This window comes from Chlamydotis macqueenii, chromosome 17 (assembly GCF_036417535.1).
Source record: "Chlamydotis macqueenii isolate bChlMac1 chromosome 17, bChlMac1.mat, whole genome shotgun sequence".
NCBI classification, from domain to species: domain Eukaryota; kingdom Metazoa; phylum Chordata; class Aves; order Otidiformes; family Otididae; genus Chlamydotis; species Chlamydotis macqueenii.
This window is the reverse complement of record NC_141572.1, coordinates 11,148,972-11,266,018: the sequence shown is the minus strand read 5'-3', so window position 1 is coordinate 11,266,018 and position 117,047 is coordinate 11,148,972. Positions and strand designations below refer to the sequence as shown.

Here is a 117,047-nt window from a genome sequence, read left to right as displayed (position 1 = left end):
CAGCCTTTAGCTGACCTCCTGGTTAATTAGGCACCGTCACTGCATTTTCCTCCCCAGGATTAAAGAATTTTGAAAAACTAACTCTGTTTCCCAGAGACGTTCACTGTACATCATCAGTTCTTGTCCTGGTCTGAAGACTGGATGTTGCAGAGGGCAGAGATCAAATGCTCACATAAAGTCTGACTGCTGCTTAGAGTACATCTCTAATTTTGTAGAATTTCATAGAAAAATTGCCTGATATTGTGGACAGCTGATAAACCTTCTTTCTTTATATAAATAGCTAAATGCTACCTCAGGTTGGTAGCTATTGCATTCCAAGGCAGTTTCATGATTTTAAGGAAGAAAGTGACTTCTCTTCAGTTCTCAGGAGAACTCTGTCCACGTTACAGCTGTTGTTGTGGGACACTCTCAGACAAAACTCAAAAAGTTGCTTACAGTGTCCTGGGCATTCTCGTGCTTTAGAAATGGGACCAGTGAGCACACGCTTGTTCCCCATGTTTGACTGTAAATGTGAAATACTTCTGGTTAGTGAAGAGACTCCAGATACATCTCTGTAACAGCACTGTATACATACGTGGCATGTACAGCATAACACAGCTCTATTTCAGGTGATCCCGAGACATCCAGCTTATCCTGTTAGGTAAGATACAGGGTTACCGCTTATTTTAGTGGACTTTAGATAGTCCAGAATTACTTTAACCGCACAAAATAAAACTCAAAATTCACCCAGTAGCACTGTAAGCCAGTTACAAGACTGATATATAAAGAGCAGACACTAAACAAACCAGATCTTCCACTCTTCCATTTGAGAATTACTACAGAATTTTCAGGCCAAGTTCTGAAAAAGGGCAACTGTTCTTCATTTGTTTTCATTTTTGTATCACCCGTAACGAATGTATCTCACAAATGTTAATTATTAATGAAAATGAGAAGATTCTGTTCTTAGAACTCAGAATTTGCTTTTATTCCTATTTTATTATTGAAAAAGCTGAAATGTAACAATCACTGGGGGAGTGAAGGTCTGTGGCTTAATTTGGAATACATCTGCAGTAACCGTGGCTTGGTTTTAACCAAAATGTCTGTCTGTGGTAGAACTAGGACATAGCACAGAGCTGAGTTCTTCAGGTGCAAGTGAGCGTTGTGATCAGAGCACCAGCAGCAGCTGCGATTGCCATTGCCTCAGTGCCTGCTCAGATCACTTTCTTACCTGGCAAAATGAGGAACATTTCTATGAGGTAAAAGCTGACACAAAAATGAGGAGCAAAGAGCAGTGATAAATACATGCATGACCAGTGGTGACTGCCGGTTGGGAGAAATGCCATAGGGACTGGTTATTGTTGTTGAAGAACATTTGAATTCATTGGTTTGACGCATTGAGCTGGAGGAGAGTTTAAGGAAGGCTGCTGTTCCTGGGGACAGTCACACAGAGAAGGGGTGTTTACAGGCTATGGAGTCACAGCAAAGCTGTTCTGAGGAAGGCTGATTTAAAAAAAACCCACAGCTATTTAATGATGGTACGTCCCAGCTGCAGGTCCCTGCCCTGCACCTGCACTGTTGTTATGGGGTGGTCGGAAAGCGAGGGAAGAGATCAGGGATTAGAGAGCGCTTCCCTTCCGTTTCCTTGAAAATACAGCATCACAGATTTAACAACAGAGGGCGGCACATCGCTAAGAAAGATGAGAAATGCAAACACACGCCTCACCCTTGTTCCCCAGTTTTTACTTGGTGACTCACGGCATTTTTTCATGGAGTGCATATTGCAGCCCTGTGCTAGGGAACTTGAAGGATGGAGTAAAACTGCACTCACTCCAATAGCCACCAGTTGTTCTGATGAAAGACAGTATAACCAGTGCCCGAGGTTACGACCCTTATTATTAATAAAACAGGTTGCCTTTTTTGTCCCTCCCAAAGAACACTCCATCTTGTCATCTGCCACAGGAAGCTGAGAAAAAGAATTTCCCTGGAGCTCTTGTGCCCACCCCCTCCTCACCTGGCGGTGCTTATGGCCAGAGCAGCTGGGCAGGCACCAGTAGCTCCCCTACTTTTCTTAAGGTACCAGGAAGAACTCCAGGCTGAGGTAAGTGTGAGTTCATCATTACTCTGTGCAGCGTTTTTGTTTACAGTTTCAGAACCTAGAACTTAAAAAAAAATTAGCTTATATGCAAAACATTTTAAAACAAATTATTACAATGTTTTTCATTCATTCAAATTGCAAATTTTGTCCTGCTAAAAGTATGTCCTGGGCTTGAACTTTTCAGCGTATGAGTTTTGTGTGTAGCCACAGAAAAGATACTCTGCTATTCTGGTTTAATGTAATTACCCAAATCTCACTTTCCCAGACTCATTATTTTGTTCTTAGACAAATCTCTCACTTCTATGAATTTTTAATTTTTTTTTTAATAGAAAATGTAGTAGTGGAAAGCAAAAAAATCTCCTGCTTTGGAACATGAAGAGATAGAATTGAAAGCTACCATTCTCTAGAGTAGGACAGAATGGTTTCTAACTCCTGGACTTTTGAAAGCAAACGGCAACAGGGAAATTAGTCTGTAGGTGCAAGAACAAAGCCATAATATTCCTAACCTTCTGGAAACTGTTAGAAAAAACTAATATAAACCTTTGTGCATTCAAAATGAGCTCTGCCTGGGTGGGACATGACTTATACAAGAAGGTCGTTTCCCATGAATGCAGCTGTCTTGTCTTCTCCTGGTATCGCTGAGAATTGTTAGGCAGCTGATTGAAAACTTGGTCTGTGTAGAGTGTAACTGAATTAATTCCAGTATTGACCCAGGACCACATTAATTATACCTGGGTGTTAATTATTGTTGGCTTCAAGCTAAAAAGACAAATAATTTTTCATTGATGTTAAAAATCTGCCTAGGTGCTAATGTCATCGTAGTGTAGAACATTGTGCAGCATATAGCACTGAAAATAGACTTGCTGTAGACGCAGCATTTATTTTGAGACAATGAGTTTAATTACAGAGTATGAGAGCGCCAGATCCTGACATGTTAATTTAAGTATTTATAATGTGTATGAAACAATTCAGAAAGATCTTTAGCATTTTTGTGACCAAGTCTGTGGCAGCTTTATTATGGAGTATACTCAACTGAAAGCTAAGTCAGTCCAAGGGGAAGCATTCATCAGCTGTGTTCCTTTGATCCAGCTGATTGTTTTCCTGACACCTAGAGTGTTAATTAATTGCCCCCCTCACACATTAGGGACTGTTGTCTCTCATTCCAAAGCCATGGCACTCCCCACACACATTCTATTTCAGTACTTTCCCTGGTCCTTAGTCCTTAGCTGCATGTTGAACGAATGCTCAGCACCAAGACAACGGCAAAGCCAGCAAGCACGTCTGTAGGCCTAAACCTGTGGCCTGGGTCAGACATGTCCTAATCTGGGAAAGGAGAGAATGCCCCCACAAAATATCGGTACTGCAGGCTGCCTACGGAACATCAGAGTCATCCTCTTGTTGGTGAAGTACACGGGGAACAGGACCCAAACTGTTCCTGCCCTCGGACTTGCTATGACAGGTGATCTTTTTGTTTTATGAGAAAATCAGTATGAGAAGAATTTTAGGATGCATTTTTCATTTTGTGCACTGTCTTAAGCACAACACTGTACTCAGCAGTTAAGTAATAAGAGACAGAAGTCAAAATACTGCTAGGGCCAAAGGGTATCTTGGGTTAACTCCAACCTGATTTACAAATCAGTGTTACTGTAACTTCAGTACATCTTGCTCTCCTTTGTTTCAAGACTTAGTGCACCTCAGAAAAAAAAGAAAATCCTTAATCATAAGGGTTTTTTAGACATTAAAATTCTTTAAATGATTATTTGCTAAATTATAGAATCAAAGTTAGTTTAACAATGAATAAGAATACTGAGAATTCCAAAACTAAAAATCCAGGCTTATGCTGTATCTTTTCTACTCAGTTTCTTTTACTCTGTAATTTCGGTTTATGCAACTGCGTGGTTTCTTGTGTTTCTTCCAACTGTATTTTGAGTCAACTTGGATACTTCATTCTTTCACCATTGAGTTCCCTATTTGTAAAGACTTTTTCAAGGACTTATTCTTGATTGATCTGATTTCCCAAGTAGTATTTCAGAGCTGTAATCTCTTCTCCCATCTTATAGTCACTGCTTTAACAGGGAGATTCAGAAATACATTGAAACATATTCCCCAAAATTATTGGCCATCTTAGTAACTGTTGATGTTGGTGGATGGTCTTGATATCTACATACTGGTTTTATGCCTTGTTACTAAATATATGGGTAGCCTATATTATAAGCCCTATAAAATTATATTTCTTCCTTTTTATTGTATCTTGTAACAAAACAGGGTATGTTATTTCCTGCCAAATAATGTACAAGGAAAGTATGCTATATTTTCCTAGGGAAAAAAAAAGCCACATGGGAACATTTATTTTGGAATTTCACCTATTTGACTAATTTCAGTTACATCTGAGATCTCGAAGAGCTTCATGAAGAAAGTGAAGGGATATTTCAGATGTCAAATTGTGGCTGAGAAACGCATTTTAGGAAGGAGATTTAGGAATCAGCATATTACTATGGAAGCAATTGCAGGTTACATTTTAATATAACCTGAAAAATTATTTTGTAGAATAAAAACTTGCCTCTTATCCAGGTTCTGTATAGTCAGGGTTACAAAGCAGATAGTGTGATATTTCTCTGCTGTATCAGGTAGATCTGAGCATTGTTCCCTTGTCTCCCACGCTGTGATGGGGTTTGCTGCACTGTGCTACATGCTCTCCTGCACGGGCCTCCTGCAGTGTCACCCACTGAGACACCAAGTGTTTGGACACCAAGATAATACAACTCCATAAACACCACAGATTACAAAACAGTGTTCCGCAATAAATGCGATTATTTCTGCATTAGCTCATGTTCTCTGTAGCATCCTTTGCTTCGCATAGGCTGTTTAACTCTGCGCCACTGTTATATATTGTGCTGTGCTTCTGCAAACATTTATTATCCACAGTCCTTTCAATAAAGTGCAGCAAGCTGCACCACACTGCAGCATGTGAATTTGAATTATAGTATCTGCAAACTTTTTGTCAGTAAATATAGCTCTATAAGTTTTAAAAAATAATTTAACAATGGTTCATGGCTGTTTTGTATGCAGACTTTGAATTCTGGTGTTTATATGGGCAGCACATGGTCAATATTGACAAATGGAATTACTGTTGTGATTGAAATATGAACATATTTGATGTTGTCAGGTGTAATAGTGCCAAAGAATTGCTGAGAGACAAGCTGACATGTGGAAGGGGTACCACTAGCCTCCATATTTCAGAGTTCAGTTAAGGCTTTGTTCCACTTTTGTATTATGTGTGTACATAAGACAAGAACACTGATACCACACAGAGCCTTACTTGGAAACAGTTTCTGTTGTCTTTAAAGCAATAACCAGGCAGATGCTCAGAATGCAGTACTTAAGGTCCAAGTCAACTAAATTTTTTCTAGTCAGAGCAGTTCAGTCTGGGTGGTCTTATTTATACATCTGAAGAAGCTAGTTATTTGGTGAACTCGTTGAAGTGCGATACCTGAATCATCAGGGAAGGCTGTAACAGAAGTTTGGAACTGAGCTAAAATAATCATTGTTACTGCATTTTGCTGCAGCAGTTTTATGAGTGTGGATGAGCCTACCACCCTCTGTTGTTCCCTAGTCCTTTTACTGAACACTTAGCATGTTACTAAGCTGCCTGGCTCTCTCATTGAGCTGGATGCACTCTGGCATCAATATGTATTACGTATGAGTGCCATATGTATGTAAAGTGTGTTTAAAAGGCAGAGTTCCTCCAAGATCCTGCCCTGAGGGAATGAATCCAACTGACTCTATACTTCTAAATCACATCTTTATAGGAGAGAAAATGCACCCTTTGGTTAGGTTATGGGAGAGAAACATTTTAACTTTAGTCACTCCTGCAGAATAAGTTTATGCTTTGTATAAGGGTAATGCAGTTTGCAGTGTGACAGTGTGTTTCTGCAATGGAAAACCAGCCCTGACAAGTAACTCCTTATAGAGATGATGCATCTTCTTTGTAGCTACGACTTGGTAACCCGTAGATACAAAAATATCATGTGAGAGCAAAACCTGAGTGAAAACAAATGGGACTTCCTGTGAAGCTGAGACAGCTGCGCTATCGCACCTTTCTGGGTTGCTGAGAATGGCCAGGATCTGTCCTGCTAACTTGCTTTATTGCTTTGCCCAGGCCTCCTTGTTGATGCCTCTTAAATTACACACTTGCACTGCAGGTAGAGAAATGTGCAGCATACCTGTAGTGACCTGCTGTGACTACAGGGTGAGTAAACGCTACTGAACTTCCCAGCATTTCAAGTGCCCATCAGCTCTGAACACAGGAACTACCTTATTTCCTTCAGGCAATTTATGTTGTGCTGGATAGGCTTGTTTCTACAAACAGCTTGAACTGTCTGTGTTATTCTCAATTCTATGAAGTAGATGGTTTTTAAAAAAAAAAACAAAATTTGAGTATTTTAAAGAGAAAAACCCCCACATTTTTCCAAACTAACATTTTTAGTTCTCTGTTCTCTTTATCTCCTCATCTCTCTGTTCAGACAGCTGTTAATTACAGAATATGTGAGGTTGGAAGGGATCTCTGGGGATTGTCTTGTCCGACTCCTGTTGGACTAGACTGTAACATTAGGATCAGCTTTCCTCTTGCTCCCTCCTTCTCCCCCAGAAGTGAGCCACAATGGCAAAACTCTTCACTTCTAGCACAACACTTCCATTTCCATTATATTTGTTAATTTTTGTACTCAAAGGACAGATTACAGCTGTACAAAACTAGAAAATACCAAGTACTAACACAAACACAGAGGCACTTCCGTTCCATACTATAAGCAATCTCAGACATGGGTCAGACCCTCTTGTCATAGAGGCAGTGGGGTCTGTCCCCAACAGAGCTTTACCGAGAGCCACCCTAGCCAAGTCTTTCTGACTTATCTTCCTGTTACCTTAAGTGTGGATAACTGCCCGTGGGACCCCTGAGCCTGGCTCCAAGCATATGGAAGGAGAAAACCTGCCCATTGAGATCCTCACCAGCTTACAACCACGGGAGCAATCCCTGCAGCTAAGGCTGAAGGAGAGGCTGCTCACACTTAGAGCAAGAGCAGGGCTTGGAAGGGCTGCAAAGTAAAGTGAGGGCTGCTACTATAACTCTCCTCTAGAAGCCATTAGCTGGGGATATTGGAGAGTCACGTGGATAAATCTCACCACAGGGACAGGGTTAGGCTGAGGTGCTCTTAACCCAGCTCCACCAGATTCACCGCTGGCAAGTCTTGTCAGCAACTCTTTTTTTAGAACTGTGCTAATAACTACTTAGTTATATTTTAGGCTGCAAAAGACTTTGAATTTTTTAGGGAAAACCCTTCTATGACATCGGCAATGCTTTTTCTGTGATGATGCTCTAAATGGTTCTAATCATAGAATCATAATCCCATGTTCAGCAAATGTTTGCATTAAAACTCATGTAAATTCCTGTTGTTAGGTCAGTTTCTCAGCATAGACATGACTGCTGGAGAGTTTAATTATAAGCGTTTCTTTCTAGTACAATTAGTTATTCATTAATGTTTGATAGGCTGAGGTTTCAAAAAAAAACAAAAAGAAAAGTGAGAACATGATGAAGAAAACAAAAGGGATAGGTTTCTTGTATCACAGGAAAATCTTGATAACTCAGGAAATAACTCCTAGTGGAGAATTCTAGACTTCCCGACTTTTCTTTTCCCCATTATTCTATTAATGACCCGCAATATATATGTGAAACTGTTGACAAATGATTTCAGGAGGACTGATCCAGAGTAACTGAGGAAAAGAGTTTTGCTTTTGAAGATCTCATATGATCATGCAACTTTTACAGGCAGACAACAACAGAGGGCAATAGATCTCTATGAAACATCACGTCTTCAGAAAGGTTTCATTTTGATGACACTGATGGCAATTTTGGCAGCTCTTTTCACTGCCTCACAGGGATCATTCAGACACTGCTGAAATGTATCTGTATGATCTAGGAGTGCCTTGCGGCCCTCTGGCAGCTCAGCCAGCATGGTGAGGGTTTTGATTGCGTTCAGACGGGCTTTGCTGGTTTCCTCAGCAACCAACTTCAGTAAAGGTGGAATAGCTTCAGCACCTAGGGCTGAGAATCTCCCTGTAGAGAAATAAATGGGCTTTAAAATGTGTTATTACATATAATCAACATGCTTTTGAATTGCTGCTTTCTACTCCCTGCCCAGCTACAGCTCTGAGCATCCCAGAGGGTGCAGTGAAGAGGTAGGACATGCTTTTCTTTTCAAGACTAAAGCTAGCTGCCAGCTGTTTCTTTTTAAGAAAAAAAAAAAGGATCTTCCTTAGTTAACTTTATCTGCTTTATTTAATTTACACCAACTTACCTAGGAATATATGAGGCACTGAATGACAGGATAAATGATTTGGGGGGGCGGGAGGGCAGGGGGAGGTTAGATGCCCTTGAGAACATCCTCCATTCTCTTATTTTTAAAGACATTGCAAACACTGAGATCCACTCCTCTGTTGTCTTCAGAAGTCAGGGGGATGGTTGCAGAGCAGGACTGGAACACAACTGCTGTTATTAAGAGTCTTTAATGTCTAGTTACTTATTCATCACACTGAAAATTTAGCAGTTAGTATTTTCAGTGTCATGTAAGTTACTTGGGAGAACTACAGACCTTATTAACATTCATTCCTGTCCCAGCTGTGCGAAAGAAACTTGCCTCTAACCGCAAAAAAAAGAGTATCCAGAAAGTAGTGCTCCTCTGTTGAGGAGTGGCGATTCAGAGTAGCTACAAGTATGCAGATATCTACCAGTATGTAGTCTGGACTTGAATGGAAAATATCCCCCCTCTGGAGCAGCACTCTGGAGGGAAATGGTGCAGGTCAGGTAGGTAAATAAATTCTTGACCTACTTCAGGTGAATGAAAAGTGAAATGTGCAGTTCCCTCTCGACACTACGGGCAGCAAGAGTAGTTGCTAGAGACAGAGTTAGAGAAATGTCCTAAGCTTGTGTTTTCTTGAAGAGTTTTAACACTATCAGAAACCAAGGACTTGGGCAGCAGGAGGGAAAAGTTTTGTTAGTTGGTTGCCTTAGAATTGGATTTCCAGAAAGTATTCCAAGAGAACTGCCTCTGCCTCTCACCCTCAAGTCTGACAGTAGCAAACATCAGTGCTCCTGCTGCGCTAGCTTGGACTTCAGAATCTGTGTCTTCCAACAGTCTCACCAGCACAGGAATAATTTCTTCACACACGACGCTTTTTCCCTCTGGATGAGCACTGTGCAGAAAAGACGGTTATGTTGCTTTCTTGAACTGCATCTGCTAACCATGCAGCTACCCACAGCTTCTCCCCATGCCTGGACCCCTGCAGCCCTCCCTCGTTTCATGACAACAGTGCCGACACAGTCCTCCTCTCTGTTCTCTTTGGAGTCACAATGTTCCGACTGTTAGATAGATGGCAAGCACCGCTACCCAGCCACAAAGAAAAGAAAGGCGATGTCTGTTTGTGCCTGCTGTCTATTAAATCTACTTGCAGATACAATACTGATGATATCTTATTAAACTCTGTGTGTGGGCTTAACAATTTTTTAGGGTATTTTAGGTGATATTTGTTTGGTTTTTTTTTTTTTAACTTTCCATAATACACTGGAGACTGATGGGCAACAGGATGCACCAGGATGTAGGATTAAGTGTGCTGCTGGTCCTAATGGCAATTTAGTTAGAAATTTGGCTGTTGAACTCTGAACAGATTTTAAAAGCTGCTAAATTAGGAGTCTGCAATTAATTCTTCTCCCAAGTCAATTTTCTGTCTTTCTTTCTAGCCTCTTTAATGCAGAGAATATTTAACATGACCTGGCTTCTGCAGGGACCTAGAATTTAGCTGATGTCCATACTCTAGATGCATTGCTGCTATGGCTCATTTTAGCCATACTCTATCTCTCTTTTCCTATAAGACCTTGCTTTGTTGTAGGACATTAGGAAGTGTTTTGTGCCAGTTGGTATGTAAACTACATGATCTGCAGACCTTTTTAAACCAGACATCTGTTGAGCAATTTTATTATATATTGTGATTGCAGGACAGTGGACTTAAGTTGCTCCTTTCATCCAGTGTTTGACACACAAATTTAATATAAAGATTGCTTTTTCTGATCCGTCACTGATGTACGTAGCAGCTTGTGTCAGAAAACTATTTCTGTCCCCAATCACACTGAAAGTTTCCCAGGACTTTTAATTTTTTGAGAGACAGCCATTGTCCAAAAAATAAGGGAGCTTCTCCCTACCTCCATAGTGGTCAGAATCTTTGTTTACATGTGATTTCTCATACAAGCATGTTTTTCTCAGCAGTGCTGTACCAGGAAAAAGTCCTGGTTTCAGTGCCCATACTGAAAACAAACCGAAGGAGAAGGAATGACATTTCCTCTTCAGCATCTGCCTTCTTGAGTGATTTATAGCAGTTATGACAATAAGTCTTGTACTTATGTGTCCATTCAGGCTGATACTGCTTTACACGTGAAATGTGGCAGCTTCAATGTATAGTGGAACACAACTGTGAACTAATTACATTGATTCACTTACTAAATTAGTATTTTCTTGGGCTTAAGTATTATAGACAGATTACTTTTTCTTTACCCAATTTCTACCAGGACCCAAGCTGCTTTGCTTCTGATGGCTACTGATGAGTGTGTGAGCTTTTCCTCCAGGATAGCAATGACATCAGTTGCTAGAGCTTCAGAAGCCTCCACGCGTAGACAGCTGGAGAGTGTATCTAGGATTAGCTCCTGGATTCCATCCAACTCGGTCTTCAATTTGAGTACAAGTAAGGGAACCAAACCAGCATGCAGTACGCCAACAGCCCCTACAGAAGGAGATGGAGAAGGAACACGGGTGAGGTGTGAGTGCATTTACTATTTCCACCTGCACTTTGAATTCCTTAATAGGATCAAAATACACACGGTAACTCATTTCCTCACACAGTCTGTTCATAAATGCTGTCTTAGCATTGCTTCCTCAGGAAGCTTCCCCAACAGTCCTGTAAAGACATCAGCCCAGGTACCAACATGGCAATTGCTCTGATGTTCCCTCTTTCCCTCACTATAATATTTCTCCCAAAATTATTCTTGCTAAGAAAATACAGGAAATAAATATAAAAGCCACCTTATATTCAGCCTTTCTGTTCTCAACACGAACAGATGCTAAGAGAGGCTGAGATGTGAGCGTTTAGAGCTAATACTTTGATCCTCTGCTATGGTTTCTGTGGGGGAAGTCAAGGTTTTGGAAACTGTCAGCTTCCTCACACATTTCTTTGCAGTAATTCTGTCATGGAGAAAATTTAAATTTTGAGCTTTCCAGCAGTCAGTACTCTTGCACGATTTCCTAAAGGAAACAGCATCAAAGGTAGAAAGATTATAATTTGCCCTGCAAGTGATGTCTTTGCTATGAGCAAGTGTCTGATTTGTAACATTTCTTATACGATACTAAGTCAACACCGAAACAGCAATGCCATGGGAAAGCAGAAAGCAGAACGTACTGTCCACAAGTAACTGTGAAAACATAATTCTCCAGCTGTCTTGTTGCTACGACTGATTCTTTGGTTGCTAAGAGAAATGTGGCTCCTTTCAAAGTGATTCATATATGGTTAGATAAGGAAGTTTTGGGGATAAGAGTCATCGAAGTCTTTTCAAATTAATCTCTACAATCAGGGATAAAAGGACAAGTGGGAAAGATTGTAATGGTCCATGATAGTGCAGGGGAGAAACCCCTAAACTTGACAATAAGGTGAAAGGCATTATTCTAATCTAGAGGTTATTCTGTTGCACATATTTCTGAGGTTTTGCTAACATTGAATAACTTCTTATCTTACTAACTTATTAGGATCCACTTTACTAACGCAAATGCAAAGAAACACCTAGGAATGATATTATTATGACTTTTACAGCCTGTGCTACATTTGGAGGTCAGTTGCTGTGAGAATTCAAACAAATAATACAGAAAACCAGATTCAGACAATTTACTCCTGAAGGCTAGCAACACTTTAAAAACAAAGATTTCTCCTTGTGACAGAAAGGCAAAGCAAGAAAGGAAACTGAAAAAAATGTTATTTTTGATGCTGTGACTCTGTATATCCCTTGATAGAGGGGGCTGGCATTTTCTTAGTAAAAACCCCCTCAACCCTATATTTATGACCCTAGAAGAATGAAAAGACGAAAATTCTCAAGGATCAGCTCTAGCCCATTCATAGCCCATTCCTACTGTCCCCACAAAAGACTGTGATAAAGGAAATCTGCACTATTGCTCTGGAGAAGGAGTCTCTCAGAGAGGTCCTGCAGAAGGAGGCAAAGCTCGCACAGCTGAGTCCATCACGCAGCATTAACCCCGTTGACAGGGATTACAGGAGTTTGGATGGCAGGTTGTAGGCATCGAAGGGCTATGGGTGGGTTAGACAACAGCAAGGATATGGCTGGGAACACTCCACACCTTACAGAGTCCCAGGCAGTAGGAAACCCACTAGCGAACTGCTTCCATGGAAGTAGCTTAGAGCAGTCTCAGGTGACTATAAATCATACCCAGAATCGGTTTAGCCACACTTCCCCATGGTCTTTTGAAATAAGATTTTCCAAAGTCAGCTTTTAAAACTCCTCTCAAAGTTTTTCACGTAAAGAAACTATATGGCCTGTGTGCATGAAATTGAAATACCCAGACAGCTCACACAGTCACCATGTACACTCCTAAATTCTGGAATGCTGTGGAAATCAGCATAAAACATAAATTTGGGAGGTAGATCAATGAATTGGAGGTGATAGACTTATAAGCTGACATTCCCTGCAGCAAGCACCTATTTATTGTAAGGTTGCTTTACCAGATGATCTGTGACACTTTTGAACCAAAGCCACATCTGGACTACTTGACCTTAAAGTAATTGCATTCTTCCTAGATAACACACTGAATGTAAATGTAAATGAGTAGCAAAGAACTGAAGTTTAAACTGCAAGCTCCTCCAGAGCCTTTGTGTAGCTGTAGTTCACACTGATACCAATCTTCCTTGGCATAGTGTCACACCATAAGCATTTCAACATATCATTTCAAAAGAAAACACTTGTTCTTGCACAGAGAAGTCAGCTTTCTGGCTTCAGCCCAGAGATGTCATTCCTTCCTTTAACTGAACTTTCCATCTTTCTGTAACAGCTATTGCTGTAGCATTCTCTCTACCTTTCTCATGCTGGTAGATGTACTTTTTTCTTTCCCAGGGGGATTTCCATTACTATTTTTTGCACTTGCTTTCAAATCCTTAATAGCCATTTTTTAACCTATCATCTTCATTTCCATTTTCAGTTTCCTGCAATTCTCTCTTTTTCAGGACTTCCTTGCTAACTTATTTCAGCTCTCTTAATCATTTTATCATCATATTGCCAGTAAGTACTAGCAGCGTCCAGGTTTCCCTTCTTTGTGTCTGCCTTTCACTTCTCTTCTAATACATTCAACCAATACATTCAACTAGACAGGACTGCTTTCACTGGCCCTTGAGTTTATTCCTCCCAGTTAATGTTTATTGACTTTTTTCAACTTGCTCATCACTCATTCATTGCATTTGCACTTCATGGCTTCTTTCGGTGCTAGCCTTTACTATTGCACTGCAGTCCTGAGCGCAAAATACACAACAAAGCCCCTTTATGTCTTTCTGTTTCAATAAGCTGGCAAGATAACGTACAGAGTGTCTAGGATAGATTTTATTTTGAGGAGCCATTAAGTAGTATTTGTTCTGTGGTCAGGAATCCCCATGTAGCTACTGGGTGCTCAGGCTGTTTTCATTTTTTAAAAATATGTTTTATTTTACCAGACCGGGTCTCCGTACCAAGGGCTTTCTTATTTGCTGTTTTTGTTGAGCTGTCCTATCCGAGATTCTATCATGCTACTAAAGGGAGCTTCCCTGATATAAATATAGAAACAAAGATTAATTGTTTGACCTTGTCAAAAGTCTCAATGTAGTGAAGAGAAAGAGGGTGGAGAGGAAAGGCCACCACCACCAACAAAAAGAGACTACCTAACAATGAGACTGAAATTTCCAGGTGGAAATTCGTCATGGTTTTCCCAAGGGCACCGAAGGGTGAAAGGTCTAGGGAGGTAAAAGGGAAAGGGGAGGAGACAAAACCAGTGGAAAGTTGTTTGAGAGTTACTTGTAAATTAGGGCAGTCTCAGATCCTTGCATCTTACTGAGCAAGAAACAGGAGGGGAAGGTAAGCTGGAGTTAGGAGTCCTATGCTGAAAAACGGGGCGGCATCCTCAGCATCCTGACATCTCATTAAAATAGTGCCCTTTCAAAGGTGATTTATCTATTGCAGAGTGTTCTAGATACCCTAGGCACAGTGAAGCAGTAGAGGAAAACGTTATCAAAATGCAAATAGTTGCATTTGCAGCTGCACAGGTAACATCGTTATTGACCCGTTTTTCTGAGAACTTGTAATCTTCCCTTGGGCTGCTTTTTATCTGAGCACTCATCTCTTACTTGTCATAACCCTCTGGCCGCTCTCATCCTCCCTTTCCTGACTCTTTTTTCAAACAGGCCCAAGGAGGAGCTGCCATTTATTCTGTTCTCTCAGTATGGCTGCAGGGCATGTAAACAAATTAAATTTGAAGACAAAGGAGTCATTTATAGTACATAACAGTGGTATTTTGTTTTGGTTTTCAATTACATAAATCAATTAAATCACATTACAAATCCTTTTCCTTACAAATGTCAGTTTTCAACTTAAAGCCATTTAAATGTTTGTTTTAGTAGGAAGCATGTGCCTCATGCATGGCCACAAAGTGATGTACAGTGTAGTATAACAAAGTAAAATAATACGTAAACACAGATTCTGTATAATAGGAACGTTTTGTTAACACCTCAGATGTCTCTGCAATGTTCACACAGCTATTGAAATGCTTAGTAACAGCATTTCTGCTTAGGAAGGGGCACAGAAGGAAAAGCAAAGCAGAGCCAGACACAATCGGAAAGAAAACCGCTGCCTGGCATCACGGTGTGCTATCAACATGTCGAGTGCACAGCGGCTGGGAACTCCCAGGGCGCGAGCTCACTAACTGCGAGCAGCCAAACGATCCTGACAAAATGTCTAGACCTAGCAGCTCCCTTGCTAGCACTGCAATAGTTTAGCACAATTTCACGGGTAACAAAGTGTTTATTAAACAGGTGAGTGCTAGCATATATTATATACATTTTAAAAAGCAGTGCTTGTACAATGTTTCATTTCCTGGTGACGAGATGATCACACCTTCCTTAACAACGCCTTGCTCACTACTGTTTAAACTGAAAAAAAAAAAAGTTCTTTAGACTCCCTGAGAAGATTTCTGAGTCACCAGTCACAAGAGCACAGTTTGAGAACCCTGTAGTAGCTAATTTAACATTAAGATTCAGCATTTTGAGTCTCAGTGCTTCCAGTATTAGGGCTGTTTTGGGCAGTAGATGAAATATACTACTGCTATAAAACTGGGCTGAAATATCTCTGGTAAGTTTGGAGCAGAACTCACCTGCCTATACCCTGTCAGCTATCAAGTCTTCTAAGTGAAGAAGAAAATGCTGTTGACTTCTTTGCAAGTCAGAATGTTTTCCTTTTCTTTGCAACCATAATTCTCTGTCTTTCAATGATAATTTAACAGGAATAAACAGTAGCGTCCCAAAGGATGCCTACGCCTGGAGACAAAGACTGTCTCCTATCTTAAAGGACTGAGAGGTGGAAGTCCCTGTTTGAATGAACTGAAGAGCTACTAGGATACTAGAGAGCTGAGGAAAACACTGGTAGCGGACTAGAAATAGTAAACAAATCTGTTTAAAACCATTTCAAATCTGTGCATTGACTAAATGCATTTATCTTATGACAGCCCTAGCGATTACCAGGTACAAAATCACAGCCTCAATAGTAGTGTCTGTCATGTCCTCACTAGAAATACAATAGCTGTAAACTTGATAAAAGCATTATGGGATCTGCTTTTGAAGTCACTGGGGATTTTTCCAATACTAAAGATTTCAGGACATAATCTGAATGAAAAGACATAATAGAAATCAAGGTTATAAACATACTAAAAAGTCAGCAGTACACTGCAGAAGCACATAATGTGGCGCTCTCTGGGGATCTTTTAAAACTCCAAAACGTTTCCAGCATTAACGGGGAACAGGAAAGATTGGTCTGATAAACAAAAGGTTCCTAATTCTCAGTAGAGAATGAGAGAAACTCCTGCATGTCTTGTTTTTGTTTTTAGACTCTTTGCTTTAGCATGTGTTAAACTGTAATATCAAAGTACAACTGAAAATAATTAACATGGAAACTACTACTAATACATCTGATTAGCTTCTCTATTTTAATTTAGACATGCAGGAAACAGATTAACTTTTTTTTTTTTTTAAAAAAAGTCATTTTGGTAGCAAATAAGACTGCCTGTGACCTTCTCCTTGAAAGCAAAGGATTTAACCATCTAAAACATTTACGCTGTATGAAAAGAGGAGTAATAGCTAAAGAACTTAAAAATGCTGGTCTACAGAATGTCTTTTATCACAGCATCTCTAGAAACTGCAGGGAGGAATGAGACAGAGTAGACTTGTGTTTCTCAGACAGACAATTTCCAACCTGAAAAACAAATCTTGGATTCTGATTTTGTACAAGAATTATCTATAGGGTAAGATCAATAATTGACTGGCACAAGTACCCTGCTTCTGAATGGTATGAGTCTCAGATCCTTTAGTGTAAAATCACCAAAACCGCTATGGCAGAAATAACGAGAGATGCTCTCTGTTGCAGTAGCGTATAACCCATGAAGTGTGGATTGCTGGTCATTCATACGGCATCAGAAGGTTGTCTCCAAAATGAAAGCACCTTTTCCTTCTTTTAACAAAGCTGTATTCATACATTATCATGTACAAGAAAGCAACCAATCAAAATGAAGGTGAGATAGAAGTAAGAAAGTAATGCTGACTGATAATATTTTTCCTAGCTCTAATCGGTAGTCTGCTTGCACATTGAAGTATAAGCATTGATATGTTTTGCAGTGGTTTTATTTTGCCCTTCAGAACTCCAGTTGCTTGTACCTCCCATATAATTAATCTTATTTAAGTTTTATGAATTTGTAAGTTAACATACAGATACACTCATGATCATCCCATATACCTAAGTGTGCGAATGCATGTGCATATGTGTAACATGCATTCAACTGACCTTGCTTGCATGTTGATCACACAGATTGGGAAATTTCTTGGCTTTTATTTCTCTGACAAAGTACCTTTCCTTTACTCAGAGAAAGGTTTCTAAAAATCATAAAAATCGAAGACTGAAAATAACCCAGAGGGCTTTTTTTCTCTTGTTCTTTTGGATGAAGAAGGAAATGTCATCCTGAAATTTATTAATTTCCTCCACAGGGAAGACTTTGCCAAAATACAAGAAGGAAGGAAAACAATCTGACATGTGTACTGCTTGTGCCAAAGTCCTCAGATCAATTACTGTAGAGAAAATTAAAGCCTTGAGATAACTGCTCCCAAAAAGATGAGCCTCAGACACTGAGCTGCTACCCCAGTTCAGATTTTCCAGGTCAAAATTGGTCCTTTTTTTTTTCTGCTGGTCGGTAATGGAGACATGTAGCTGTAAGATGAGACTAAAAGGGACCAGTACAGCCCACAACCAGAAGAGACTCTGCTGACACTCTGCTTCCACAAGTACCTGTTGTGAAATCCAGCATTCACAGAAAACATTTAGTGTTTTCAGTGAATTTAGTTTAGTGAATTTAGTGTGCATTGCATAGAGAATATGTTCAAAGGAGAACCTAGACTGGCACATTCACAAACACTAACTTAAATATTGGATTTTATTTGTAGAGTTAACAATTACTATAGCAAGTGTCAGTCAGAGGAGGTGATACTGTAAGGTGAACACGACATTATCAGCTTGACAAATGTTCATGTGATTATTACTTACATTGTAGTAAATTTTAGAGATTCCTATGGAGAAAGAGAGTCTGCTCTGTCACAGAGGTGTGTTGTAAAGATGCGTGAGAGACAGCTCATTTCCTGCACAGATTACTGTCCAGCTGGACATGGAGAAGGAGTGTATGGGAAGGAAAGAGGCAAAAAGTTGTTTAAAGTAAAGCTTCAGGTCAGTTGAGCAGTTGAGAAATAATTAAGAGCCAGTTTACCACCAGGTTCCCTAGGGGCTGTGGCTCAGCTGGTGGCCATAGCTCCCAGCAAAGGTACTGTGCTGGGGGGGAGGCTGCAGGCTGCTCACCCTCCTGCCCGCCGCACACCCACAGCCTCTCCCGGGATTTCATGGGAGAGACGGACAGGGAGGTGGGCAAGGCTGGAGCCTGGGTGGGACAAGGGAAGATTCCTCTGTGGGAAGCTGCACGAGAGCAGGCAGCCTCCTCAGAGCCGCAGATAAGTCTTGGTATTTATCACGTTATGGTGGTGTCTAAAAGTGCCCGAGCGTTTGGAGAGACACCCTTCAGGGAACTGTGGCAGTATTTTACACTAATAAAAATGGTTTTAAACTTTTAAGTCCAACTGCCTTACAAGCCTTTAATGTGAGAGAAAGGCACAATTGCAAGTTTTCAGTTTCCAGAAATTTTGCTGAGAGAATAAACTTAAAAAAAAAAATATTTTCTTCTTTTGGGGCAGAAGGCTGAAAAATTAAAGCAACATCAATGAAGTTCAAGAAATGGTTTTGTTAAGTATCTTAAATTTCTATATCTGTGCAAGTGGATTTCTGCGTTACAAAACAGCATTACATAGGAAAATGACCACTGTAACATTTTGGTTATCTTTAACATTAACCTTTTGCAACTAGTGAATGAACCTCATATGTGCTCAGACGTAAAGGAGCAGTCATTTTGTCAGTTTTGTTCCTTAGGAGAAATATATAATTAGGATGGTGAAAATATTCTCTGAACTTCTATGGTATAACTGAATCACAGTCAATCAGAAACAGAGCTATATGAAAGCTTCCTATACAGATTTGATTATGCTACTGTCAAAAAATAAATAAAAATGAGAAGCTTAAAGAAACAAAATATCTAGAATTAATTATGCGTCAGACACTGAGAAACTTAATCTTGGAAAATTAACATAAACTTGCTTTGCATATACGAATCATTGTGCAGATTGAAAATCGAATAGACTGAAAGATTGCAAATAGTGGTGTAAGACAATAAGAGGAGGCTTAGGGAGAACATTAATTCAGTCTCATTGTGTAAGCACTTCTTTTTTTACATTATTTTTAGCTACTTTAAAAAATGACCTGATGGAAAATTTAAAGAATTTTGGAGAAGTTGTAGTGTTGACAAATACACTGCTTATATTTGCTGATCTAGCATTCTGGCAAAGCTGCAGTAAGTCAGTTTTATCCCATAGTTCACACTGCTCGCACTGGTGCCAAGACGAGCACAACTGAATGGTCAGAACTGCTAAAACCTCCAGGACAAGAAGAATACAGTACTACAGGCGGGTGAAATCCTTTTCTGCTTCAGATGGCCTGGCTTAGCAATTTCACTTGAAATGAGAGTGGAAGAAACACATCTTGATTAGAACCACAGGCCCAGATGGCTGCCCGACATGAGTGGGGCTGTATGGAAAGGCAGACTAATTCTCCACTTTCCACTCAGGCGTGGTGCTTTGCAGATTCCACATTTTCCATGGGAAGCCATGTTCTTATGGAAAACTACTTATACTGCTCAATGAAAATTGCATTCTGTTCTGAATGAGATTCTACAACAGTGCTTCCCAGTATGTTTTAGTCAATATTTTATTTCCAGCGGTGAAAAATTCCTAAATCTTAATTGAATACAAGACTGCCAAGGTGTGGGCTGCTTTGAGGATTATGTTTTTTGAAGAGCCTCCCCAGTAAATGTTGCTCTTGAATTGAGGGCCTTATTCCTGCAGCGAGCTGTAAATCACAGACGTTGGCTGAAAGGAGTCTGTCACAAACAGGCACATGTCTTCACAGCATATGTATTTTCTGATTAGAGATGCATTCCTGAATGAGGCTCTCTACGTGAATGAATGAAGGTGTTCTTGCAAAAATAACTTTTTTAATCATTTATCTGGAAAACAACTAGTGCAGTAGGACCCAAACCACAACAGTGAAATGAACCTGTTACTTAACCTGGACTAAAATATTGGGTCTAGCTTCTGTAAACATGCCAGATTAAGCATAGGCACTTCAACAGTGCTACTAATGTGCTTATCTTTAAGAACATTATATATAGAGCATTTAAAACACTGTTAAACCGAAACAGAGAATCATATTTGCAACAATTATAACAGAAACTATCTAATCAGCTGATAGAAATTATTCACATTTTAATATGCCTTAAAATGACATTAAATGAAAGATCTGATAAAGTGTTTATCAATTTAATCAGGTAAAGACAGCAGAATGTGCTTTGCCCGTTTCATTGACTCCATCACCCAGTTAGTAAGGAACTGACTCAGATGGTTAAATGTAGGTTTCTAATGTCATTTGAGTGTCTGACGTGTCACTTGGGACTCTCAGCTATGACTTAAGACCTACAGAACACTTGGACGTTCTAGGGTGCAGCTGGAAGTGAGATGGGATACCCTTGAAAGCTGAAAATGGTCATAGAGACTTATGTCTGGAGGCTGAGTTGCTTCCTAAGTCACTTCCATTTGTTATTCAAATTGATCTTGTGCATGCCATTGAGAGAGCAAAAACTTTAAAACGAGGAGTATATCACAAAAACCAGCAGTCACGTTTATGCAATTTTCTGTTAGTTTATCACTAATGCAGTCAAACACCGAACGTTTTTTTTGTACAACTTTTCACCCCCCTGTCTAAAAATGCTTTGCAAAAGAGGCAGTGATCAGTTATAACTGGCTAAAGCTGCCACTTGGTCTATCTACTTTGTACTTCAAAAATGACCACCAGTTGGTAGATGTAGGTATGTAATATCTTTATTGTTTATGTAGACACAAAATTAGTTGCAGGCTTGTCATGGAATAGGTGTTTAATTATCTAAACCAATTACTTAGACCTGACTGCAGTATTCCAATTTTTTATAGAACTGCTCTGGCATCTAAAGTCCCCATAGTAAAGCTACCTGAATGTCCCCAACTCTTCTTCCATAGCTTACCATATCTTTGTATCCTCAAACAAAATTTTCAGTCTTTTTTTTTTTTTTTTTTTTAAACTACCAACCTCTTATTTAGAATCATAGAATCATAGAATGGTTTGGGTTGGAAGGCACCTTCAAAGGTCATCTAATCCAACCCCCCTGCAAGGAGCAGGGACATCCCCAACCAGATCAGGTTGCCCAGAGCCTCATCCAGCCTGGCCTTGAACGTTTCCAGGGATGGGGCATCCACTGCCTTTCTGGGCAACCTGTTCCAGTGTTCTACAACCCTCATTGTAAAAAATTTTTTCCTAATATCTAATCTAAATCTACCCCCCTCTATTTTAAAACCATTACCTCTTGTCCTATCGCAACAGGCCCTACTGAACAGCCTCTCCCCATCTTTCTTGTAGGTCCCCTTGAGGTACTGGAAGACCGCTATCAGGTCTCCCCGGAGCCTCCTCTTCTCCAGGCTGAACAGCCCCAACTCTCTCAGCCTGTCCTCATAAGAGAGGTGCTCCAGCCCTTTTATCATCTTTGTGATTTCTGTTAATCAGACATGACAAGGTAGTAAAAGGGGCAAATAATAGTGCCTGCTGAAAATGTAGCTATATGTCATGGTCCCTATATGAAGTAGAATTATTATGTGTAAAGATACAAGGAAATGTGAAGTCCAATTATAACTTTTATTCTAAGTACCTATTAAGAATAGATATAATTCTTTTGAGGCCCCAATTTGATACTTCTTCAGCTGGCAGGAGCACCAGTGACAAAACCAAAACCATTTGAAATCAGTACATTTCTTTTTTGTTTGTTATTGCAAAAATTAAACAAAACCTAAATGCCTACCTGTATCCTCAAGTGGGAGAGACCTACTTTCAACTCACTGCTTCAATGAATATTTAATCATTCTTACAAAGTGGAAAACCTTCAAACAGGAAGACTGCAGAAGGGAAGAGGGTATCCCAAGAGCAACCAATAGCCTGTTGCTCAGACCACTTTACTAGGAGATCTGAAGCTGGTACTTATTCCTGGCCCTGTTTAATTGCATCTCCTTGGGTGTAATTCCGCCAAAAATCTATATATTTTGATCTCAAGTTATTTTGTCAGTTGTTCAGACTTCACAGATCTTTTGCTGTATACTTTACTAAATTAAAGTGTTCTTTCCTCATTCTTCACTATTAAGGGCAAAGGAATGGGGAAAACAAAACCAAACTCCCTCAAACTTTAACCCAAAAAGAAAGTGGGGACCATTTAGTAAAGTATACAACAGAAGATCTGTGAAGTGTGAACAACTGACATAGAATCTATGATTCTATGGTTCTACAATTCTATGATCTCAAGATATTTTGTCAGTTGTTCACACCGACAAAAGAATACTTTACTTTTCTTTTTTTTTTTTTTTTTAAACATAACAATGCAGCCTTGAAGGATGGGCCCTTTAAAAAGGACTACATTCTTTTATCTTATTTCATGGTATTTCTGTCTGTAGCTTTCTTCCCGTGGAGGCTGTGAAGGAGCTGGGGTCCATGTACCCATCACAAAGCTTAGGATAAGTGAGGACTGCTGTGTAAAGTTCACTGCGCAGGAAAGCCAGCGGATCTTCAGGGCTCCAGGCAAAGCTCCAAGCAGCTGTCTGCCAGCTGTTGGATTTAATGCTTGTTTTTCTAAACTTGGCTTCAATGGCAACTGCTGATTCAGCAGCTGAGCCAATGACTGGGCTGCAAATACAGTAGGTACATCATAAAATCATGAAGGAAGGTATGCCTGCAACGACAGGCACTGAACATTTTTAGGGTTTGTTTATTGTTTTTTTAAAATGTTTGTCTCTTGAAAAACTAAAGGAGTGCTTCTCTTCAGGTGATTGTGGTATTAGCTGCAACTCATTATCTGGGTTCACATTCTCAAATATCTCCCGTGATTTGACCTCATAGGAACAGTAAACAGTTGATATTAAGTGAAACCCTCAGTGACTTGAAGGATGTGAGAAGGGTGAGATCCTGGTAGAAAGTGAATTTTCATCCTAAATGATAAAGCCAAATGAGGTCAAGCTGATACCACCTGCTGGAAGGTGCATTCATGGGTTTGTTTTTTTTTTTTCCCCACCATCTCAGTCACTTGTACAAAGCAACAATATGCTAGATAGTTATAAATATCAGATCCCAGTCATCTGTACTTGATGCTATTTTAAACTCTTCCACGTGAGAAAAATGGTTAAAAATAAAAATAGAGCCTTTTTATCCTTCTCTAAATGTTCTGCTCAGTTCTTCATGCTCAAAGAGAATCACAGACCCATCTATAAATATCTAACCCAGATCTACAATTGCTTGTTAAAAAGAGGGTGTTTGGTAGAAAACTCAATGAAATACAAAATGTCTTTTATTACATTTTTATTACAGACCAGATGTGGCCTCTCAGCTTACCCTCTATCATTTGGAGATGCACATTCACCAAGAACATTACATGTGTGCATATAAATATTTTGATGTTGTCATGGTATAATAAAGGGTAATTGATTAGAAAAATCCCTATGGGATTTTCCACTTAAGAGCACATTTCTGTTTTAGAACTATTGTCTTCAAACTAAACATGTCTGAATGCATCCATTTCGATTGATCCCAAACAGAAAGCAACAGTAAACAGGCAAGGACTTGGCTTTTGGTCAATGAACAGCCCTGGCAAGTGCAGTGAAACTTGTGCAGTTAAGGGTTCCAGTAAGCTGTGTATTAGCTGTTACACCTCAACAGTCAAATGCTGATCCCTTCAAATTAAAACCTGCTTTGATATGGGAAAATATGGTGACCTGCCTGACATGGAAAAGGGAGCAGGAATCCAGTTAGACCATCACTGTTTTCTCAAATTACTGTGTACTATTTCCAGGCAAAAAAGTAACACAAACTATTCACTTTCAATATATATTTGTGTGTTTTCAATCTATCCATATACAAAGAACAACATTTACAGTACTGAGCTAAAGAACTGTTTTTATATGCCCTTTGATTTTGGTATTTAATCACCTATATATGCTATTTTGAGACATATATTTTTCTTTAAATTCCTGTGGGAGCTAAGCTACATGTAGTGCAATCAATGCATGCTGAAAGGCCCTAACTGAGAAATTCTGGATGCAGGACAAGGTGAGCCTGAAGAAAACGTAGACATATCTGCTGATTTATTTTTCAGATGAGTTGGGTTTTAACTCTGCCATTAATCAACAGCAAGCTCCCATACTGTGGTGTTGAAATAATAACACCTAAACTTCTCAGAGAAAGACCCTTTCCATTTCTCATGAACTGCGTGCTCGTAATTCCTTCACTGACAAAATTTGATCTACAGTTAGGTGCCTCCCTCAAAACTGCAAGAAAGCAAGCTTTTTGTTACATCAAATGAAAATACCTGAAAGTGATGAAATCCGTAGAGAGCATGTAAACGATGATCTTCCTACACCAGTTGACGGTAGTTAATGCTATTATTTCTGCCAAAGTTGGTTAATGTGTGGAAGATGCTTTTTCTCACATATAAAGTACTACACTGAAGACACATGTAATGTGACAGTTTCTATAGTAACTACTTGTTCTTTATGGAATAGCAGATTAAACCTGTAGACCTTGTTATTGTTCTTTTATTCTATTATCTAGATTACTCAGTTACCACAGATACAATTTTTTATTCTATTCCCTTGCCAACATAACTATATCAGGGATTTATGCAATTACAAGTAAAGAGTACATTTGAAAAACAAAACACTATCTGATCATATAAATGCACCAAAAGACATATGTGCATATATACTGAAAGCTGAAATGTCAAAATAAAATTGTAGAGATTATCTTTTTCATTAAAGCTGGGCAAATTTATGATTTGAATATTATAATTTTGCTGGGAGAACAATGCAAGTTATGCATATGTCATTTTGTTTTTAAATGCTAGGAGTTTACCAGAACAACTTTGCTAGTCTAGGTGTCTAACTCTTCTAGTGTTAACAAGACCTAAGATTCATTACTTTTAGGAAAATTTCCCTCGCATGCTATGCTGATGCATGGCTCTTATTTCTGTGCAAGAAAAATAATGTTGCTACATTGTGTTTTACACTAAAATATTTCATTATTATCATTCATCGATGCTACAGGTCTGCTGAGAATATCAGTACTGGAAGTGATATTATTTACAGGAATCAGATGCTTTCTGCACTGTATTATGTTAGCCTTGTTGTGGGAAAAACAGCCTGCGTTCTGTCTGTGTCTGAAAATCTCTATTGCTGTCTCCAGCAGAAGTGTACCAATAACAAATTATGCTTATATAATTAGCAGTGTAGGGAGGAATCATAGCTATTTGATCAGGGCTGCAGATTCAGCAATGCAATTAGTATTGTAGAATGGGCAAAAGGAAAAAGACACTAGAAAAAATGTAAAATATAAATAGAGTAAATCCATTAACGAGATAAGAAGAAAATGACACTCATCATTACTTTAGAAAACCTGTAGTAAATTACACTACACAGATGCAACAGACAGGAAAAGCAGAAGAAAATACATGCAACTGAGCAACTGCAGAGCAACTGAGCGACGGAAAAAGTGGAACACAAACAGTAGATGCATTCCATGTAACTAAATAAACTGGTTTGTCTCCCTTTATCCTTGATTGCATCACTCTAACATGTATGTGACTTGTCTTGCTACTTTATCAGTCCCCTGAAATATGCATTGCGAAATTAATCATAAAAATCGTAATCCTGGCAGAGCCGCGAACAGCACTGCTGCAGAGAACATGGAACCGCTACGAAAACCCGGGAAGGTAAACGCAGTTGTGCAGAGGCACAGCCTCCGGTACCAGGAAACGAGGCACGTATGTGCATGCACATTATGTAATGCGGGAGTGCAACACAGCGTACAGGACGAAAAAACACCGCAAGCCCACTCGCCACCGCTCAGCTCCTTATGCGCCACGGAGCCGCCGTGAGAGCGGGGCGGGGGCTGCGGGGCTCGGCCGCCCCCCAGGCGGGAGCCGCCGCCGGCCCCGGGAGCCGCCCGCCCGCCCGCCCGCCGCACCCCCCCCTCCCCGCCCGCCCGCCGTACCCCCCGCCGTTGGCGTGGAAACGGGCTGGCAGCCGCCGACTCCTCCTCCAGAGCCAGCCCCGCGCTCCCCCTGCCCCGGCTTCCCGGCCGGATCGCGGAGCACCTCCCTGCCTCCCGCGGGGGCCACCGGACAAGCGTTCGGTTTAGCGCCTCTAACAAATCCCGGTATTTTTTACCATTTTGTTTTCTAGGGCGAAAATGAGAAAGGGCGGGCTTTTTCTCCTGCTTGGGCTGTGGGGCTAGCGCCCGCAGCCGCGGCGTGTCTGCTCGCTGCAAATCATAGATGCTGATGTGAAAAAGGGCCAACGCAGGGAGGAGAAGCGTCAGTGGATGCGAGCGTTTGTACCGATGGATTGAGGAGGTGGAGGCTGCCTGCCTGCCTGCCTGCCTGCCTGGTGCTGAAGAGGTGAGTGAAATATTCTGCATTTCTTTCTCTCTTAAATCAGTTTAACGATGAACATGTCCGTCTCTGTGTATTTCCAAAATAAGAAGGGACTTCCAAAGGAAGAAGAAAAAGATATCATTTTGTAACAATAAGCTGTGCTTTTGCTGGATGAAAGAAAAGATGAATATCACTCTGAGGTAGAAATATTTTGCAGTTTGTAGAGAAAAAATAGTAAGGGGAGGCAGGCTGCTGACACAGTGAAAATGACCTTCTCAAGGGATACTGGCCTTCCATCAGCTGCTGCTTCAGCATGATCCCCTTTTCACAAAATTAAGTCATCTCCCTTTCCTCGTCTGGATTGTAACCCATTAACATCCAATACCTGAGCCTTGCTAGGATCCGTTGCGTTCTCCTAATGATTCGGGAAGATAATCCATTAGATTCTGCCTGTTGGGAGAAGAACCTCCACGCTATGTAGCACCTCCTCCCAGGAAAATGCCGACTGGCTAACGTTCCGTCAGAAAAGGCTCCTAGCTGCTGAATTTCTGTAATACATCCTCCCTGTAGCTGTCACATCTGCTCATTCTAAGGATGTGTGGCTCTGCGGAGCCTGGATGCTCTACCTCTTCGTGTGTGCTCATGCATGTGAAGGAACGGGGAGGTTTTGCTATATTAATCTGCACCTGTGGACGGCTCCCATCTGCAGCTGTGAACCACAAGTTTTTTCGTGTCTTTGCATTTGCATTTTGGTGAGTGATTCATACGCAAAAAAACCAAGCCTTCCATGTTAGCTGAGAGAGCTACAGACACATATATGCCTGTTTAATTTCTGCTAATAGTACTGATCTGATCCGGTTTCGGCTGTTTCACTGGAGAAGCAGTTTAACGTGTGTTCTTGCGGTATTTATTCTGGAGGCTACTGACCTATCTCGACAACATTTTCCTGTGCAGGATTTGAGAAAAATTCACTAGTTTTCCCTTCAGTATTTCTTTATATCCATTTACTGATACTTTTACACTCACAATTTGATTTTTATTTTGGCTCTGTATTTGGTGCCGCTGTGGGTCACACCCTTCAGGTGGCCGTCAAAATTTTGTCTACAGAGGTTACAACAGCAGGTCAGATAAAAAACACTGTACTGTGAACATCTACTTGTGGATCACAAAGGAGGAAAAACAAGTGTGTATTTTGTACTTCCTTAGGGGAAAGTGTTTCTGACTTCAAGGATATAGACATTTGAAGCCTGAGCCGATGACTTAGGTGCTGTTATAAGCAGAAATAGTGGCTTTTCTTCAACAGGGTACATATTGGGTAGCTGAAGAGATAAAGCTCTGCAGAACAGAGAGCTTTTTGCCATTAACTTGGCTGTCTCCATCAAATCATTTGGTTGGAAGCTATCATGCAAGAAGCACAGATCTCTGCCCTTGGATAGAGGACATTATTACAGGATAGGCCTGTGTGTAGAAGAATGAAGTTACAGTCTTCCAGAAGGCAGTCACAGGTGCAGTCAAAAGAAAATATCTTAGTTATATGGCATATCTAGGAGAAAATCTCATTATATCACCCATTACCCTAGCACTGACTTGCATTTTCAAAGAAGAATCCCACTTCTGTGTGCATATGCATGCTTATAAGGAAAGAAAAGCAGATTAATCCTGTGTAAAGCCATGGAGATTTCATTCTGACAATGGACCTTAGAGAGATGAATAAACTCTGCGTGCCACATAAAGAATGCTACACCTCTGTCTGAGGATTATGTGCTTGTCACTTCATTAACCACTGGTGAACAGAGCTGAATGACTGCTCTGGAGGTATTACCTTGAATTTAGTGAGCCTTCAGTACAGTTCACTGTTTCAGCTCCAGTCCTTGGCTTTGAATTTAACTACAATAATGTAAAAATAACCAGCCAGGTAGTTCTGAAGGACTGAAGTGAACGCATTCTTGTTGTCTCAGTTCAGATTACACATTGAGGGAATAAGACACGTTAAATTTTAAGAAACCTAGACAGAACCAGGAAACAGAAATTTGTCCCTTCTTAAGAAATCTACCTGCTGAGTGGTGGGTAAGGGGATAAGTAGAGGGATAAGGATAACAGAAAATTCAGTAGACAATAAAAGCTTAAATCCTTAAACGGTGAAGTCAGCTCTTTCTCTTCAGCTTAAGCAGATAAGGATTTTGACAGCAGATAGTGTCTTGGTTGATATGCAGTGGTGAGGCAATATAAGGGAATGATCTCTTTTTCTGTCTCCATCCCGTTAATTAAAGAAAGATATTCTCAATTCCTTTGGGTTACATCACAGTAATTCCAGTTACTTCAAAAGAGATTCTCCAGGTTTATGTAACTGAAAAAGAGAGTTGAATCTGACTGTTTCTGGTTAAAGTTTTGGTCCTGCGTTCACAGGAGTCATCGGAAGTTTTGTCACTAACTTCAGTGGGCGAGAGCCCAGGCTCAATACAAGCATGCATAGTTTCACTGATCAGGTTCTCCCATGCCCTCTAGGAACAACAATGTTGAACAGTTTTACAGCTGATTTCAGTGAGGTCACAGTCTCAATGACAAATTCAGTAACTCTCTACTTCCATCACAAACTCTAATTTGTAAATTATCAGTGAATTTAATTATATTCTTTTTACTGAGAAAATTGTAGTGTTATTCCCACAAATGCTGTTAAGGTTGAGGTTACCCATCTTCAGCAGTAATAGCTTACTACACAAGCAATTAACTGTTGTATTCTATCTAAGAGAACTTTTAAACCAAAGCCTTTCAAAATTAAAATATCGGACTACTTAGATACAATTGTATTATTTATACTTGGTGAGAATTATTGTCCTATTTTTATTAAAAAACAAGGCTAAGTTTTGTTCCTTGTGATTCCCAAAGTATCTAGAATGCATCCACATCCACTAATAGTTAAAACAGATTCCCGTCAGTCTACTTGAGAGGAGAATTTGACTTACACTTTGTATGTTATAGTCAAAGTTCATATTTTTATTAAACTTTCCAGAATCCAAGAGTGGTGATTAAGAAGTCCAAATTTCAGCTACCATATCGATGAAAGAATAATCACAAAAGAGAAAAACTAGACTGAACCAAAACAACTAAAACTGATTCTCTTCTCAAAATCCCAGGCAATTTAAGGTATGTGGAATATACAACATGGCAGAGAAGGCCTAAATTCAGCTTTTATTTATTCTGTTATTAAATCTGGAATTGATATATATTAGTGACTTAAGTTATTTTAGCTTTACGCTAGTGTAATCAAGGACACAATTTAACCCTTGAAATGAAATCTACAGAGAAAATACTCTTCTTTCTCAACTGTTGCTTTTCACTGACAGTGAAGTAAAGTAGGATGGAAGGAACAGATTATTGATGTGGGCCATCATTTCTGTGTTACCTAGACTTCCAACTATTAAATACATTTAAAATCACAGCTAACCAAATACATGACAAAATTTCAGAAGGCAACAGCTTTCCATGTGTTTTTTTACTTCTGTAGGTCAGAGATCTGTGGTTCAGCAGAAACTCAGCTCTCCCCAGAATCCCATTTTATTATTTAGCATTGGACACCCACTGTATCATTAGGGAACACAGTTTTACCCAACAAATCCTATTTTCCTCTGCCCTTGTTTCTCTCTAAGCCCTTATACCAGAGGGCTGTTTCTCATCTGGATTGCTAAGTCATCACATCAAAAAGACAAGTGTGATAACATTTCCAGACAATTCTACATGAGAGAAATAGCCCATGAAATTACCAGTGATCATGCTGGCCAGTAGAAAAACATCAAGAGGCAAATTTGAAAAACTGAATTCAAATTCTAAGTATTCATTTTGCCCACATACATGAATGAAGACCAGAAAGCAAACAATAATTTCTTAGGAACTACAGCTTGTTAATGTGATATTTTTACAGTAGATTTATTAAATAGTGATTCCCTGGACTTCGCACTTGGAATTATTCTTATTACTTTTAGATACCTATAACATGGACATGTACACATGGAGTAGTTGTTAAGGCTTCCCTTACAGTTGACGGAGAGAAAAAAGAGATTCCTACAATGCAATTAATCAGACCAGTTTTTGACCACTATCTAAGTCCGAGGTGAACTGACCTCTGGAGATGACTGTCTCCACCGCCTACAAAGGAAGCACTGGGTAACTGGTTCAGAGGTAGCCACCTACATGCATATGCTAAATCTGGACAGATGAATCTCCCTCTTACTGTCTATATTGTAATGTTTAACCAATCTTAACTTGTTAATTATGAAGATATTAACATGGTTGACCATAAATATTTGTAAGTAATAATACAGTTGCTAGTCTCTACCTACCAACCCTGTTTTCTTTGATAGTAACTAGGCTAGCACACTGGTTTCTTCCTCTAACTGTATCTTAACAAAGCTATTGTATTCTGGAGGAAAGACTTCACTAAAACAGTACGAGTAATCCAAATCTTTTCTCCAGTTTCTCCTAGTACTCCAGGCAGTATTCTAGCATACGTTCCCAGTGTGTTTCCACCCTTATTTTGTGTGCCTGCTTTCTATATTTTCAAACCTTATCAAGACAATGTGGAATAACTACCTTTATCTTCCCAAAATGCATCAACGCAAATACAATTAGACAGCATATCAACTGTTGATGCACAAATACGATTGACACAGTTGTGTTGTGGAAGGAAGAAACACAATTCAACTGAATTGTAATCAATTCAGATGAAAGTGTTATGGCATTGTAACAAAAACACAGCTGGATGTTTAGCTCTGAAGGGGTTGCTGTTTAGATGGGGTATGCACCTGGTTATTATACATCTTCCTGTAAAAGAAAAATATAAGTGTGATTCAAAAGAACACTTACATGTCATCTAAGGGAACATCTTTCTGAAAATAACACAATTTCAGTTATTAGCTTGTTTGGTTTTTTTTTAATAAAAAGTTTATTCTCTCGATATTTACCAGGCCAAATCATATAATCCAAATATTTGGAATGTATTAACAAAATATTATTTCTTTTGGCTATATGATATCCATTTACACATCTATGTGATTTAGAGTGGGTTTTTTTTCAGTTTGGATGTCTTATGAGGAATGAGAGTCCAAGATGTTAGCTGTTCACCCTCTCTAGTGTTTATGCTACTGAGCGGATTCAAACCAATACTACATAAGTGTTTTTTCTGTATCATTTAAAAGCACTAAAATCCACCAATAGATTAATGCATATGATGCTAACCAAATCCATTCTAAAGTAAAATATACCAGAATAAACACTGTTGCACTGGAGCATCTCTCTGTACTGCCACTGAGTTGATAGTGTCCCACAAAATACCTTTGTTGCAACTGGGTTTTGGCAAGAAAATTTTCCCTCAAGATGCCTTTCTGTGCCTGGCTTTTTAAATTTGGCAGAGTTAGGGTGCTATAATAGAAGCCATTTTGTAACAGGCAGATATTGATATATTCTCACAACTGCTAAGAATCTATTGAGCTTTCATTTTGTATTGCTCAGTAATGGTAGAACCTCACCTTAATCAGTCATTTCAGAGACATGTTTTTAACCTCTTTTTCAATCCATTTATGTCCATGAACAGATAAACCCACCTTAATTTGTAATTCAGTGACATTTATGTTGGTATTTAAAATTCTAAGGCTAGCCTACTTCAAATTTAAACAATTGTTCTATTATCATATTGTTTCTGTTCCCTGACTAGATGTGCATAAGTCCTCTGATTATGTTTCCTGCTGTGAATGTTCCCAAAAGCAAATCTGAACTTTGCCTCATGACTGTGATTACATAGGTGTGTCAAGTTCGCTTTTTGCAAGCATGGTCACAAAAAGAAATAGAATACTGAAGACGTCACGTTATTTTTTTAAGTTACAGAAACAAATTATCGGCTACTAATTTCAACAATGTATTAATTCAAGGGATTAGCAATTTTTGTTTTAAATGTGGTAAGATTTTAGGCTGATGTGCACATTAGTGGATCTTATTTTATCAGTACAATATTCTTCGATTTCACAGGTCAAGTAAATACATAGTGGTTTAAACACATGAAAGTATTAATATCAACATCAAGAAGAGGTAGGAATCTGTGACTTTTAACACTGAAAATTACAATTCTCCATTTTCCCCAAGATTGTACACTGCAGTCCTGAACGGTGCAATTCTATGTAATAGGACTTAAACCAGTGATAAAGTAATAACCTATCACATAGACAAAGAACTGAGTTATTGGTTCTGTTATAGTCCTGCTCTCTGCCAGTGCAAGTGGGTTATAAACCGATATTAAATGTTTACAGAGGATATTACCCTGGTCTGTGCTGAGAAGACTCTCTCCTTGTTGTATTGTTGGCCTAGCAACTCCACCCTTTTTCTCACTTCTGCAGTCAAGGAAACCATGAACAGCCGCTGATATTGTGGCCTCTCGGGATGATACCTGGAAACTGTTCTAATTCATGCTGAGATTTAGGCGCTCCAACCTGGCCCTACTATGAAGATGATCACAAAAACCCATTTCTCCCTTCTCAGGTCTTCAGATCTTATTCAGATCCCCTATTCAGATCAAGACTAGGAGTGTCTTGAGTTTCTCTGCATTTTTCCCTAATTCATTTTGCTTTTCTAGTTGTGTCTTCTGATACTAGAAAGTAATGAACCCCAAGAAGAAAATACTGCAATATCCTAATTTGGAAATCATTTAGGCATGAGAATTTTTGTAAGAATTGATCTGAAAGAATCAGATGCGTGATGGCTATTATAGCAAAAGTATGCTTTAAAGGGAAAGTGGGGCACACAGTCACATGGAGCTCTAGGAGTACCTTTAAGTGCTGTTGACTTAAGTAACAAATGATGGGAGAATTTCTCAGTGAGCAGGACAATCACCTTCCTTCTTACCTCTCTGAGTAGGTCTACTAATAATATTATCTTACTTTGAGAGAATTTCAGCCAAGTGAAGTTCAAGTGGCTACAAAGACAGTAAGGTACTTTCTGATGATCCTATAAGCTACATTGCTTCTATACTTTTTCCCCAGTCTTTCAGAAGAATCAAATGGAAAACGCTGGCCAAATAGAAGTTTATAGTACTCCAGAAAAAAGGACCTATAATGATAGACAAGCAATTAACAATTACCCAGTGTCACCTATAGGACTACCTTTGAAGCAGAGGAAAAAAGCCCTGCTCAAGAAAATATCGGTATCTACATGTTTAAAAAGTAATTTTAGTTGCTATTATCAGGGCAGCGGCCAATTGAAAAAGGCAAGAGTTCTTGTTCTTTCCCATTAATGGGAAAGCACAGGTTGTTGTCCATGAAAACCAACAGAGTTCTCATTCCATGCCCAGCCTGTAAGTCTGAACCAGAGTTTTATTAGGCTGGAGATGCCTCCCTATGTTACTATGAATAGCATTACCCAAATGAGCTGACTGGAGACAAGTGATAAGTTTGGTTGTCAGAATCAAGAAAGGGTAAATTTGATTAAAATCCTGAAAGAATGTAGGAACTCCTGCTGATGGTATGACTTGTTATTCCTCACTGAAAATAACTTGGGAATGAAATAATTGAGACACTTTCCTTCTTCTTGCTGAAAAATTACTATTGAAAAATGTTGTCTTTTGATCACAACTAATAAAAATGGCTCTAAAAGTGTACCACCTTATATGGGTAGTAAAATATAGAATAACACTAGGCAAATAGGTTAATAATTTTCCAAAGGTTTTTTTTTTTTTCAATAAAATTTGGATTTGCTTTATCTATGCTTGCATTTGGTTTCTACATGTCAGAGCAAATGATATATGGAATATGCGCAGTCCCCAGAAATTAACCTGGTTTCATCTACTTTATGGTGAAACATGACAATACTAGCAGAGAGAATTCTGACGGTATTATTGTCTTGACAAAATACAGTATTTTGGTATCTTCATACAGTATCTTACTCTTGGTGTTGCTTTTCTTCAACTATAGGTACTCTGTGATTAATCAAAGCTTATCTATATGACCATAACCTTGGATTTTGGATGCTTTATGTTTTCATGATTTATCTGTCAAGAATGTTTCATAGAACTCATCAAAAGCTTACATAAACAAGTCAATTCCAGAAAATAATAAAGTGCTTGTAAACATTTTTTTTAAAGGGGGCCAGAAGGAATGCTGTCAATCTATGCAGCACTGTTTTTATTCAGCTATGAGATCTGATGTGCAAATAGAATTTTTCTTAGACATGTTGCTTACTCTCTGTTTTTACTTACATTTTGAAGAAGATTTATATTTGATCGAGTTACATAAAGAGCATATCAATCTCATTGTTTACTTGGTGTCTGCATCTGCTTTGTCAGAGTCATCAATTATAGATTCCGTATTTTCTAAGATGTAATTCTAAAGAATTACAAAGAATTCTAAAGAATTACAAAGAATTTCTCCAGCCTGTATTAGGATTGGTCAGAGGCAAGTGGAGATGAACAGAATATAAACAGTAGAAGGTCAAGATTAAAACATTTCAGGAAATAATGCGGGTGTGAAAAATCTCTAAAATTTGGCTCTTTCTTTTAACTTTTACAAAAGCCTTTACAAATTTCACCCTTATGGATGAACTCCCTCCTGCAACCAACACAAAAGATGGGAAGGGACAGTTAAAATTATTTTTGTGCAGGGCACCCATTTACACTACTTAATGGCAGACATGAGATTCTTAAATACAAACCAAAATTCTACTTCATTCTTAAGAACAGGAAAAAAAGTCTCAGAGAAGTCAAGGAGACACAATCAGTATTATGATGACTATCTACTGTCTTGTTCTGCTATTTCTAGGCCACTCCTATGTCTCTAAAAGAACAAAACTACTTAAAAATTTCACTGGATGTTTCCCTAATGCATGGAGATGACACAAAATTGGTTGCATTATTCCTGCTGAAGTATTTTGTGAAAAATACATCTTGAGAGGAGGAAACTTGTAGTAAGTGTGTATGTCAGTGGCATTGCATCTTAATGGGATTGCTGCCAGCTGGAAGAAATTGAAACAAAACTCAAATTGCTTTAAGGTGTATTGGGCTGAAAGGTAAGTCAGCTGTGAGTTCTTTAACTGTTTTCTTAATTTGTGCTTTTGGTGGAGGTAGGAATATCTTATCAGGCATTTTTCTAGAGTTGAGAGGTAAGAAATTTTATCTGTCTTGTTTCCTGGAATGTCTGTAGCTTTTTGGGTTGATATTAGATAATGCATCTTAAGTCTTAATGTATGCTGTAAATGAACCAAAATGTACTAAAACCTATGCTTTTAAGCACAGTTATCTTGGAAAGCTACAAGCAGTTATCAGGCAAGAAATGGTATGATACTTAACCAGCAGTACCTGAGAACACTTCACTGAAAATGCAGAACCCCGCACCTTGCCCGTGCGAGCTGAGAAGTCTGAGTGGCCTCAGAGGTGTCATCGTGCTCTTTTAACAAAATTTTCAAGTTAAATTATTGGTTTGCTCTGCATTGTGGATATTGGCCTTCACTCGCTAAATCTACTTTGTGAGTTGAGGGTGAATTTGGAAGCTGGAATCCATCCAGCTGCAATAGCTTTTGCACTGCTTTGACCTAATGTGCCTTGCTGAGAAGTTTATGTGTGACCTTTCCACTGACGTATGGGTGCATTCAGAGTAATCTCCAGCATATATATTAATTCTTATCCTAGATCTGCGCTTGCTTCTCATAATTGTTTTTACAACAGTATCAAAGCAGTTTTTTAGTGATGGTAAGCCACCAGCTTTTTTCCTGCGTATCTTGTGTGTGTGAAATGCAGAATGCTAACTAGAATAGTTAGGAATCCACAGCTTCCCATCAGTGGTAAAATTTCAGCTTCGTGTGCCGTCTTAATATTAGGATACAGTGCTACCATAAGTAATTTCTTCTGCTAATACTACGAATGAGAAATGAATAACTAAGGCTCCATTGCTGAATAATGAATAAACTAAAGGCTCGATTAGCACCTGTCAGCTTTAAGATAATTTTAGTGCCACAGCTATTTGAGTCAAGAGGAGATGTCACTGTGAGTAAAAAGAACAAAACAGCAACCATTTGAAATGCTGCTGTTAAACCTGTACCACGTGGTCCTTGTCATACATTTGTCTGGTTTGTGAAACTCTCACTTAAGCTGTGAGGATTGCCTCATGCAGAAAAACCTGCAAAATTTGGTTTTATTACTATTAACAGTAGCAGTAGATCATGTATGTAGTATTGTAAATCAACGTATCCGTTCTCAATATTTGATTCAAGAGCCTACTTCAAACAAAATGAATGAAACTATAAGAGTCACAAAATACTGAGATAATTAACTAGGTACCTTAAAGAAGAGGAGACAATTCTAGTTGAGGTGTGATACAAAAGGGAAACTTTTCTGACCTCAGCATAGGAGAACTTGTACAATAGGAGAGACAGATTATTTGCAGACAGAATTTAAGGTCTAAAGGAAGAGTAAAAATGCTGTCACAGGTTTTAGTAAAAATGTAGAAATTGTGGTTGCATGGCTAGAGAGTTGGCAGGACTATAGCGATTAAAAAATTTGTAATAAGGGAAAAACATCTGAATGCTGAAAATGTCCTTCTATACAACACAAACTTGAATAGGATTAGTAATTACCCCCCGCCCCCTCTTTCCCCACACACAGACATATACACACAAAAGTACCAGCAGTGTTAACAGAACACCCAAAGAATCATCAGTATGTGTTATAAAATTTGGAGCTACAACTGTAGATACTAGTAGGAGTAGTACAGTCACAAATGCACAGCTGAAAAATAACAAAAGATCAAGAAAAAATGTGATTGGATTTTGGTTTATCTCTAATAACAAAAATAAATCCATCTGTCATTTATGGTTCAGGTTTGGAGAAAAATAACTATTTACAAACTTGCTTGAGGCTGAAAAACAACAACTTTACCCGGCCAAATCTAAATCATAGCACTCCTATGTTATTGTAAATACCCAGATTAAAAATCCATTATAGCTTCCTCAAAAGATTGACTTATATTTAGCAGCTCAGTTACCTATGCATTTTCAAAATAATGAATATTAACCAATATACATTACCTACTGTTTTATTTTTGTTGTAGACAAAAAATTATTCTTAGAATGATATGAAAGCCATCCACGGAGCTGACAAAATCTGTATAGCCCTATGAATATGTGAAGCTATCCAGACTGGGTTTTGTCACAGCATGACTCAAAATCTATGTGGTCAAATTTGGCATTTCTTCTTATAAGGTCGACTAGACCTATAAACAAACATACATAGTCAATACCAACAGAAGCCAGGCTTGGAACATGTGCATGTAGGGAGGAAATTAATCCTAAAACACAATGATGCTGATCATGTCAGTATCTCCTAGTAATACAGTAATGAGGAGATCATATAAAAATGGGGAGCTGAAAGTTAGACTATTCACTTTCCTATCTATTCTTACAAAAGTTTTCAGCTGGTGATATTAATGTACAAGAAAAGTATGAATCATGCACTAAACATTAAATTTTCATCAGTAAAACTGTCTATGTTGCTGGCAGTTGGGTATCCTGTTTGCGATGTTCTCACCCCAAAGTGTCACTTATCATAGGCTGCCATTTCACGACAACTACTAAAGCGGAGCTACTCTACCTTGTATCACAATCTCATTTAGTGCCATGTAGAAATATTCTTGATCTCAGTAGAAAAAAACAAGGTTGAATAAGAGGAAAAACCTAACATTATTTAAGAAACTTAACCTCTCCAGAGGGTTTCTAGAGATGCTTGCGTTGCTACTCTAACTGTGCTCTCAGGATGAATTAGGCCTTCAGTCTCTTCAGATAATTAAAACTGCACCTTCTCTCACTTCATCTTTAACCAGTGTGCTTATTAAAAGACTTTCTTATAGTCTGATGCAAGGAATTTAACCACTCCAGTGCTCTCTAATGCTGAATGTATGTTTAACACCACAAGCTAGCAGGGCTTCTCATAATCCCTAGTCGCGCGCAAAGTGACTCAGGAGTCCTCTGGCTCATGGTCGTGGGTGTGTAACTGCAGTAACTGCAGCTGGGGTGTACAGAAGGTGTGATCATCCCTCCAGAGAGAGGGAAGTGGAAAGGAGAGACTGAAGAGAAATGCTAGTAGCTGCCAAACCTTGAAAAGGATCTTGGGTTTTGGGTGTTTTAGCGAGTGATGGGTTTTTTCTGGGGAAGATGTTGGTGGGGCAAAAATCCTAGCTAAAGAAGTTGATGCATCAGGATACCAAGGCCTCTTTCCTTTATTGTGCAGGGAAAAAACCCTTACTTTATATAGGTCTGTACAGAACTTCAACAGAGAGGCTATTCTTGGTAAAGGTGGCAATTTGTAGCAGTAGCGTTTCCGTTCCTGTGGGTTGAAGGCTTCTCAAGCATGTATTGAACTTATAGAAGTTAACAGGTTTTATCTTTTGAATGACTGGACAACTTTTGAATGTAGTGTGTGGCATGAAGTGATATAGCAAATAATTACAAATTTATTGAAAGCAACTGTAAACATTCAGCTTAAGCTGGCTTACTGAAAAAATAATAAAGCTATTCTAGAGGACAACTACAGAATAATATTACAGCTTTCAGCCTTGTCATGAAAAGTGGAGAACCTCTTAAGCTTGTGTGTTTATTTTTTTTTAATTACAATTACTTATTAAAAATGTGATTTGTTAGAAAGACCAATGGACAACTTCTATACTGAGAGCCCATTGAATAAAAATAAAGGTATTAGTGAATCGTCAGTGTCTCTGATCTTAAGGACAACCCCAAAAACTTGAAAAGTGCAGTGAAGCGAAGAAGGATTGTTTCTAAGTCACTGAGGATACTCTTACTCTTTGCTTCATATAGCCCAAATGAAGTTCTAGTTCCAGTGAAGACTTACATGGAGCTCAGCAAGGCATACCTAATCTATACAATGAAGAGGATCTTTTGGTAGTTGAAAATTTGGAACTGCATTTAAGCCAGAGTGTCCTTTGTCCTTTATAATCTAAGACTAAACTCATCTATAGTACTGCTTCATATGTAAAATGTGAGAAAGTGGGGGTTTTCTTTCTTTCTTTCATTATTTTTTTTTTTTGGTCATGCCTGTCTAGCTATTGATTAATCTGTTAAGCTGCAGACTCACGTGCTTTCATAATTATTTTTTCTGGCCACATATTTATTTTGTTCCTTGTTGCGCTGTGACCAGCTTTCAGCAGAAAGGATGAAGGCTGCTCTTCCCTAGCCTAAACTCACCACTGTGTCCTGTCTCACTGGTGTGAAATAGGTGTGCTTTGTGTCAGCACAGAGAAACAAGGAGGGGACGGGGACAAAAGGTGCCACTCTGGTTGCCTGTGCAGTTTAGGAAGGAGTTAGGTTGCTAGCAGCTTAAACAAGGGTAATTTTGGGGGAAAGCAGATAATGGAGTACTCTTTTGCTTAAGAATTCTCAAACCAACAATGTAAAAATTGAGTTTTTTCTAGATTAGGAATTTACTGAGTACACAGGGAAGATGAGAAGGTAGAACAGCAGTTCTTCACATGGACAACTGACATTAGTTTAAATTCTGTTAAAAGTGCCAAATAGTGCATCTGCTCTGTGCAATGCAGTGCTGAATGCAGTTACCGAAGCTACCTGCAACTGGGCTAGTAAAGCTAAATGGCAAAATGTTGTAAAAAATAGATATTGAAATAGATTTTGAAACCAGGAGCTAATTAGCCATTGTACAACGCTGTACTTAAATGCTCCTGGTTGCAGAGTTATGTTTTGTGAACGAGTATATCTAGTTTTTGGATTGAGCCTAAAGTAATTTCATATAAAAACCAGAACATGGACAACTTCCTTCATATTCAGCTTATAAGAAAGGTCCTTTGAATTAGAGAAGGGAGTAACTATGCTAATGGCTCAGCTTCTGAGATGTACCTGCTGAAGCTCTTGAGTGCAGCAGGACTGCAAGGCTGTCAAAGCTTCTGAATTTCAAAAGAAAAGCAGAATGAGACTGGGTGTAGGCTGCAGCTGTATTCTCTGCTTGGTAGCATACAAGTCCTCTCCCATGAGTCACACTTCAGAGAACACTGTGGATTCTGTTTAGCCTCTTGAGATTTTTTTTCTTTTTCTTTTCTTTTTTTCTTCTTCTCCCCATACACCCCACCCCAGGCTGTGGTCTAATACTTCTTCCACTCCTAATCTCCTCTTTTGTGGCTAAAATAGTGTTTAATTTGTGTTAAGATGGAACCTAGGGAATCCGCAGTTCTAATGTAGATATCTTCTGACATAGTTCATATGATTAATTTTATATGTGGCCTAAGGCTGGAAATTGCTCTCTGCCCTAGCTACTAAATTCAGCCCTGATAATAGCCCTTCCTCTTATGCTGATATTCACACTCTTTCTTCCTTTTTTCCTCTTGTTGTACTAGGAACAACATTATAATCCATGTTTATGTCTTGTTGTGAGGCTGATAACTTCAGTAGATTTGTCTGGTTTTCTTTGTCCTTCCCTAGATTAGACCATCCTGAGAATTACTGGCTTTATTCTTTCACAGTCCTGCTTTCCTCTCCTTCTCTTTTCCATTTTCACCAGCTCTTTGATGCTCTTCCTGCCCCATGTTGCTCTTTTCTCTCATGCTTTCTTTGAGCTACTGTCTCTGAACTCCCTTATACTGTTCTCTCTTCACAAATCTCCTATATTCCTTTTTTGACTTTCTCTCATGTTGATAACTTACTACTCCTGCATATTCATTCAACCTATGTCTGTTTTTCTATGTTTCCATTCACCACGGTTCTTTTGATTTGTTCTCTGTGAAACATTACTCATTCAGTGTTGCTTAGTTCCCAACTTTAACTATCACATTGCCAGTCCACTCCTCCCATGTTCTCTCCTTCAGCCTTTCTGTGAATTCAGTCTTCATTGCTTCTGCTGAAACTGTTTCCCATATTTTGCTTTACTCCTTCTGAACTCTTTTGGTCTGCCTCTCATTGCAAGGTCTTTCTTGTCACCTTTCAGCCCTGATTCACTCTCAACAATGTCTTTTCTCTAGCAAAGGGAATCTGATGACCCAGATAACTGTTTACACCATGGATTTATTCTCTTCTCTTCCTCCACCACCTCCCAGTGTAATGAAATTCCATATGTGCAGACCCATCTTTACAATTCTGAGTCAATTCCTTCCCACTGTCTTTTTTTTGCTTCTCTTTATAGATTTCTGCTGATTTCTAACAACATAATACAGTAAGATATGCCAGTTTGCTTTTCTCGGCTCATCTTTCCTTCCTCTACTGCTATCCCTTCCCTCTTCTTTTCATGGATACAGAAGTTTCTCAGTTCCTGTGTTTATATACCCTTTCAGTTTACACTAGAAATCTTACTTACCTTCTGTGACTTTACTCTCTTGTTCTTTAGCTTATTTTTTGCCTTTCCTCTAGTTCTTTCCCTTAAAACATACAAGCAGAACTACTGTGATTTAGTTCTGTATAGAGTCTCAGAGATACTTTCTTATCCATCATCACAGATAAATCTCATCTATTGTTTCCATGGCTCCCATTAGGGTGGGGCACCTTCTCTTTGCTTCTTGCTTGGCCCCGAGCTTCAATTTTTGAATCTTCGCTGGCTGCTTTTCCCTCTCACATCAAACAAACTTCTTGTCTTCTGGACACTATTATCTGCACCCAGGCTCTCAGGTTCTTACTACAGAGATTCTGATTTTGATCTCTGATGAGCTCACCTCTGGAACAGTCTAAAACAAGCATGTTTTTGCTCTCTTATATGACCTTTTATGCACAGGAAGAGAAACTTCCTTTTACAAGGCTACATTGTTATCCTGTTTCAAATCCCTCTTTGACTTTCTTTTGCTATGATGACTCCCAAAATTTCCTTATGCTTTCATAAGATATTGTGTGAAATAAAGTTGAATGAGTGATAGGAAATTTGCCACTATACTAATGACCAAACCTAATCTTTACTAGCTTTTTAAAAAATTAATAAAGTCATCTCCTTAAGCTCTGTAAGACCCATTAAAGAGCAACCCTGTGGTATGCGAGTGTTAGCTCACGAATGACCCACGTAAGAACTATGGTACCGCTGATGAGGAAAGCTAAACAGAACCTCTAATGAAGATATAATCTACACTACTGTCATCACCTAAGGTGCTTACAGACACTGAGTGGCTATTGCATTTTGTTTGTTGCTTTATTACAAATTTTCAAATGAGTCTGATGTTTGTACGTCCCTAAAGCAGGTGCGATGTGTGATGTTTCTTCTCGCCCTTGTCTAGCAGCCAGGATTTTCTCCACACCCACTGTTAGACCCACTGTAATATTCTTGTAATATTTTATTCTTTATGCAAGTCTAAAGGTCACCTCTAAAATGACTGCTGTGGGAGATTCTGGTCTTAAATTACTATGCACAGGCAACTCCGTATGCAGTCACTGACACTACTCTGGATTTTCAGCAACACGACTCAGAATAGAACTGTTGTATTTTGGGCTCTATTTAAGATTCAGTTAGTATTATGTACTGGTTGTGTTGATGTTTCTCACTGTTTCACAATAGTTTGTGGATGTTGCTAAAACAGGTCGTGATTTAAACACCTACCAAATATTTAAGTATTAATGCTTTATAGGATTTATGTTTCCAACTTCCTGAAGTACGTGGGGTATGCATAGTTAAAAGAAAAATAACTAATATGTTCTTGTATTCTACTGTGGTCTGGATCTTAGCTGAGCCAGTGCAGACTTCAGTGCCACTAAATAAAGACCAAAATCTATCTTTAAAAAAGCAAGAGTTGAATGCTTAGTTTATAGGGAATACTATGTTTTTACTATAGGTTCTTATGTTTCCCTAAAACCTGGATGAAGTGTATATGCTAAATTTTGACTGGGTGATATACTAGTGTACACTACTAACAAGCATAATATGTGTTTTGATACTGCTGAAGTATGTTGGATGTTTTCCAAACAATAGACAAAGATATGATGTTTAAACCTATGAATATAGTATCTCACTGTAGAAAATCTGCTCTATTATGTATTGATTATATCTAGATTACATACTGATAGGTCTATGATTATATGTAATAGCAGCAAGTAATTTTCTTTGGGTTCTCCACTATTGCCTTGTAAATCTTCCTTCTGCCACGTATCCCTAGGCGGCAATTCTAATAGCTGAGCTCAGGTCTTACACCACAGATCTAAGTATAAAATCCTAGTGAGAATAGGCACATGAGAACTTAATGGACCTACCAACTATCTTTCTGGAAAGTATGCTGGAAGCAGTTGCCTGTTGGGCTGGTAACAGTCAGCGCTGGTGATAATAAGGCGTTCATGGTACAGCACTAGTTCTGGTCAGTGCCCTTCTCATCCCCTGCCCTGCACTGAGCGTTTCTGAATAACTTTTTTTTTATCATTGTTCTTACACCTTGATTATCCCTAACATGCACACATACTTGCTTACATGTATGTGATCTTTTGGTTTATAATTACTTTATTTGACTTTCCTTTAAGAACTCCATCCTTAATAAGCAGCTTCCATTATTCTGTATTGGTTACTGTGTGTGTGGCCCTGATCTGAATATGTACTGTACTTTAGCTAGACTGTGATATCAATATGAATTTCTGGCTGACTTTGCTATTGCTTTCATTTTGTTATCTATTGCACAGACATTAATTTATTTCTTGGATCTACCTTGGGGAGTTAGTGTAGAGGCTAGGCCCTATTTCTTAAATAGAGATCAAGATGGATCGAGTGAAAAAAGATGACTTTCAATACTTGAATATATACAACACACGCTACCATTGAGGCCGATTATACTTGAAAACTCGGTGCGTTTCCTGATCACAAACTTTATCTCAAGTTGGGCATCTAAGAAATGAAAATCGCAAGCAGAGATCATCTTTGAAAAGATGGCCTTGAGGGAGTTAATTAACATCACAAATAACCACAGTGACAAAGAGGGGTAGAATTCAGTAGTGTCCGGCCAGTGTCCAGAATTTAATTCTGCTAATTAAATCATGACCCTTCTTTCTTCACACATCTACTAACAGAATATGCACTTTAACTGCTGTAACAAATAAACCACAAAAGACAACAGCTTTCTCTGCTATGTTTTCTTGTTCAGTTATTAGATCTGGCCCATCCTTTGTTTTGGATAATATTATAGTGCCTTAATATGTAATGAAAAGTTTTGCCATAACTTGTACATGCAACTTCTGAGTACTTGAATGTTCATCCTTAATATCTTTCTAAAATATCTTTAAATTTACCAAATTATTTTTTTCAAACAAAACAATCTTAATTCTGTCACAGGAGGACATATTGCTATCTGTACAGCTCACCTGTCAAGTTGAAGCTTAGATTCAATGAAAAGGTTGAACACCGCCAATAATAGGTTGTTACCCTTCATGTGGAAAGATAGAGGGGACATCAGGGATTTCCATATGCTTGTAGGCAGAAAGTTCATCACCAGGTTTGGTAACTTTGGTTTATGCTTCTGGCTCTGGAGAGACAGGTGTTCTACTGGAAACAGATTATTTCTGGTTTTCCTTAATATAAAATCTTTTATTTCCCCTTTCTTTTCCCCTCTCCTAAGCCTCTAGGCCAGCAAGTCCAATTACCCTTGCCTAGCAAGTGCTTTCTTGAAACGCAATCTTTCTCTGCTGTAGCTAAAACTAAAATTTTTCGAAGTGTTACTTATCTGAAAGTTTAGACGTAGTGGACCTGCCTGTTCTAGCACTTACCCATGTGAAAACAAATACAAGCAAAGTCCAGGTACTCCTGGGGAAAAATTACATGTATCATCTGGCTACTAGGATGGAAATACTGTAAGGAGCTGAATAAGATTAGGCTCCTAAAGCTCTGTGTGTGCGAGCTGGTGATGGTGAAGCTAAGTTATTAGACTACCGGTACCACTTGCATATGAGGGAGAATATAGCTTTGTGCCTGCAATGCCAGCTGAAATTCTGTGGCTAGCAGCATACTGTATGCACAGTCGCTATATTGACTGTGATAGTAACAGCCATTGGCTTTATTCTCAGCCTAGGAGCCAGCTTCTTTCAATAAAATCTTGGGGGGGAACATCTTTCAAGGCAGATTTTGTAACTCCGCATTCCACGGTAACATGCCAGTAGTTAATGCAACAAGAGACAATACTCGGATCTTTCCTTAGGGAAATTTTTACGATTGAATTGTGGTGTTGTAGTGTTATTCTCTTTCCTTCCTGCCCCCTCCCATTACTTGGGAACACGATGAGAAAAGGGGTAAGTGTTTATGATTACAAACACACAGATTAGTTTGAGGAAGACAGAAGTGATGGGCAGAGGCAAAGAGCAAGCCTAGATATGAAATCAACAATAATGACTGGTTTTATTTGCTGTAAAAGTATGGACAGAAGAACGTGCTAGTACTAAACAGCCTGCTCAGTTAAATTAGCTTCAACAGATTTATATAATTAACCAGTGCAGAATTTTGCTCAAGTATCTTTCCTGCTCCAAAAATGAACTTTTTAGTATTACTACTTTGATATTTGAAATAGATCACTCTTTGCTGAGGATTTGGGGCCTGTTAATTTAATGAACTACTAATTTCAGGCATGATATGACAGCCCACATATATAATCAGATTTAACAAATATATTTTCTTAACATTTTGAGCAGCTTCAATTGTCAGGAGAAGGCAGATGTGTTAGTTTAGATGCACATATGCAGTGTAATCTCATCATTCAAAGAACAAAGTTTTTTTAAAACAAAGTTTAGAGAGAAATGTTCACAGTGAAAGGAAGCAATAGGGCTTTCCATTAGAGTAACGGAAAAGACTTTTTCTTATCTAATTATAAACTTACAGCCATGAAACACTTGCATTTTTGATATGAAATCTGATCTAAAAAACCAGAACAAATTCTACAGTGCCTTATTTTCTGAGCGCGTTCCAAGAAAAAGTAAAATTGGTGAGAGTAAGTTCATCTTTATGTAGCTAGGACAGTAAAATGTATTAATAGAATAGTTTGTAAAGTTATAATTTTTCTGAACTTTAAAAGGTAGTGACTGTGAACATGGAAGATGCTTTTCGGTGTATGTACTCTGCTTTACAAAGCAATAGTATAATCACCTCATTGTATTGCTACTTGAAATACTGATATTCAAATATCATTGAAATATATGCAATAGGAATGACTAGAAGCCAAAACCATGGAAATTGAATAGTGTAAAACTAATTTACAGAGTGTTTACATACTCCTGGTCTTCCCTACATTAGGGAGGTGCCACTCTATCTTTTTCTGTGTTAAACATTAATGAATGGCAAGCAGAATAGCTGATATGTAAAACACCGTGGGATATGAATGATGCATCTGAATGTGTTGTGGAAATACACAATAGGAAGTACTCCACAGAATGTACAAGCTGTCTGAAAATAATAATAATTTTTTTTTCTTGAAGGTGTCTTTCTACTAAACTGTTTTGTCATAAGCTACTGTGAGGCTTCTCTTATATGGGCATAAAATCTCCAATTTTTATCATAGGTACTGATGCATTTTGGAAGGAACATAGATCCTCTTGCTTCTTGTCTCTAGCAAGCCTCCTTTTTTCCAGGATGAAACTTTAATTAAGAGAGGAGAGAGACTGCCATATGTGCTTCTTGCAAAATGTTTCATCTTTAGTCATAGAGACGTGTAGAAAATGTCACAAAGAATTGGACCAGTGGTCTTATCAATGACATGAAAATGAAGCCTCTAATGATGAGGACTTAAAGGAAAACCAGTTTTAAATGTTCTGAATGGGTCAGAATAAGCATGATTAATGGAGTCAACTCTTTTTTTTCATATAATTAAAATAAGAATTTGGCCTAATATCTAATACAGTAATTTCGTTCTCTCTGTGCGGCTGGAAAGTTACTCATTAAGAAATAGCTTCCTCAACTCTTATTTTTCATCTTCTATGACCCTTGGAAAAAGCTAATTATTTGAAGAAAGCATAACTCCTAGTTTTGGAGAGTTTTCCTTTCCACATCTTTGATGCATTAGAGTAAGTAAAGTTGTGCTAAGTAACATTCTATTAATGTGTATGCTATTATTTTAATTTTCTGCTGATTAATCTGTTCTTCATGTGCTAATGTCCTTCTGATGTGCAATGGGAAGTAAGATAAATATAGCTGATATTAAGACACTCTTATAGAATTTTAGACCAGGTAATAGCAATACACAGTGCATTTGGGGCAAAGGATTTGGATATCTTTAAATTTAAGGTACTAAAATACTTAAATTTCAGGCCTCCTCATACGCGATTGGTCCATACAGGCAAAGATGAAACATAAGCACTCCGAACTGTCATGTAGAAGTGACTGGATGTACTGACTAGATAACTAGTTTAGAACAACTGAGAATAAGATTGCCATGGCTAGTTTCTGGAAGTAGTTACTGTAGAAGCCCTCTTCTAGTTAATTAATTTCATGTGTGTGGATTTGGGATGGATTCACAGGCAGATGCTAGAGCACAGAGATTAAATGAACACAGTGAGAAGGCAGGTTTAGAAGCAAGAAAGAGAGGGGAAGTTGAAATACTGTATAGGAGATCTGCGGAACTGAGTAAAAGCTGCTGTTCTGAAAATGTGTACATTAGCAGTGTTCTGGGAATCTAAGGAAAGATGGGAATGAGTGGGATATTGAAGCACACTTTAAGTATACTTCATATATGTGTTTTTGAGTGTTCACTTTTTTGTGGTCAGAGCTGCAGTTGTGGAATTTTGCAATTGTTTGCAAGAATCATTTATTCACCTTTTCCAACTAAGATATAATGCTCTCTGCCTGTTCAATACACCAGTATCAATTCCGACCTATACCGACTTATCCTGGTAGTCATGAATTTTATTTAGGTCTACATTGCTTCAACTATCTATCTCCCTTAAGCAGGTTTAGAGTTAGAAAGGGATTTAAAGATAAATATAGAATCAGTAAAAGTATTTAAGAGTGAATCATTGCAAGCTCAACTGTCCCAGGCTAACATCCCAGGAAACTTCAGGAATTAATATGTAAAACTGTCATCCATTGATTCTGTCCAGTGTCTATACATTTTTCTCTGATGTTAAGAGGTTAACAATAATTGCTACAACTCTTTGTCCTTCCATACATGCACGTTTCATGTTCCCAGATACCTTCACACTTATGTATTGGAAACTGCTGAAAAGGGATCCGGTGTGTTGCGAGAACCTGGCTAATGCCAAGACGTTGTTACAGAACTGTAGACCCCCGAGATGCGTACCGGTGGGGACTTGGATCTCAAACCAGACACATAGACTCTACCTTTCCACTTGTCAGCCCATCATAAATTAGAAGAGATCTGTAAGGGATTTTAAACATGTTCAGAGGGAAAGCTATACAAAATACAGAAACTGATGAGGATAGCCAACTGTGACAAAAATTTAATATACAAATAACAGAAGAATAGTAATACCTCCTGCTAAACAGAAGAGTCTGAGATCGTTACACTTGTTTCTACCACCTAAGGAATGAAATCCTACATATATAAATTATTTCCCCCTTCTACTCTCACCAATAAATATTCTAAGAATGATGTTTTTTCATGTAAATGTAAGATGCTATGAAACTTAAAAAGCTGAGCTTTATTCTTTATTTTAACCATATAAACCTTCTTCAGTACTGCAGCTGATGTAACTGTCCTTACCTATATCTGTGAAGCCCCTGCCTCAAAGTTTTTATGCTGTGCTATATCTCAATTAACTTTATTTAAAGGTTAGCTAAAACTGTTATTTCGCGTAATTAATTTCTACTATGGTGATAGCTACTGGGAGGGTAAAGCAAGATCTCACTGAAATCCCTGGCTGATAATGACTTTTGCAAGACAAAATGAGAGTTAAAATTCTCAACAATAAACCAGTGTCTTACGAAACATTAAATGTATATGCATTTATAAATAAATGTTACACGTTGAAATAGAAGTAATGTAAATATAAGTTCATATTTTTCAACCAGAGCAGTGTCGCCAAGTAGGAATGAGACCCACCCTGTTCTGCTGTGTATCTATGTAAGTGAATCTTGTCCTATGATGTAGGTGATGTGGGGAAAGGAAAAATACATATTGGTAAATACAGTGCTCTGTTTCAAATACTTAATTACAGTTCATTATCTTGGAGTGCTGAAATATCTTTTGTCCACTAAAATTTCTGCTGTGATGCTTAAGAAAGAGAAAGCAAAGTACATGAGGTTGCAAGTAGTTGTAGTTCAATTTATTTTCTCACAAAAGTTAGGGGTTCAGCATCTGGCTTGGATCATTCTATCCCTCTCCTTCCTAGTAGTGCGGAATCCTACTCTTCAATATGTATTTTAGTGATTTGTTACATCTATATTGAAATGCTACTAAGTTCATGCAGGAAGAACTTCCAAAGGCTTCTAAAGAAACTTTGAAAACTAAATTTGGGAGACTTAGTCTTACTAAAATGTAGTAGAAGTTGTACTTCTTTAGTAAGCTCTGAAGTTTTTCTTCAGCCTATCTCTGAGGGTATCTCAGTGGCATGTAGTTTAGTTTGTGAAAATGCTCACTGAAGACCTTCTAGACACAAGTAAACAGACAGTAGTATAGATGCCAAAGCGGGCTGGGGCCAGCATACAATAAGGAAGCCGTGACATCTGTGATTCTGCTGCCTGCTGTGCTCAGAGCTTAGTGGGAGCTGCAAGCCCTTCCTAGAAGAGAGGCAAGTTACCACCAATCAGTTGTTAGTAATGTGTTTTCCCTCTGAGAAAGGTAACTGTTTCCTGCTGTTGCTTTCTGCAGAGCTCCAACTAGTAGGCTTAACCTCTAATTTGGGAAAGAATAATTGCCTAATAGTCACTGAAAAGCTGTCAGCTCTTGCTTGGGATGGCATTTCCTGTGCTTTTTGTACAAAACATTCGCCTTGTAGTCACTGTTCACTTTTGCTGCATTTCCTGTATTAAAAATGGAAGCGAGGAGGCTTAATAACACTTATCTTGGTTATGGAAAGAAGCTTACAAGTTTGTTGTAGTAGTGCATCACTTCAGTGATTAAACTGGATGCAGGTAGTATGTTTAATGGTACTGTTCTCCGAGGGGAAAGATCTGTTACTGTATTCTGTAACTCTCGGTAACTCTCCCTTCTGCAAAATCATGGAGCAAAGTTAATAACTTCCTTTTGCTTCCTAGTTTAGTTATTTAAATATTCACTGCAAACAGAAAGATGAAAGAAAACTCAGGAGGGCATCTGTCTGAGTACAAGATATTGATATAAACACAGAGACTGGGAAAAGTAGTTGTGAGTCTGTTTCGTTTTCTACTTCAGGAAAACCAGTCAGAACAGGACTGTGCAGGAAAAGCACTGCCATAAGCTCTTGCTGAGGGAGAAACTGGGGCACAGCTCAGCACTGTTTGTTTTCATGTAGGTTTAGATAATAAAATACAGAAGGCTGGAAGGGAGATATGATTTACTGTTGTTCAGAAACCACATTTTCTTAGGTCTGCAAGCTTCAGTTGCCCTCATGTTTTTGCTAGGGTTTTAGATTTTTGCTTTTCTTTATGTATTTTTCCATCTGTATTTTCTATTTGGGATAATAAAAGGTTTGGAAGTCTAGAAGAGGATGAGAAAGTGGTTTGCAGCAAGGAAGTGAAGTCTCTCATTTAACTCATTTATTTTCTCATTGTTTGGCAGGTGGAAAGCACATATTTACAGAGCTGAACTGGATCAGCTGAAGAAGTGAGGGAAGAGAAACAAAACAAGTGCAGCACTATTGAAAAGAGCTTCAGCTTTATCTAGCAGCATCACCACAGCAACCAGAAAATACAATTAAAAGACAAGGGCTAGAGCAGAGAAGGTGAAAGTGCAGCTCCTTACCTTTGGACAGAAGGCAGCAAAATAATTATGCAGAGCAGAAAAGAGTATTTGATGGATCTAGCCAAACTGTGGCAAAGGGAAGTGTCCTTTCATTAACAGGAATGTGCCACTGTTTATGCACTGCAAAGGGGAGTGCCATGAGATCTGCTGAAGAGACTATTTCTGTGGCTGCATATCTACATGTGTTTGCACCCCTGCTGGGACTGAATTAGGTGGTACAGGCATCTTGGACCATCAGGTATTGGATAGCAACTTTTTTTTTTTTTTCATTTAAGGTGTACCTGGCACGAGAACTGAAAGACAACACAGATCTTTTTCAGAGACACAAAGTGAGACAATCTCCAACCCTTCCCTTCTGTAACTGCCTGCTATACCATGGGATGTCGGCAAAGCTCTGAGGAGAAAGAGGCAGCGCGGCGGTCCCGTAGGATTGACCGCCACCTGCGCTCTGAAAGTCAGCGACAACGAAGAGAGATTAAGCTCCTTCTCCTGGGTACCAGCAATTCTGGGAAGAGTACTATTGTAAAGCAGATGAAAATCATTCATAGTGGTGGCTTTAACTTGGAGGCTTGCAAGGAATACAAACCTCTGATTATCTATAATGCAATTGACTCACTCACACGTATCATTCGGGCTCTAGCCACTCTTAAGATAGAATTCCACAATCCTGACAGAGCATATGATGCTGTGCAGCTTTTTGCCCTGACAGGCCCAGCTGAGAGCAAAGGTGAGATTACCCCCGAGCTTCTGGGAGTCATGAAGCGGCTCTGGGCAGACCCTGGTGTGCAGGAGTGTTTTTGCCGCTCCAATGAGTACCATCTAGAGGATAATGCTGCATACTACTTAAATGACCTAGAAAGGATTGCAGCACTGGACTACATCCCTACAGTGGAAGATATTCTGCGTTCTCGGGACATGACCACAGGGATTGTAGAAAATAAGTTCACCTTCAAAGAGCTGACTTTCAAAATGGTGGATGTAGGTGGACAGAGATCTGAACGCAAAAAATGGATCCACTGTTTCGAGGGGGTTACAGCAATAATTTTCTGTGTGGAGCTCAGCGGATATGACTTGAAGCTGTATGAAGATAACCAAACAGTAAGTGAACCTTCTGCTCCATGTTCTTTCCTTCTCTTTCTTTCCTCTCCCCAGTGTTTGGCCTTTTTTTTTTTCATTTTCCCCACTCCCTACCCTCCCAAGGTAGTAATCCCTGAGTTCCCAGCCCCAAATGTGATTTCTTTCCTTTCTCACCCAATCTCACCCAGAAGATATGATTCCTTTACTTCGATAGCTGTCCCTACTGGACAGATTTATTTACTTATTTGTTCATTTTCGGAAATGGAGGTGCTCTTCACATGACAGCAGATTTTTTTTTTTTTTTTTTTGTTCCTTTTTGCTAAATGTTTATCTGGTTAAATGTTATTCCAAACATCACTTTAAAAGGTAGTGGTGACATCCTGGTGGACAAGAATGGTTAATTTGGACACCATATTTTGCAAGTCCTGCCAAATTTTGAAGCTAAAATAATAATAAGTAACAGTTTTCTCCCCATTTTTTCCAGGATTTTCAATCAGAATTTGGGATGAAATTAATTTTAAAAAATAATAAATCAGATATAGTTTTTAATTAGTATGGAACTTCTAAATTTAAAGTTTTATTTGGTTGTTTATATGGCTGGTTTGCCTTGTTCAATGAATAACTTTCTGTTTAATTCCCTTTAATGGTATTAGCTTCTGGTTTTCACAGCATACAAATACGGTAACTATGTAAAAATATATGAACACTTATGCATATGCAGCTATGTGTTTGGTACCTTATTCAGCTTGCCTCAGTTAACCTTTACAGGGTTTTATGTGAACCTACTTTTTGACAGCCTTGTAAAACATGATGCTTAAGAGATGGGAGTTTGTGAGTAGGAACACATAATGATTCTGTCATCTAGTGGTTCCTAAACATGCTGTATTTATGTTTGAAAACAGACAGCTTTCAGGAAGAATTAAAATCTATTCTGTAAAATCAGAAAGTTAACCTTAAAATGCTTCTATTTTTGTTGTACTCCCTTACACATCTTCAGTTGTTTTACATTTTGGAAAGCTTGTTTACCAGTATCAGTTTCTGGAGTACTCCAGAACACCAGACTCCTTGTTCTTTTACAGCAGGTGAATTACACAAGTGGTATTGGGGAGGAAATTGTTCCAACAAATGTTTATATGATGGTTCAAATCTAGCTGGATCTCAGTAAGTTTATAGGAGGAGATCTTTCAGCCAGGTCTAATGATTTGGTTTTGGCAGTCCTCTATGGAAGAGGATTACTAATCAGGCTTAACTGTTGGTCCTTAGCAGATACTGCCCCCACCCTGCCCCATTTATGCATAGTATACACATCTATAGTAAAGTTTCTTTACAGAGCATCTTAAGTCAAATGTAATGCACTGCCCATGTATGTGTAAGAGCTGTTACCATCTGTATAACATCCTCTAGTGCTTGTATGGATGTGATACCACTTTATATGCAGCTGTCTATGTCCTTTTCCCTTTTTGGCCTATAATAATAATTTCAAAGAACCCTTGAACTCTCACAACTGATTACCAACTTATACAGACTTCTCTAAAATGATAAAGTGGGGGAACAGGTTGGGAGAAAGGGATATTTCCTCCACAGACAGACTCAATGGAAGGGAGTACTGAAGCTCTGCGTGAGATGTCTGTCGCAGTGCAGCTCTCTCTCTGTTGTGAATTTTTTCTACCCTGAAAAGCTCCCCTGTCCTGGAGAAGGGGCCAACTGTGACTTTCTTTCCCATTGTTTATTACATACTGGACTTGTGTAATGTCAACCTAATTGCATACCTGATTTTTTAAATTGAAAATTGTTTGAGAGCTCCTGTGCTCTTTAAATTTGTGATTTTGATAATGACTGGAATAACTGCAATGGCTTTAATGGCCGTATGCAAAAGCGTCCCCAAAATTATGCATATTTTATGACACTTGACATTCACTAGATCCATGAGACAAGGTGAACTATATCAGTACCTGAAATAACTTCAGTGCCTCCTGTCTAGTCTGCTGTTTATACATTATCGCTTATCATAGAATCATGGTACAGATTAAAATATTGTCAAGTGACCTAGTGGATTCCACAATTCTAGTGATAAGAATTTATAGCAATTGAGGTGGAGAAGCTCCATGAGATGGAAGTGGTTAACGGAATTCCGTACGTGATACTTCTGACATATTTTCCAGAGTTTATATTGGAAGTTGACAGCAGTCACTGAGGGGGACTTGGAGGAAGATGCTAATATTTCCTTCCAAGCCATATGACAAATGCATGAACAGAAAAGAAACAAATATCAGACAAAATCTGTAGAGCAATACTCCCCAGAAATCTAGGAAATATTGCTTGTTTGTTTTTACTGCCATATCTCTCAGTAGAGTCTTGTCTCTTCAAGTTCTGGGTTCTGCAACCAACTCCTCCCCTCCAAACCAGCGTAAGATTAGATCATCACCAAAGAAAACAGATGAAACTATTCCTTTCACATCCTATGCATGTAGGAAAGGCGTTCTTTATGTATCACTTTATACAATCTCTTATGATTATTCGTACAGTGATGTGAAATTATTTCAACTAATTTGTACTTTAAAATCCTTTGTCAGTATTTTTGGTTGCTAATACAGTTTCTTTACAAAGATTTTTCTTATTAGAAAGGAGCTAAGTGCTAAGTTTGAGAAGCAATTATACTTAGATTTGAACCAAGACTACAAAACAGTTTCCAAAAATATTCTCTCGGTTTTACAAGCTTGCTTTATATAGCTGAATCCCTTTTGTGCACACTTTCTATGATTCTTCAAAGGAAAAAAAAACTTATGGTCAAGAACATTCACCTAAGCTGAATTTTGATAAAACTTTTCAGAAATACTTGAATTTTACTGCAAATGAAATATGCATTATGAGTACTAAATCTTTTACAAAGATTTTTCTTACTAGAATTGATAAATTTGAGAAGCAGTTATACTAGGTCATGAGAAATATCAGATCAGAGAAATTTTAGGGGGAAAAAATAAGATTGTTACCTAATTTTCAGTAGCTTTGTTGGATTTGTCTAGATCTTTCTGTTGTGCCTGCATCGTCTCCGTGTGTCTGAGGCTATTCTACAAGCACGGAATTTTCTCTTACATAATATTTGCAAAGATGTGGTATTTCCAATAATCCTTGTTGGCACTGTTTGAATTGGCCCTTTTTTGTTGGTATAGCTTATGACATATATAATATTTCCCTATTTTTATCTTCTGCATTGACTTTACAGCTTATCCACTGCACTTCCACTTTCTTCTCTGTACTTCACTAACTGATTCACCAGTCACTGTCCTACACATGGATATATGCTTCATTGTGTGGAGAATCTTGTCTTGGCATTAGTGCCTTCCTATTGTAACAGATTTCTAGATCTGACTTTTGTTTAGTAATCGCCTCTTGACATAAGAGAAGCATTGCCCCTAATTCTTTCTCTTCATTTTCAGACTCATTAAGAAAAATATATCTTATTTATATCTAGACCATGACTAGGAGTTATTTGGTTTCTTGCAGTTCTTTAGACTTTTCCTGCCTTGCTCTTCAGATTCAAAAATCAAAAAGTATTAGGACAAAGGGGAAAAAATCAATATACTCCAAAAAATCCTTATAGACATCAATTTTGATTCCAGTATCTAGAACCAAATGAAGTAAGCATCTAGGTTATTTCAGAGTGACATTGAAGCCTACTTCTACACAGTGTTTTAACAGCCTGGAGGGCTAATCTCCTATCATCTCTTTTTATCCCTTTTCTACAATCTGATGTTCCTTGGTGCTACTGCTTATAGAGGGTACTCAGCATTGAAATTCAGACATTTATCATCCCTCAGCTTCCATATGTATGCAACCACCATCCAAGTATTTGCCCATCTATAAAATTAAATTCTGCAGACATGTTTTTATAATCTGTGGAGAAATTAGAATGCAGATTAAATATGTGAGAACAGTCGTCTTCCTGAAACTCCTGCTTGTGTGGCAAAAAGGAGAGGGACAGTAATAGCATTTCAGAGGGAACCTGAGTATATAATCATAAAGAACAGGTTACCTTTGGTCTATCTTCCTTTGGCTGTTATGCTTTACCCAAACATACATCCGTAATTTTACTGTGTAGAGATGGCATGTTCCATGTGTGCTGAATACACAGTACGGTGTTAAATGGCTCCGATAGCTAAACCATGTGAAGTACCTACGTTGGTAGATCACTTGAAATCTGTGATGAGACTGCTGCTCATGAAAAAAGCCCTACAAATAATAGAGTTGCTGAGTCTAAAATGCTTCCTGGCGTAGTATCTATAGTGAAGAGAACTGTTAAATAAAACTAGTCCACTGCCAAACGTAACTTTACTGCTTGATAGAGCGTGTAAGAATCCAGCTGATTTATAAACTGTGAAAGTTGAGCAAATGATCTATATGACTATGATAACTTCTGTGGTTCCTGTTGACAGAAGTGGATAAATGCTATGCATGAGTTCTGTCTTTATTGAAGATGTGTTAAAATAATGATTGACAAATATGGTAAAATATGAAGGAAAATTGAGCTACTTCTGCATACTGGTAGGTCCTGAACATAGCTAACTTAAATGTAAATTAGAGCAAGGAGTACTGCAAGCCAAGTAACCCAGAATATTGCAGCATACATTTTTGGAAGGTGTGTATAGCAAGACTTGCGTCACCTTGCAATTGTTGATATGCATATAAGCCACTTGCATACTCATTCCCATTGCAGGTGGTACTGCAATTAAGCCAGAGTAATATGATGACTAGTGTTAGTACTTTTGCTTGTGTAAACGCAAGATTCCTTACATTTCTTACAGAATCATCACTTCTTTTTTGTTTGATATGTGATATTTCTACATAGGCTTTTCAAGAGTAGATTCTTTCGCACAGAAGACAGATGTTAGGAAGACAAATCATGTGAAAGTAAAAGTAATTTTATGCTTGCATTACAGTGTTGCCATTCCAGCAGCTTTTAAAACTAAAAATAATTGTGTCTAATGCTGAGAACACTTAGGTAACTGCCATTTTTCTGGCAGTGTGACAAGGCTTTTACGGGAACTTTGATTTCTTTAAAGGTACTGTTAAGACATGGCAGTATCTTGTTGACTCATTGTCATACAGCGCAGGTACCAAAAAGAGATTTTAGAGTTGTAACAGTTTGGTCTATTAAAATGTCAATTCTCTGTTCAATAGTGGTCTAAAAAGCAAGCGACGTTAGGAAAGGACTAAGAAAAATTAAGAAAACAGTATAAAATGCAGAGTGTGTCTGCTTTCAGAATGCTATCTAAATTCTTGTTCTCCCATTTTGAAAAAAATAGACTGGAATTAGAGAAAGCATGACCTAAAGTACAAAATATTTTCAAGACAAATAACAATAGATGGAGATTTTTTTTTTCCCCCTGGCATAAAGAAAATTGATTTCTAATCTTTGTCTATGATGTCTTTTTAAGAATCAAGGATATTGAACTACATTAGTAGTTAAGATGTTCAGAACAATGTAAAGGTAAAGGCAAAGACAGCGCAGCATCACACAACATACAGTGCAATTATGGAGTTTGCTGCCTGAGTATCTTGTGATACCAAACCCCTGCACAACTTCAGAAGGAATAAAAAAGTATATAAAGATTTATTAAATGTCAAAATAGTGCTTTTGACTTGGAAGTTTTGAGTTCAGATCTTGAGAAGCAGGGATAAAATACTAGGGAAGTATATGTGTTTCTGCAGATCTTAATTTTCTTCCCCTCCCCAAATTATCTATTATTAGCCAGTGTAAGACATGGGATTTTGCATGAGATGGATCTTTGTCTTTTTTTTTTTTTTTTTTTTTTTTTTTTTAATTGTGATAAGTAATGGATGTTGTGGCTCTGGCTAGGATAGAGTTCATTTTCACCTGAGCTGGGAGAGGAGCTGGCCTGGTGGCACCGTGGCTGGGGGACACAGCTGGGAAAGGTTACTAATTAGCCAACAGCTGGGACAGCTGACCCAAATGAACCCGAGGGCTGGTCCACCCCATGGGCCATCATGGTCAGTATGTAACTGAGGAGGGTGCTGAGGGGAGATTCCTGCTGCTTGGGAAGAAGCTGGGCATCGTGATCTGCTGTGAGCTATTGTACTGTAAATTACACGCTTCAGTGTTTTCTGTTGTTGGGGTTTTTTTGTTTGTTTGTTTTCCACCTCTGTTTTGTTTTCTTCTGTTGTTCTCTTAAACTTTTTTTTTTAATCAACCCACAAGTTTTTCTGTCTTTTCTTCACCTATTCTCCTTGTCGCACTAGAGGGTGGGGAGAGTGAGCAAGAGACTCTGTGGCTTGGTCCTGAGCGGGGCTAAAGTACAACACTTCTACTCCAATTAATTCAGTTCTCTAACTCCTTTCACTTTTTAAAAAATATATTTAATCTTGATACTGTTTTCCCTCTATATTATTAAGCTGATTGAAACAACTTCCTTTCAGAAAGATACAGTTCAGTCACTCTCTGTGTACTTTTCCTCATTATTTACTGATTGGTCATATTTTACTTTAAGAATAGGAACCAACACCCAACCCTTTGTCATCAGAAGAAATAAATTACTGATAATAGCTTAATGCGATTTAACATAAAATCTGTGTAACAAAACCAGCATCTTTAGAAGCAAGAACCCTTCAGTCCATCAGTTCTGGGGAGAAACCTTATGACTAAACTAATTTTATAGAATAATATGATAGTATGTCATACATATGCTACACTTCCTTCAGGACAGCCTGGCCCTGAGCATTCTTTCTTTTTTAAACCCCTCCAGTTTCACAACCTTATGTTCTCTTCTTCTGTTTCCCTGGCAACGTGGCATGGTAGAGTGTCATATCAGTCAACAATGAGCTTTGCTTCAGCTGTGTCCTGCCAAAGCTAGCAGTGTTCCTAGCAATCGGAGCTTTCTCACTGTAACTGTGACATAGTGGTGAGCATTTCTTTCCATTAATATTTGCCAAAATCAGTTGGAATTTCATTGGTGTAAATTTTTATGCAGTAATGCCATGATAATACTGGCTATGGATGTCATCGGTTTTATCAGAGTAGACTCTGAGGCATTTTTACAATGCCTTTTAGTATGAGGTGTAGTCCAATAGTATCAATTCTCCTGGCAGTGATACAGAAATGGATGGTTCTCCCAGCAGCTTGCATTGTGCCTTTGCCATTCTACGTAGATCAAATGAAAGCAGTAATTAGAAATAAATTTTAAAAACCCCATCAACTCATACATGGAAAAAATAAAACAATCAAAATTAATTGAAAATGCAAGAGGTTAATAAAGGAAGTTAGATATGTTTTAAAAAAAAAAATCAAAGGCTGACAAAACTAAATGCAGTGTGGCTGTGGCTGAAATGTCCTGGAGGCAATGTTCTGCAGAGCATCTGGCTGTCATTGCTACCTAGAAATCCAGATTGAGACTTATAGCATTTAAAAAGGTTTCAAAAGGTTAATTCATTTTGTTTAGTTAAAAAGATTGCTAAGTACCTACTTAGTGTAAAAGTACCTGAAGGAGGAAAAAATGCTCAAAACTTAAAGAAATGCATAATCTAATGGAGAAAGGCAAAATAAGAACAAATGGCTAGGAGCTAGGTCAGATAAATACCAACTTGAAGTAGCTTTTTAAAAAAAAATTAAAAATAAATTATTATTTTAGCAAGGAGGCTGACGCAGTTGAATGAGCTTTTCTGGAGGATAAGAGTTTAGTCAAACAGCCATTATCAGCTACATATGACTAGGCTTAGGTCAGGGAAAACCCAATAGATGGGAATGACCATAGTTGTGATAAATGGAAGTTAGAGCAAAAGATCCAATTACCATAATACTCTCAGTTTAATATTTATTTATACAGAGAATAAAAGTCCAAATAATAGCTTTGTTATTTTATAAATTAAATAATGCATTCCTGCTAAATCTTTCTATTTTAAGATCTCCCATCTTGATAAACTGATACTGTGTGTGGTTTTTTCTTTTTCTTTTTCTTTTTTTTTCTTTTTCTTTGAAACAACATAGAATATGGAAAGCAGAATTGCCTGCGTTTGGTGAAACACATATTGAATGCATGTATTAAGTTATATAAGTCTGCTGAGATGATCTATAAGCTCACCACTTAGGAAGAAAGGGAGGTCTTATTCTCTCCCTCCTGCTTATTTAAGTCTTCAGTCAACTGCTGCTATCTCTGCTCTACGTGCTTCTACCTCATTACTTGTGCCAGCTCTACTGTTCTTTGGGCCCTTTGCTAAACAGATAAAACTCACAAACCTATCAGAAAATTATCCACTAGTTCAATGTGGTGGATTTTTTCTGCTGGAATTCTGATGCCGATCTGTGTAAGGCAAACAGCAGAATCTCATGTCCAGAAGTAGAGGAAAATCAAAAGGCAGATGAGTCAGACTTCTCCATTTTGATATATCAACTGCTAGAGCAGCTTAAGTCATCCTATATAACTAAACTGTACTATAAGATTTGTTATCTATGTATCTGGAAAAGAAAAATAGAAAAGTTACACTACTGTGTTTAAAAGGAAGACATCACAAACCTCCATATCTGCATTTGACTGAATGCTAGGTTTTCTGAACTGCTTAGGGCGTTATTACCAGATGGGATGTATTAATGTTACCCACTGCTTTTTATTTTCTTCTGTAAAAGTCATAGCATAAGGCAATTGGATATGAACAATTTATTCTCTAAATGCAATCACTTACTAGAATCATAGGGGTTTTGTACAGAAATTAGGTTCTCAATCAATTTCTGCTATATTTTTTTAGGGATGAAACAGATCAGGGATATGTGGTAGGATGCAGTTAAATTTAATTCCTTCTCCTATTCTTGCCTCCTCCCTCATTCCAGTATTTAGTAGCAGCTACTTTTTCATGCTCTTTTTTTTTTAATGTTATAATGTTTATCCCAGTGAATTATTCACTGTCTTAGAAGATGTGAAAACAACTTTTCAAAGATAAGGAATGAAAAGCTTGTGCTTGATAGAAGTATAAGAGAAATTGTGAGAAATACTGAACTTCATAAACTGCCAAAGGAGATTCTAGAGCAATCAGCTATATTTTTTCTTACAAGTAGATTAGAAAAAGTATTAAGAGAGAATGGTGTAGTAAGCAGTCCTGCAAAATATAGAATTAGATGAAGAAAATCATTATATTTCTATTAGCATATAGGTGGCTTTATATTTGAAGTCTTTGTTTTACTGGGAAATAAATATTGGGAAATTCTGTAGAATTCCAGCAGATTGTATTGTAGATGCTGATTTCATTTTAATGACAATATTTTTCAAATAACAAAAGTGAATGAGAATATTATTATCACTGATTTTAATGTGAGCAAAGCCAGACTCCAGATTTTAATTCTTTGGACTTTGCTTTCATGATTAATACTTCTTTACTTCTGTGCTCTTTGCATTCATTATTTGCTATGAGGAAATTGCTAATTTTTATTAGTACTCATTTTCCTTATTAGTCCTGTACACTCTCAATTGTTTCCTTCATTGGTAAATAGATCCTGGATGATATCTTGTTGGAGTCTTTGCTTTTTGATTCATAAAGTTGACTTTTCAATTTGGGAACCAGTTTTATATGCATTGTTGTATTGCTCAATGTATAGGCACAATATAGACAGGGAGGCTTTTGTACAGTATGGGTGTGCAGGCTTGTAGGACAGTGGTTTAAGCTGAAGCAGTGTGTAAGATAAATTGAAGGAGACATTGAACTGTCACATAATTCCACATGAAACACTGGAGCCATCAGCTATAAACATATTTACAAAGAGAACAGGTAACCTAAATATAAGATTGCTCCACTTCGAAAGTAGAGAAAAGAGCTTCACAGAAAAGTACATTGAAACAAGCCTATCAATTCACAATCTTAGAATCATAGAATTGTTAGGGCTGGAAGGGAGCTTTAAAGATCATCTAGTCGAATAATCTTACAAAGTATTGTTTCTATGCAAAGACATCTTTACTTTGGTAATCTGCATATATATTCTATTCTATGTTATATACATCTATTATTTCCTCAGTTTCCTCTTTTTTACTTGTTATATTCTTCTCAAACTCCTTTTCCCCTGCACATTTTCATTATAGACTATACTTTGCCGGCTTTATGAATGGTTTTCCTGTACACAACAAACTTCTACAACCAATTTCTGTACAGTCCATTCTGTACAAGCAAAGCTTATATAAATCTGTAATTGATATTCCACTCCTCCACTTACAGAAAACATATCAGATACCACAAATATCTTCTAAAACATCATCTTCTAATAAGGCATGCCTGACATGAACCACTTAACTTTTTATCTAAAGAAATCAGGGGCTAGTGGTGGTTATTTCATTGTATGCAAACTTAAATGTGGGTGGGGGAAAAAAAAACCCAAACAAACACAAAAACCAACCTAAAACCAAAAAAAACCACAACACAAAAACGTGAAAAGTTTGACTTTAAATCACATGGAATTTCTAAGTGTATGGCCAATTTAAATTGCTATTTTGCCTGGGTTTTTTTGCATTTTTTTTGGGCAACAGACACCATTTCACAGTAACTGAACTAATTTCAAATGACTTAATGCTTTTAAAGTGCACTTAAAAATAATTAGCCTGTAAAGAAATTTAGAAAAGGCCTAATATAGCATATCAGTTGCTTGTTTGCTGATGAAGTGAAATAGGATGATGCCTATTTAGAATGATGTGAATTATTAATCTGTTCTGCTGCCCATCTATTCAAAAGAAGCAATGTAAAATAAAGTCAGAAATTAGTGATTTGGGAGATTTTCCTAGTGTAGGTCCTACAACAATCTTAGCTGATTTCTAGATAAAATGATGCTCATAGCAAAAAGGAATTAATTTAGTTTCCTAAAACGGATTAGGAAAGGACAATAATAACTCAATGTAGAAGCCTTATTAGAGAGTTCTACACAATATTTTTTTTTCTGGAAAATTCACCCTATTCTTAAGAAAATCCTTTGAAAATCTTTTAATCTAGCTAGTAGTAGAATCCACTATAATGTGCTGCCGCTTCTAACTTTAATGTACTAGTAACCATGCATTTATCCAGCATAGTGGTTCAAGATATATTTCACATGCATCTTACAATTTTTCAGTTCATTGTCACTTGTTCAACAAGTGACTAAGTAAACACAGACACTGCCATGTTTATATTATGGTATCAAATCCTTACAGTAAAGAAATGAAAATAATTAGTGTGTCAAAAGGTATTTAAGAATGTGTCAAAGACATTTCAGGAGAAACGAAGCAGTGTATAGCTAAGAAATGAAGAACAAAAAAAATGATTTATGAATCAAACTGGGTAAAAGCCAATCTTGCTCATCAATATGGTTATTTTCATAGCTGCAGTATGCTGAATTAATCCCTAATCTGTAATATCACCATTGTGTAACTTTTTTTAGTTGACATAGATTGCTAATAGTTCCTGCCAAAAGTTCCTGCACCAGTTACACAGCAATGCAATGTTAGTAAGGTGGAGCTAAACAGTAAAGGGAAGATGGGATAGAAGATAAAGTCTTGGCTCACCAAAATGATTACGTATTGAACTTGTATGTCACGTGTATGGTAGATTGCTCATATTTTTCCACTTTTTATTGCCAAGTGTTGGAACTCTTTGCCCATGCATAAAACTTCTTAAATAATCTTATTTTTTCCTTTACTTTCTCTCATTTTAAAAATTATTATTTATTATTTTTAAGTAAATAAATTAGTATTAATAACACAAATTCATTTTCAGTTTTGCACCAGAAAGATTCATATATACTCTGAGTTTAACATTTATGCCGTTGTATTTTTGCTGAAAGAGTTCTGTCCCATGTTTTTGGGTTTTTAGCTCCAAAGCTGACAGCATCTAGCTTCACTGGAAAGGTAACTGTGAGTGATTAGTCAGAGATCTAGTTGAAAACTATTTTGAATATATATTTTAAAAATGGTATAATTTCAGTCAGTTGCCAGTTCAACTTAATCTGAAGATGTTACAGAAAGAAATTATAATCCTTTCTCCACTGAGGGCTTTTGCAAAGTGCCTTTTCAGTTTACCTTACACAAATGATTCTAGGGCATGCTCATTAAGGAATGATTGATGATTTTGGAACAGCCTGACAAAGGCTTTTTTTTTTATATATTTATTTTTTATTCTACTGTTTCCCTATTATGAAGATGAGCCTTCTCTGAACAATAGGGAAATTACATTATTATCCAAAAGTCTAAGATGGAAATGGAAAGATTTTCCAAGGTAGTAAATCCCGGACATAAAATACTTCCACTGTTCTTAAAATAAAGAAGTTAAGTGGTATCTGTGTCATATTCCCTACACAGATATATATGACTAGGGCATATGGCACCTCTAGTGACACAAAGAAGATAAAGTTAAAAAAAAAAAGTCAGCCTTTGCAAACAGCTGTGTAATATGACTGATACCTATGAATACACATTCCAGAAAGAATGATCTAGCAGTGCTCTCTAAATCCTCTAACGCGTTTACTCAAAGTATCTTGTCTCCACTAGCTGTTTTGTGTCCTGCTGTTTTGTCTCTCTGTTCATCAGTAAAACACACTTCCTCTAAATCCTTGGTGTTCCTATTGATGTGATCCTCTTTATGCAGTGTTGGGATTTGTCATACATTTCCATTACAGAGCCCACTTCCTAGAGCTGAGGTCTGAATTGCAACACTATAATACAGAATTGTATGTGAAAGGATATGTATTATTTTTTAAGTTTTACTCATTAAACATCACAGAAAGATGCTGTCAAAACAGCTTATCTATAGTGACTGTACCACAACAGTTCTTAAACTTCTCTGTGCTATAAAACCCTCATCTCAGCTGCTCTTTCTTGATTGTTCTATCATCTTGCGTCAATGGCTTAATCTTCCTTGTTCTGTCTTGCTTTTCTCAGTTCCAGATGTGCATGGCTTATATGTGTGTTTGTGTACGTGTGTGTATATATATAAATCTTCTTGAACAAACATAGCAGAGACCTGATTTTAATCCAATGTTAATTTTACTATATATCAATCTGTTTCATGCCTTGCTTAGAAGTAGCCTGATGTTACCACAGCTTTGGAAACAAGTCTAATTTAGAGCTCCAAACAGTCTTTTTTCCTGTGCTGCTCACTTGCATTTTCTAAAATGAGCTTTTTGCTGGATCAGTTCTATTGATCGCATTTACAGTGTGACCTCACAAGCAGATGTGATGGCATAAGAGAGGGATGTTCCACGGCACTGCAGGAGCAGGGTAATTCCTTTTCCAGATTCACTGGCAAGGTCAGCTTGTCAGGGAGCTATAGTTTAATACTACGACATTATAATTTGTCACTGGTCAGCAGCTAGCCTGATATGAAACATACATCCACAAAATTTTTCCGGTACCCTTGCAATACAACACTAATTATTATCATACTATGAAAACAAGGATGTTGCATCAAAGCCACGTGTTCTTGATATGGAGCAGCTCTGACTAGCTAGAAGACAACTGCATTGAGAAGTTGAATTTGTCTGTATTTCCACACGTTATGGTGATAGATTGAATCTCCAAAGGTACAAAACGAAGTACAATATCACAGAATAAAAATTTTAAAAATTGAGGAAAATGCAGACTATATCTAAGAAAATTTAATTAATAGCAAATTTAAATACTGGCTTATGAACAAGGCATGGAAACACAGGAGGTATGTTTGGATCCAGGGATGTTTAGATGTAGGTGGGATTAATATATCTCTATGTATTTTTAAGAAAGAAAATGGTGTAGTAAGTCTTAATAGCAAAATGAAATGTAGCATACAAAGGAAAGTAGTTATTCAGTCTCTTCTCAGTCAAGTTAAAAAATTCAATTTTATAAAAATATTAGAAGTTTAAATGATATTTTCACCTTCATGCTGTTATTTTGTTTAAACAGCTCTTGCTGTTTTAATCTGCAGTCAAGACTAGAGCTATTACTACCCTGAGTGTAATTATACCTTCTGTCTACAGGTAGAGGAAGGAGAGAAACTGTAGGTTATTGAGTGTTCACATTTCCAAACTGTATGCTCACAAAATAAACTGTATACTTGAGTAACTACTAAGTACTAGCTCCTTCCTTCTCCTCAACATTAATGCAAAAGATATTAAAAACTAACAACCCCCAACAAATAGACACCATAATATTAGGAGACTAGAACACAGGCGTTATTATAATTTCCCCTTGATGCTATCTGCCAAATTGGCTAATGCATGGGATTCAGTGTCCAAAGTGGGTCTTTCCCATTCAGACATGAAATTCCACAAAATATCCAGTGATTCAGCGTGAGACTATTTCAGCCACACAGTGATCTATGAGAGTTGTAAAGAAGTCCTTTAATAAATTTTCTTTGACATGACATTTAAATAGAAGTTAGGTGGAGATGTCCTGAGTCAAAAGGAGTGATGCAGCTTTTCTAAAATGTTACCACTGCTATTCTGCTCAAGAAGAAATTTAAAACAAAGGCCACAGTGAGTCAAGAAATGTCACCTTGTTCTGAGAATAAAAAAGCCATTCTATACTCAAATCATTCAATTCCTTCTTCAAAACATGAATATTAAAAATAAGAAAATGTATTGACAAAAGATGCTGATGTGAATAAGTGAAGAGAGCACTGAAGAAGATTTTTTTTTTTTTGAGAAATACCCATACTTCTTACTTTAAAAACCAACCAAACGAAAAAACTGCTACACAAATCTCAATCTTCAGAGCTTGACTTGTCACACTGGAACTTAGTTCTAACTAACCAAAGACTGCAAAATTGCTGTCCTAAAGTGTATTTCAAATCTAGATGCAAGTCAGTGCTCATCCCGTGAGGTCCACTTCACTGGTGAAATGACTGATCTTCCCTAAGACGTAAGATGGAAAAAAATCGGGAGTGTTTTTTTTGGTTGTTTTTTCTTTTTTTTTTTTTTGTAATGAAATATGCAGAGATGTTCTTGTATCATTGCCATCACTGGAGATAGATTGATTATAAAAGCTTTCCTGTAACCATTTCTCTGGAATCAAGGCTCACAAGGAGTGTTGAGTGTCAGTGCTTTTCTAGAAGCTTTTAAATCCGAGTAGCATAAAATAGACAGATATTATAAACCTTTACTGTGGAGTCTACCATGATAGCTAGATAAATTATGGCATGTGCCCAAGGCACTTCCTTTACTTTCTAAACAAGAATAATTTTTAAATAACATACACGGTAAAAGGCAGTGACATAAATTGTAGTTTCTGATTATTGTTAGTTTAAACTGGATTTTTAAAACTGCCTATTTGAGGTCTTAAAAAACAATGAAAAAATGAATGTTCTTGGAGAACTGTGAGGAATCACAGGCTTTACACTTATATGACATATGATAAATGTACGATACCAATTCATCATAATGACAGGAATATAAATAATCATAGAATTGTAGAACAGTTAGAACTGGAAGGGACCTTTCTCCAAGCAGACCAGGTTGCTCAGAGCCCCATCCAATCTGGCCTTGAATGTTTCCAGGGATGGGGCATCCACCACCATTCTGGGCAACCTGTTCCAGTGTTCCACCACCCTCATTGTGAAAAATTTCTTCCTAATATCAAGTCTCAATCTACCTCCCTCTATTTTAAAATAGTCAATGGAAAAACAGAGCTATAGTTGCTATCTGCCAGAATGTGTGAATGATTTGTTGTATAATTATTTCAAGACCTGAATTTCTGACAATGGCACCTGAAACAAATACAAATCTAATTAAATCCATGGGCAGAAGTTAAGCTGAAGGAATAATGTTCGAATGTGAAAATGAGCATAGAAACTCGTCATAAAGTAAGTAAATAGATCTATAAATGCATAGATCTGTATATACATGTATATACACATCGCTTGTTCATTGTTCTTTGGGAAATGGTGAATGACCTCAAATACAGAGTAAGTGTTGTGGTTTCTCAGCTGCTTCCTGAGTCCCATTAGGGTTGCATCTGTGCCAGTGTAGAACACTGTATTAACTAATGCTGATAAACTAAGAAAGTCAGAAATAAGTGTATCGTAGAAAGAGAGTGTTTACTAGAAACCAAGCAGTTTTGACTTTATATTTGTTCTTTCAACATACTGTAAAGCAAATCAAATTTATATGTAAATTTCATCAGACCCTTATAACTAATGCAAAAACAAGAAAGAAAAGTGAATTTCTATCCTTATATTACATCTCAATTCAACTGGATAAATAACTATATTATTGAAAAAAATCAATCAAAAATAAATCATAAATAAAAATAAAGAAGTAATCTAGACTGTCCTTAGCACCACTATAAATCTAATAATTTTTATAATGTTCTATTTAGTTGTATTATCACCTTCAAAAATTTATGCTGTTTTATGTCAAATGATATTTCATATACTGTTCCCTGAATATTACAGCCAAAGAAAATGGCTTCCTTTTAATTTTTATCGAAGTTCTTCTCTTCCATTTCTTCTATTCACTGTCAAACTAGTTAATGCTGAAGTTCCATTTCGATACACAGCAAAATTAATTTTGTCATATGTGTTTATGTGTATATATGTGTATCCTTATAGAAACCTACTCTAGATATAGAATCAGTTTGAATTTCAAAATATAGTTCTGAACATGGGGAATTCTAAAGTAGGTGTGCTGACATGATTGACATTGCATGGATTTATGAATTAAACTTTCTTTATAGGTAATATTGTATTCATCAAGGATTTTTAACTGCATTTGGTGATATAGGTTATTGTACTTAAAAAAAAATTTCAGAAAATTTTAGCAAGTGCCATAGAGTTATATTTGCAATACCTGCACATTTCAACAAGTATTTACACACATGCAGCATCACAGCAAGACTTGAGGCTGAAAATTGTAGTATATATTTTTCCACTTCTAAGAGAACAGATGACGTCTTGAACTATTTCTCAAGATACCATTAGATGCTAGAGAGACAGGACTGCAGAGAGGTGACGATAATGACAGTCTACACCATATTTAAGAGCCCTTGGCAGTAAGCAGATTGAAACTTCTTTAGTCCAGCTGTATGTGTTCAGACTCCTGCCATAAATCTTATCTGGCCTTGTGGCAGACAATACTGGAAATCACCCCGGGAAGGCTTAAGGCAGACCTTCCACGTTACCTGTGTAAAGCTACTGCAAGGGCATACAGGATGAATGGCAGACTCATCCAACCTACTACATCCATAATGAAAGACAGGAGAGTGCATGATTCTGCATTCGGAGATAAGTAAAACCGTCCTTCTGGCACGGCCCACAGTTTCCTTTTAGTCCTGATGTGGGCGTGCATCTACGATGAGTAGTTAACGTGTAGATTTCGGCGAGGAATCAGTCCTATATTCAGTATATATTACTGCCCTTCTAGAACATATAGTACAACTACTAGGCCAACTAGATGTACATTTTAAATCAAAGTCTGCTTCTGTCTATTTTTAAATAAATGCAATTAATTGTTACTTGCCCATTTTAAATTGGAAAACCTGAAATGCTGTTAATGTGATTTTAATGTGTCTGCTCAAACATCAGGTTTATAAAATTACTTTCTCTAAGGAGATAGATTTTTACTTTGGGTTTAAAGATTTTAATATATTGGCTGTTGACAACAACCCAAGAATTTCTGTTTCAAGAAACATACAATTTTTTTTATTAGGAAAGACATCTTGGTTAGAACACTTAATCATAAGTACAACATGTGCCTCTGTAGCAAGTTTAAAGCATCTTCTGTTCCCTTGAGAAAGATTTCAGCTTCTAATGGTAAAATCTTACCAGGATTTTATTTTGCATTGTTCTGGAAAGTCTTGCATTTCAGATAGAAATTCCTAGTTTCTCTGCAGGACAGATTTATACTACTTATTCCTCCTTCTCTCCCTGTGAAGAATACATTCTGTGCCTGTTCTCCCCAAAATACATTAACTTGTGCATATGAGCATCTACATACAAGGAACTTAGTTTCTGACTGCCTGCTTCAGCAATACAGCATTTGCCATATAAACCATCTCATTTTTATGAATATTTTAATGCCAAGAATATAAGCACACTTCTCTGCTATTTCCATGGAGACCTGAATGTAATGGAAAACAGAGGTTGGAAGAGAAAGCTTCTTGAATTCTCACTCTGCTTACATGTAGTTCAAGACTCACTGGGTGAAAATTATTCTCTGTTATAATTGGGTACAAAATTAATTACAGTATTTGTGACCTAATGTCTAATCACTCAGTTGAAAACAGAGAAGCAGTACAGAAGCCAAAATCAAAATATAACCATCTCCCTTTTAATGGATTGAATAGAAAATATTTTACTTTTTTTTTAAGAAATCAAAGAAATGGAAATTGATAAGCAGCCATGCAAATAAAGGAAGGCCCTTCAAGATTTCAAAAACTAGTAACTTTGTTAGTTTTTTTTCCTTCTTTCCTCTGGTATACCTCATTCTGTTTGTTACCCAAATTGTCATTACTCTACCAGCACTTCGTATGAAGTGACCATAATTTGTCTTGTAATCCCACAAGTAACAATCCAAGTAACAGAATAATTTTAATAAGCTTAACACCACTGCTTTTATTGTCTCCTGAGAGCAGGAGAGACACATGAGCGATTTCCTTGTGAAACAGGCCCTCACTGTGTGTAACTCAGTCTTAGAGTATCTGACATCCCTCTTGGTATGAGTTATCAATTTCAGTTTGAATTATTAGATGGCAAAGAAAAATAAGTAATGTGGTATACTCAGACATCCTAGTTTAGGAAAAAAACTATTCAGACTACATAAAATTCACATATATAATGGATGATAAAATTTGGGAATGAACGTGCAAAAGGAACAGCCTTATCTTCTAGCACTGCGAATTCTAGGATTAGCATAAAGCACCACAGAACTCTTCCCAGTGTAAGAGAGAAGGAGTTTTAAAGTAGTACAGTAGGATCAATTTAGAAAGATCCTTTATCAGATGCAGATATGCATACACACCCCCCCCCCCCAAATGACTGAGGAGTCCTATTGTACCAGTTTAGAGACAAGAAAGCTGGACAGAGAAGAAACTAATTCTGCCTTTCTGCAAACGGTATAATGTATGATAATTTCTTTTTTTAAGTTATCAATTTGCAAGGAAAAAAAAATTTCACTCATTATTAAAAAAAAGAAAAATAATAAAAACCTGATAGTTTTAACAAGATCTCTTTATTATTTGGAATGGCCTTTGTCTCACATATGTTTTTTTTCACTCCTTTGCAAGTTTGAATTAATTTGAATTGTGCAAATTCCTATGCTAATCTGAAAGGTATAGAGCATCATTAGGGAGATCTTATCAACCTCTAATGTTACAAAATTATATAAGCATTGTTTCTTATCTGGAATGTACAAGTCTGAAGAGGAAACTGCACTGGAAGAATGAGAAGGTTGGGAGTAAGTCTAGATTGTGAAGCAGTGGAGGATAAGGTGGAATAGAGTTTAAGCGATCTGGTGAAATCAAATAATCAGGAGTTAGTAAATGGGAGGATACTGTTGGTGTAACTTTATTTTGAAAATCTTGTTTCTGTATATTTTGATTCAGGGTTCATAGTGATTTTTTTTTCCTTGGGTTTTCGGCCTCATTCAATGAATAGAATAGTTTTTGCAAGATTAATGAGAGCTTATGTGATAAATAAAACTGTCAACTGTAGGAACACTGCCATCATCTGTTGCAGAGGGAGAAAAATGTGAAATGAATGGAACATAGGATTATAGGAAAACAGAGAAACTTCCTATGGCTAAAGCTGTTGAATGCTGCTCTGAATAACTGTACTAGATCCTAGCATAGGTCCATGTTCCTTTTTGGTTCCAAATCAGTTTCTTAAATGAAAGCTTCCATAGGTAATCCCACATTATTCCTTACTTTTCTCAGAGAGACCTAATTTGAGATCCTGTGATTTGATTTGTAGTAGGCCTGATTACTCAGAGCTACACCAGATATTAATGATAGCTTGAAAAACCTATCAAATTTTGTTAAATAAATAAATAAATGTATGTGCTGAAAAATTAGGTTCTAGAAAATAAGGCTGGGTGTCTAGAATTATAGGGTTCTTTCTCATTGTATAGATTGTACCATTCCCTATTTATAAGTTGCTTTTAGTAGTACCTCTTGATCTGACAACATGCTGTGAAAACAAAGGTAGGCAATGAAAAATTCAGATACGATAATTATAAGCCTGAGAAGAAACTAGTAATTCTGTCTTTTGAGCAGCTCATAAATAGTAAGTTTAGAGTAAAGCTTAAGTCTATAAACTGAGTTGTGACAATAAAGAAATATATTGACTAACACATAATATTGTCCATGTTGCAAGATGAATGAAACAGGGTTCAATGAAGAAAAGAACTGTGTTCATATACCATGAGATTTACATGAGTAACACCATATAGGCAACTATGATTTCAGCATTTGACACTTGATCATTTAAGTTTGCAATTTTGATGTTCTTCCAGTTTAGATCCTTTTTGTGTTATATTCTAGAGTAAGTTCCTGTAAAATAGGTTCTTACTGACATTGTAATTATTTTTAGAAGTACCTTAAGAAATATCAGTGATATATGCCACATAGAATTAATTTTGTTTCATTCTTTCTTCATAGCATATTGTGTATTTCTGTATATTTATATTTTGTGGTGTCACTAGTTCCTGAGGCGTTCATTTCATACTCTGTGATGAAAAAATCTGGCAACACTGAAGATGAAACTTGACCTTGATTCACTGTTTAATTTTAAGTCAATGTTAAAAGCAGAAATCTAGTGCAGATTTTTGTGCTAATTGGGATTGAAAGATGAAAGTTGTTGAACATAGAGTGGACTTCTAACATAACTGTAAACTTACATTTTTGATATGAAGACTTGTTACAAGAAATTTTCTAACGAAAATGGTGTGTGTAATGTTCTGGATGTCTAAAAAAGTTAATTTAAAAAATATTTCAATTTCTTGAAGAAACTTTTTATATAATTTCTTTACTATTATGTCATATTCTTTAAACTTTTATTTTTCTTTCTAATATGCTTATAGTATTAATTATGGTGACTGTAGCTGAAAAAATCTGAATTTTCTCACCTGGAAAAAACAGTGTGATTCTTAAGCAGTTTGTTGGTGCAATACAGAGCCGTGCTCTGATGGTTTCAGTTCTGCAGTGCTCCAGTAACATCACTAGAAATATTCTAAATTTACAGCAGTGTAATTGTAAACTAAAATGGACTTATTCAACCCTTCCCTTTTATTGATGGAGGCTCCACCTATTTTACAGACTCAAAATCTGTTTGGACAGATGGCAATAGTGAATCTCTCCCTTTCACCAGGTGAAAAAAAATGAAGATGTGTCGGTATGATTACTTAGTTGCTCATTTCAGTTGAATTTGGTAAAGCATATAATTAAATATCGTCAAAAGAAGGGAGATGGCCTGATAACCGAGACGGTGGCATAGCTAACCCTCTGCTAAGTGAGCATCCACCCACATATAAAAATTGCTTAAAGTAAGGGCTGAGACACTGGGAGAGCTTAGCTCTGCAGCAGTAGAGATCAGGAAAAAAAATATTTAAATTCAGTCTTGATCAACCAAAGTAATTTTTACTTTTTTGTCTGCAGCCCATCAAACTAGAACTTTCATTATAAATATGGGAAAGGCATTTTTTTTCAGAATACATCACCATTTCTTTCCTTTCATTCTTCTCCAATTACTCTAAAATAACTTCATGGAAACAACCTCTTGAAACTGATTTGATCTAAATTCCAGCAATGCTGCTTAAAACCAGAAGAATTTATTGAAAGTGAAGACATGCTCCTAAATATGCTGCTTTTGTACTCCGCAGTACTCCTCTCAGCTTATGCAAAAAAGGCCAAGATCACACCCAGATTTAGACCCTCTATTTGATGTTGCTTTGCATTTTCCTGCAGTATTTACCTTTTAATTGTATAATAGGCTGTTTTTATTGTCAGATACTACTGAAGAATGAAACCCTTCCTCCCTTTCTTCCTAAAATATTATTATCCTTCTGTCATTCTTATACTCCAGTGTCTGACAATGCGAATTAGTAAGGTCAGTACTTCTAGTTCCAAGACCTTTTGCCTAGCTTTTCGGTGCGAAAGACTCACTTCTTCAAATGATGGTGAAGTTTGTAAAACAAAATCTTTTTTAAAAAAAAAATGGACAATACTAATGGGAAAGGTAAAATTGTCTAGGAACTGTAGCATTTTCACATGGATTATGTAAAGGAGAAGTTTTCACAAACAGGGAACGAAACAGCTGGTGTCACAAAAAGGATGAGCTGTTCTGACAGCCAATAACATACAAACCAGTTGTACTAGGTCACAGCAAATATCTGCAGTAGTTTGCATCCAACTGTGCGCAACAGTGGATATTTAGAAAAGAATACAGGAACAGATCAAGCATACAGTGATACTTCCTGTAATATACCCTAACAGATAACTGAACCAAGAATTGTATCAACACTTTTCTGTTTAAGTGCCCTTTTAACTTAATTGCTTTTTCAGCCTGGTTACACTTTTACTATTATTATTATTCTCTAACACCTCATGACAGAATTTTACATTTAATTAGGCGTTGCATGGAAGGAATACTTGTCTGCTGTCAGATAACTGAATTTGATGTTTCTTCTTGCATTGTAAAAAATGGTGCAAAAATCATTCACTATTCACCATACCATTCATGATTTTATGAGCTCTACTGTGTTCTCTCTCAGCTAGCTAGAGAACTAGTTTGTTTATCCTTTTTCACGTGAAAGTCATTCCATACTTGTGATAATTCTTGCTGGTTTTTTTCTATGGTTTCTCATTCTACTTACAGTTACAAATGATGCTTCATCTTACTTATAGGTATTAGCTTTCAGAAATATTGAGAGAGCCCAGTGTTAAAGCTGGGCTTGATTGTGTTGAAATGAAAACCTGCTTACTTGAGTAGTAGCCAAACAGTTGTCTGGGTGACAGGAACCAATATTCACTGCATTAACACCCTTCCCTGCCCCCGATGTATTAGGAAAAAACACACTTTGAAAAAAGTGCAGTGAAAAGCACTGTTTCTTTACACATAATCTATCAGTCAGAGATTGGGTTATGCGTAAACCATACAAAAGGTAGCTTGGTCAATAGTCTGCAACAGTGAATAAACATATTTCTTTTTACTTGTATATTCTCATTATAATGCAAATTTTTACAGTATTTTATTAGCTTAGGGGCTACTCTAAGGTACAGAGAGCTTGAAAAAACAGAAAACAATAAAAAAATCAGTATTCCACAAAGGCCACAACTGTATTCTGTGACTACTTCCTTTTCATCCTGTTTCACCAACAGGATAGTGATGGTGTAGTATAAACATTTCCATCAAAGGGATACCCCTCATGCTTGAATTTGCCTGTTTGGCATGAAAAGTTTGAGATCTGCTCAGAACTACATGCATAAAATTGACTTCTCAACTTATGGATTCAACTACAAATATGTTTTTACAATTCTTGGGATTAGAAATGTAGGCTGGATGTGATCTTTGAAGGTGACTTATCCTGTCAGCCCAGCTGAAGTTGGACTATTGCCAACAGTAAATCAGGCCAGCTATGGCTTTATCTAGTTGAGTGAGGAAAACCTCTACGGAAGGAGATTTGACAAAATTTCTAGGCAAATTTTTCCAGTGCTGTGCTAGTCTTTTAGTGAATTTTTTTTTTTCCTGACATCTAATCTGAACCTCACAAGCTGCAATTAGTGTTCATTGCCATGTACTCTTTCCTGTGATACTGCTGGGAAGCATTTAGCGTCATCCTCTTTGTAACTATTCTTCAAGTAATTGAAGCTGTTATTAGATCACTCTTCAGCCTCCTCTTTGCCAGCCCAAACAAGTCCAGTTCCCTCAGCCTCTCCTTGTAGGTCGATGCAAAGTTAAGTTACTTATTGCCTGGACGCAGGAGGCTGATATTAAGCTTAAAGGTCTCAAATGCGGACAGCTAAACTCCTGGACTGCTTTATATGTAAAACTATGCAACATTTCAGATATGGTGAATACGTATTTGAAATGATCCTTTTGCCCTTGAACTAAGCAAATAATCTAAAGGCCTGAAAGAAAAACAAAACCTCACCTCACTTGGAAACAATAAGTAAGCATTGAAATAAATTGAAATATGTTACCAGGAACAAAAAGCTGGCCTCAATTACCATACTCAATTGAAGGGTAAAACATCCAGATATTTACAATTAAATGTGGATGTTCATGCCGCTTTGGATGTATCTTCAAGAACTGTGAGATTTTAAATGAATATGATTTTAACAAGAAAACATTTTTAAACTATTTTTTTTTTCCTAAGCTCCAGAAATATGCAGTTTGCTTGGAATAATGTACAATGCTAAAAAAAAAACAACCCACCTCCAAAGCAAGCATAGCAAATTTACCTTTAAGAAGAAAAAAAAAAAACCCACCTGTCCACTTTAATGATTAAATGAAGGCCTGTGAAAAAAGGTATATTCCATTATACTATTTCTCTTGTGTACTTTTACTACAGCCCTAGTAGCTCTACCTTGGCTGGACACTACCTATGTAATGTGTAGGTTTTAATATGTTGGCCCATTCAAGTTTCTTCTGGCCTGTGTCAGCTGCAATAGCATTTCTTTCACCAATCTATCCTTATTACTCCTTCCCAGAAAGGCTGGCTTATGTTGCTGTTCTGTCAGGCACATGGTCAATATTGACTGCCCCATATTTCTATTCTCCTGAACATACTTTTTTCTAGAACTTTCCTCTGGACTTGTAATTCTCTTATGAAAAGTCATAAATATAGTACCTACCACATGCACATTTTATAACTTCTGCGTATAATTTTCTTGTACTTCAGTTTGTTTAGAAGGTCACAAGCAGTAACTCGATCTACTTGTATTTCTCCACATTTATTCTGCCCCCTTTTATGTTCTGGAACAGCCTTTAATACCTTGGCCAGACATTCTGGAGTAGCCTTTATCTGGATCTTCTAGCATTTCTATTAAATGATGAAGTGCCCTACTCTTTCTGATCCTTGAACTCAGTAACCTTTTCCTCTGTTCTTCCAAGAGTTTTCTACACATCCTGTCTTTAAGTTCCCTCTAGTTTATTAGACCTAGCAGAAGCACCAGTTTGTCCTGTTCCTTTGCTGGGAAATCCCCTGGCTCAAAATCTAATTCTTCTGTCAGGAAATTTAATCAAACTTATTTCTCAGCTCCGGCACTCTGCTTAGTATAATCATAGCTTGGTGTCAGGCTTACTAGGATTAACAAATCTGTGTTGTTCCTGATCTAGGAATAGAAAACAGTTTTGATAGATGGTATTAAAGAGTGGTTTACCCCAGTCTGCCATTGGCATCCATATGTAACTACTACATAACGATGCTTATCGTGTATTCCTACAGACATGACTTCTTGTTTGAGTACACACCTAAAAAGTTGCGGGGATCAATTTTCAAAGAGAAATGATAAAGTAATACTTGCAATTAAATCTGCTTTGTCTAGTCTAGTTCACAGTAAGCCTTAGTAACACTACGGTTCTTTTTTCAGTTACAGAGGTCATATGTGATAAAATATTTATAGTGATTTCATTGTCATCCTATACAATAGCCAAGACTTAAGGTCCCTATGTAACTCTCATTCATAGCGCCAGATTCAGTTATCATCTGCAGAATTTTTTGTAAAGGCAGTAGTAATGCTCCACAGGAAATCAAAGGAGACAGTATGCTGCAGTACCACTTTGTCAGGCTTATTTTCCCTTTCTTTTCTGAAAAAGAGGTATTAAATATTGACTACTGCCTCCTCTACCTGTTCTACATTTTCATGTACAAACTTTAAGTGCAAACAATTACATATTATCTTTAAAATAATGTGGAATTAATTTGTTAGGTTACAAATTTTATTTGCTAGTATAATTTTCCCTGAGTTGAGGATGAATCTGTTTTAAAAAAACTTGTGAAACAAGTGTTTCACAATGCTTTCCCCTCCGCCCCCCATCATATAAATACATCTCTTCCTATTCAAAATCACATTGGATTTCTTCAGAGCTCCCCTTCATAACATTCATATTTCTCAGCCTATGCTTATTTCATAGAAGAGATACAAGTTTCCTCTAATATAAAACCTTCTGTTACCATCCCTTTCAATTTCCCTTTATTGCAGAGACATACAGTATACGTATATACATAACATGCTCTGTTAGTTTTCCATCTTTCTGCACTTCACACTCCTCTGATACGTGCAGGACACTGAAAGGAATTTTGGTAGGAAGGACAGAAATAGATGCACGTATATATCCATATGACAGGTGCTATATTGACGTAGCTGCTTCTAGTCATCCTGATCTCCTTCCAGTTTTGTGTAGCACATAACTGGTCAAGAATTCCTACAGTGGTTTCAGATTAACGTAACATATTACTTCTGGGATAATGAGATTGTCTGCTTGTAGAATAAGTTAAGCTACTAAGTGACTTAAGAATACTTCTTAGTGAATTCACAACGGGACATACTCTTCTATGTTACTGTTTCTAATTTTGACGTTTTAGAACTCCTAACATTTTCCAGGAAAACTTTGGGATCCTAGGATTGGAAAGAAAGGGCTTGGAAAGGCGAAACAATTCTGTCTCGTTAAACCCCTGTGGGCTATCCTGTCCCTTCTGGGAGATGCTAAGGCTAGAAACAGATATATACAGGACAACACAGGTAGAGTGTTTTATCCGAGTTTAATCCTATCTCAGTGAGTTACTTAATTTCTTTATTTGAGAGATAGATAGAGTGAATTGGATTATTTACTTCTCTCCAACAGATAGTTAGTTTCTTTTTGATTTTTAGATGAAAGTAATTATTTCTTGTAACTCATGAAATTATCGTAATCTTTCCCCATTTAGACCCACAGCCACCTGATCCTATGCATTCTTGTACAAATCTTCTTTCTTTGAACAAAAGATGAATAATACAACAGTCTTTTTAAATCAAGTCTCTCTTATCCAGCACTCAATCAGGACTGCCTAACTGCTAGACAGGAAGGACCTTTCAACTAGCACTCAATTTACACTTTTTTACAAGAAAAAAAGTCTCTCTTTATATTTATCCAGGCTATCTCTTGCTTTCTGCATCATCTGTATTTTTTTTTTCTGCAAAATTCTTCTGCTTTCCCTCTGCCTTCCATTATACATTTATTCAAACATAGTTTGAATTCCTGAATTGGTTTGACTAGGACTGTCTTGGGCAATGGTATTTCCTTCGATTTATTTTGTAGACTGTCATTATTACAGAACTGATTCAATTTTTTTGTATAGTAACTTCAAGGAAAAAACAATGTTTACATCCTGTGGATCCAATTACCTTTTTACCCCCGCCACCTCTTCTTCAAATACTTTAGCTTCATCTGCTTTCTTTAGAAGGTCTTAAGTTGTGGGTCTCTAAACATTTGTGAAATAGCTCATAGCTACCTGCTCATGCTAAATGCCAGCCATTATTGCAATGAAAAGCCTCAACAGGAAAGTAGTAACAGCTTCCACTGGTTCTTCCAAGATTTACTGATTTAAAGATTTTCCATCTTTTCTGGAAAGTGAACATTACCATTTCTGCACTAATTTCATTCATCATTGTTTACGGTTTACACAAGATAAATTTTATTTAGTTAAGATTTTGACAATCCCCAAATGCCAACCAGTATTAAAATAATAAGGAAAGAGAAATAATGATTGAAAGATAACGTTCTTAGTTCTTACAAATGTCAGTTAAGTCCCTTATCTGTGATAATTTCTCTCTTCATAATTTTTCATTTTTAAGTTTAAAGGTCTCCCAACTGCGACCGGAAAGCTTTAAGGTCGCTGTGAGGAGTACTACATTCTGATTTGGCTCTATTTACCAAGCGATTTTTCTAATTACTTGCTATCTTGATAACAGGGTCTTCCCTTTTGAAAACACTTAGTTGTTCTGCAGCTCTTTGCTGTTAAGCACACCTCTACTGTTCCAGAGGATAACCAGGGATGTTTGTATGTTTGCGTATTATTGGAAGAACAGAACCAGCCATCTGTTCCTTAGCATGTTCTTTCCCTTAAGCAACCAATTCCTTGTTCTCATGCTCAGAGAAGAATTTGCAATTAGCCCCCAACAAGGCCATCTGGATAAGGCACTGGCATTATCTTGCGTATACCCCAGCTTGTGTATAATTATGAAATTACAGCAGTACATTTTTTCTAACCACCTGGCTAGCTACCCCACTTAGGATTCCTGAACTGGAAAAGACACAGCAGAGAAGAAGAATGCCTTTTCCTACTGTTATTTTTCCTTCATTTTAATAGAAATTTTTTATAACTCCTTTGGGAGTTGTACAGTCACTTATTCTATTTTTTTAAATTATAATAAGCCATAACCCTCTCAAGTTCACTTCCTCTATAATATGTACAGTAGTTTTACAATATTGACAAAACCAGAAATGAGCCTGTTGTGTTAGGATAGGAGTATATAAGTGGATACATCATGAATCCTTAGGCTCAGTTTCAGTGTCAGCCTTCATCAGGTAAAAAAAAAAAATTCAGAATAACTTAAATTATTTTTTTTTCTTTTAATATGGAAGTAGGTACTGCCTGTTTCTCTTTCCCTAAAGTTTTATTAATTACATGCATGCTATCTTACTGTTATTTGAAGACTTGGATTTTATTTTCTGATACATTTCCTCATTGTCTAGTGATACATTTACCTACTTTTACTATGATAGTTAAATTATTAAATGGATTTTGGGGGTTCATTTCCCAAATGATTTCATATCATGCATTTATACCATGCAACATAGTCTTGCACTGGTGTGATATAGCCTGCATCTTTGTTGGAATTCATTCCTGCTGAACTAACGTTTTAGCTAAAATAAAATCTGTTTAGTTTAGTTAAGGTTTTTGTAACTTTCAAATACCCACCAGTACTATAATAATTATGTTACATTGAAGAACTACATTGTTGTCAGCTACAACAGTTTAGTTTTACATCATGTAACAGATCGCCAAGTTTACATTAATTTAAAACTGTCAGTCCACTTGTATGTGTTCATTACATTTCACAATTTATGGATGGGTTTTAACTCTCTGATTTTGTCCTTGGACCACGGACTCCAACTGAGGATTTGGTAGTAGAGGGACAGTATTATGATTCACTAGAAAATACAGTAATAAACACAAACCTCTTAAATTGCAATATCCTCTTGGCATGAATGTTCTGAGAGTTGGCCAAAAACCTATATTAGCTCTAAAACACTTTTCCCCAGACAATTAGCAGCAAAAGCATTTCAACTAGCTAAACATTTCTTGGATGTTTTTATTATGGGCTAAAAAATTCAGGGAAGGAAAGAAGAGGATTATTATTTGGAAAAAGACCTATTGTTTTTTTAGGAGATTATCTGTTGTGTCAGGATTTGCATTGTGAAAATAAAAAATAAACCCTCAAACAGATTTTTAAAGCCATGTTCTTACACCTATAAATCTGTTGGTATATAAGTAGGCTCAAAAGTCGGATGACCCCACTTTTACAAAGGAAGAAGTAAACAAAAAACCCCCAAATATAGGGACTATGTAATTTTGCTTATATTTCGGTATGCCTTAGGAGACTTGTGAGTTAGATTTCAACATGGTTGGAACTCTGAGAACAGAGGATGTGATTCTGACCAAGTCAATACATAGCAAATGAAAAGGAATAGTAACACAAATAAAATGAGGTGTTAAGAGGTAATTTCAAAAATTTAGGTAAAACAATCTGCTCATATTTCAGCAAATATGCATTTTTAAGGGGTAATTTTTTCAGGATACTGTTTTAGTGTAACAATAATGATGAGATTTCCTTTGAAGTAATAACAATAAAATATATTTTCATTCTCCCTAATAAAACCAAATAAAAAGTAATTTTAAAATAAATTATATTTTCATATTACTTTTTGTTTAATATACAGTGAATGATTCTTCTCTCTTCATCTCACCAGCTGAAATATGGAGTGATTCTAATGAAGTCAAGGGAGGTGCACTAGACACAACTGGTATACATTTCAGGAGAACTAGGCCCAAAATACTGTTACTTCTATTAAAAACAAATATCATAATCTCACCTCCACTTTCCAAACAGGAAAACTTGCTAGAATATTTCACAGTCAAACAACAACAAAAATATCCAGACTCTAATGATTTTCATCCCCTCTGAACTAAAGCCAAATAGAACACATACATATTTGTAAATAAACTTGTAAACAAAAGATACTCTTTTTAAAATATCCCAAATCCCTTCTGTTCACTTACTCTGGACCACCGAGGTGACTGATGATGTACGTATAAGGTTTTTAGAAACCTAAAATATTGCATATACAAAGGCATGGTGCAATACTTGCAGAATAATTTATATGGGAAATGCATGGGAAATACTCTTTGAAACAGTAAATTCACTACAGGTTAACATAAGAAGAAAACCCGTGATTCAATTATTGCAGAAGAATAGGTGGGAATGTCAGAAATTACTGAAGTCTCATAGCGGTTATAGAATCACTACCCAAAGTAAGCAAACATCCAAAGTACCGTACTTGTTGGTGCTGGAAGAACACTGCCACTGTGTGCTATGGCATTTGTCTTTGGTAGAAGGAATATATTACTTGATGCACAGTGCAGTTCCACAAAGAATTCTGTGTGTCATCTCTGCTGACTTATTTTTACTGCTTTCTGTTATTGAATTATAAAAAAAAGAAAACACAGATTCTTTAAATGTACTTGACCAATACATCTGACATAAAATGTTTATACAGAATGATAAAACACATATCTGTTTTCCAGTCTGCCCTATTCAATCTCTTTGCAGGAAATAAATCAAAATAGACACAAAGACAGATGAATGTACTCTCTAAATAGCATTGTGAACTTTTGCAAAATTTATGTTCTTTGTATACGTATGATAAAAGAATACAGAGTATAAAAATCCATCAAAAAGATTTTTTTTTTCCTTCAGTTGGGAAGAATGCTAGTATTTTCTCTCAGGTTGTCCTGGTTTTGGCAAGGATGGAGTTAATTTTTCCTCTCAGTAGCTAGTATGTTTGGTATAAATGCAAAAAGTCAAATGAACCTTTCTTTTGTTTTTTTTTTGTTACGGGAGGTATTTCTGAAAACAAGTTGCATCACTGTGGAATCAGACAGGTCTAACAGAAGCTTCCAGAACTAATGCCAAGATCTGGGCATATATAACAGGACACAGGCAGGTGCATGATAAATGTTTTAAAAGTGGCCACACTAAAACATTCTGTGGGCTGAAATGTGTCTGTCAGTCACCAATTGAACAGTCTTATGGGGAAAAAAAAAAAAAGTTAAGACTGTTTCTGTGCCTTGATGAATCAGCTAAAGTATCTTCCCGAAGAAGATAATATTGATCAGTGTATACTAATTAGTAGCTTTTGACTAATGTGTTTTTACTTGCTGGAAGATCAGTCAACAGGTGGGAATGGAAAGGTTCTGTGAAAAGGACTTTAAGAATAGTTTAAAAATGTTAGGAATGACATATAGTATATATGATCCCTTGAGGAACCTTACAGTCTTCTGTTCCTGCCAATCCAAAATACTTTGGACCATACTAAAACTGTTAGGCTTCAGTTGATTCCAGGCTTTCTTCAAGAAATGATGCTGCTTTGAAAAAATACAAGTTCTATATAAATTGATTCATTACACCTTTTGGAAGCACTGGGAAATCAGGTATCAGTAACCTCCAGGAGTTTTACCAGACGTTTTCAGTATTAATTTTCTCTTATTGAAAGAAAAAAAGATCAAATTAGCTGCTCTTACTTTCAGATGGCAGGGCATGCCACTATATAAAAAGTTTACAAACAGAAAGTTGCTTTTCCTCTGATGACTCCTCTGAAGTCACTGAATTCATGATCTGTACATATTATGAAACTATCCTCTATGTGACTTTGATACAAAGTGAGACTAAAGATAACAGACTTGAAGGATTTGGAACTGTATCCTGAGATATCATTAATGATGCCCATCATTCACAATACTCCTCCCTTCCATCATGCCCTATGCTGATCAATAATGCCTAATCTTAATTAAATTTGCTATATGGACTAAGATGAAGAAATTATATTAAATCTTATGCAATCTCAGGATCTGAGAATACTGAAAGTAAGATATACTCTAAACAGAACAGGATTTATTTTCGTAATTTAGCAGGACAGTATTGCAAATTCACTTTGTCTGAAGGGAAAGAAAAATGATGAAAGATACATTGAGTTAAAAAAACCCAGACTCCACAAATACGTGAAACAGCGATCTGAACAGGTTTTGTACAGCTTTTGTACACATTAGTTTAAAGAATAATTGTCTGAATATATGCATCTCTTTATGGAAACCTAACATGGAAAAAATTTCCATAGGTATTTTGCTTGTTTATTGTTTTTAAGGAAGTTAAGATTGTTTGCTGTATATGAAAAGCTTTCTTCCTATTTTATCCACGGTTTATCAGCAAGCAGACTTTACAGAGCTGACTGTACCAGAATTCTTTGCATCTTGTGACCAGAGTGCAATTAATCTTGGTCTTATCTCAAAACAGAGGGAAGGACTGTTAAAGATAAAACAGGAATAAAACCATGATTCCTCACAACAATGTTTTCATCAGTATAAAGCCTGAACGGAAAAAGTGAGAAGGAACAATCGCTAATATTTTAGCTGTAGGCTAAATATTAACTGTAGGCCTGTCATTTGGGTAAGAGCTAAAAGCTTTACAGAAATGTTTCCCATACAAAATCAATTCATCTGGACATGCAAGTAGGAATACTGAATTTCATGCTGTGATTAACATCATATTGGTTTACCTACTTGAAATTATTTTGAGAGCTATGCCTTGGATCAGGTCTACAAGAAGGAGATATGCCTTAGAGTGTTCTGAGATTTTAAAGATGGTCAGAAATTGCAAAAATTGTTTTGGGGGTGTCTGAAGATGAAAGAGGCTTTGGAATCCAGTCTGAAACTGGCCCACAGAGGTCAAAATATCAGACAGTATTATCACCAAGTAGAAAAATTAGTTGATGTTAATTTAAGAAGAGAGTAACTGACACGCAGAGAAAAGACTCTTCTAGTTAAAAACATATTAAAGAAATTAAACAGACATCACTGCAACAATTCAGATTTTCAGCCTATGTTACCTCTGTCTCAGTCTATGAAATCTTCAGAATCTATATAATTTCCAGGTTTTTTAAATGTACCTTGTTTTATGAGTTTTTGTGTCTACACTTTTTTCCTAATACACTTGTTGTACAGAAAAAAAATTCCAAATTTTCACTCATATATAATTGAACAGGAACGCAGCTGAAGTTGGACAGAATAAAGGTCTACTTATTCAAGAATTATAGTTTTATTAATAAAAATTATTGCTGGGTATTGAAAAAGATTGGAATGAAACTTTGTTGCTTAATTGTAAAATGCCATGCTTATCAACATTCTTTAAATATGAATAGGACAAATTGGTTAAAAGAGGTGTTTTCCTTTAAATAGAAAATATGAGTGTGTACCTTCAAAATTTTTCATATTAGACAAATATCTGACTAAAGTTAGTCAGATAATGATAATGCTGATGTGCCAATGAAACCTAACAAATAAAAATCAAAGTTGTAACATGCTACACAACATTGACCTTAGCAAAAATGCCTGATTAAGATATTTTCTGTATGTAATTTTGACAATACTTGAGTGATATTTATTTTAATAATCTATAACTTTTTTTCTAGGCAAAATATTACATTTGTTTACACGTATGTATAGGTGTAAACCGATCAATAAACTCAGCCTTTCAAGAGTCCTTGGTACAATGGACAGCTCCAGCTGCATCATGAGTGTGTGTGTCACAAAAGCTCAGGGCAGCATACAGAAAGATGTTAAGCATGCCTGGCTAAACTCAGCTTTCACCTATACGTATACAAGTTCACCCACCATAGTATAATATGGTTCTTGTGTATTCTTTCAAGCTTGCCATTATACAATGGGGAGAAGTAAGACAATGAAAAAATTCTTAGTATGTATGGTGTGCTGAACTACACATCTAATGATGCACTGTTACAGTTGTGCTGTAGTAGTTCCATCTTTTTAAAAAAAAACTTTAACAGTAGAATGTTTCTGTAATGTGAAATCCTTATAAATTACTCATCTCTTTTATTTAAAGAATTTGTTTATAGCACTAACCTAAGTTTAAACACAACCATATTTTCCCAAGTTACACCTATTGTTTCTAAGTCTTCAGTTTTAGACTTTCCTCCATAGTTGCCAGAAATTTTAAAAAATAAAGGAAGAGGTAGTCTGTGGTGAAATGTATTGTATCAAAATAAGTGAATTAGGATCCTTTAAATTTCATGGTCAAGTAAGATGGACAGTCACCAAATAAAACAAAAATTGTTTCTAAAAGCAGATTTTGCTCATTGATAGACATAATAATGTATTTTGTGTCCTTTCCACAGCTATGCTGAAACATTATTGTTAACCCTGTTGTTTCTTCTCCTACAGAGTCGAATGGCAGAAAGTTTGCGTCTCTTTGATTCCATTTGCAACAACAATTGGTTTATCAACACTTCCCTCATCCTTTTCTTGAATAAGAAAGATCTGCTGGCAGAAAAAATCCGACGCATCCCCTTAACAGTCTGCTTTCCTGAATACAAAGGCCAAAACACTTATGAGGAGGCAGCAGTCTACATCCAACGCCAGTTTGAGGACTTGAACCGCAACAAGGAGACCAAGGAGATCTACTCACACTTCACCTGCGCCACTGATACCAGTAACATCCAATTTGTCTTTGATGCAGTGACAGATGTCATCATTCAGAACAATCTCAAATATATTGGCCTCTGCTAAGAATCCTTGGGCTTAGTCTGTTTTCCTGAAGTGATAAAAAAGGGGCTAACTGCTTCCACTTCTAGTGGAAAAAAATGGGGCAATGCTTAGTAGCCCAAGGAGAGAAAAGGGGAAATCTGACGTATGTACGCAGTTCCTCTTATGCCCCCTTAACCCACTATATTATTTTTCACAAATATACATTCCGGAGAGTGAAAACCTCTCCAAAAAACCACACACACACAGAGAAAAAACCTCCAACAAATCAAAAAACCCAAACAAAAAAATAAAAAAAAAGAGATTAAGGCCTAACTGTGGAGATGTTTTCACCACAGTCACTGCACTTTTATTCCATTTGTTTCAATCCATTTCCTGCAGTGGGAGTGTTATCATGTTCTGTGTAAGAAATAATTCTTCATCCAGTTCTCCTAAAATTTTACTGACGTGAACATATAAAGCTGGTTAGTGACAGATGAACTTGTTTGCAGGGTGTGGAGCAGAATGGTTGTGTTGGGAAGAAAAGCTAGTTCAAACCAGAAGCTACAGAACAGGGGAGTTTAAGCAAAATACTACTTAAAGTTATAGAGAATGGGCACACACCCACAGTATTGGTACACACAGCCAAACAGTATGTACACATACATCATGTATGCACATGACTCACAGCATATACTATGTACACACTTCTGCTTTACTTTACTGTTTCTCATGGACATCTTGCCTGTTAAAGGAATTGTTGGTGCGCAACTGTTCTGTGATTTCCAAACTGACTAGCAGCTCTTTCTGCTCTTTAAGGCTTCAAATATGCAGCAAAACTACATGAAATTAATCTATGAATAGGCCAAATTAAGGTCAGTGTTTCTTCTACTGATAAGGAGTTTTATACATCAAAACAGTCTTCTTTTACATCTTTTTTTGCCAAATCTTGTGGTGTTTCACAAAAAACAAACTATATTTAAGAAGTAGGTTAATGTTCCTTTTTTTAATACAGATTAAAAAATCACAAGGCAATTTTTAAAATTATTGTTGTAGTGTCTGGATTGCTGAATGTGAAATTTGCCAACGGACAATTGTGTTCCACTGCTCCAAGTACATTCTGGGAATTGTAATATTTTAGCAGATTTCCCAAGAAGCAGGAGCCATGGAGATTGTGTAGTATATAGCCTCCAAAGTCTTTTTTTTTTTGTTGGTTTTTAAATTATTTTTAAAATGTGATGTATTATTAGAAGGTTAAAGATGAGCGATATGAACAATAACTAAATGTCTTGATATTTCAATTTAATAATTTAAATTATTTACAGTTTAGTGAAGTTAAGGAAACTGAAGAGATGCATTCCTCAGCTCCAGGTTTCATCTCATAAAGAAACACTACTGGATGGAGTAACATTCCGGCAAATGTCTGAATGCATAAGAAGCTCTGTGGGACTATACTGGAAAATCTCAAATGGATCATAGAGACCTAAGTCTTTGGTCAGTTGATTCTTTCCCCTGCCATAGAAAAGACTTCTTAAAGACTTCAGTGTAAAGTTGGTGTGTAAATATATGTTTGATAATTGTAAAGCACATACATACACAGAGACACAGACACACATGCACACTGGAAAATAACCTTCTACTTTTGTTCCCCCATGTACTATGATTAGTGCAAGAAATCTCAGCCAAGGGCTCTAAGAAATTTAAAACAAAATGGTTAACAACATCAACATTTAAACTGTCCACTTAAAAAAATAAATAATTCAGGTGATACTGAACGTGTCTATAGTGTGTTCATTAATGAGTGTTATGACAGTTACTTAACTGGATAATATTTGTGAAGTTTTCTTTCCTTTATGACAGACTGCTGATGTTTTGTTTTGTTTTGTTTTGTTTTTTCTCTCCAGATCTTTTTCCTCAGTTTATTGACCAACATTCAGCAATTTCAATCTTAAGCAATTATATTGAGCAACTCAGTAACATTTAAGGCATGGATTCCCATTTAATATCTTTTCAAGTTCTGAATTCATGTTATTATATTTTTGGGGGAGATGGTTAGTAGCAAATACAATCTAGGTATAAGCACATACATAAATTTTTGAATAATGCCTGAAGTTGGTCTCCTAAACCTGCATTTAAAGATTAAAAAAAATCTGAAAAATATGTTCACATTTTGGTACTACTGAGCTCTCGGCAAGTCTTGCAAATCAATACAAAATTCTGTCTAGCTCATGCTTGTGAAAAATTTGGCTTTAAGAGAAATCTAATTTTAAGTGACCATATAAGGTAATCTGTCAGCATAAGTCTTATTGATGGTTTTTCATTAAAGTTTTCTTGAAAATTCCAACCATTCAGGCTATAGCAAGGTTCTTCCAGAACATCCTCTAACTGAAATTTTTAGAAGTCTGGATATACATTAAGAAAAGGTGCAACTCTTGTACAAACAGCATAAACTCAGAAAAAATCACTTGTTAGAGGATGCTAGATAAATAATATCTCTGAAGTTTAAACAGAATTTGACTTAGAACCCTTCATTCCACAAATCATTTCTGAGACCAGCTGAAAATATTTGATAGTGCTTGAATAGTTTCATTCCTTTATTGCTTCTTAGCATTTCTATAAAATGCATCAAAAATACATTATCTTTCTCAACTTATGTTTAAGAATCCTTCTTTGACCTGTTTGAGGATATCTAATTTCAAGCTAGGATTTTTCTAAGTGACTTGGAGACTTAAGCTAATGATGAGCTGGGACTGCTAAGAGAACTACAATAATCTTTAAGGCAGTGATTCAAGCAATAATAATTTTCAACCTTGCTAGAGAATGCAGTTATAACAAAAAATATTCTCAGAGGCTCAAGTCACGCGTTAGGATTTTCACAACTCTTCAGTTGAGACATAATCAATAATGGAGAAAAATGTGTCTAATGTTGAATTGAGGTATTTTATCCTTGTACTGAAGACACAGGGCTCCTTTAAGCATGCACTGTTAACTGTTACACCTGAAGGACAGAGGCAAAAGAGCCAATGAGGCTGCACCTTGAAGGTATAAAAGGTTTGTCCTGCCACACAGGGAGTATTTAAATCTTGTAATGAGAAGATGCTACTGCCTGCTTGTGATACTTGCAGTGAAGCTGCTTGACCTGGTGAGTGTACTAAAAGCTATATTTGGTAGTACAGTCCATAGAGCTACTACAGGATCCTCCCAACTTTGTTTACCATTAAAGTGCTACCATTTACTTGAAAAATGGCACAGTGTTTCTAGTCTAAATTGCTTTCTCTAGCAAAATAGCCTATTATTAGCCAGCTAAATTGCAGAAAAGGTATAAAATGAGTCAGGGCTTTCTCTTCCAATGAATGGACTAGTAGATGGTATGCCTCCTCCACCTCTAGCTTTCATGGTACTGTGCCCATTTCAGACTAGTGAAAGATGTGACAAGGAAACACTGGCATTCATTACAGCATAGCTTCAAAGTAAGAAAGCTGGGTAGGGAAACTGAAAACTAGGAAAAAAAAAGTGTAGTCAATTATGAGAAGAGCAAGAGGCTCACATTTAAAAAATGTAATGTATTATGAGTAGGTTAAAAAAATAAATCTTTATTCAACTAAGAAGGTCCTTCCAACATAAGTATTATAGGCAACCTAGAATAAAAGTGGAAAACCTAGAATTTTAGCAAAGGCCTAAAGGTATTTCTAAAGACAGATACATTTCTCCTTGGGAAGGAGAAAAGAAATTGGAGCACTGCCATGTGTTCCTACTTAGCTTACAAAAAGCATAGGCATAGGGAGCAATAAAGCAGTAAATAATTAAGTTTAAATAATCAATTCACATAATCATGTTCTCGGAATAGCAATTCCTCGCTATTAACTCTCTAATAATTGAATTCCTCTGATGTTTTTTATCTTGGTATTCTGAGTAATTCATGGTTACTCTGTTTTCTATCTGAAGAATTCAAGATTTGTAAATAAATTATGTTTTACACAGGAGTAAAATAATTCTATTTTCTAATTGTGTAAGGAAACTGAGGCACAGGGAAGTTAAAACTAAAAAGTCTGGGCTAAAGACAGATGCTGAAATGAAATCCCTTGACTCTTAGTCATCCACCTGGATAAATCGTGCAATTAAATTTGCATCTATTTTCACAGTTCTCAGGTTTATCAGTGATGCAGTGCACTGCCACCTGAAAAAAATGCATTAATACAGCTGGTATTTCACTTCACCTGGGCAACAATGACATTCATAGAAGAGATGTTCCATCTGCTGCAATAAGAATGCCATCTGTCCTTTTATCTTTTGCACTCCATACAGCAAAACAAGTTTCAAAGAATAAAGGTATTATTAAACAGTCCTTATCCACAGATCAGATTGGTTATGGTTTTCCAAGAGTGGAATAGTGGAGAGACTGCGAGTCAGTAAAGTAGAAGAAATAGTATCTCTTGCAGTCTTCCCAAATAGAGGTTCTGGCAAACTTAAAAATCCATTGCCTCATCTAAACCTCCTCAGTCTTTGTCTAAAAGGATTAAATATCCATAAAACACTTCATGCCAAATGCATGTACAGCTTATCTTCCTCTTGTCTAGTGTGGAACATATTGCTTTACTGGCCCTGTGAATTACCTCTGCTGTAGAAAACATCAGAATTCTAGCTGGGGAATAGTATATTAGTTGCTCAATTCCTCCAGCTGATTACAAGGTACATCTTGTCTCATTACTGGATGTGAAGTGTAGAAGTAAATGCAGAGAGGCAGATAAGACAGTTTCTTGTGCCATCTGTATGTGAGTGCATTCTACAATAACACTGTTCTGCTCAAGGAGTTATCTTCCAATCCTTAAACACAGGCATATACATTTATATGTATATATTATATTTTTACCTAAATAAAAAGAATCTATGACTCAGAACAATACCTTTTTCCTCCAAGAGTAATAACTCAGAGAGACGTTTTCATGGAAGAGAAAAAATTTAGTCAAACCAGACATAAATATCAGGTTTCCAGTAAAGTAACTCTCCTTACTTACATTTGAAATGAATTTGCAATGAAGGCACTGATGCACAGAATTTATACAAATAATCAATTTTACAATTCTTTAAATGATCTCTTTGCATACTACTAATTACCCTTTTCTGCTTTTTGGAGAAAAAATGCCAGAACCATTCCTTGAAACAAGTCTTGATGTTAAAGATAGTTTGATTTGGAAACCCTGATTCTTATCTACCACCAGTACCTGAAGTGGGAGAGGTAAAATGAAGAAACAGGTATCAGTCTTGGCTCAAGAGAAGCCTCACTGAAAAGCAACTGCCACTCAGAGAATTGTAGTCTTTCTTGTAAATATAGGCAACTTTCACTAAGCTGGGACTGTAACATGATTTGGAAGGTGGTAATTTTCTGGCAGAGGCTTCTGCTCGCTTTAGAGCTTCTGTGAATCCTTTGCCTTGAATCAAAGGCAAGGTTTTGAGGAGAAACACTGCTGCAGCTGGCTCTCAGCAAAAGCTGAGTTCTCAGCTCAGCAGGGATTGGATAATCCTTCCACTCCAGAAAGCAACTTGATTTCTTCTTGTATTATGTACTCTCACACTTCCTGATTATCACCAAACTGGTTTTACAGTTGTGACAGTTCCCATCAGTGGTTCCTGACCTAAGATGATATATTCAGATGCCTGCAGGGACAAAGATGAAACAATGGAAGTAGACCTGACTGGCAATATGGTGTACCATTACTTATCCTCTGTTTTGGGCAATGTATATATATTTATACATATACATTGTATATATATAAATATGTATATATATATTTATGTAGAATTCTTAATAAGGAACATTTTATGTTTTGGCACCACCAACAGCTAATGTTGTTTATTGCTACAGTAAGTCTCTAAATGGAAATGATGGTTCTAATAAAATGCTTCTAGCCCCTGCTTTTTAGAAAGCATCTAACTGCAAAAATGGGGAAAAAAAAAAAAGCCCTCACTTCCTCTCAGGGCCACTCAGATAACTTTTTTTTGTTGTTGTTTTTTAAATTGCTTTTTTACTCCTAGAACTTTTATTCATCCTCCATTGACTGTTTTCTTCTTACATAGCTAAACTTCAACCTACTTAATAAATGCTCTGAGCTTTGGGAGATAGAACCTAAAAGCAGACAGTTGTTTACATGTAACATTAGTTGTAGTTTACATCTGTAAGTCTCAAATTCATATCTAAAATGCTATGTACAGGAGCCACCAAACCCTGAGGCAGTTTCCCTGTTTAAACTGAAACTTTTCCAGTAAACTTAAGTTGTGCATCATGCACACACCTGAAAACTCCATCAGCAAAATGAGACGAGTGGTAAGGTCCTGCATTAGTCTGCTAGAGATCTACCCACATTTGAAGGTTCAAGTTAATAATAAAATTCAGTACAGCAGGGACTGAACAGCAAGGCTTAATACTGAATTACACAGTTCCAAAAGGTCTAAGAAGGCGGCCTTAGCCAGTATGGATGAATGGTTAATGATTAACAGTGATCTGCAAAAATCTGGTAACATTTATCTACTTCTGTTAAGTTTCTATTACTCACAGGATGGTATCTATCTGTCTACAAAGGTAAGGAACAGAATTCTTCAAAGGCAGTCAGACAGGTTAAAATTTTCTTAAGCCAAGTCCCTATCTTATTTGATTTGAAAAATCTGTAAAGCCACTAGTCAAATCAAATTGACAGGAAATCTGATTTTCTGTAGTAATGTTCACGAAGTTGTTTAGCCCACGATATTAATTCCTTCCTATGGATTCAATTATTTAGAACTTTAAAAAGGGTTGCATGCATGTAAAAATACATCTTTATTTTTAGAATTCATATGCACTCACTCAGCAAGGCTTTAAGCATTAATTTAATTCTTTTCTAAGCACCTGTAATGTAACAGAATTCCTCAGACAAGATACTTTCCCATAAACTTAAACAGTATGGCTTTTTAATTGGTAATTGCTATAGATTGAAATTTTAATTTTAAAATTACAATTTTCATCAACTGGAAGAGTAAAGTTTAATACTTGTTCAGATTAGAAAACTATGGAAATTATAATCATAGAATCTGGAAATAAAAGTAACAAACCGGCATAAATTCCCTTACAGTATAAAAGATTTAGAAAAGTATAAATTTACATAAGAAATATAAGGAAAGCCTGTAAAAGGTACAATGACCTCTTCTTCTGGCAAGTCAAAGACAAATTCTCAGCTTGAATTTCTCTATTTAGACTGAAGCATTTAGACAGGCAGCATAGATGCCTGACTGATGTAATCAACTCAGCTTCTGTTTATCTCGCTGGAGATAAATGGACATCGCCAGAGCAGAACTCCTAACTAAGCTCCTAACTAAGCTCCTATGGTATGTCAGACTTTTTGCCCCTGGAGATACTGCTTTTTCTCCTGCTATACAGGGAGTGTAGGATGACTAGATCAATTTGACATCTGAAGTTAGGTGTAATTTGTCACATTTTTAACTTAATATCTTACCAAGTCCATTTAACAATTTCATCTAAGAGCAAACAGTATCTGAATAAAATAGCAGAAAAAGCAAACTTCTTCATTGTTCCTTGCAGGATATCCAAGTTTGGTTTTTTAATTTTAAATTCACCACCTGAAAGCAATGTCAAAATCTACATTTAAGAAACAGTGCCTATGAGCCTAAGGTCAAAGACACACTAATAGGAAATCTGTGGAATACACAGCGCAATGGACGGTGCCCTTACTTGCTCATTTTTCATCTCCTACCCCAGTGCTTGCAAGGAGTGGGGAAGACAAAACAAATTTCACAAGATTTGTACCTCCTAACACCAGAAATACTTCTTATAAACTTTGTGTGCTGTGAAATTAGTGCACCACGATGAACAGCTGATCATCATTTTGAATAGAAGAGGACAAAGTGAATTTCTGATTCTGAAATACAAATTTAAGTGTACAGTCCACAAAATGTAGGTAGCCTTAACTTGCATAAGAACTATTCGCAGATGTATTATGTTAACACAGGGCAATTCACTTGTTATCTATGTAAAGCATTTACTATATTTTGGCTAAGTATTTTTACAGTTATTACATAATTTGCAACTTTTTAGAAGTGCAAAAACAGCTCTAGAAAACAGTTGTCTCCACCGATTAAAAAAAAAAGATGGCAGTTGTACCTTTTAAAGTTTTCTGATAGCACTCAAAGAATAAATTTTTATAGGAAAACTAACTAAAGAAAAATAGAAAATATATTGGTTTTAAATATGATTTTCAAGGAAAATGGAACAAAATAAATCTGGAAGATACTGCATAGGGAATCAGGTAAATTCACCTACTTAACCACTGAAAAAATCCCTACCTTCAGGTAGTTTTGCCATAATTTCAAAAATCTGATGCGTGTTCTTCCGACAGATGTCTACTGGATCATCCAAGAGCTCAGCGAGGGCAGAAAGTACTTCGTTTTTTAGCAACCCTTGCCTACAAACAATATTGGAGGACAGATTTTAAATAAGCATAATAAAACTAATATATATTTGTGAGATGCTTAATCTTAAATATTCTGATTTACATTGCCAAAACTTATAAATTCTGTTCTTATTTCTCACTGAAATATCTTTATTGCTTCCCGTACCATTCAGTAAGCTCTGGAATTACACCTACCTGCCAACATTATGCATAGCCATTATATAGAGGATTTCTGTTGTTTTTTGTCGGACAGTACTGTCATGATGTAGCAGCAAAGTCTTCAGGTTATCCAAGAATCCTGTGAGACACAATAGTTCATTTTAACATTTCTTACCTTCAGCATTAATTTAAAATAGCAATACTCATTTTTATTTCTCAATTTGAAGTGCAAACAATCAGAATGATCATATTGTCCTGATGGTGAAGCTCTCATTGTCATACCTCAAAAAGTACCTTTAAAAGTTTCAATGCCTACTGCCAAAAATGCCATGCTACAAGCAAGCTTCTGTCTTCTGTATCAAGTTAAATCCCAATCTTGCAAATACTTATGAAGTGACATAACTCTAAAAATAACTCAAGTCAGTGGTGCTATTGATGTTTTCAGAAAAGCATGTGTTGCAGGATTGACTTCATTTTTTTTTTTTTAAAGTTTCTGTAGGTGTAGCATGGGCTATGTAAAAACATACAGCACTACTTTTCACATGTAGAAATAAATGATTATGTGTATACACACATATCACTGACCAAAAAAAACCCAAAACAAGCAAGCAACAATCTTGCATCACTTCAGCAGTTATTGTTAATTAAATAATTTAACAAATTTTGAACATTATTATGAGTATCTCTTAAGAAGAAAAAATATGAAGGAGGAAAATAGAGAAAAAAAGCAGTAGCAAACCTGAGACTACTTCTGTGTTACATAAGGAGCTATGTAGGTACACAATAGAGTGCTAAATTTTTTTAAAATTAAGCCTATGTTAGGAATTAATTAAAATTCAGAATAAACAAAAAAAAAAATTCTGCACTAGTTTTGTATTTAGGGAATGATAAAATCTCTAGTGAGTCATTGATAAATCCTAAAGTGAGACTACTCCTAAAAAACCTGTCATATATATGGTATTATTCTATTCTTTACCTTTTTAAGGTAAAACAAGTAAAGATTAAAACCCAAATATCTTCATGGCCATTTTGTGTCATCAAAGATATTGAGAGGAAAAAAGTAGCGCACAAAAGTAAAGTGTGGGGTTCCCCTCCCTCTTCCCCCCACTGTGTCAAAGCCTGTGACAATAGATCACTTACCTAATTCTATTGCCTGGTAGACATTTTCTGGGTCATGGACCAGATCACAGAGTGCCATCAATGCCTGCTGCTGAGTCAGCAGCTCAGGAGACTGCAACTCCTCATTCAGTTTAGGAAGGGCCCTCTTTCCAAACGCAATAGCAGCTTTTGTGGGATCTATATCGGGTGGGAGGCTGGCTGAGATACGAGCATGTGCCATCCCAATTTTTCCTGGGAAGGATTTTCCCTGTCCCTAAAAATACTCCAAAATAACTGTACCTGGCCACTGGACAGAATGTACCAAAAAGACAACTAACTTTAAGCAGTGCTCAGTGTCCCAGGAGAGCAGTTTTAGCACACATTCATTGTTAGGAAGCTATGAAAGAAGAGGCTACAGCGGTTCATGATCATCAGCATTAATGTCAGGTCATCTGCTGAATTGTCCGATCTGGTTTAATTCTGTACTGAACACTGGAAAAAAAAAAAGAAAAAAGAGAGAAAGCTTAAAATTGCAAGGTGAAGCAGGGAATGTTTTTTAAAGGTTTAAAGTGAAGTAGTCCTGTATGTCCCACACTAGTAAAGGGGCTCAAAATAATACTAAAAGAAATTCAAATGAAACGCTATTTTTCGAGAAAGCATTCTTTTAAAAGGGGTCTAGTTTAAACCCGCCCTCAGAATCCGTTAGCGTTTGAAAGAATCGGTGATGGCTGACCTCCCCCTTCCCTCAGTAAGGAAAACGGCTCAGCATAAACCGTCAGCATAAGCCTTCAATATTGAAAACTACTCAACAGAAAAAAAAGAAAAAAAACAGCTGCAAAGTTAAAGCACCTGCTAAACAACTGCATTTCTCTCTTCAAAAGAAAAGAAATAGACTAAATAATCAAAGGCGCCCTGTCCCACCAATATATGGCCGCCTCAGCCTGTCCCCGGTTCCCGCTGCACAGTTCCCGCCTTTCGAGCCCGCGTGCTCTGGTTGCCACAGCAACCAGCTCTTGGCGTACGCCGCTCTCCGTGAAAAAAAAGTACGCAGCCAAGCATACTGCGCCCCGTCCTGCGTCAGCAGCGTAAATACCGCCTTTGATGGTGACTGCTGCGAGAGTAGCGTCACTGGCGTAGTTGGCGAATCGGACGGGCCGCGGGCGGGTGAGCTGAGGAGCAGCCCCTCAGGGAAGGGGGCGTGAGGAAAGGGGGGAAGCGCCGCCATGGAATTGCGGTGTGGAGGCGGTTTTACCTCGCTTCCCTGCTAAAGCATGGAGGGAGGCTCTCTCCCCGCCCGCCGTTTTTAAACTAATGTCACTGGAATAAAATTGAAAAAAAAAAATCATATTGAACAAAATGGTGGCCGAATTAATGGCAGAGATATAGCAGGTGAGTACCTTCAGGTACAAGGATTGAAGGGAGCTTAGTAGCTTTGGACTAGGTTTTCTTAGTCTCCAGAATGTCACTGTGAACACCTAGAATAGGTAGCAGGGATTTCCATTGTTATTAGATAGTTTCCCATAACTATTCAAGACTTCGCCATCTTTTTCAGTGTGATTTTGCTAAAAAGTATAGTGGTGGTGTTTGGAGAATGGTACATAGTGAGAAAGTAACTGCAACCTAAGGGTGCTCTGGATTGTCAGATGTGATCTGGCATTAGGAAAAAGCAACTCTGAACAGCTTGTGCTATAAAAGGTTAGCTCTCTGCAAATAGAAAAGTCGTCGAGGTATTTTTCATTATGTCCAGGTAACAATTATAATAATCAAAGTTCTTAAACTGGATTACAAAGCCAAAGTATTTCAGATCAGCCGGATTAAAATAAAAAACAGGAATAGAGATTCTGGCTTGTTGATCTTCAAAATCCATAAAAGAAAAATTATTACTTTAAAAAAGTATTTTCCGGAAAGGATTCATTTTTCTGCAACATTTTAGAGCAGATTATCTAAAGTAGAAACTATTTTCCTGAATTAGATTAGACTTCCACTAACTATATATTTGTAAACTTTCACCCTATTTCAGTAAGAAAAATGTGAACTTTTTTCAGTGTAGAAGGAGCAGGAGATCAAACTTCTCTCGCCTTTCAGTGTTAACTGTGCTCTTGTCCTTTTGGCATGAGTTGTTTTTTCTTCACCATAGTTTGGAATACTGATTTTGGTTAGTGGTCATGACATTAACTTATTTTATGTGCTGCTTCTGAATGCCTTCCTCAAATCCTTTATCCACAGAATCTGCTGGTGATACTGTTCCTGCAACATTTATATAAGGAGGGTTGTGATGCCATGGAGACACTATATTCCAGTACTCCCTGGTGACTGAATGCCCTTTAGCTCTGTAAGAAGAGAAAATCTGGATCTCAGTACTGATCATTCTCAGTATTTTTAGCAGCTTCATGTTTCTTAAGTCGATGATCTTTTTCCTCTAATGGTGTGGCTAATTTGTTGATTTGGTAAATTGGGATGTGTTTATGTGTATGGGAGGTTTAGATTAAATACATGCAATATAAGTGAAGATAGCCTCTCAGTTTTAAGATGTTTCTATTTGGTTGCCTTTGTCCCTCCTGTACTTTGGATTGACTGAGATTGTTGAATTGATTTTTTTTTTTTTTTTTTTTTTTGTAGCTTAGTTTGTGAAAGAGGTCTAGGAGACGAGCAGTGAGTCAGCCTCCATACACATGACATTTTTACATGCTTAGGATATGTTGAACTAGAACTAGGAGAATATGGAGAAAGCAAGTTAATGTTTGAAACTCTTACCAACTGTGAGGGTTTTCCTTTTTGCTTTCAGAACTGTTATTTTAAGACATTTACATTGCTGTAAAATTGTTCAAACTTGCCAAGAGGGCAGGAGCACACCATAAAAAGGGTCTAGACCTCTAGTTTTATATGGTCACATATAATAGAAATGTGCATATGGTAATAAATAAATACTGTAATGTCACCTCCTTTGGCAAATAACCTATCAGCTGCAAATCTGGATTCTTTAGGGAAAAGTGGGTGTTTCAGTATGGTTGAGATTACACGAGTGCCTGAAGTGGTTTAGAAGCTATTCCTTGCAAAAGAGAATAAAACATTAATTCTAAGTAGTGGACTAGTAATTTTGTTGAGCGTTATTCTTAGTATGGGGTTGTAAAAGACAACTGTACTTTTTTTGTTATGTCTCACTGGTGGCATGCACATCCTGACTCTAAAGCTGATATGAAATCAAGTTGAAATTCTGAAAAAATCCCTCATGAGTTTCTTTATAATTGCTACTGTGCTTAATATTAGCACTGTAACAGTTTCCCACTCCGTAAGTTCCTTGCCTGCTGGGTTAATCCTGCTCTTTGTATCCATATATACAACTATCTTTGAAAAAAAAACAGAACTACTTTCTTATATGCTATTAGAGGACCATTGGGTTTATGAAGGAGCGGTTTCTGATCAAAGGAATCTGTATGGCCACTAAAACCAGTTTGTGCTTTTAAAACTAGGGCCCTATGTGTAGTTAAATTACTCCAACTCCACCTTCCCGATCTGTAAGAGAAGGAGAGGAAGGGAACTGTTGCCAGCCTGTTGCTATGGCCACGCAGCAGCAGGCTGAGCTGTTTGTGTGGCTGAGATCCTGCTGCATCAGCTGCTGCACGGTGAGTCCTTTCTTACACTTTGCTACATGATGAATATTCTTATTAGAAACTTTCATTTGAATGCCAGTAAGAAATTGGTACCCTATTAAGGGTCCCCTCCTCCAGCAACCCACGAGGTTTCATTGCATAACCAAATTGGTGTGTCTCAAGTGGGATATCTAAATGCGTTTGTGATTTTCATATGAACAGTGTTCTTTTTCCAAGTCAGACTATCTGCTGATTTCATTCTTTCTGAGCTGATCTTGGATGAAAGTTTGATGTTGTGCCAAAAAATGTGGAAATTTCATCTTTCCTCCTTTCTTCTTCTGACCAAATGAAATCTGGTATCTGCTAACATTTATTAATGTGCTTAGTGCAGAGGCATTTCAAACAATGACGAGCAAGGTTTTTAAATTAAACACAGCAAAATCCTTTGAGGGCTGAACTTCAAGCACTTATGCTGAATTAAGTGGACAATTGTCTGTCCTCATATGGAATTAGAGTTGCTGCCTTGTAGTTTCAGAAAGTCACTGTTTGCTTCTACAGCTATGCACACTGAAGTGGTCCCTTTTACATATGAAACAGATTTTCTTTAGTGCAAATGAAGTCAAAGAACTGCCAGTTGTACTGAAAGGAAAAAAAGATGAGTCTATAAGAACTATTAATTTTTTTTTTTTTTTAAAACCATGTTTTTCCCTATATTGAGGCAATTCCTGAATACTGTCTTTCTCTTTACTTGTTTCCTGTCTGGTAGAATTTAATTGAATTTGGAGGATGAAGTCCAACCTAATGCATTTGGTTCCCCCAGTGAGTAGGGACAGAATAATCTCCCAGTTTCCCAAGGTAAGCATTCATTATCCCTCTGCTCTGCATCTGCCACACTGAGCTATCTTTCCCTTGTGCTAATACTATTTTAATTTAATGTACAGGTGTCTTCTGCTAAAATTACAAATTGTTGAAGGATTTATTTCAAAGATGAATGTGACTTCATGTTCCCATTTAATGCTGATATCTTTAATAATAATCCTAATTTCTTCTGTTAAGCTTTACAGAAAGTGACTTGCTACAAAAGTGGTAACCGTAGCTGATATTAATTATGCAAAAAGTCAAATTAGATCTATATGGAGGTTTTGGTTGAAGAATTTGAGGCAATTTTCATTTTCTGTTTATATAGGAGCCTTAGTCGTACAGTAGATCAAATGTAGTGGGCACTGTAGAAACACAGGCAGAAAAGATCACTCATGTCCCCAAAGAGTTTTGCACTCGAAGTATGATAGAAGAGTTAAGGACAGGGAAGGACAAGGAATTACCATTCTGGTTTTTTTCTGGTTGCTCAACAGATCCTTTTAAGGCAGTTAGCATTCTTTTCCATGCTTGATTCTCAGCCATATATTTTGCTTTTAATTTTATGAAAACTACCATAGTTTTTTTTTAAACAAATATAAGGTAAAATATGTTTTCCTCATTTTAAACTAATGCCTAGTTAAAAACTAGTAATAAAAACAGTGCTTCCCACATATAAGAGTTCTAAAAGACTTTGTAGTAATAATGACTTGCTGGTGGCATGCTTCCATCTGGTTTTGTCTTGTGTGTCTGGGATAATTTAAGGTACTTGCTATTATATAGAATGATGAGCAAATGTATTTGGCTGTGAAAGTTTAGCTAGTACTCGGATGCTGACACTCAGAGAGGTGGTCAAATCATGGCACTGTCCAAAGGAGTTTTTACAAACTTAACTGTGGGGAAGCCATACTGCCTTCTAACCCAAGTTGTCCCTTTTCCTGTGCCAGGGTATCTTTGAATTAATATTCTCATCTACTTTTTCCTTGCTGATTTGACTTCTTGCAAGATAGTCATCAAACAATTTATCCCAGTAGCTGTTCTCTCCTGTTTTCAGTGGTACACACCTGAGGCCTGTCTGCAGTTCAAAGAGCACTTCCATGCAGAGGTCAAGACAGCTTGTCAGCAGAGCATGAGAACAGCTGGGTAAGTTTGCAATAAACTAAGTATGCAGTGAAGAAAGTATTTTAAGCTCTTTATAAGCCTGCTTCTTTCATAGGCTTTTCTTCCCTCATTCCTCTTCTTCCTCAGTCCAGTATATTTTAAGACAGCTAAGCCCATGCATGTGGCAGTTCTCTGACCTATTTGACAGTAAGTAAATAGAGTGCCTCTTCTTCCATCAGTGTTGATGATGCTGTTTCTGCTGGCATAAGTAGTGTTGAAAAAAATAGCTGCATTGTTTATCAACAAATAGTTGTTTAACAACTTTGAACTAAACTCTTATTTCAAAATGTTGACTGTTTAAAATTCGTGTTGAATTTTGCATATGCAGGATTCTAGAGCAGTTATAAGGAATAGAGCAGATCTAGCCTTGCTGTATTTTTTGTTGGTGTTCCAAATGAGCAGTTAATAAAGGCTTTGGGGGGATATAAACATAGAGTAGTTTTAAGTTGCTTGAAACACAGAAGAATCTAGCTTTAGTCTTTTAGAAGTGTACATGCTCAGAAGTTGTCTTAAACATTTCCGTAAAACTAGAGCAAAATTATTGTAAATATATAACATTGAAAAATCCAAATAAACTGTTTTATGCCCTTGTAGTATTGTTTAAGTTGTTCTTTTTTTTTTTCCACATAATCTCTCTCAGAACTGTTACTTGTACTGATTTAATTCCTGAAGCAAGGGAAGAAAGCTAAACTGTGTTAGAAATCATCACTATTCAGTTAAAATAAATAGCTGTATATTTTAATGATAAATGCTTCTGTCTTCCAGTGTGAAGGATCTTTCGTAAAGTGGAGCTTCTATGAATAGTGACAATTAGCTCACTATTCTTTCAAATCTAGAGTTGTTGATTACCATGAGACTTGTCATGGTATCCATCTTTAAATGGAACTTTTTATTCATTTCAATAGAGAGTCTTGCTAAAAAAAAATTGAAGCCAAAATATACCTCCCTGAGAGATATTAGTGAGTTTATCACCTATTGGAAACACAGTCGCTGTCTTAGTTTCATGTAAATTTGTTACAAGTGTCCAGACAATTTTGCTAGCAAGATATGCTTTAGTGAATTGAGGCATTTTTTCCCCTCTGTGTCCAAGATCTATTTGTTTGTTTGTTTGTTTTTATTTCCAGAGTAAGCCAACTCTCCATTTATTCTAGTAACATAGTAAAAAGCTTTAAATTTTGGCTTTGTGAATAAAATTAAACCACTTTCCTGTCACTGCTTTCTAGATATGATTATTATTAGGTCATTTTTTGGTGGGGTGGGGGTAGGAGGAACAGACAACTGAGTGTTTTGTACAGTAATTGTAAAACTTGGCAGGAATAACCGTTATCTTCCATTTCCATTATACCAAGTAATGGAATATTTCTTTGTCAGTTGGAAAAGTAGTCTGAGAAATTCAGTAGCTAATGGCTGTATATAAGACTCCTGATATTCCATCAGTGTGTTAAATTGTCTAGTCTAGGGAGTTTGTTTTTTTTCCCGAATATGGATTAATGGAACGTACACCTCTAAACCATCACTTACTTTTTTGCTTTTCTCTTAAGATTGTTGATTTTATTCAGTATTTTATCAGTAACAGTTAATGAGGCAGAGACATGTCAGTGGTTTAGGGGTCTGTGGCCATCCAGTTAGCATTGCGTGGCACAGAAAATGCCTTGATTTTTTCTGAAATACTAGTCATGCAGCTTACCAGTCAAGATTTGGACTATTTAGAATAGATAACTTGGAATCAGCAACACATGTAAGCCTGATTTTACCAGAAATAGTATTGAATAGAAGATTAATTCTTTTTTTTTTTTTTTTTTTTTTTTAAAAAAAAGCCATTCCTTGATACAAAAAAAAACATTAAACCTCTTAAGCCATTTTTGTAGCATGTGCATGGGAGAAGTTAATCCAAGTTTAGGTCAACAAATACACTTACATTCACTTATCCACCTGTATCTCCTAAAAGATACACTACATTTCCATTTTAAGGATGCACCTTAATCAACTAAAGCCCATCTGCTGTATTTAGTGGGAGGACCCAGAGCAAAGAGGATTATTTGCATGAAGTCAGCTTCAGATTAATATTATTCCAGATAGTCAGGAAATGTATTGGCTCTAACCTATGGAGTTTTTTCTCCAGAGACAAATTCTGCAGTGGGCTATTTTATTCTCATCAGTTTCTTGTTTCTGCACTTACGACTTGATTTGTACTATTAAAGTCAATGAGAAACTTGTGATTAATTGTAATGAAAAGAATGCAGATACTCTGTAGTCTTATGTGCAAAATGCCAAATGTATACAGTTGTAGTCAAAGCAATTTTAATAGAATAGAATTTATGTCCCACTGGATTTAAGAAAAAAAAATGCACATTAAGAAATGGACTATTTCTGCTCCAGAGATGTGGGTTGGTTTGTTTGTTTGTTTTATGACCTTATTTTTCTTTGTTACAATTTAAGACTGATCTTGCAGCACAGCGGCATTTAGGTAAAATGGAGTCACAGGTTCATGTACGCATCACTTGCAATTTAAGGATCTAAATCAGAACTTTTAGAGAGAGAATGTTGAAATTGCTACTAAAAAACATGTAATGTTTTCAATTTTTTTTAACAGGCTGAAAATATCCAAAGTGGTTGTGGTAGGAGATGTGTATGTTGGGAAAACCAGCCTTATCAACAGGTGCAGTATATCTCAGCAGATGGTTTGATTCTGCTCTTTCTCAAATAAATGTTATAATATTTCCATTCCTATCCATTCATGGTTCTGTTTCGAACCATGGTTTTTGTTATTAAATAAAAGACAATTGCACAAAGTCTACAGTATCAAACAGGCTTGATATGCTAACACAGAAAGAAATGCTCCAGCACTTCCATCAGTGTCTATTATATTTGGAACTATTTTTATCCAGTCAAATGTGATACAATATTTCTTTAAGAAATACAGTCTATGAGCTAAACAACCAAAAAAAAAATTCTTTCCAGTGTCTGAGTCTTGGTTTCATATTTTCTCCTTACTTCTAGGGTTGTTCACTGAAACACTTCAAAGTCATCCGTATGTGGGTAGCTGTACTCATTTCTATAGCTGCAAGACTGTAGAGAAAGCTCAAGTTTTTCCATGGCTTATAAAATAAGAGGGGTACAATGCAGAATGCCTTAAATAATAGTTCTTTGATTCTTTACAGGATGTCAAAAACCAACTCTTACGGTTTTTGTAACTAAGTCCAGTGAACAGAATACTCAATTTCCATAGCTTATGATCACTGTGATGGTTTTCTGTCTATATTCGTGTTTTGTTAATATTATTTCTTCCATGTTCTTAAGTAAATACAGTAAGTTTTTAATCTTGTTGATTAATCATTTGGGTCATTATTTATGACCCAAAATATATTCCCTTGTAACTAAAACTATAAGATACTGTATCTTCCTTGATAGTCAAAACATATTTTATTCTGAGTCTCACCTCATCCTGAGAGCTTACTAAATGTATATGCTTTCTAGTTTGTTATCCAGTATCTCCTCTTTTTTAAAAATTTGTTTCCTGGTGTTTTTATATATGCATCTGCAATATGTAGCCACTCCAAGTTAGTTAATTATTTTCTTCATAATTTACCCTGAACAGTGTTAGTTTTGCAGTTATTTGTACCTTGGTGTACTAGTATTTCATCCCCTTTTTTTTTTTTTTTTTAATTGCAGATTTTGTAAAGATAATTTTGACAGAGACTACAAGGCAACTATTGGAGTGGATTTTGAAATTGAACGTTTTGAAATAATTGGAATGCCATACAATCTCCAGATGTGAGTTGAAACAGTGGGGGTGACTATTGCACAGAGTACAATATCAGCATGCTGGAGGCTCTAGTGGAATAGAAATTGAAAAAAAAAAATTGCACAAAGAATAATGTGATTTCCAAAACAGGTTCTGTACCCGGATTTGCAGTTTTAATAAAAATTTTACTCTTGGATTTCTCATCCCTAAAAAAATGTTTTGTCAATGAAAATTCATCTTGGATGTCTTGCACTGTTTCAGTGGAGTTCTTAGTCAAGTTTCTTGAAAGAGAAGTGCAAGCTCTTGCCACAGACTTTGTCCGGTTCTACTGTTACACCATTCTGTCATTTGAGTTTAGTAGGCTTAGTGAGCACTGTACTTGGCTTTACTGGGAGTTTTATTCCTGCAGCCATTGAAATTAATGGTAAGGTGTCCAGTGATTTCAGCACTTCTTAGGGACTAACTGATCTTGGAATCATAGAATCTTTAAGTTTGGGAAAGACCTCCAAGATCATCAAGTCCAACCATCCATGTAACACCATCTATGTCCATCTTCCTCAAATCACAGAGATTGAAGTGTTTTCATGAAAACATGAACTTAAAATCTTTGATTTTCAGCTTTATTTATCAGACTGGTGGGAACCTTGGCTTTCTCTCACCTGCTTTGCTTCTGTTGAAGGATGTCCTTTGTCCAGCTGAACAACATCCTTTGTCCAGTGGCTAGCAATATTGTTCTGTACAGGGCATTATTGAATCATCTATGCTGTAGTATGACCTAAAGCAGAAATAAGATGCTTTGCATGAAGTGTTTTAGTGCATGTATCTTAAAAACCTTTTCACTTAGGAACATATTTTTTTCTGAGATATCATTGATGTAAATAAATGGCTAGTGGGATTTATTGAAAAATACTTAAAAAACCTTTCCCACTGATTTCAGTGCCGTTGTGTTTTTGAAAATTCTGCCAGGTATTATCCTTTTGGAACTTGAGCCCCTCTAAAAATGTAGATACATGCATCAGTATTTTGCCTGCTGAAGTAATAAGGTTCATGAGCTACTAAACGTCAGTTGCATTATCTGCAGAATCTTTAGTGGCTGGGTAGAACACCTCCATATGATAAGCACTAGTGCAAGAGATTTCCATGAAAGATAAATTTGCAAGTGTCTGTGACTGGCAGTACTAGGCTATAACAAAACCCCAAACCTCTGTAGTGGTGGCGGTAGCTGAGATGACTGCGAATCATGTTCATTAATAAGAAGCACTTTCTTGATTTTTCTTGAGTGATGTCATTAGTACCTGGTGGACTGAGCTGTAGCTGTCTAATTTGTAATGTATGGACAGATATCGTATCTAGCAGTTGCAAGATTCTAATATGGGCTAATATATGATTTAGCTAGTATTTGCACAGAAAATTTTCAAAACTAGATTGCTGTAGAAATATATGCAAATGACATAGGTGCGGAAAAAATGTTTTAATAAAAGGATATTACCATGCAGAACATGAATGTTTGAATTGTGTCTCCAAAATGACCAGTAGTAAAAACAGACTTCAAATGTCTTCATTAAATGATAGAGCTTTACTGTGTTTCTATCAGTAGTTAATGAATAACATGTTCCAGATGGTCATACTTCTCTGGTATCATGTTCTTCTCCAACTTGTACCAGTCTGCTGCTTCATTAGCATGTTTACTCAGGTTACATTGGGTTTCATTAACCTGAAACTTCTTTTTTTCCCTCATTGCACAGATGGGACACAGCAGGTCAGGAAAAGTTCAAGTGCATTGCATCTGCTTACTACCGAGGAGCAGAGGGTGAGAACAATATTAATTTGATCCTGGCTGTGACAGAAGGTCATACTTTATACAGAAACATATGCCTATGTGCTCCTTCAAAAGGTACCTGTAGACAGACTGTGGTGGAATGGACTGTCGGTTATTGGAGAGAAGGGGGGACTAAAAACTTCATGAATTGATATGTTGTCACACCTGCAAGCTGTGAATGTTCTGATAATGCAGTGATAAAAATTGGCACTTGTATCTAGAGAGGAAAAGAATTCGGGTTTGGGTAAGATTATTGCTGAAGTTAGAAGTGGATACTTCTGGCATTCCCTCTGGTGAGAGACTATTTCTGCAGGAATTAAAGTGGTCTCAAAACAAAAGGAGTAATAGCACTATAGACTGCAGACTACAGGTAAAGACTAAATAAGGCTGAAGACTGAGGACTTCAGTCTTACTGGGTGATAGAGAAGGAAGAGGAATGAGCAAATAGATAGTCTTCCATCTCCTGTGTGTTAAATCTGCTCTTGCACTTTATATGCAAACATTCTGTCTGTTTAACAAGATGAGTTGGAGAGATTTCTGATACACTTTCTAGCTTAATTACTTTTTTTTCTGTTCTTGTCTTTTATTGCAGTTATAATAACAGTGTTTGATCTGGCTGATATCCAGACTTTGGATCACACCAAGTAAGTTTCTGTATTTTGGCTTAGCCTTTAAAGCTTTGTGTTGGGTTTTGGTGGTGGGGGTGCTACAGGGGTGGTTTCTGCAAGAAGCTGCTGGAAGCTTCCCCTTTGTCTAGTGGAGCTGGACAGGTCCAGGATGGACCTGCAGCTGGCCAAGGCTGAGCCAATTGGTGATGATGATAATGCTTCTGTGATACATATTCAAGAAGGGGAAAACGAAGCAGCAGTGTTGGGGGAGAGGTAGGAGGTGTGGGCCTTGGCCTTGGCCTCGGCCTCCTGCTGGGCAGCTGTCTTCGTTGGACCTGGCTCAGCAATGGAGAGGGAGGAGCGAGAAGGTGTGAGAGGAACAACTCTGCAGGCACCAAGGTCAGTGAAGAAGGGCGGAGAGGGGGTGCTCCAAGCAAAGATTTCGCTGCAGCCCGTGGTGAAGCAGGCTGTCCCACTGCAGCCTGTGGAGGTTAATGGTGGAGGAAAGATCCACCTGCAGCTCGTGGAGGACCTCATGCTGAAGCAGGTGGATGCCTGAAGGAGGCTGTAGCCTGTGGAGGGCATACCCTGGGGCAGTCGGTTGCTGAAGGAGTGCACCCTGTGGAAGGGACCCATGCTGGAGCAGTTCCTGAGGAACTAGCCAGTGGGAAGGACTCTGGAGAAGCTTGGGTAGGACTGTCTCCTGTGGGAGGGACTCCCTGTTGGAGCAGGGGAAGAATGTGAGGAATCCTCCTCCTGAAGAGGAAGGAGCCACAGAAAAAACGTGTGATGAACTGACTGCAATCTCCATTCCCCATCTACCTGTGCCACTCAAAGGGGAGGAGATAGAAAATTTGGGAGTAAAGTTAAGCCTGGGAAGAGGAGAGGGGTGAGGGGCAAGGTGTCTTTAAGATCTGGTTTTGTTCCTCACTAGCCTACTCTGGCTTGATTGTTAATACATTAAGTTAATTTTCCCCAAGAGGAGTCTGTTTTGCCCGTGATGGTAAGTCCTGAATGATCTTCCTGTCCTTATCTCGACCCACAAGCTGTTTATTGTATTTTCTCTCCCACCTCAGGGAGGGTGAGCAAGTTGCTGCGTAGTGTTTAGCTACTGGCTGGGGCTAAACCATGACAACCTTTTACAGCAGGTTTAATTGCAATCGAGACCCTGTAGTTGCTGAAAACTTGCTGGATCATGAGTGTACTTTCTATTGAGCTAAGAAATGAAGAATTACAGTCACTTGTGTGGATTACATAGGGTGGGATTTTTCTGAAGAAAATGCAGAGCATAAAGTTGAACTACTTACCCTTGACTTCCTTTGTAGTCAGTGGAGAGAAAAAGGCATTTCTGTAAGAGCGTGATCCTTCCAAAACTAGACATGCAGGAAGAGATGAAGTGCACCCCAAAAGCATACTTTTTTCTCTCCATTTTTTATAAACAGAATAACAAGCTGGCATCTGATGTAAATGGTGAAACTGATGAGATGCGCCTCCTGCATAATATCTCAAGAGCCTCTCATTTTGTAGGTGCACTGCTAGCCTGAAATTATTTTCTTTCTCTAGTTTCTGTAGCGATTCTCTTGGGAGGTGGGCTGTCAAAATAAGAGAAAATTAAGAACTCAAAGTGTGTGTAGATGCAATTGAAACTTACTGGATCAGATTCTTGGTCTGGTTACAACAGCGTGCTAATTGGTGTGAGTAAACTTGTTCTGCTTTTAGTGCAGGCTGTAAAACCCTACATGGATGTGATCCACGTTGTTGTCACTAGCTCAGAGCGTATATATTTCTAACTTACTGTTGTGACTGTAATGCAGGTACATGTTTCTTTACAACCTGTACTCTGTCTTATCTGAATGTATATTAGACTGTTTCCTTAGAGTACTGCAGTGGTACTTAGCTTATTTACATAGGACTTTGTAAAATAGTGTATATATTAGTGTCTCTGCTTGGCTGAAAATAATTGAAGCCTGTGAACCTGATTTCACACACACACACACACTCCTTTCCCTCCTTGACTTGTGTTGGATGACTCAAACTTGATTGCCAGAGTAACAAAAATATAAAAGCTTATGAGACAAGAGTCATGCAACCTTCATAGGGAGCTGTTTTATAATGCTGAATAGATTATTTCACTCTTCTTTCTTCTCGTTTGTATCTAATCTGCTATGTTGTTCATGTTTTTTCCTCTGCCTCTTGTTTTCTTATTGCTAATCTCAATCAAAACTTTACCTCATCCCTTATACTGATAAATACTCTCTCTGGGTGCTAAAGTTGTTGAATTTGCACTCTGCAGTGGGCACATTTGAACTTTTCCTTAGCGGAAGGCATGTACTCAAAAGAGTTGGAATAGCTCCTGGTCACTTTCTGTCTAGAAGAAAAGACTTTTGGTACTCTCACATAAGTTCATCCTCTCATTTTTCTTGTAACCCTATTAATTGTCACTTTCTCCTATATTCCACAATCCTTCTGACTAATTCTCTCATTTCCCTTTTGTATTTCAGACAGTGGCTAGAAGATGCATTGAGGGAGAATGAGCCAAATTCCAGCTTCATCTTTCTGGTTGGAACAAAAAAAGATTTGGTGGTAAGTAAATTGAATGCAAATAAGGAAATCAGATTTCCCCTGGTTTCTCAAGTGGTTTCCTTTACAAGTTGAACACAATGTTGTTGAGATAAAGACCTTGAGGGGAAAAAAACTAAACCGGAAGAAGATCACAGGTAAATAGAACAGCACACTTGGAACCAATTTTAGAAGACACTTTCTGAAAAAATGGGTAGTTAGTGAAATATCCCTATTTCCATTCCTTGCATGACATTTTCCAAGCACATACAAACAACTGAAAAGGTAGAGAAAAGTTGAGTGCACAAAAGAACAGAGTAGCTAATGATCTTGAAGGTTTTGTTGGTGTTTTTTTTAGAGACAGCATGTTCATTATTCAGGAACAGGGGGGAATTCTTATGTGATTATTGTGAAATCATTTTCTGAAGAACAGCATATAATGCACTCACCCTATACCATTCTGAGTCTTGTGTTTGTCTTTTTCTAGCTATCAATACTTAATTCTTAAAGATTTCAAAATAAACTAACTTCTTTTGCTGTTTAGTTGTTTTGGGGGTTTTTTTTTTATTATTCCCCCCTCTCAGCTTCCAGAGTATCACTTATGCAGTTTGTTTCTTACCCTTCACTGAAAATAAGTCCCAGAAAGCTACGTCTGTTAGTCTTTTTGGTACTTTGTGTTGCTTATGCTGCTTTTTCTGAGTTGTAGTAAGAGCTAACTGTGCCAGACCCGTGAGATCACAGCTCTAAAGTCTTTTCTAAGCTAGAATTCCTTACTCTAAGTTAGTTTCTGTTGTTAGAATGATAGCGCTTTCAACTGAAAGGGAGACAAGAACAAAGCAAAGTACTATGAGTTCTAGGTATTGCTTCAGGATAAAGCCAGTATCTTCCCAACTGGATTCACTCTACTTGTCATCTTGATGTCACAGCATCCCTTCCAAATTTTTAGAATTCTTTGCAATTGTACAGGGCTTCCACATTGTAAGACAATGCACAGAAAACTGTACAAACAAACAAGACTGGTATCATTCATCACAAATGGGCTAGAAATTGAAAGCAAATAGCAACATACTGATATGGTTGATCATGGAGAATAAAGGGGGGGGCGGAACCTGAAAATTTAAGTGCAAGGAAGAAAAATCCATTGAAGGAGCAAGAAAATTTAGTCTTAAGAAGAGATAAGAAAGAGCAAACATAAAAAGGCAGGAACGCCATTGTGTTACAATATAGTAAAAATAGATGGAGTAGAAAAAAAGGATCTGAGACAGAGGCAAGAAAGATTAAACCCAAAGAATCATAGTGACTAGTAGGTCCTGCAGCTCTTCTGCTGAGAATGGTGGGGTGGCGAATTTAAAAGATCGGTAACTGTGCTGCTATCTTTACAGCTCCCTACTATGCTATATAGTTAGATACAATGGTCACACTTGTTAGCTGTTGTTTTGTTTCAGTACTGCAGGAGGTGAATGGAGACTTCAATTATAAAAGCAGTGCTCAGTATTTTCTCTTCCAAATACTTGAATGTTCTTGAAATCATACCTGATAGCAGAAGTTCTAAGGCAAGGGAAAACTGGAAGCATCACAGTCCAGGTGCTAGCAGTACCTCTATGTTGTTACCAGCCCAGATACACTTCTGTTAAAGTTATTCCATCTTTATGCAGTCAGATGCTGTGTGTGAAAGGACAGAGCTAGATGCCATCCGCTTTGCCAATGAGATGCAGGCAGAATACTGGTCAGTTTCAGCCAAAACAGGTAAGTTACTGCAAAGGATGTAAAAATAGCATAACCACAAAAGCTTATGTTAAGGTGGGAGAAAGTTCAAGTTCCTTATCTCCCCATTCCCATGCATGTTTTTTTGTTCTTGCATTTTGTTGGTATTGGACACTTCAGGTTTATTAATGAGTGATTTTATTTGAGCATTTGTATGTGTGTTTGCACTGTCATGTTTACAGAAAGGAGTACTTGAGCTGCTTTGCAATGTCTAAGCATGTTTAATTCATGGGTAGTTACATAAATACACATCTGTGCTGCTGCTCAATGTTTGCAATGAGAAAAGATTATACCACAAACTGACTTTTCTTTATTGCTGACTAAAAATAAAGGTACAGTACAGGGTACAGTGTTCCAGAGTAAGACAATGAGAAATTCTCTCTGCAGTGATTAGAGTGGAGTACAGATTGTTGGAGAGGCCTGCTCTGTCCCAGTATTGAGCACACATCTGTTCACAGATGTGCTTATTATGTTTGATCATGTGTTGATGTGCAGTTATAAAAACACATAATTTCTGTTCTGTTTCCTAGGAGAAAACGTGAAAGAATTCTTTTCCCGAGTTGCTGCCTTGGCCTTTGAACAGTCCATGATAAAGGAGCTGGAGAAACCTGCTGGGCACATGACCCAAATTGGGACAGGAAGCCTCATCAGTATGTTAAGTTTCACTTTTTGTGTGTATTTTCCTTGTTTACAGTCTGAAGGATTGGGAAGGTTTTTCAAGCATTAAAGCCCGTTTCAAATACCTGCAAGTGTCTTCATACCAGTGTCTACTTGAGTTCCAGCATATAGGAGTGACTGGGGCTGCATTCCAGCTTTCGTTACCCTTAATATTGGATGATATAATTTCTTATGAATTAATTTTATAACTTTTTTGTTTCTACAGAACTGGAAGAGAATATGATGGAAATCCCAGAAGGCAACAGTCAAGTCAGCCTCAGTTGCTGCTAACTGTCAACTGTCTTTGCAAGCACCATGCTTCTCTGTAGTCCAGCACAGAGCACCTGCAACAGTGACAACTCTCAAATCAGAAATAGAATGTTTTATTTTTGGAAAGGAAGGAGGAAAAACTTATCCAAACTTTCTTTCTTAGAGTTCCCTTGCTGCTGCAGGCTTACTTGTGCAGAATGGTACAATTGTTACATAAGCCTTTATCTGTGTTGTGGAAATGTAACATCCTTATCTTAATGCAAGAAGACATTGCCAGTGCCGTGTGCTCACCTGTCTGCCAGAAACACTTGTAGTCAAACTTATATAATTTTAGAGTGTTGTTCTTTGATAATTCTCTACAAGTCTCAAATAGTGAAGTCGCATTCTCATTGGAGTAGAAAACAAATGGCAGTTTCGAATAAAGGCTGCTATCCATATGTTTTTGCCTTTTAAAATTGTAGTATAAAATAACTCTGACTTGCTTTTACTCATTCCAAATATTTAAAAGTGTTCCAAAAGAAAGATTTTTAAATAACAGGTGTGGAAGTACACAAATGCAGACTGCATAGTTTTCACTGTGGTTTCTCCATCCAGGAAAAATCTGTGTTATTTTTGATTTTCCACTTGAGAATCAGAGCTCAGTATTTAAATATTTCCAAGCCTAGGAGAAGTCCAGGTAGGAACTTTGTTGTTTTAACCTACTGTCTAGTATTTTGAAAATGTTACTAGATAAGAACGCTATTCTTTTCCATTCTCTTCAATAAGAAAGAATGGTCACATAGGTACATGGCATAGAAAAGTTAGATTTCATGTATTCCCTCTTCCAAAGAGGATGCAGAATCCTTCTCTGGATTGATCTTCAGTAATGTTGTCTACACTGCAGTTCTGCTTTGTTGCTAAGAGTAATGACATTTTCATTTTATTCTAACTGGTGTTCTTTGTTTGTCGTAGTGTAACGTGATTCTAAAACCATACGCAGTCTCAGTCATGAGCTTGTTCGTCCCTGTCTGTGGTAGGAACTCTTGAGTTGGTAAGGTTAGATATGATACTGCTTCTAAACTCGTAGTCACTCTATTTGCTTTTTTTTTGCTCCAGTGCTTAACAGAAGCAATAATAGGAGGGAAATAGCTTTGCCATTTTGTGAAAAGACTTGCAAGTGTGTGTGAGTTTAGAGGGATGGGAAAAGATGGAGTTCTGCAAAGCAGACACATGCCTGTTAGGGTACTTGCTGTATGAAGATGTCGTTACTGAATGCTTTCGATAGCATCTGCTCTCTGGACATGCTGCTGTGACTTGGTATGCTGGCTGGATCAAAAAAACATTGCCGTAGTTTTGCCTTTTCAAATACCCTTTGACATTACCTGGCGCAATTAGTTCTTCAGAAATTACAGTCATTGTTTGATGATGAGATATTAGCTCTGGGTACCGAGTTTCATCGAAGCAAAGCAGCTTTACAATGCTCTTCTGCTCTTTGGGCAACAATGACTGATGTGAAAAGATACTCCTGTTTTAAAAGCCATTCCTGCTGACAAATGACGTTGCCAATGACAAATAACGAATGACAAATAACGTTGCCAAAAATTACTTTAACAAATATTTGGTCAGTATTTGTGAAATTGTATTAGTATGATTGAGTATGATAATTAGGTTTAAACCGCAAAAGTACAAAATTAGTGAAATACACTCATTTTATTTCTCTTTAATTTTTCCAGTATATCACTTCAGTTCTGAGTATCTAGTTAGTGATATTTCTCTGAAGATAAATGAGATGCTACTAAGTCTTTTGCTTGCACTTGACCATACAAATTTATGGTCCTTCAAAATTACTATAAGCACTCAAAAGAAAGAATTAACCAAGGAATCAAAGTGGGACAACAGAAATACTGCTTCTCTAGAAATCTATCAGCAGCTTATAACTCCATACTTCTAAGATTCAAATCCAGCATTACATGCTGTGCTGTCATTAAAGGAAAAGAAAAAAAAGGTGAAACATCTTCTATAATGCTCTAAATTTCATACTGCAACTATTTTAAATGGGGAGAAAAGAAGAGAAGCTATGGACAGTTACAACTTACTGTTGCTTAAGATACTCATTAAATCATTACAGAAACAACAATCTCTGTAAAACTAATCATAACAGGACCTTTCAGATTTGAGCTGCTGGGAAAACAGACATTTGTTAATAAGTCCATGCACCAAACTGCAAATATTCTAGATTCTCTGCCATTTTCCCCCAAAAATTGTTTGATAAGAAATAGGAAAAAGTGGAGAAAAGATGACTTAAACATCGTTTTTATTACTTTTATTTTCTTATGATGTAAGTTAGAGCAGCTTCATAGAATATGATGAATAGAGATCTAGGAACTCCGTGTCTCTCTTTTATTGGATGATCTTCACTTTGGCAATTGTGCTAATTCTGTTGGCAGAGACACAAATGTAGCATTTGGTGGAGAAAATTAGTATGTGTGGGTATGTAAGGATATGTGTATCTAAATGTGTAATATTTTGACCTTATGATGTTCTATGTTCATCTCCCAAATCTGATTCACAAGGATGACGAATATACACTCCTCTTGTACCACGTGCTGCACTGAGTGGGCAGCACAGCCATGGTCTTCATGTTTACTGGGTTTGAATGAGAGTAGAAAAGATGGTTCACTCTACTGCAGCAAATCATGTTGTCTAGGCTAGGTGCTAGGTTTCAATGCAGACGTGTGAGTGTTTACAGCTGCAAAATGACTCACTAACGCATCAAAGAAAAGATCAGGATTCCAGGGTTGTTTGGTTTTTTTGTTGTTGTTGTTTTTTTTTTCCTCTCAAAAATATATCTCATAAGTATTTCTTTGGTTACTGAGCTCAATTACAGTACAAAATCAGAGATGCAATCTCTTCAGCAATGCAATCACATTGCTTGGAAAATCAGATGGGACATTTTCTTCTAGTGATTCAGTAGACTGCTTGATGTCATTACGGGTTTGTATCTTCTGGAGCTCCAAAAACTTCATGTACAAATGCAATACTCTGTCAGTTGTTAACTATCACTTGACAATGGTCTGA

At 37.1% G+C, this 117,047-nt stretch overlaps 3 protein-coding genes across 6 annotated transcripts; 2 read left to right on the top strand and 1 right to left on the bottom strand.

Moving 5' to 3' along the window:
- Positions 1-7,561: 7,561 nt before the first annotated feature.
- RSPH14 (radial spoke head 14 homolog) lies at positions 7,562-97,894 on the bottom strand. Of its 3 annotated transcripts, XR_015260427.1 has the most exons (6): positions 97,812-97,894; positions 97,005-97,454; positions 95,901-96,003; positions 10,675-10,900; positions 9,189-9,322; positions 7,562-8,186 (listed from the first exon to the last, which is right to left on the bottom strand). XR_015260427.1 is itself a non-coding variant. In XM_086761515.1 (4 exons), the coding sequence occupies exons 1-4, from the start codon at positions 95,908-95,910 to the stop codon at positions 7,945-7,947; spliced, it is 612 nt and encodes a 203-aa protein (XP_086617641.1). In that variant the 5' UTR covers positions 95,911-95,982; the 3' UTR covers positions 7,562-7,944. The 3 variants fall into 3 exon arrangements, 1 of the variants encoding a protein (XP_086617641.1); XR_015260428.1 differs by lacking the exon at positions 9,189-9,322; XM_086761515.1 differs by lacking the exons at positions 97,005-97,454; positions 97,812-97,894 and having other exon boundaries at positions 95,901-95,982.
- Positions 26,292-89,037, top strand: GNAZ (G protein subunit alpha z). Of its 2 annotated transcripts, XM_086761513.1 has the most exons (4): positions 26,292-26,625; positions 29,612-29,745; positions 51,231-52,511; positions 86,968-89,037. In XM_086761513.1, exons 3-4 carry the CDS (start codon positions 51,789-51,791, stop codon positions 87,310-87,312), a joined length of 1,068 nt encoding a protein of 355 aa, XP_086617639.1. In that variant the 5' UTR covers positions 26,292-26,625; positions 29,612-29,745; positions 51,231-51,788; the 3' UTR covers positions 87,313-89,037. The 2 variants fall into 2 exon arrangements, with proteins under 2 accessions (XP_086617639.1, XP_086617640.1); XM_086761514.1 differs by lacking the exon at positions 29,612-29,745.
- A 320-nt stretch (positions 97,895-98,214) lies between the features above and the next one.
- Positions 98,215-114,427, top strand: RAB36 (RAB36, member RAS oncogene family). The gene is made up of 12 exons (XM_010119510.2): positions 98,215-98,351; positions 100,433-100,585; positions 101,319-101,407; positions 102,462-102,550; positions 105,162-105,227; positions 106,241-106,342; positions 108,059-108,123; positions 108,725-108,776; positions 111,242-111,323; positions 112,955-113,045; positions 113,594-113,713; positions 113,947-114,427. Exons 3-12 carry the CDS (start codon positions 101,339-101,341, stop codon positions 114,009-114,011), a joined length of 801 nt encoding a protein of 266 aa, XP_010117812.2. The 5' UTR covers positions 98,215-98,351; positions 100,433-100,585; positions 101,319-101,338; the 3' UTR covers positions 114,012-114,427.
- The last annotated feature ends 2,620 nt before the right edge of the window (positions 114,428-117,047 follow it).

Bases quoted from the DNA above. Each gene is read 5' to 3' on its own strand.
- GNAZ (XM_086761514.1), top strand. From the start codon at position 51,789: ATGGGATGTCGGCAAAGCTCTGAGGAGAAAGAGGCAGCGCGGCGGTCC. The intron at 52,512-86,967 runs GTAAGTGAACCT...CTTCTCCTACAG, and splicing joins TGTATGAAGATAACCAAACA to AGTCGAATGGCAGAAAGTTT.
- RSPH14 (XM_086761515.1), bottom strand. The intron at 9,323-10,674 runs GTAAAGAAAAAG...TTTTCTGCACAG, and splicing joins TGGGTCCTGGTAGAAATTGG to TGCTCATCCAGAGGGAAAAA. The intron at 8,187-9,188 runs GTGAGAGGCAGA...ATTTCTCTACAG, and splicing joins TGCTACTGTCAGACTTGAGG to GGAGATTCTCAGCCCTAGGT.
- RAB36 (XM_010119510.2), top strand. From the start codon at position 101,339: ATGAAGTCCAACCTAATGCATTTGGTTCCCCCAGTGAGTAGGGACAGA. The intron at 101,408-102,461 runs GTAAGCATTCAT...TCCTGTTTTCAG, and splicing joins TAATCTCCCAGTTTCCCAAG to TGGTACACACCTGAGGCCTG. The intron at 108,777-111,241 runs GTAAGTTTCTGT...TTTGTATTTCAG, and splicing joins CAGACTTTGGATCACACCAA to ACAGTGGCTAGAAGATGCAT.